Genomic DNA, 121,048 nt, shown 5'->3' on the forward strand with positions numbered 1-121,048 from the left:
TTTAATTGTATATTTGGCCCTGTTCCCACACCATAACCCTTATGGAAATGAAATTCATAGAGGTGCTATAGAATGGCCCCTGTGACTCACACACCAAAAATGACCAGCAGGTGGCGCTATTTTCAATGCAAAACCGTTTTTGGCTAATAACTCCCACTTAATATGTTGCACATTATTAAACCTCATACTGTTGTGTTCCTTAAATTCAGCTGAATTGTTTGATGTAGACCACGCCCACTTTTGCAGTAACTTTCCATTTGCAAAATCGCGACAAATGAAAAACCTACTTTTTCGAACTCCTCCTAGAGAATTTGACCAATTTGCACCAAGCTTTGCAAGTAGCATCCGTAGACCCTCCTGACAAAAAGTTATTAAAATAATTTTGATAGTCCATAAACTGCCTGAAATATGAAATGACAAATTCCTGCATATTGTGTTAAAAAAAGACAACCTTGCATATCTTAACAAAATGCTGTCTGATTATCACATGAATGTTCATCATTGTGTGGTATGGCATGATGAGGATTTGTGTAAAATTTGGTGCAAATCGGCCAATAGATGGCGCTCTGGTCGCAGTCTAATTAGTTTCAATGGGATTAAATGGGGAAATCTTCAAGTCATCTTCAAAACTCATCGAACTTCAACCTCTCCTTGTCCCTCATACATTGAGCTAGACATACCATTCTAACTTTTAAAGAGTCAGAAGACCTCAAACTATTCAAACCACCGGTTTTCAAATCCTCACAATTTTAGTTTTAAGGATTTTTAGGCTGTCTTCTGATTTTATAATGGGTGTGTATTGCGCAGTGTTGGGCACGTTACTTTTAAAAAGTAATTAGTAATAGTTACTAGTTACTTCTCCCAAAAGTAACTGAGTTAGTAACGGAATTTGTCCACTATACAAAGTAATTGGTTACCAGGAAATTAACTATTGCGTTACTTTTATTCCTTCCCCCTTTTGAGCTCGGCAGTCATTTTAGCTACTTGGCAATACATATGTATTTAGAAAATGCATTTCTTTGACCGGCACCTGCTCTCCCCGATATTTTGCCAATGACTGCTCTGAAGGAGTCTGAGTCAACTGTTGATAACGGGAGCAAGGTCTCAACAACATACCTGTCTATCATTGCATTCATTTCAGTCTGTGTCACAAGTTTTTGTGAAGCTGGCCTGCTATCATCATCAACAGCGTCAGCAACAGAGTTTTGTCCAGTGTTAGTTTTGTAGAAGCGTGTGCCATTGAGAGATGCTTCATTAGATCAGAGTTGCTTACAACTCCTCACAAGTTGCTTGTGTGAGGCTGCTGTGTGCTTGTGTGGCTTGTGTGTACACCGAACATTGCCACTGATTGGCTTAACCCTCATGTTGTGTTCGTTTCATGTTAAAAAATTTAGTGTTCCCGGTCAAAAATGACCGGTCCATTTAAACTCATCATAAAAACTGTATAATACATATATTATCACTACTTGTTGTGTTAGATCTTTTTATCAACTTCAGTTCTTGTGAACATTGCAAGTTTTGAACTTCTATTTGTTATTTATGGCATGTAAACCTCACTGATCTGAGCGTATATATCTTGAATTTGAGTTCTAAAAAGCATCATTTCTGGATTATTTTGACTATAAAAAATAATCAGATGAAACATAATATATTGTTTATCACAGACTACTTGGGGTCAAAGTTACCAAGGACATTTGTTTCGAAACCATTTCATATTTTTATACAGTCACATAAAGTAACACTAGTCCTGTTCCCAGTCAAAGGGTTAGGTGGGTCTCAGGTGGGGATGAAGACCAGGATAAGTTCCCATTCTTTGACCTGAATGTGGCAGCAGCCTCAGCATGGCCATCCTCTTCATCACTGGATTCCTTCCCATCAGTTAATTCTTGGTCTGGATTATATCCTGTGTCATCTTCATCTTCTGACACTTCCTCCACTAATCCATCCTCACTGTCAGTTTCCTTGCCTCTCTCCTCCTCACCAGTGTGGTGATCACATATGTAATCAATAGCCTCACTTCTGGTATATTGACTCGCCATGGTGCTGCCACACAATGAACTGTGAGCAAGGCCTCAAAAAAGCATTTATATAGGCTTCCAAAGCTGCGAGAAAAGTTCAATATTATTGAAACAATGTTCCAACAACTTTCTGAGAACAGGTGTTGTTCCCGCAGGAGAGACTGTACTGGGCTAAGGTTCCCGTGGTGGTTGCCTGGGAACCAAGGTGTGTGTGTGTGTGTGTGTGTAGGTGTGCGTGTGTGTGTGTGTGCGTGTCCATATGAAAAAAGGGGATGTACCTGAGATCAGTTTTTTACACTAATTTTAGTCTCCCCCATTCATTTCTAATGACTGGTCATTTTTGACCGGGAACACCAAGAGTGTACAAAAGTTGAATAAAATACACAAAATTGTATGCAAATAAATACTATTTATTTTGTGTGTTGAAATCCTCTTTGTGGACAAAGTCATGGACTCTTGGGTCAGTCTGATCAAATTAAGTACATTTTTCAGAGATAAAACTTTTAAATCGGAAAGATTTGACCGGAACACAACAGAGGGTTAAGAACTCTCACTCAACGTGAGAGAACCAATCATCATCACTTATGCAGTTGTCTCGCTCCTCCCTCCTCCCTCACCGGAGGAATAAAAATACAGCTCTGCAGCTCCGGTGGCTGAGAGCCGAGATGGATGACAACAGCTTCAGTGATCAGCTTCAGTTTGTCACGCGCCACATTTAATAGTCGGTAACGGCATTGTAACAATGGAAATAGTAATATTGGTTAGATTACCTGTTACTGAAAAAAAGTAACGCTGTGAGTAACGCCGTTTATTCTAACGCCATTATTCCCAACACTGGTGTTGCCTGAAATAGAATGCGTGACATCATAGCTACAGTGGAGAGCAGCTGGAAGAACTGTAGAAAAAGTTCTCTTCAGCTTGATTTGGATCCCACATCTTTTACCTCACATAGACAATATATACATAGACATGTAGGAAATGTTGTTGGCTTTCGGCTGATGGTCTTATTTTAGATGTAGGACTTACACTTTTGGCTGTTAAAGCCCCAGAGGGACAAGCACAACAGCAACTCCCCAGTGAGCTGCAATTTCTTCCTCTTCTTCAGATTTCATCATGCAGCAGGTGACATCTCACATCCCATCAGTTAATCAGTTCTTCTCTGACCTGGCTTGCTTTTATGGATTTTTTTCAAGATCTCCAGAGAGAACCAGTGTGCCTGACACAGTGGTGGCACACAGACTCCCAAGAGCAAACGGAGTGAGTTGGAACATCCATATCTGTGCAGTGAACACTGTTTTAGCACAAAGGTGACATCATCCAGTGTTTTGAAAGCATTAGGGGAGATTGAGCCTTCCACTGTGTGAGAAGCTGGAAGGTTTGTGAGGCTACTGGAGGATGATACTCAGCTACTTCCTGAAACTATTTAATTGCATCATGCCTTGTGTGCACATTCTCTTCAGCCAGCTCCAGAGGCGGAGCATTGACTCAGTCTTTGTCCGGGGAATCATGCAGCAGTTCACACAGTTTTTCTGACTTCAGCATACATTATTTCAAACCGGCAATAGCAGTCCATCGAATTATGAAGCAACGACTTCCTCAGTGGAAGGTGTTGAGCATGCCCCAACGGCAGCAAGCCCCGACGGCAGCATGCATAGACAGCAGCACGCCCCGACACCCGTGGACTGCGAGGGCCCGTTCAACGCTGCATGCAGCTTAATAATAATTAATGATAATGATGATGAGAAGAAGTAGAAAAATAGGATACTGAAAAGTTATGTAGATGGTTGATTATTTGAAAGAGTAAAACTTGAGAGAAGCTTGGCAAAAAAAAGGCACAGTTTGATTTCATTGATTGAAAGCTTCTTTCAGCTAGAAACACGGGCGCTGCAGATAGTGTTAGCCCCTGGCCTGATAGCAGGCCTGCTAACCTTGGCACTAGCCCAGTCTCGTCGGCAGCTGCTGTGGAGTTTGTTCCTGCCCGGTCGCGGCGTGGCAGAGGGCGCAGGAGCAGGTCACCGGTTGTGTGGGATTGGTCAGCAGTCACCCCTCCCGACTGCTAACCAGCTTTCTGTCCTTGCTAGCCCAGTTGTTAGTCGGCTGGCTCGCGTGCCTCCCCAGCCCCGGCCGACGGGGCTAAACTCCACACGCTAGTGATAGGGGACTCCATTACCCGCCACGTTAAGCTAGCGTCGTCAGCAACTGTTTACTGTTCACCTGGGGCCAGAGCTTCCGACATAGAGGCTAGCTAAACTTAGGGTGCTGGCATCACGCAGGGTTAAACAGGGAACTCAGGCTAACAGCACCACAAGCTACAGCAACATTGTAATTCATGCCGGCGCCAGCAATATTCGTCAGAAGCAGTCTGAGATTTAAAAAAAAAAAAAAAGCCAGGACTTTTCAGGCTGCAAGAAAGATGTGTAGGCATCGATTAACTGTCTCTGGTCCCTTACCCCAGCGGGGTAATGATGAGACGTACAGTAGGCTTACAGCTATGAACCGCTGGCTGGCGCGTCACTGTAGGGAGCAGGGATACAGGTTCGTGGATAACTGGCCCTCTTTCTGGGGTCGCCCCCACCTGCTGAGAGCAGACGGCCTTCATCCTACTGGAGTCAGCGCTGCTGTTTTGTCTAGCAATATAGACAGGTGTTTGAAGCAGGTTTGACACAAGGGATGCAACACTCAGCAGGTCGCAGGTCTCTAGAGAGCCTGCTAGGGTTATTGTTAGTGCTGGTATGGAGTCCACTAGCCTAGTTAACATGGTTGGTCAGGGACATAGTACAGAGTACCAGACTGATGGCTTAGTTCATAACATTCAGACTGTCACCTTCCCTCACCACTTTTCCATTGAATCATCCTCTAAATTTGTAAATCATAATAATCTAATCTAGATCTCCACCTCTGACAGTGGGGAAATGTCTCAGCAAGCACCTTACACAGTCTTGCATAATAAAATACCAAAGCTAATCACTACTGCATCCCGGCATCCCTACCTGTACAGGCAGCCAAAACCTACTACTACTAAAAGGTTCCTTGTTCCAATTCCTAAATGATCTACCATAAGCTCCACCAAACGGCTGGTCACTGGAAACTGCTCCAATGATCTTAAAGCCCTCAAATTTGGTTTTATCAATATTAGATCACTGTCAACCAAAGCCTTACTGATTAATAATTTGATCACTGAGCATAAGCTGGACATGATTGGCTTATGTGAAACATGGCTGAAACCTAATACCTTTATGCCATTAAATGAAGCCTCTCCTCCGGTCTATAACTATGCCCATCTTGCTCGGGCCTCTAAACAGGGGGGAGGTGTTGCTCTAATCTACTAATCTATTCATAGCCTAAGCTCCAACCAGGATATTAAATTTACTTCATTTGAGGCTCTGGTTTTAAAACCATCCTCATCAAATAGTAACAGCCTTGTCCAGGGAACAGGCTTTTACCTGGTTGTACTGTACAGACCTCCAGGGCCTTACTCCCAATTCCTAGAAGAATTTGGTGAAATTATTGCAGATCTTGTGCTCGTTCAGATAAAATCCTAATCATTGGGGATTTCAATATTCACTTCAATAAGCCATCTGACCCTCTAGGGAAAGCTTTTTTGAGACTTCTTGATATTTCCAACTTTATTCAGCTTGTCCATGAACCCACTCACTCCAGTGGAAACACTCTGGATTTGATCATTTCCCATGGACTTGATGTGTCAGCCCTGAATGTCCCTTCTGTCTCCTCTGCTGTGTCGGACCACTCTCTCAATACATTTGAAGCGTCATTAGCCTGTCCCTATGTCAATGACACAAATGTTGTTACTTTTCGTCATATCAGCCCGGCAATCACAGCGGCGCTCAGTGATAAATTGCCCGGGGTCCTGGCTCCTTTTGCGACTGCGACAAAACCTGTGGAAAGCCTCGCAAATGAAGTGAACTCAACACTTGTTTCGCTCCTCGATTCTGTGGCACCGGTCTCTACCAGGAGAAGACGACCAAAGAAATCTACTCCCTGGTTTACTGACAAAACCCGAGATCTCAAGCAGGCCTGCAGGAAAATGGAATGAGCATGGCGTAAATCTAAACTGGACATTTTTTATCTTGCCTGGCATGATAGTGTACTAAACTATAAGCGTGCTCTAAATACTGCTAGAACAGCATATTTCTCCAGCCTAATAAACAATAATAAACACAATCCTAGATTTCTCTTTAACACTGTGGCTAAACTTACTCAAAAACCACAGTCGGTGAGCTGTACACCCTTTAGTGCAAATGATTTCTTAGATTTCTTTTGCAATAAAATTGATGAGATCAGAATTAAAATTAACTCATCATCTCTGGCTTCCTCGTCAAATTTTGAAAAAAAATATCCTGCTGCCGATTCTCAGTTAGTCTCAGCTCTAAACACTTTTGAAAATATCTCCCTTGAGATACTGTCCAAAATTGTCTCATCCTCAAAGCCAACTACCTGCGTCCTGGACCCCTTTCCGGCAAAACTGTTTAAAGAACTATGGCCAGCACTGGGACCTACAATGTTAAATATTGTTAACTCATCACTCATGACTGGTGTTGTCCCTTCTAGTTTTAAGTCTGCTGTGGTTAAGCCTCTACTTAAGAAACCACACCTCGATCCAGGATCACTAAATAACTGTCGACCAGTATCCAACCTTCCCTTCTTCTCTAAAGTCTTAGAAAGAGTCGTGTCCCAACAACTTTCAGGCTACCTACTCAATAATAATCTCCTGGACCGTTTTCAGTCAGCTTTCAGAGCCTGTCACTCCACCGAAACCGCCCTCACTAAAGTGGTAAATGACATTTTACTTACCTTAGACTCTAACTCGACCTCAGTGCTCATGTTACTGGATCTCAGCGCTGCATTTGATACTATAGATCATGGCATACTGTCAGTCTGACTTGAAAGTCAATTTGGCATCTCTGGCCTGGCCCTAGCCTGGCTAAAATCGTACCTGTCCGAGAGAACACAATGTGTTTCCTACAATGGTACTTCATCAGTTTTTACTGCTGTGAAGTATGGAGTTCCCCAGGGCTCTGTTCTGGGCCCTTTGCTCTTAACTTTATATATTTCACCTCTGGGCCAAATTATTTGGAGCTATGGAATACATTTCCACTGCTATGTGGACGACACTCAGCTGTATGTGCCCTTAAAAGCTGATGACAAATCTCAAATCACGAAACTAGAGACCTGCCTATATGCAGTGAAGAAGTGGATGTCAGAAAACTTCCTGCTCCTAAATTCGGAAAAAACTGAGATGTTGGTCATTGCTCCCGCCAGACAGAGACACCATGTTGACCAGGTGACTGTAACTCTCGACAACTGTGTTATTTCTCAAAGCTCAACCGTCAAGAACCTAGGTGTTACTTTTGATTCTACACTCTCTTTTGATCAGCACATCAAAGAAATTACCAAGATCGCCTTCTACCACCTGCGCAATATAGCTAAAATTAGGTCCTTCCTGTCCATCGCGGATGCAGAGATCCTGACTCATGCCTTTGTTTCGTCTAGGCTGGATTACTGCAATGCCTTATTTTCAGGTCTTCCACATGAGAGCACTAAAAGTCTTCAGATGGTTCAGAATGCTGCAGCCAGAGTCTTAACACGTACAAGAAAATTTGATCATATACACCAATCTTAGCATCCCTGCACTGGCTCCCAGTGCATCTAAGATCAGACTTTAAGGTGCTGCTGATGACATACAAAACTGTACACGGCCTTGCCCCGTCGTACATGTCAAATCTCATTAAACCATATAGTCCAACTCGGGCATTACGCTCTCAAAATTCAGGGCTCCTGATGGTTCCCAGGATCAAGAAGAAGTCAGCTGGCTGCAGGGCTTTTTCCTATCGGGCTCCTTTCCTCTGGAATAACCTCCCAGCTGACATCAGACAATCTGGCTCTGTTGATGCCCTTAAATCTAAACTCAAAACTCACTTCTTTGATTTAGCCTTTAATTAGCCCTGATATCAATTGTAAGCTTCTTCAGTGGGTCGGTGTCAGTCTCAATGAGTTCCTATAGTATTAGATTACACTGTGCTGCCGACGAGAAACAATCTGTTTATTCTGATAAATACTGCATTTCTCTAACCTTTGTTTTGTTTTCTGTTCCCACAAGCTGCAAGCCGTGTCACTCTCTACACTCTCTATAGCTTTCTCCCCCCTCCTCCTCCTCCTCCCTCTCCTCCTTCTCTTTCTCCTCCTCCCCTCTTTCTTTCAGGCTCCCTTCTGATGGACCACGGCCCCCTGGGACCATCTACCATTTCCGTGCTCCTGCTGCCTTGAAATACTGACTGATCATTGCTCTCCTCTGCTTCACTATCTCCTCATATCTATATTTCTGTAAATCTTGATGCCTCTCTCTGTCTATTACTAATTATCTTGTGTGGCCTGCCCTCTTCCAGGTCAACATGGTGGACAGGAGGTCGTGTGGCTCGGGCACCACTTGCCGATGCCTCGTCCTGCTCGGTCGTCTCCTGGATCCACTCACTTTACATAACTTGTATCAGATTTTCTGTTGATGTACCTTGTAAACTGTGAATTGTTGCTCTTTTCTGTACACGCAACATCTATTGCATGTCTGTCCATCCTGGAAGAGGGATCCCTCCTCTGTGGCTCTTCCTGAGGTTTCTTCCATTGTTTTTTTTACCCTGTTAAAAGGTTTTTTTTCCATCAACATGTGAAGTTTTTCCTCACTCGAATCGAGGGTCTAAGGACAGAGGATGTTGTTCACTGTACAGATTGTAAAGCCCACTGAGGCAATGTGATTGTGATTTTGGGCTATATAAATAAAACTGATTTGATTTGATTTGAATTTCCATATCCATAAGCGCCTGTGCCTCTTTTCTACTCAAGTATCACATACTTTCAGATAAGTAGCAGCCGTGTGGCCGCACCTATGGGATAGACAACATGAATAAACCTATAAAATCCTTCATTTAATGCAACAACCCTGAAAGATGTTGTCAATAAATTGCTCAGTTCTGTCAGGTTAGGGTGATGATGGAGAAGTGGTTAACTGCTGTGTCCAGTGTTATCTGTACTATCCACTCTTATTTTCTGTTCCCGTCACATTAATAATACAAAGAATTATCCTGAGCTATTCTGTGTGTGATGAGATGGCGCAGCGGGACAAGGCATCTGATTCCGTCATTTGTTCTGATTATTTTATTTCATTCATTCAGTGAAATGTATTTCATTCATTGTGAATAATGTTGCTATAAGAAAATGCATCATCTTGTGTGTCTATAGTTATGCTTATTTGTTAAATGTAGTCAGCAAATTCCCCTCAGCTCTGATATAATCATGCATTTAAGCACAGTTTTCATCATAATAATGAATAACTGTTGTAATTGTATTGTATTGTTATTGGGCAAGACTTACTATAATGTACCAGATAGACAAAGTTCGAATTTATTGAATGGTGACATTACAAGGAAAACTGAACATTAGCATTTACAGTAAGACAACATTTAGGCTATTCATATACTCTTGATAAACCAGTTGGACCATTAATGCGCCACTGTGTGACTGTTTTGAAGTGAAGCAATTACAAAATATCCAAATTTGAAGTTGTTATCCCCCGGTCGTCTGCATGCAACACGGCAGCAGTTCCACTGCTCTATTCCCTCGGTTGACTACTATTTTGAACATCTCAGATTGAATAATTTCCGAAGGGGACTAATATGAGAAAAGGGCCAGCTAAGTTCCCATAGCATCAGGTAAGAAAACTGATCGCCGTCGTTGTAGATTTTCCTCAAACATTAATGGAATTTCAATTTCCTCCACTTCTTCGCAGACGAAGAAGGCAAACACGGCAAGCTCAGCCAAGTCTCGTAACGTCTACTGGAAGAGAGAGTGTCCGACTTCATAGCAGCGTTTGTATCCCCGCCCCTACAGTCGCCAGCAGATCTCGCTGATGCAGTCAGTCAGCAGGAGTTCCACTTCAACGCGCCTAGTCTTATGAAGATTTGCACCGCCCCTAAAATACCTAAAATAAAATAACCCGTTGATTTGGTTTTTATATGACATTCTTAATGGGAGCGCTAACACTGCTTTATTGGTTGTCTTTGTCTTACTTTAGCCCTCTGAAAAAAGGTAGTAGGCCCATTAATTAAAAAGCCTAATGAACAAGCAGTACTACAATGAATATAGCCTAACTTTAACATAATTTTTCATTTAATTATGTTGAATATAAACATTATAATTGTGAATTTTAAGGCGCTTGGTGTACTGTAAAGAAACAAAACACAAGATATAATCCATTGTTCAGAATATTTATTCTCCATAGGCAACTCTTTTACCAATAGAAAATATAAAGGCACGTTAATTCTAGCACAAAAGCACCAAAATATGTCATGTACAGCACTGTCAGTTTGTTCAAATAACAAAGCAGAAAACACAGTTTGTGTGTCTATGACAAAAATACTGTACAGCGACAAAGAAAAATACAAGGAAAATCTCATGGTTTCAATACTTAGTGCACTGAAGAGAGTTTTTTAATGGCCAGGACTTTGTCAAGTCTGCAAAGTAGCTACTGAAGCAGTCCAGTTACCTTGAAGTCCCCAAACAGTTTCTCCCCCGAAAACAATAGCACCTGTCTGTAACAACCAAAATAATAATTACCAGTCTATATTGTGAAATAAAGTTTTCAGGTATCAAAGGAAGGGATCATAGTAATTCACTGTGATGTAACAGGGCCATGAGCCAATTTGATCTCTCTGTAATAGTGCTTTAAACAAAAGGTTAACAACAATGCTCTTGTTGTATAAGAGATTAGTTGTGTTATGATTATGGATAAAGACCGAGAACATGGACCAAGAAATAGTCTTAGAGTATTACATACACAACTAGGACGTGGTACAACACTTTCTCCACACACAAAAAAAACATTCATTGTGAAAGTAAAAATGTAACATGTTTAATAATTATTTCATGTAATGGTCTGAGTCTTAACTCAATGGCTTACAATATTAACAGGAAATCTAGAATTTCTAACACTGTGTGTGTAAACATATTGACCAGTTATACCTGACTTTACTGTAAGAAGTAATAACTGACATTGTTGTGAATTCAATATGCAAGTTTACAATATAAAAAAGTAATCAATACCATGTAGACCTCTACCAAATTATAAATTATATTTATCTGAAAGAGATTTATAGAGTAAATGAGTTAAGATGATCAAAAATACAAAGATACCCTACTCGTCCTTAACATGTCTTCTCACATCTTGATCGCTGTTCTTAGTACTGCTGTTGGCCCTCAATCAGGTCCACTTTGTTGGAAAGTTCGTCAAGTGAACACAAGGTCAAGGAAATTGCAGTTGCAATGTTGACCAGGTCATCATGACACTGGGTATTTATAAAAATGCACCACAATAAATCGACAGAGATTCAAAGTTTAGATTCAGATATAACTTAAGTAGTTTTCCAAGCAACTGAAAAAAAACGTTTTTGGTGGCACAAAATATAAAGCATATATTCATCTCACATAATAATTAAATATTTAAAATCTTATATCAAATTCAAACTGAATCCTTATGAGTCTGACAAGCAAAAAGGATATGTTTTCGGCTCAGCTCTTGAATAGTTGATTGTACTTTCTTCTGGAAAACAATCTGTGCTTCACACATGCACGCATCCTGAGTTATTTCACCTCTCATTTCCTCTGAAAGAATGACAGAAATACAAAGTCAAAGTAGTGATGTTTCACCATGTTAAGTGAAACCCATTTGCAATACAATAATTTAGAAGCAATTAGAAATTAAAACTGCAAGCAGTGATGAACGGGCCCTCGCAGTCCGCGCGTGTCGGGCTGCGGCGTTGTCGGACTGCGCGCTCACCTGTTACAAGCATGTCATGACAGGGAGAAAACAAGCAGTGAACGTCACGTCAATCGGATGATGTTTGTCTGACTTCCTGTGTCCAGTGGGTGGCGCTATGGATATGACACAGTATTGATGCACAGATCTATTCATGGCGACTCCCTCTAGATTCCTGAGAGATTTGGCCGAGATAGGAAATTGTATGAAGAAGTTATTAGGACTCGATGCTTCATGATGAAGGATTTTTATGGCGGGCACCGCCACGGCCAGAAGGTATGATGTAGGATAAAGATTTCCGTATCTTCTCATCTTCAAGGTCAGAGGATCATACTGAGTGACTGTGAAGTCGGTGGTGTTACATTTTTAGGTGGAGATAATTTAAGTACGAAGATTGGCAATATTTCAAAATGGCGGCCAAAAGCAAAATGGCCGACTTAGTATTGATGCTGAGATTTATTCGGTGAGACAGCCTCTACACTTATGAGCAGTTTGGTGTGGATAGGAAATTGTATGTTAAAGTTATAAAGCCTTGATGTTTGACCGCGATGGGAAAAAATGGTTTCCACCGCCCCGCCAACTAAAGTATGTCGCAGCAGAATGATTTCCATAACTTTTGTTCTTCAAGGCATGAAGATGATAACTGAGTTAATGTGAAGACTGTGGTGTTTAAGCTCTAGGACAAGATCATTTTCAAAGTAGGCAGGACTTGGACAAAAATGTCGCCACACATCAAAATGGCTGACTTCCTGTTGGAGTGACGGTATCGGTCCAAGAGGGTTTTTTGTGTGTCTGGTCATGAGGAATCTGCGTATTGAATTTCTTTCTTCTACGCACTTGTGGGAGGCGGGGCTGAACAATAGGGGGCGCTACAGAGCCCGCAGGTCACGGCCACGCCCCATGACAACACAGATCTGTTCAGGGCAACTCCCTCTGCATTCCTGAGAGATTTGGCCAAGATAAGAAATTGTATGAAGAAGTTAAGAGGACATGATGCTTTACGGCGAAGGATTTGAATTGACCACTCCACTGCGGCCAGCAGGTATGACGTAGGATAAAGATTTCCATAACTTTTCATCTTCAAGGTCAGAGGATGATAATGAGTGACTGTGAAGTCGGTGGTGTTACATCTGTAGGAGGTGATCATTTAAGTACGAAGATGGGCAATATTTCAAAATGGCAGCCAAAAGCAAAATGGCCGACTTAGTATTGATGCTGAGATTTATTCGGGGAGACAGCCTCTACACTTATGAGCAGTTTGGTGTGGATAGGAAATTGTATGTTAAAGTTATAAAGCCTTGATGTTTGACCACGAGGGGAAAAAATGGTTTCCACTGCCCCGCCCACTAAAGTATGTCGCAGCTTAATGATTTCCATAACTTTTGTTCTTCAAGGCATGAAGATGATAACTGAGTTAATGTGAAGACTGTGGTGTTTAAGCTCTAGGACAAGATCATTTTCAAAATAGGCATGATTTGGACAAAAATGCCGCCACACATCAAAATGGCTGACTTCCTGTTGGAGTGACGGTATTGGTCCAAGAGGGTTTTTTGTGCGTCTGGTCATGAGGAATCTGCGTATTGAATTTCTTTCTTCTACACACTTGTGGGAGGCGGGGCTGAACAATAGGGGGCGCTACAGAGCCTGCAGGTCACGGCCACGCCCCATGACAACACAACATTCCTGAGAGATTTGGCCAAGATAGGAAATTGTATGAAGAAGTTACGAGGACATGATGCTTTACGGCGAAGGATTTGAATTGACCGCTCCACTGCGGCCAGCAGGTATGACGTAGGATAAAGATTTCCATAACTTTTCATCTTCAAGGTCAGAGGATGATAATGAGTGACTGTGAAGTCGGTGGTGTTACATCTGTAGGAGGAGATAATTTAAGTACGAAGATGGGCAATATTTCAAAATAGCAGCCAAAAGCAAAATGGCCGACTTAGTATTGATGCTGAGATTTATTCAGGGAGACAGCCTCTACACTTATGAGCAGTTTGGTGTGGATAGGAAATTGTATGTTGAAGTTATAAAGCCTTGATGCTTGACAGCGTGAGGAAAAAATGGTTTCCACCGCCCCGCCCACTAATGTTTGACGCAGCTGAATGATTTCCTTAACTTTTGTTCTTCAAGGGATGAAGAAGATAACTGAGTTAATTTGAAGACTGTGGTGTTTAAGCTCTAGGACAAGATAGTTTTCAGAGTAGGCATGAATTTGGGAAAAATGCCGCCACACATCAAAATAGCTGACTTCCTGTTGGAGTGACAGTATGGGCCCCCCAGACTTTTTTGTGCGTCTGGTCATTAGGAATCTGTGTACAGAATTTTGTTTGTCTAAGCGCATGTGGAAGGCAGGGAAGAACATTAGGGGGCGCTACAGAGCCTGCAGGTCATGACCACACCCAGTGACAATGCAGGATCGTAATTTTCACCGGATGTGACGTCCATCCATCCATCCATTTTCGTCCGCTTATCTGGGGCCGGGTCGCGGGGGCAGCTGCCTGGATGTGACGTATATTCCAAATTTGGTGAGTTTTTGGGTATGTTCAGGCATCCAAAACTGCATTCAAACTTGGAGAAGAAAATGTCTTTCCTTCCAATTACAATAGAATTTCTTTCCTTCCAATTACAATAGGGACCTCGCAGGTCTACCTGCTCGGGCCCTAATAATCATGATTTTTTTTGGTTAGTGAGTGATCAGGGTAAATCAACCATTGAGTGCCTTGTTACTGAGGCCAGGTGTGGTGTAGCTTTGAATAGGACAAATGTTGATAATTGTTTGAGCAAATACCATCATATACATAAAGCACCAATTCACTGAAAAAGGTACGATCGCAATAGATGACAGGCAGATCAATTACATCCATTTTTTGGGGGGTTCCTAACTGGAACCAAAGTTTTCAGTGGGCTCACAACATATTTCCATTGCCTCATACAGTCTCTCAATTTTTAGTGCAGCACATGCCAGCATATGCCATTTACAGCCTGTAAACTGTGCTGTAAATGGATGGATCAGTAGAAGTATTGCTTGTTGTTGGATACAGAGGCTTTGGTTTCAGTCAACTGCAGACTTCTCCACAACTAAAGAATTCAAAAGGACAGACAAATTAAGGCTAACAGATTGCAACCCTAAATCTGTAGACACATTTAAGCAAAGCCCCCATCAGTGCCATAGGCTGGACCAAACTCCAACCTAGAGCACTGAAATGGAGTGCATGGAAGTAAATGTTGTGTACATGTGTGAGCATTTCGTATCAATGAATAGCTTTTCAACTTCAACTGTCGAATGAACCCATGAAACCTTACTTAAATGTTGTATTTTTAAGATGTTTTCCAAAAAATTGGTCTGAAATGATTAAATGCTGCTCTTGATTGAGCTAACTTATTGTAGTGACATGGCTGTACACCTCCAACTTTTCAGACTAACAACAAATTTTCCCTTATTAATGTTTTCAGGTAAGGTTGAGTTGAAATCCGAACATCCAGACATTTTGCCAAACAGGCACGCTGCTTTTCACTTTGACAACAAATTGTCTGTTCGCCTTCTCAATCACGGAGTAGACAACTATGGTCACAGTGTCTGGCACTGGACTATTGATTTATCAACAGTAAAATAAAGGTCGGGCAGTGGCCAAGTAATGTAATTGGTAAAGACCTGACCACAGTGTAACACCAATATAACCGACTACCCCGACAAGCCTAGTGCAAGGTTTGAATAAGTTATTTGTAAGGAAAAAAGATTTGTACTGTTAAAAATACTCATGTGCATACAGATGTATAGGCTTTTTCTGTTTGTATTTCTTTTCTAAAACAAGACAACTTACAAGTCAACAACTTAAAGTGAAACTCTCACCAAAAAGCAACCAAGGCTTTATTTGTGGTTGAATATGAGTCAAACCTTCATAAAAATGCATAATTACGAAGAAAGAGGCAATTTTAAGATTTACCGTAGTTTCGTATTCGGGCAAACTAAGCCGCTAGCTTGGCTAGCATCAAAATCGCTAATTTTAAAACACTGAGAAGGCTCGACACAACATGAAACTTTGCTCGTAGTAGCACCAGGGTCTCTACACAAGAACACAAGCATTGAAAACATTGTTTGTGTACACAGAGTTTACTAAAAAGAAGGTTTTGGACAACTCACGTTAGCAGTAGCACCTCCGGCGCGCCGCCGTCATGGCAGACAAAAAGTGTCGATCCCCAAGTGAGACCTAACAAGTAGGAGGTCCACCGTTACTTTCCTGCCTGTAAGGTCGTACACAGGGATTGACAATTTTGTCTGCCATGACGGCGGCGCGCCGGAGATCCAGCTCCAATGGTGAGTTGTCCAAAAAGCAAAGTTTAATGTTGTGTCGAGCCTCCTTAGTGTCTTAAAAATAGCGATTTTGATACTAGCGTCAGAGTGCCCCTGCACACCATTGAAAACTAGCTTACCCGAAAACGAAACTAAGGTAAGTCTTAAAAGTGCCACTTTCGTCATAATTATGCTTTTACACGAAGGTTTGACTCATATTCAATCACAAATAAAGCCTTGGTTGCTTTTTAGCCAACGTTTCACTTTAAGAGGGTACAGGAACAAATCCCTTCAAAACATGGACAATCTGGGTACTCAATACTTAATTTCCATAATTTATGTTGAAAAAATCCAAATCCTTACGTGAGCATGTTTTCTGGTCCGCATTCAACACATATCCCACTCGGCATTTGCAGTTGTACGAATCACCATCGTTGATACAAATATGCTGGCAGTCATGTCCTTGAGCACATGCATCTGAACCTGGAATGAGACCATACAGGTGTTTTAGCAGCCATTGTTGCATGATTCTTAAGAGCTAGTATGAACAAACCATCTTTTAGTACTACAACAATGTTTAATGAGAGGAAGAAATTTCTTACGTGAGCATGTTTTCTGATCCATGTTCAACACAAATCCCACTCGACACTTGCAAATGTAAGAGTAGCCATTGTTGGCACAGATGTGCTGGCAGTCATGTCCCTGGGAACATGCATCTGAACCTGAACCTGAACCTGAAAAGAAAAGCTCACACCTCATTGACTTGTACATGATATCAAATGCAATCAGTTGGCCTTTTGCAGAGCCTTTGGTCACAGTTCCCTTTAAAAGCTGCTTGTTCGCGAGAGCTGCAGTGTGTCGACAAAACTTCCATACAAGCCCGATTCTCCATTTGTAGCTTTTGGTGCTCTGATGAACCATGCTTTGAAGCTTCAAATGTGGGACTTTGTGAAATATCTGAGAAGCTAGATCACAACACAGACACAAAATATATGCCTGCTGAAACAAAGTAGGTGCTTACTTGTGCATGTTTTCTGGTCTGCATTCAATATATATCCCACATGGCACTTGCAGATATGTGAATCATTACTAATGACACAAATGTGCTGGCAATCATGTCTCTGGGCACATACATCCAATCCTGAAAGAAACACTTCCACATCTGACTTAGCCTAACACGATCAGTCAAGAAACTCTTGACCTGTTATTATTCGTTATTCGTCCAGTCTCCCGATTTGACGAATTTCCTCTCACAGGTTCCTGAAATCTGTGATTATGTATTCATATGCATCAGTCAGAGTCTGCTTGCAATACCATTCATTGTTCCAAAACCATAACATAACTTATAAGAAGTGATATGAAGTGATAGTGACTATGGAAAAAGTGGTTTATCCCTTTTTAAGTAAGCGCCAATCAGCCCATCCTTTAAAGAAATATGTTTTTTGTAGTTTCACTACAGAAAATAACAAATTAAAAAGACATTCTTGTTTTGTACACTGTAAAAAAAAGGAGGCATCATATCATTTAGAAATGTTTTCTGGTCTTGATTCAACACATATCCAAGTCGACACTTGCAGAAAAATGATTTGTCAGTGCAGACACAAATATGTTGACAGTCATGTCCCTGGGCACATGTATCTGAACCTGAAAATTTTTTTTTTCCACATCTAGAAGGCTCAATTTACATTATTCAAAGAGTCCTTAGAAAGTCAAACCTCAGACACAAAAATCTTTTTGCATCTTACGTGAGCACATTTTCTTGTCTTGATTCAAAATATATCCCACTCGACAACTGCAGATGTATGAGTCACCACTGTTTATACAAATATGCTGGCAATCATGTCCAATGGCACATGGCCCAACATCTGAAAAGAAACACATCCACAAAAACCTGACATGTTGTACCTTGGCATGCACTTAAAACTTGGACTTTCAGTCTTACATGAGCATGATTTCTGATCTGCATTCAACACATATCCTTCATGACACAAGCCTGACATACCAGATGGTTTGTCGCATAAAACCATTTGGGAGATCACCCTTATAAATAGTTTGGAAAAGGGAAGGCACTTTCAAAAAATACTTGGCAGGTGATTGGTGGAAACATGTGTCTATCACTGTCTATCTCAGGTGGACTCAAACCAGTCAGATCTACAGTAAAGGAGTACTACCAGTTGGTTAATCAGCTGGCCAATCAAAGCCAGTTGAAAGAAGTGCGAAAACATATTTTCCATTTAGAAAGGCCTTACGTGCTCTCGTAAGATGCAAAAAGATTTTTGTGTCTGAGTTTAAAATTATTCAATTCTGACAATTCGGATCTATTAAGTACAACCTAAATTAGCTAATATCCATAACGCGTTGGGGGTTACTAGTAAACACCTCCAAAAAATGGTATCTGCAGCATTTAGTCATGCATCCAACATAATGGATTTTGAGGGAAACCTGAGACACAGCACCACAAAATTAATCTAAAATGTATAAGTCAAATAAGAATTTCTTACGTGAGCACGTTTTCTGGTCTGCATTCAACACATATTCCTCATGACACATGCAATGGTGGGAATCAACATTTTGGACACAAATATGTTCGCAGTCATGCCCCTGAGAACATGTATCTGAACCTGAGAGGAGATATTCACACTGATAAGAGACATGTAACAGACACCAATAAAGTTACAGATTACGCCATCATGACCATGCACTCCGTACTGCAGGTGCAAGAGTCAAAGTCTCCCTACTTTCTGCTCTTTCAAAGTAATTTCAAAATTAACTTCCCAATAATTCAGAACAACCTACGAGAGAGTGATGTATGTATGAGCACAGCACAGGGCTTCTTCAACTGTTGATGTTCAAATTAATTGTTAATTATATGCCAATACTGCAAGTATTGGTAATGAATGGGCTTTCTGACATTGAGTCAAGTAAATAACAGACTTAGAGGTAAACCGAAGACACTGCACCCTGACATACATATAGAGGGAAAATACAGGTTCTTACGTGAGCAGGTTTTCTGGTCTGCATTCAATATATATCCATCACGGCACTTACAAATGTATGAATCACCATTTGTGATACAAAAATGCTGGCAGACATGTTCCTGGTCACATGTATCCGGACCTGAAAAGAGACACTTCCACAGCTAACACTTAGATCATCTGGACAGAACAAGCACACATTTTCAATAGCTGTGACCAGGTAACCCAAGTTATGTAGTCAAAGCTTTCGACCTCATAAACATGGCAAAATGGTGTGTGTGTCTTTCTAAAAAGGTTTGGTCCTTTTACGTGCCTTTGTGTTATAAGCCTCGACTGTCTGAGCCTCTGACTTGCCGTTGTTCCCTTTACTATTATGTTAACTGTGGTCACATGCTCCATTCCTCTTTCTGTAACAATCATATTCCAAAGTCTCTGAGTTTCTCAGTTCAACTATGCACCTAAACAATTCTTTGTCACTCACAATTAGAGTATGCTTTTATGCAGAAAGCAATAAAGCACAACCGTGTCATTTATCAGGAACACGTAATGAAGCATGCATATATAATCTCATAAGGTATTTTCCTTTTTTGAACACACATACTCAAAATCTACATGAAGGATAATACTGACAAGAGAGGCCTGACACGTATCCCGAATGACATTTGCCAATGAAAGAATCCTCAGTGTTAACACAAATATGCTGGCAGTCAGGTCTCTGGACACACACTGTTTATCTAAATCTAAAAAGAGACACTTCTATGTGTAACTTACTATTGTTAAACTTATCGACCATTTGTTGTAACCTATTCAAGGCAGAGCATGACAAGAGTGGCTGATCACTTGATCATCAACACTTGCTTGATACAAGGATAGAGTCTACCTGAAAATTCCAGGTTCTTAGGTGAGCATGTTTTCTGGTCTGCATTCAAAACATATCCCATTCGGCATTTGCAGATGTATGAATCATCACCACTGACACAAATATGCTGGCAGTCATGTCCCTGGGAACAGGAATCCAAACCTGAAAAAAGAAAGACTCCCGTATCTGACGTGAAGCCCTCACTGAACGTATTATAGTGCCTTAACAGTTATTATCTGCTGAGGCACTATTATTAGTATATGACAGACACAAGTTATGGAAAACACTGGAACCAACCAAAGACAAATGACAATTCTATGAAAAAATCTTGTTCTTAAATGATTAAGCTTTCTAGTCTGCTTTTATCACAAATTCCTCTTGACATTTGTGGCTGTACACATCATAATTAGAGTTATTTCCCCTCACACAGCAAATTACCTACAAGCTAGTTGGCCGTCTGCTGTAATCTTTCCTGTGTGTTCAAGTGCAGCTTTTTGGCCAAGATAAAGGCAACGTGGGCGGTTCAACCACCAGCCTTTGTCATTGCTCGTTCTTTTATATCAGTTTGGTGTAATTAGGCCCTGACAAGCCAACAGCCTATCACATTCTTAGACTGGTAGGGGGTTGACAGATACCCCTTGGAATCTGACTGGCCACCCCTGGCCAATAAAGGTAGGTCAGAGTCTGTCCCAGCTTTTTTAACATCTGTCCCAGACTTTCAAGTCCTGACCCTGTCCTCTGGCCTTCATGACGACCAATCTATTCATCTCAAAAGATAAAAATAAAATGTGTTAAGAAAATGTATGATCTTACGTGAGCAGGATTTGTGGTCTGCATTCAACACATATCCCTCTCGACACTTGCAGGTGTATGGAACACCATTGTTGGTACAAATGTGCTGGCAGTCATGTCCCTGGGAGCATGCATCTGAACCTGAAACAAGACACTCCCATATGACTGACATAGTTTAGGGTTTCAAAAACTGACTCAAAGGCAAGTGCTGGAGTTACAAGGTATTGCGTTATCTGTGTATACATAAATAAGTATATCTTTCGGAAATGTAAGTCACACATAAACTTGTGTGTATCATGTGCTGAGATTTGAGTCATGATTTTAAAAAGTAGAATGATTGATTTTGGCCAGTAAGAGTTTAAAGTATGATTTCTAGAATTCTACCACTTGTCCCTTTCACCTAACACAGTATCTACCTGTATCTCTCTCGCAGCTTAGTCTGTAACCTCTGGTCTAGAGCTATCACTTATGGAGGATTTCGTGGACCTCCTGAGTGGCCAAAATTACTTTTAGAATTTGTGTCGCTCATGTCCTGCCCACTTAATTTGTGCTGAATAGTCTCTGCCCTAATCTATTTAGGCAACCCAAAACATGAGCAACAAGAGATGGTATGCAGTGTCCCCACAGAACAAAAAAACAATCTCCAAAGGGAGTATCAAAAGCTTATTAACTTGAAATTACAAGATTTAAAATTCCAATTTCTACCTTAAATAATATTTTTTGCATTCCATATCAGTGCTTAAGCAAGATTCAACAGTAAAACATTTAGCCGTGTTCAGCATTTTTCAGCATTAGTCTTCAGATAGTCAATCATGCAAACACACAACATTTTGTGACACTGAGGCATCATACAAAAACATTAAGACAAAAATTAAATATTCTTACGTGAGCATGTTTTCTTGTCTGTGTTCAAGACATAGCCCACGCGACACTTGCAGTCGTATGAGTTTCCATTATTGACACAAATGTGCTGGCAATTGTGTCCCTGAGCACATGGATCCAAACCTGAAAAGAAACACTATAATGTCTGATTGGCCTAAGTCCAGTGAAATCAACAATTCTGTTATGCCTTTGTGTTAGTTAGATGTAAGTATGTACTGTAGAATTATGCAATTCTGTAATTCTACAGAGCCATATGCAGATTAGTTTGCTCTCTGTGCTTAACTATCCAACAAAATATTCCATGCGGTTCAGAACATGCAAACACACAATCTACACTCTGTCATAATAATTGCATGTCTTTAGTAGTGCCACATTGCTGTGCATGGACAGGAGTTGATCAAAGTGAAACATAGAGGTGGGTTGAACTCACATCTCAGGTTCAAGCTGTCATTCAAAAAACAACTTCTGAATTTGCATGAGTGAAGATCAGTCATGATTTTCAGCACAGTGTACAATAAGATCACCAAGGAGAAACTTGTATTATTAGCATGGTTAACTTTAGCAGTTACCTTGCTAGTTTGGATGGTATCAAAGGTTGAAAAGAGAGATTAATCCATTTCTTTAACTTGATTTTTTTACTTTTGAGCTGTCAAAAGACCATTATAGGATTATTTAAGATAAAATACTGCTGTGTAACCTTGCAATAACTTTTGCATTACCTTCTCATAACTTTTTGCATTCCCCTGATGACCTTGGCTGTGGTATACTCTCAGCATTGGGTTGAGGTATGTTTGAGGCTACAGCTGGGGCTGTGTTGCTTGAACATAATTATTTCTTTTATATCAAAATATACAGCAGAATTTAAAGGACAGCCTCACCACAATCCTCAGCCAGCCTTTCTCTACTGATCACAAGGAATGCAAAATGTATTGTGAGAGTACAAAATATTGCAAGGAACTCCAGCAGGACAACAAGATGTTTTGCATGAAAACGCAGAACTTATTGTGAGGGTATGCAAAAGTACCCCTAACCCTAACCCTATAAAGAAAACAAGTGTGTTTCCCAAAGGATTTATTCAAATGGGTCTACTGTCTTTCTTTTCTGGGATATGTAAAACTAAGATAATGGTTATGCAAAATGTGTGAAATCAAAGGCAATATAAGCAATTATAGAAAATTCTTTAAATCTTAAAGTTTTAACTCAACACATTTTAGTAGAATTCAGCACAAGCTACTTTAGTTTTTGCTGTGCAGAATGTCTGGCCATTAATGTTCTGTCAGAGATTGCAAAAGCCTAAATTGTGGACCTAGGCAGCTAAGCATGTCTTCAGGTAACTGAGTAGGGCACTCAGCCTAAGGCACAAGGTGCAGCATGAAGTGCAATGAGCAGTGCGATCCCTATGAAAAGTAAGGGCAGCATCATTTTAGGTTTCAGCCATTTTAAAGTGGTGTGGATTTTAATCTGGATTGGCGGATCATCCAGTGAGGTTTGTCTTCTTTTTTAGGTTAGTTAGTATATAACTTGTATTTTAGATGACAACTGCTTTAGCCATTTGCATGGTAACAGTTAGTGAACAACTATTTTGCGAGAAATCCAAACACAAGTGCAATAAATCATTATTTACTTTGCCCTTGTTCTCACAACAAGGGAAGAAGACCAGTGCCTTTAGAATGGAGATTCCCTCTAAGGTGCTGCCCATTTGATCGCAGGTGAAACTGAAAGGACAGATCTGACATACCGTTGTTTCCTTTATCATCATTTTCATTATTTATTCCGTCTTTTCTGCCATCTAGGCCTAGTCCATTATCACCAATTCCGCCATCTAATGGAATATCCGCACTCCCATCATCATCATCCTTACCACACAAGGTTTCCCTAAATTTGGAAGTGAGCTTCTCTATGACGCCATAGGTCTCAACATAGAAGACATGCTCATCATGTGGCTGGCTGGCCATGAGGCGGAGGGACATCATGTCAGCTCTGTCTACTCCCACTGCATAGATCTCGATCCCAGATGCCCGAGCTGCTGCTGATATTTCCTCTACCTTATCCTGGGGCCTCCCATCTGTCACTATGATTGCTACTTTGGCAATGTTCATAGAGCTAACCCGGGCTCCAGCCTCAGCGGTGAAAGCTTTCTCCACGGCAGTCTTGATGGCCATGCCTGTCATGGTTCCTGAAGCTAGGGGCTCAATTCGAGCCAGAGCCTGCTTCAGGGCAGATTTGTCAAAATACGTCTTCAGGAGGAACTCAATCTGCACTGTGCTGGCATAATTGACCAGGCCGACTCGCGTAGCATCTGAGCCAATCTCCAAGCTGTCCACCGTGTCTTGCAGGAACTCCTTGGCCTTCTCAAATTCAGCAGGGCGTACACTGCGGGAGCTGTCTATGATGAAGACCAAGTCAATTGGACGATTTCTGCAGTTGGACCTTGTTGCTGTAAAACAAAAAGATGCTTTGAATCAATCAAATGTAAATTTACCATGTTTTTTGATTAAAGATACAATACTACAATTCTCAAAACACTTTAAAGATATCAGTTGTAAAATACAAACAAAATTCAAAAGTAGCTCCAAGATTATAGGGGGCAACTTATAAACAGAGTAGCCCTTTCGACAACTGCTGCTCTCTTTGGGCCTGGTTAGGGTCTTTTTGTGAGTTTATTTTGTTCAGTTATTATGCTAAAAGCCATGAGAGCTTGTAATCTTGTAATCATCTCCCAACTGAATTACGGGGGCTATCAAACAATCGTCTTTTGAGGTACAAATGAGACAGGACATGCTGGAGCTAGCTGGTTAGCATATCATCTTAAGTAGAAGTCCCTGTGACACAGTATCTTAATAGTGTATGATACATTAAGTAGCCAGAAATGACAGTCCACGACTCAACATCAGCCTTAAAGAGTTAAATATGAAAATGTTAGTTATGGCTTAAGTTAAGCACCTGCGACAGTTCTGATGGATGCAGCAGAGCCACTCGAGTTTCGAGCAGGATGCCAGGATGCAAATGGTGCAGCTTTGTGTTGCAGCTGTGAGAGCGGCTGGTGATGGGAGGACCAATAGCGATAAAACCTGGAATTAGTGCCACCAGCTTTATCAAGGAAGACAGAATAAGCAGAAAGGGAAGCAATAGAGCAGTGGTTACTTTGGTTTAAGTCAGGCAAAATGAGATGCAGCATGACAGGCATGCATACATGGTTATTAGCTTAGTCACACTTTTTCTAAGTGAATATCACAGAAGGGAAAAGAGTATACTGGTCTGTTGAGAGAATGCTGTATATACAGTATACTGTAACTAATTTAACTGAAATGCACACTTACTGTTGCAGTTATTTAGCATAATTCATGTTGTTCAGCTGGTCGCAATATTCAACAAATTACTTAATATATAAAATATAATATATCTATAGAACACATTTGATATTGATATTTCACTTATGACTGTAGAGAATAATAATGTCTTCTTAATGTAGCCCCAGCAAGGGCCTCTCCTGTATCAGATAGAGATAAGAATCCCATTTTAAAAATGTTATTATTTCCCAAAGGTCTTTGAAAATCCCAGAAGTTCGTTCAGCAACACTCACTGCTCTGAATCTGTTTGCAGAATCTTGAAAGGATCTTTTTTTTTAAATCGATCTATATGAAATTGTAATCACTTCAACTTTAGATTAGCCAACATTAATCTATGGTAAATGTATAACTAATTACACTTTAGTTAATAGTTATTTCAACATTAATAAACAATGAAATGTTTACCTCATTACAACCAATATAAGAGACAGTGAGCTTACAAGTAACATTTCACTGAGATATTGCAATTTGTTTTTAGACATCGCATCTTATTTCAACAAATCTTAACCAGGGAATTTTCACTTGTTCCATTGGCAGATTTTGATTTTCTTTTTTCTTTTCTTTTTTTAACCCTTTTTTTTTTACTTATTAGAAAACAAAAAACTGTTAAAAAAACTATTATTTATTTGTAATGACGTTTGTTGAAAAATTATTAGGAAAAAATATGCAAGTTGGTAAATACAGGGTATAGGAGGCTAATCTGTTTTGTCTTTTGATTTTGTTAATTTGGTTAGAATAGATTCAAAAGCTTCAACATCTTCAGAACACCTGGACTTACCGTTCAACAACAGACATGGCAGGTTATTTATTCTTAGCTTTTGTGACTGGGATGAAGGCTGTTGTTAACATAAGGAGGATACACTCTAATGGTGATATAGTCAGAGCATTAGCTCACCAAATTTTACACAACGACAGAAGAGGGTTATTGAGCGCATCCACAGCAGGTGGATGGATATTGTTAACCCACTTTTAAACCACATGACATCCGCCAACCCACCTCCACTGTCCGCTCTCCGTGCGTCTGGCCTCAGATGGTTGATTGCACCTGGTCGGGCTCCCTGCTGCGGCTGCTGCTGCTGCTGCGGCTGGAAGCCTCGCGATGTGTGAACCCCCAGCTGGACCTCTTGAAAAGATTCAGCACTCGATACCCCATCAGAGGTTTGTTCTTTCGATTTGATTTTTTCAAGGCGACGATAGGCCCTCGGAGGGACTTGCGGGGACACTCGTGGGACTAAAGGACTAATTGAGTGGATCTTGCGGTTGCGTGAACCGAACTGCGGAAAAGTTCCCAGAGTTCCCGATGCCAGGATTCCAATGAAACAGAGCAGTCCCCACGTTGATGAAGGCATTGTGCCTGCGCACTATTGTTTCAAGTCCGCCCTTCGGTTTACTACCACAGCTGACTGTGGCCTATTTATAAGAGCTGGTCCACGGCCCACAAGGCGTGGGGAACATTAGGGTCCAATCCAGAGATATGAGGAGTAAGGAAGGGAAGGAGAGCACAGAGAGGGTGGATTCGGGTGGTGTTTTTTAGTCTGAAGTAGAATTTACTTAATTTGCCTAGGATTTGTAGGACTTAATTAGATTTTGAATTTTGACATTCACAATATGTTTTATTATTATATGTATGTATGTATTTTACTATTTAGGACATTTCACATACAGTAGGCTACATGAACAATTACAATTACATGTTTATATAAATTCACCTACATAGTCTGTATAAAGTAATATGTATTTATATATGTATATGATTTACTATTGGTTAATCATTTTCCTCAGAAGATATGAATATTGCCAACATTTAGTATTTTAAAAAAATGAACAGATTAAAAAAACTTTTATAGTAGCTTCGGTTTAGTTGAACCTTAAAGCTGAGTGACATGGACAGTAATCCACTGTTTTATATTTTGTCATAAGCGTAACAATTCTGGCCTCTGCTGAAATAATAAACAATAACAAATGACCTTTGAACTTGACACTTTCCTGGAGTTTTTGACTGTATCAAACTTTATTCATCAGCAGATGGACTTTGCTGAGTTGCCATGGAACATAGTACATTAGTAAATTATCAAATTACCATTTGTGAACTAAAAAATAGACCTGTCTATTTAATGGCACACGATACAGAGTGAGTATAGTTGACATGTAGCATGCTGCCCTCTAATGGACTGTAATGCAAACTGTGCCACAGTGTTTCTTTTTGGGGGTCACTAGCCTGAATAAAAGAGCCTTCACCGCATAATAAAAAAAAATATTTCCTGCCTCGTCTGAAGAAGGACATCATAAAGACCATGAATTACTTCCCCTTGTATAAACAAGTCACATTGTAGTTCTGATGTCAAATAAGTACTGTGAAGACTTGATAGTAAAGTGCTTTGCATTAAATAACAGGTTCCGTGTGACATGCAAATGATTTTGACTTCCCATAAGAGGAAGTTATATATAGGATATGTCCATGAACCAGATCATTCTCTAGAGAGTGGAACAAAAGTATGCATGTGTTTACCCCTGTGTATCCACAATGTTCTTTTTAAAGGTATTTGTCAGTTTCCTCAGTGTATTTTGCCTCTGTTCAGGGGAGAATGGCCTGCATGCAAACTCACCAGGGGACATAATCATTGGAGGCCTTTTTCCCATTCACAAACAAACCAATAGGAGCACAACCCATGGACCTCTCTCCTGTAGTTGGTAAGTACGACCTCACTGAAATGTATCGATTAACATGACCACAATTTATTTGAATCATTTCATCAATTTTAACTGTCCTGTCAATTTTTGAAGGTATGATTTGCGAGTGTTCCTACACTCTCAAGTGATGATATATGCTCTCAGAGAAATAAACCAGCGCACACCAAGGGCTTTACCCAACTTCACTCTTGGATACGACATCTATGACACTTGTGGAGATGTCAGCATTGCCATAAGAGCGACACTCCAGCTGCTTAAGAATCAATCAGACCCTCAGATGTGTTTAGTGCCTGCAAACTTTCAATCTGTTTTATCTGAACCCAAAACAAAGGCAGTGATTGGTGAAAGGTACTCTGAAGTGTCAATAGCTGTTGCACGAGTTGTTGCTCTGTCATCAGTTGCTCAGGTTTGTCTTCTTTGTACTGGATACCGTCCCATTTCCCAGGGTTAAAAATGCTAAACATTTTGAATTCCTGTATGTAGCTTGATGCTAATGATGAGAATATGACAAAATTATCTATCCATCTAAATCTAAGATTCTGTAATATGTAACAAAACAATTGCATTACTCTTGCAAACTGCATTCCAAGTTGTTTCAACATGATTTATTCCTGTTTGTTACAGATAAGTCATGGATCGACTAGTGAGCAGCTGAGCAGGAAGTTGAAGTTCCCCTCTTTTCTGCGAACAATATCCAGTGATGAACATCAGACAAAGGCCATTTCTGAGTTGGTGAGGAAGTTCAACTGGACAGCAGTAGCCATTGTGGGAAGTGATGATGAGTACGGGAAGTATGGCAGTGATCGCCTCGAGGCCAATCTCAGAGTAATGAAGAACATCTGCATTGAATTCATCAATATCCTGCCAGGTTACTTCTCCAAGAATACTTCCCAAGTCCATAAGATGCTGAATGAATTGGTGGACAATATCAATAAATCCCCTGCCGAGGCTATCATCATGTTCACCAAGGACACCAATGTTAATGTCATCATGGAAGCAGCTATTAAACACAACCTAAACCGAACCTGGATTGCAAGTGATTCATGGTCCACCTCTTCATTGATCTCCACACTGCCTGGCATTGAGAAAGCTGGAGAGGTTTTTGGATTCATCTCCAAGAGGAATGAGGTGCCTAAGTTTAAAGACTACGTCATGTCAGCATTCAATGGAACCACTAATAACATTCTGGATCATCACCTGATTCATTATCCGCTTTGTTCTAGTCAGTCAGATGAGAACAGAGAAAGTAACTGCTCCCTAGCAGACAGCAATCAGGGGTCCAAACAATGTCTGGACCTAAGCTGCTTGGCTAAGTACATTGACCAGGATGAATCATACAATATCTACTTAGCTGTTCAAGTCATTGTTGAAGGTCTTAGACGCTTGCTCAAGTGTGACAACCACAAATGTGAACGTGGCAACCAGTTTACAGCCTCTGAGGTACTGTAAAGTTATCTAGCTGACATGTTTTTCATTCTTTGATGTGTGTCTAAGGGACAATTGTAAGATAATGCCAGAATTTTTGTTTAAAACAATGTATCTATGAAGTGTGAAGAATCAACCGCCCTTTATGTCAAAGACATCTGTATACTGTGTTGCAGAGATGTCTACTTAAATTAGCATGCTAACAAGCTAGCCTGTCCTGTCTCATTGTCTCCCCTCCCTGCCTGCCATCTCATGTCTGTCCTTGAGTTATAATCATGGTCAAAGCTCCCATACTTCATCCCCTGTTATCACTGACCTCCATTGGTCTTGGAAGCTGTGTTCAATCCCAGTTCAATGTCCAATATCAGATAAGCGGCCAAATCCAGTTGAGCTGGGCCCCAATGCCTGTGGTGACTCCCCCTGTGATTGAGGTCCTGTTATAGACGAACTCTAGAGCCTCTGGCTCCTAGTCTAACTGAGACATGGGCTAAATAGTTAACGGTAGCTAGCCAAGGACATTACATTAAAACCTGTTCACAGCATTGGGGACAGAACCCAGTTCATTCCTATGAAATCTGCTAAATGGCAAATTTAGCCAAAACTTCCTGGCTGAAATTACCCGGATCTTCTGTGTTGGTTGGCTCATACTGCGTGGGCACTACAGACTTCGAGCCAGCTAAATTCCAGTTTAGTGCCCAGCTAACTTAAATAGAGATACATAATTTAATCATGCGGCTCTCCTTGACTACTAATTTTATTGGACCAAATGTCTCAAATTTTGATGGTGAAATTAGTCATTTTGTCGGGGTTGTGACTCTTAAAAACATGTATCCACCATTTTATAGCAGCTTCTTTCACAATGTAAGCTCAACTAGAAGTCTTTTTGGGCCCCAGTGCATTGCGTGATGTTGTAATCACGCAGTTTGGCCACTATAGAAGTTGGCTTCAAAGCATATTTTGGAGATGCGTTTCGAAGATGTGCATATTCTACGAATTACACCATTAAAGCAATAGTTTGAAACTGTGAGAAATATACACTCTTTTGCAGAGCTCGATGGGAAGATAGATACCTCTCTCATATCTGCCTTGTAAATATAAAACTACAGCTAGCAATTGTTTAGCTTACCCCAGAATTAAGTCTGGAAAAGTCGGAAACAGTAAGTCTGGGTCTCCCCAAAGATGAAAAAAAGAAAAATTGGACTGAGCGAGAGAGAAGACAAGAATAAATATTGGAGCGTCATTTAAGAGGTGGATGGAACTGCAGGATTTGAAAGGACTCGAGAGCGACACAGAGTTAGCTGCTTTTCTGCTGGACAAGCAAGGACCCCAGCTTGATATATATTTTATTCTACGTTTTAACCACAAGGCTATGGTGGCAGCGGTTACAATAATATTCGCAATAGCGCATATGGCAGTACAATGTTGCATTCGAGCTACGTATAGCTCAAGTCTAACTTGTTAGCGTGTAGGCTAACTACGGTGTTTAGCTTTGTGTTTATGGCTACTGGTTAGCAAGAGTGTCTTTCAAGTGACCGGGTAGTTATGACGTTAATTTGTGTTCAGTACGCTCTGAGGTGGTTGAATTGGTTTAGAGAAATAACGTTACTCATGTCGTACTCATGTCGTATGTCACCTCCTCTGTTAAGTGATGGTTATTTCAGTTTGACCTAGATGGATTATTTCGCACCTCTTTCAAACCAGCTGTCTCCTGTGTCCAAGATGTGTACATTGCTGTCCTTGAAGGACAAAAGACCCAGGCATAAGCAGACTAATGTAGTTTATGCTGTACAATGCAGCCAGGATTGCACAGATTTGTACATTGCGGAAACAAAGAACCCCTCCATAGGTGAATGGCACAACACAGGAGAGCCAGCTACTCAGGTCGAGACTTTGCTGTCAAATTACATTTGAACGAGAAGGGCATTCCGTCCAGGACAGCAATGTACACATCTTGGCCACAGAAAACAGATGGTTTAAAAGAGATGTGAAATAATCCATCTAGGTCAAACTGGAATGACCATTGTTAAACAGAGGAATTGACCTACGATACTACTTGACACCCACTTACATTGCTGTCCTGAGATCCCTCCCCAGACAGCTTAACATCCATTTACACCTGGACCAATCTAGCCCCACCTACCCATATGAATGCCAGTTGGGTCAACAACTCACGTGCGACCCTAACAACTAAAACTCAGAGTTCACATGTCAATTTAATGATTCTGTGAGGGTTCACACCCATACAGTGTTTAAAGCCTGCAACTCCCCAGTTATAACTGAAGAAGCCTCTATAGCTATAGCCCCTATGGCACTTGGAGGTAGGCAGATTTTATTACAGTTTGACAACGCTGGGCTAGCTGTTTCCCCCTATATCCAGTCCCTATGCTAAGATAGGTTAACTGAGGCAAGGCTGTAGCCTCATAATTACTGGAAAGGTAAGTATATTTAGTGTATAAGTGTATTTAAAAAGAAACTTGAATTCTTCTTATAAACCAACAAAAACAACATTGTCCTCTTTTGGTCTCGTTTGGTATATGGAAGTATTACTGTTGTATGATTTGTTGCTTCAATAGCCGTTCAATGTAGCCATTTCTTGTTTTTAGTTCAATGTAGTTTTGTGTATTTTTGTCTTCACAGCTTCTTACGGAAATCAAGAAAGTCAACTTCACGGTGAACACTACACGTATATTTTTCGACTCTAATGGAGACCCCAGCTTAGGATATGATATTTTGTACTGGAACATGACTGAATCCAAAAAGGGCACGAGCATAAAAACTATCGGAGAATACTGGCCGAATGGAAAAATTGAAATCCACAATGATTTTGTTGGTAATAAGAGTAGAGAGATGGTAAGGTCAAAATTTAATTGGATATCTAATTCCCAATATAATAAATCATGTCGAACTGATTCTGTTTTGTCTTTCAAAGGTAACTGCTTACAACTGCTCGAAAACATGTGAACCTGGCCAAATGTTGAAGAAGCAAAGCAAACGGTGCTGCCATGATTGTGTTCCATGTGCAGAAGGAGAGTTTTCTGCAGGAAATGGTAAGAATAATGTATAATGGTACACAGTTTAAATCTATAGTTTAGATTATTAACCTCTGTTTGCATGTGTGCGTGTGCGTGAGTGTGTGAATTGTCAACTTGAGATACTGTGCATTTTCTCAACTCAACCCTTATATTAAGCTAATATGGCTTGGCTTGGTACTTCCTCATTTAGGTTCAAATACTGTTTGTTGAAGTGTTTGTCATGTACATTGTCAAAGGGACGTATTCTTCATGATAAATACATTCCTTGAGCGGCAGATGTGCATTTGTTTTGTTTACTTATACAGGTGACAAGTGTGAAACCTGTGGGCAAAAGAAGTATTCATCTCCACAGAGGAATATGTGTTTTAAGAAAACTCCTGAATTCCTGGACTGGTCAGATCCCTTCATTATCATTTTAAGTTGCCTGCAAGTCTTGGGAATAATTACTACCATTGTGTTTGCTATTTTGTTTGCAATCTATCACAGAACTCCAGTCGTGAAGGCTGTTGGAGGTTACTTGTGTTTTTTGGAGCTTTTTTCCTTGCTGGTCTGTTTCTGCCTTGCATTTAGCTTCGTAGGAAAACCCACTGCAGCTTCCTGCATGGTAGGCCTGCCTGTCTTCGGCATTGCCTTTTCCCTCTGCATCTCTTGCATTCTGGCCAACCTGCTCCAAATCTTAGTGGGCTTCAACTTTGACCTGAAGATAAGGTTGTGGATAAAGAAGCTCAATCAGCCGGCAGCTGTGGTGATCATTGTCTCTGGGATCCAGTTGGCCCTATGTGTGCCATGGCTGTACTTTTACCCTCCATTTCCTTATGAAAGGATATTGAAAACGACCATCCTGCTGCAGTGTCACAAAGGCTCAGACAAACTCTTCATTGCCATGTTAGTCTACAATGCTTTCTGGGCCCTTAGTTGTTTCCTGTTTGCATTCAAAGGTAAACAGTTGCCAGATTTGTACAAAAATGCAAGTTTAATCACCACCAGTATGATGCTTTTTTTAATCATTTGGATCCTCTTCATTCCAATTTATATCAGTTTGTTTGGGAGTTACAAACAAGCCATTGAGAGTGCAGCCATCCTCATTTCTAGCTACAGCATCCTCTGCTGTCACTTGGCCCCAAAGTGTTACATTATAATATTCAGGAAAGAGATTAATAATGAGAATGCCATTACTGAGTACATCAGGAAGCATTTTGAGCAGAAAAACTTGACTGTGGTGACATCATAAGCCTCTTTTTACAGACAGATCACACAATACTGCCATAAAGACGAGCCTTTGCCATGCCTGTTTTGTTTTTTTACACCTACCCAAAGAACAGCACGACATTGCTGTGTGATGTTAGATAGAATGTGAGGAAAAGAGGCATGACATGTAACACTACATCGTTGGTGTCGTGATAGTCTGTTTTACCGGATGTAGACTGTTGGTATAAGCCTGCCACTGGGTGCCTATTTCAGGCAGCATCCATTTCCCTCTTTTATCTGTGCGTTACTGCAAAACAACATGCATGAGGGAGGTGTAAACCATGGGTTTGGCACAAGAAAAAGAAATTTAGCATGTAAATTACTGAGTTTTAGTTCGGCTGGTAGGCAGTTTTTGTTTTTTTTACTGACAGTTCTCTGGTGATTTGCTGGTTTAAAAAGCATTGTATATACAGAATTAAAGATGACATTTTTTTTGAGTGAGTAGTTTTCTTTTATGTTTAGCATACCTGTAAAATAATATATATTGACCTGGCTATGTGTATTATTTTTGATCATATTGTCTTTCAGATGTGATTCAGTTCTACTTTTTAGAAAACTGTTTTATTACTTCATTTTGTATTGTGGTTGTTTAAGATTTAGGTAGTGTTTTTGTTTGTAAAGACTTTGAATAAAAAATCCCTTCACTATCACTGTTTTTCATTACTGCACTTGCTATGAAGCTATGTAACTTTTGTCCATGGTGTGTTAACAGAATACACAAGTAATCTGCTCCAAAATGGGAAACAATTTCATATATTTATAGCTGCGGTAAGCGTTGTCGTTGTTTAAGCTAACTTCCTGTCCATTTTGCAATTAGCAATCCTCTCCTCTCTACGTCATTAAGGCAAATTGGTAGTCACCAGACATAGCAGCAAACACGAGGATACTGCTCTTTGTAATGTATCAATTACAGCAGCTTTATATAGCCTTGGCTTTAAACTAAAAATTACATATACAAGATATTTAAATAAATGTAATAAACCACATAGCAAAATACCAGTTGGATTTATAAGTCTGTATTTGTGATGATATATCATTAGCCTAAACTGACTTTGTTTACTTAATGTTCATTGAGTAGGCTTTAAGTGCTTTAAATTGAAATACGAAACAAATCATCTCATTTTAATGGTAAACTGGTCCTTACAGTTTTAGCATAATTGAGAATCTATGGAACAGTGTTGATTTGATGTCTTTAGGATTACACATCCCACACAATTGAGTTGTTTGGTTTTATAAAATCTATAAAGGTCATGATTGACTTGAGGGATAGATTACTATTTGAGACAGAATGAACAGGACCTTATCAAACTCACTCTACCAACTGTCTTATGCTTAACATCTTTAGTATGCATACACCAAAGGCATCTACAACACGTTCTTAAGATCAATGCCAACCCCTTAACAATTCATACAATAATCTCAAAACACTTCAACTCAGTGTGCACTTGTTTTCATTGAGTAATGAGTACTCTGACAAAAGTTTTGAATTTGAACTAGAGTGTTCATACTACGCTGATACACTAAACCATTACCTTTCTTGTGTCTGAAGCTCATTTGTGAGTTGATAACAGTGACAATTCTGCTATGGACCAGCTCTTATTGACAACTGATCACGAAGGCCAAGAAAAAACAGTTCCTTGTGCCAACACTAGATGGGGCTCTTGATACATTCCAACAGTTTTCTAAATCATTATAGGACAACATACATTTTTTAAAAAAAATGTTTAATTAAAAAAAAACAAAAAACACACAACATCCATAATGTGGCTCTGCACCTAATATTTTATTTATTAAAAAAATACAAAACTTCAAAAAGTTTCCATAGGAAAGCATTATGAATTTGCAATCCTGTCTCTTTCAGCTCCATTTAAAACGTATGGTTAAACACTGCTTCTTAATATCATGAACAGATGTCCCGCCTTCTACAAGTTACAAAAAAATAAAATAAGGAGGAGATGAAAGGTGCAGTCTGCTTCTTGAGTCCCTGTGTTTTAAGTGTTAATCTTCAAGATGTTTTTGGTGGCACCGTAGTTTCTGGTGAACAGCACTAATGCAGGAATCACACACTCGACATAACCAGAGGAAAGGCCTATTTAGTGTAGTGCATACATATACTGCTCTGACAAGTTTTTGCAAATGGAAAAGCATGGCTTTGGCCATTATCAGCACAGAGGCGTTTACAAACAAAGATTAGTTATATTATAAATGGCAGTAAAAAAAAACTCATCTTGAGGACTAACACTTGACAGGTTCTGTACAGAAGTGGAGATCGTTTAAAATATAAATACAAACATAGCAGCCATTAGTGAGGATTTAAATCACCCCTCTAACCACCCCTTTGCAAGTTACAAGATAGAGATGTGACTTCAGTCGTTAGCAGGGCTTTTAAAGGGTCAGCAGTTTAATAACTTCTTGTACATTTTGCAGGTCAGCTAGCACTGTCCACTGCCTATGCTAAAGACATTCTGTGACTATACGTTGATTAAAAAAAGAGCACTGGTATCCCATGAAGTTTAGTTTTGTAATTTATTTAGCAAAGAAAGAGTTCATTTCCCTACACTATTCCAGTTCAACGAATGGGTTATTCTTTAACTAAAGTGCTCTGTCTTATAGTCACTCTCTCAACCAAGACAAGACTCCAGCAACAAATTAGAGTACAGAGTTACCCTGTCACACTGCCTGGAACACACAGAGACACTCAGAGTGTGATTCAGCCTCATTTCATTTAGGGTTGATCCCCAGCTTCCATACAGAACACAAATTTGTGCAACGTGCCCCTCTCATTCTCCTGTCAAGTAACTGGCCTTAAATTTCACGTACATTTGGAGAGAAGAAGAAAAAAAAAAGCACCTTCTTACAAAACAAGAAAGGATGCTATAAAATTGCTGCGATGTACAGTATGGGTTTAAACAACATGGGCCTGGCAGGGCTTAGTGGGCATCTCCAAGCTGCTTTCTCTGCCACAGCAGGCTGGCACTTCCAACAGGCAGGACTCCTCCACAGGAGCTGGCATGCCCTGGGAACAGATCTGCTGCACGTGTTGCCTGTAGAAGACAAAGCAGATTAAAGTTTGATTGTCTTAGAAAGAAAGATGATCTTGTGAAATGTTCTCATCGCACACACACGAGAAGGTGATCCATCATCAACTACCACTTTCAGTTTATGAAACATCTACTCACCAGGCAGGGCGGGACATGACATAGTGCAGGTCAGGTCTTTGGAAGCCATTGAATGTGGAGGAGGCGGCCACAGTATAGGCACCCATGTTCTCAAAAACCAGCCAGTCACCCACCTGCAGGTCAGGCAGGCTACACTGCTCAGCAATGCGATCAAGGCCATCACATGTTGGACCCCAGATACTGCATGGGTACATGACCTCATCTGGCTTTGGCTTCTGTTAGATGGAGACACAGGACAACAATTATTGTTTGTTTTTCCATTCACTGACACACTTTGTTGCCATTCCAATTCTTGAACTTATACCTTACCATAACACATACCTTATGAAGTATTGGCAAACAGTGAGCATGGTCATAGAGTATACAGTTGAAAGATCCGTACACTCCATCGTTGACATAGTACATCAGAGTCCTGTCATTGGTCCCTTCGTCTTCCTCTGTAAAAGGAAGCAGAAAGTAATTTACAACTGAGAAATGTTTTAAATCTGCTTTCAGAACAAACCATTTAAAAAATACAAATACTTTTTGTTTTTAATTCAAGGCTTTTACCATCAGAGGCTGATTCATCGTCAATGATGACCTTCTTGGCAATGATGTTGACAACCAGTGTGTAAGCAGAGGCCACATAAAAGCGCCCTGGCTCAGCGATGACCTTAATACCAGCATCAGTAGGGAAATACTTGTCCAGGGCTGGGCTGATTACTGCTGTGATCTAAGGAAAGAATGGAAGTGTCCATAGGTAAATGTCGGACCATAGACTTATCTTGTGCTAGTAATCCAGAAACTGCAGTTAAAAGTACAAAAGCCTTGTTTTTTTTAAATTCCAAAATAAACATGAATAATATTTTGCCTATGAAACGCCTCTTGAAATGCTTGATACCTCTTCAAATTGGAGTCCAGTGTCATCTGTACCAGGGAAACCACCCCCAATGTCCAACAGGTCCATGTTGAAGCCCAGCTCATCCTACAAGTCAAAATCAAAGGGTCTAAGTTTACTTTGCAATTGGTAAACCCACATATCACAGTTACACAAGTATTCTATCACAACTCACCCCAATATCAAAGACACAGCGGGCATCAGCGATAGCTTGGGAGTAAGTCTCTGGATCAGTGCAACCACTGCCAACATGGAAGCTGACACCAATCACATCCAGCCCCAGTTCCTTAGCCCGCTCCAGAAGACCTCGACAAGCTTTGAGTGGGGCCCCAAACTTTACACTGAGGCGACACACTGCCTTTGAGTCATCTGTGGCAATCCGCAGCACCAGCCTGGGCACAAAACATAAAAAGAATTAGTGAAAAGGGAAAATGGACAGAAGCCGATAAGGCAAATTAAATAACAAAGCTTTCATATGATGGATGTTAAAATGTCTCACTTGGCATTGTCATGACAGCGGGCCACTTTCATGAGTTCCACCTCGCTATCAAAGGTCATCATCTGGACCCCATGGGCAGATGCATATTTGATCTGAGAAACTTGCTTGCAGGGGTTGGCATAGATGATTCTGCTTGGATCCACTCCCAGAGACTGAACCAGCTGAATCTCCGTCTAGAGGGGGACAATGCCAACAGTCAGCAAAAAAAAGTACCAATTTAAAAACATGAGCTGCCAATGCAATTTCAGACAGCTTTGTACTGCGTTATTCAGAGAACATCTAGCGCAGTGGAAATTTTCCAACACGCACCTTGCTTGCACAGTCAAAGCCAGTTCCCAGTGACGCCAGTGTCATAACAACAGCCCGGCTATCATTGCATTTGACCGCATAGAAGGGAGTGACACGAGGCAGGGCCCTCACCCAGCGCAGGTGTTTCTTCAGGACATCTCCCAAATCACAGACGTAAAAGGCATCCCTGTCATCCTGTGACCGAGTGGATGGAAAATGAGACAGAAGCATTTATCAAAAGCAGTCCTGTAACAAAAACATCTCCCAAAATAGAATATTACATGATCCATTCCAAATAACAAACACTGTGCAAAAGTAAAACTATACAGTCATACAGTGTAAGATTTCTGTTGCATTCAGTTTCATCCGGATGACATTTGTCACACAGGACACTTACCGTCATGGATGACTCATTGATCTTCTGCTCAACAATATCTCGGGCAGAGAAGCCCTCCTCCAGGAAAGAGAATTCAATCTCAGCAGGAGTGGCAGTGGTCATGGTGACAGTAAGTCCTTTTGATTGGTAACTAGTAAAACTGTAAGCAGGAGGGGAGAGCAGATTGAGATTGTGTTAATATTTGAGAACAATGTCTTTTGTGTATTGAGTAATTCTCAAAACATGGGACTTGACTGAATGACAGTTTTGTAACTATTATCTGTATTGACAATACAGTATTGCATCAAGTTACATGAAACAAAAAGAGAGTCACTTACTTGAATATGAAAGAGTTTGGAATTTAGTGTTGCCGTCACTTAGGTGCAGAGAAGCCAAGGCGGTTCACCAGTGAAGTTAAATCCCTTCAAATAAGACTCGAGGCCGGGGCCTGCAGAGTAGCCAGTGTTTGTTTTCCTAGAGTGAGGATTCTATAAAACGAGAAATTTATTAATTTCTCTTAAACATTAAACTTGATTTCCTCTGGTGGAAAACAATAAGTACGGCAAGATGTTGCAATACTATCTATGGACCCTGTCGTGAGCTCAACCTCAGGATCAAACTTAAAATTACAATGTAAATTACTATGAATGTAGACTTTTATACTATCCAACACAAAGTTTAAAATTATTCTATTAAAATCATTATGATCAACTTAAAATAGACAGGGTTAGGCTTGAGCAGGACAGAACATCAAGTCTCCAGTCTTTAACTGCGCACTGCTCCATTTTATAACTACGGCATGACAACTTGACACCATCTGCACAGAAAGTCATTGATGGACAAAGTATGTAAGCCCCGCCCGGTCACGACGTAAACCAATTACAAAGAAGACCCGCCTTTAACTGACAAGAAAGGCATGGCAATGAACCAATCAGTGACTAGTGCTTTACGCATACGTCAATATGCCGGTTCCGCTTCGAGATCTTCATGCCATGAGGCAGTTTCGCACTCATCTACCATTAACTTAGTTTATCCAAGTTTTCACGGTAAATTCAAAAACTTGTTCAGCGTAACATCAGCTCAGTGAAGTCTATGGCACCGAAAACTGTCCATTACAGGCAGACGTTACGCTGGTTAGTTGGCACATTTTGATATTTAAAAAAAAATGAGAATAATAGCCAGCTAGCTCACGTTAACCAGACATCTGACGCACTGGCCACGTAGTAATGTTAATCTTAAGTAAGACTCCAGAGCGATTCACTTTTGAATAAAATTCACGAAACAATTACGGTAAAATTGCCAGAATATCCTACCCGAAAATACTCCCATTTTCATTGTCCCTTTTAAGCCGCCATAACGGTATCAGCCCGCTAACTAGCTAACGTTTGCTAACTTGAGTTGACATGCATTTAAGACAAAATGTGACGTTCTGACTCAAACGACATCGAATGGTCTTCACTTACCTTAAAAAGCATTTACAAAGAGTTTGTCCATTAGACCCGGATGCGGGGATTAAAAAAAAGCAGTTTCCTTCACAATGAAGTCGGCTGCTGGCACTGACGCCCGTGTAGTGCGACTGACTGGAGTGGAAGCCGGTAGAGGACCCCGTGAGTATTTATAGAGAGCGCGCTGCTATGGCAACGCAGCCAGCTGAAACCGGACTCCCATCCACGTATGAACCGGTCTAGCTTTGTCACCTCATCCACATGGTGCAAAAGACAGACCGCTGGACAACGACCATGCACAATATTAGAAATAAACTGAATTAGAACTCGAACTAACTCTGGTCCCAGGTTCTCAAATGTTGTAATTTGATGCTTACTTTGATGATTTCTTGATAGTAAATCTAACATCTTTGGGGTTTAAACCTTTAAAAGTAAGCGACAAATAAATTATAAATTATAAATATAATTCATTTTATAGATAAAACAATAAATTAAGAAAATAATTCACAGATTAATCAATAATTAAGATAATCATAAGTTTCAGCCTTCACATGCATGTATAGTTATATTATTATTATTGTTGTTGTTGTTGTTGTTGTTGTTGTTGCTATAATCTACCTGACAGGTTATCATCAGTACAGGTTCTGCCTGGCCAGCTGTGATGGAGAAAACCTGCAATACATTGGTGTTAATCCCTCAGTTGCTCTCTCACGCTGACAGATTGAACAGTCTGCTGGCTCTGACTGATCGCATGCAGTCCATGATCTGACCTGGCTTGACGGCAGTCTGTTCAGCTCTGAGTACTTGGCCTGTCTGATGAGATTAGAGGAGATCTAAAGGTGTCAACGGAGGAATGTATGTCACAACAGCTCTGTAAGGATGTACAAGTATATACAACCGTGATTTCCGCAAAAAGTTGTATTATTGTGTAAAGCTAAAATAAAAAAACAATTTGATATTTTACTTATCTTTGTCATTCATTCAATTGAAAACACTGCAAACACAATATATATAATTTTGTGAATGTGATGGCAGCAATACCTTTCAATACAGTTGAGACAGGGGCAACAAAACACTGAAAAAAGTTGTGGACTGCTCCAAAAACACCTGTTTAGAACATTCCACAGGTAAACAGATTCATTGTTGACAGGTGATAGTATCATGATTCGGTATGAGAATAGCATCCTCAAAGAGCTCAGTCACTCACAAGCAAGGATGGGGCAAGGTTCACCACTTTGTGATGAATTTAAGATTGTATAAAGGAGATTGCTACATGTGCCCAGGAACACTTGTCAAGCCGAGTTGGTAAACACAGTTTATATGACACAACACAGGTTCTACTAGTAAATTTGTTTTGAGAAAGACCTCACTTTTAAATGGCGAACGAGTTTGAAAGACTTAATTTAATCACTTAATTTAGTCACTTTTAGCACATGTATTTTTGTTTCCCAAGAACTGACAATATTTATAAATTGAATTGTTACTGGTACTAGTAACACCTTATCAAGTCCATAGTGGGCGTAGATTATTACGATCATAATTCATGTACATCTTCATTACCTTCAATAAATAGTCATGAAGAGGCCACTGAGGGAAAACTCTCAGTTAATGACATAGTAGTTGTGAAAAATGCCCATGCATAACGAGACATTACATGAGTGCTTTATAATGGCCTAGGGTTAAAAAAACAAAAAACTGGCATGCATGTCTTGCATCTCTCACCATTTCCTATCACTCTTTGCCTGTCCTATCAGTAAAGCTAAGAATAGTAAGGCAGCACATCACCCGAGTAACTTCTGACTGCTGCTAACTGTAGCTGCCTTAGCTGGACAACTAGTCATGCAGCTGGCCTTTAAGACAGGGAGCCCACACAAGAGCTAGCTAGTTGGCATGCTAACCAGAATATATATCTACGACACAGTACATGGACATCATAATATCAAAACTGGTCTTTATTCACATCCTGTTGATAACAGTAAAAATAGTACATTTTTCAGCAGTTTCAACTTAGATTCTCACATATTGCCCCTTTAATTGTTTTAATGTGTCTGTTAGTCTAGAATCACCAAAAATCCATATTTCATTTTAATAAATTGTTTGGCGGACATTTATAAAATAGAATAGAATAGAATAGAATGCTTTTATTGTCATTGCATTTAAGTACAACGAAAATTGGAGAGCTGCTCCAGTAAGGTGCCTCATTAATCATAAAAATTCATTCCACACTTCATTCAATGCAGAACATTCACACAATACACACACCCACACCAACATCTACACAGAGATGTATCCCTGTTAGCAATCATAAACATAAAAATAATTAAATGTAAAGTGTTAGTCAGTGCAAACTGCATCATTAAAAAATAAGTTTGGCTTTATTTAAAACTGTTATTGTATAAGAAAAAGAAGCTGTTCCTGAATCTACTAGTACTTGTTTTTAGACATTGGTAGCGTTTCCCTGAGGGCAAAAGTTCAAACAGTGAGTGACCAGGGTGAGAAGTCCTTTATTCTTTGAAGTAAAATGTTTTTCTACCCAGACCCATGAAGTCCCTGTCCCCCAGCCATTTCCCCTTTACTGCACAACCTAATCGGTCCAACGGTTGCTTTTGTAGACATTTGGTTTGCAAGCAGACATTACCGAATGGAGGAAAATGAAGAATTTGGTTAAGATGACCCAACAGTACATGTGGAAATGTTGCACAGGCAACGGTTCCAGGACACTAACAGGAAACTTCAGGGCTTCATAAGGACAGCATATCTGTGGGCTTAACTTAATATCTTTTCCAGTTCTTGAGGTCACAAATCAAGATGGCATTCTACTCATTGTGCAACAGGGTTTCCATTCAGATTTTCTGCAGGGGTTGATGAATGAAGTAATTTTTTCCAAGCAGTATAATTATCAAAAAAGTAACAACCACAGCCCTTTCTCAAGGTTAAGCCGCAAACTTGTCTGGTGACATAATTTGCCATTATTTTCATACATTGCAGTTTTCCTTAGTCCTGCCCTGAATCTGAACTTGTTCCAGCGGGCCTCACCTCCTATGCAGAAGCATGCTCATCAAGCAGGAAGTGGTCCCACACTTGAGCGATAATTCATTTTCAACAGATGTTTATCAGCTTGTTAAAAATCACAAGATCACAAAACAACATATTACACAGCAAACCCATGTTAGATTGTTTTTCCTCTCGCAAGTCATTTCCTTTTGTTTTTATCTCTCTTCCACCAAATGTTTGTTTCTTCTCCTTCACCCGTCTCCTTCTCCTCCCCTTGTAATTTCTGTCTCTGGCTCTGTGTGGACTTTCTGTTATCATTACTGTAGACCATTGTGGCCTAACCCCCACATTTACAAGGCCTCACAAAAGACAAGGATGATCATTGTTATTGGCCACCCACAAAATACAGTGCAGTTACATGTCCTGGTGGCTATGTGTCATCTGGCTTTGTATTTCTCTTCACTTCTTTGTTAGCTCATACTTGTACAATGTAATAGCCTAGTTTGTTTTACTTTTTCATCAACCTATGTCACAGTACCGTTCAACTCAGTGCACATAATACATCTTGTGTCAGCAAGCACATGAAACATACAAGAATCTTTAATAGACTGTAACTACCAAGCTGATCCTCGGAACAAATAGTGACACACATGAGTAAAAAACTTTTCATGCAATTTTTTCATTTTTGTCCTTCCTTAAAACTGTAATTGTATTCCTTACTTCTGTTTTTGATATGACATTTTCCATTTATACCTGCATTACAACTAGTCTGCTCTAGAAGCACAGATTGTGTTTAGAGGGGAGAGCATATGAGGAGCACCTCTACTGCAGATGCAGTTACCAGCTGGACGCACCGCCTGTCTTTTGGCTAGGATTTGATCACGACAGGGCAGAACCAGAGGCAGCTTCCAAAACAATCTCTGGCTACATCTGGTCAAATTTTTTCAAACAAAATCTAAAAAAGACAAAAGTCACATGAATGCTGTGCCTCATGAAAAACACTGATATCTCCAATTTTTCATGTGTAACATTTGACATTATGATGATGACATCAACTTACCCTGTAGCTCGTGGTTTTGCTGGCCTTTTAAACTGTTGCTTCTTAGAAAAGCAAAATACTAAATTTGCACAACTAACACGACTAACTAACATCTAAATTAATACACATTCATAATATTTAAATGAAGAGCAACTTGTACTTAATACTTGTCATGGGAGTAATAGTACTTTACTTGAGTAAAGTTCAGTACTCTGGCCACCACTGCATCTATGGGCCTCATGCAAAGAGCAATATTCAAACCAATGGTCTTTTATTTTTTCTCTTGACAAAAAAAGTAATAGAAAATATCAGAGAAATTTAAGGAAATGTTGCATTTTAATGTGTCCCAACACCATGGGGTACAAATGTGAAATTGCCTTATTGCACAACACAAGTTCCAGAATCTGCTTCAGTGGCTACTCCGTATCTCTGTTTAAAAGTTCCAGAAAAAGATTTCAAGAACTGATGTTGTGTTGTTTACTGAAACTGTCTGAAATGACTAAACTGGTCACCATGCATGCATAGTGATGTTTACGAAAGTACTGAAGATAATGTAATAAAGGCATTCTATTCTATTCTATTATATATGTACTTTTCCGTTCAAATTGTTTGTTTTGCTTGTTATACCTGCAACAAAAAAAGGTTTTCCTAAACCCATATAGTGATATTATTTGCATAATCATATGTTTCACAAAGTGGTCAACCTCACCCTTTCCTTGCTTGTGAACAACTGAGCCCTTTGATGTGTCCCTTTCACTCAATCATGATACTATCACCTGCTATCAATGAATCTGTTTACCCCTGGAATGTCCCAAGCAGGTGTTTTTGGACCATTGACCGGAAATCATTAATCATCATCATTGTTTTTGTATTTGGAAAGGATTAGCAAATTAGCATATGATGTATTATTTTAGTTTTACATAGTTTCAGAACTATTTTAGGTTAGAGAATAAAGAACCAGTCAGATAATTTTTCTATTTATACTATGCCATCCACAATTTGCGAACCATTAGTTTTGATTGCTAAGTGAAATTTGAAATTGAATTTTTTATTTGCAAAAGTCAAACATTGCTTCTCTTTCAAGCAAGCTTTTTGTCAAAAAACAACTTAAGTGTTTTTCATTCAAACAGCTACGTAGCTGTGTAGTCAGAGGTCAAGGATTGGAGGTGTTCAGACTTCATAAGAGATTAACAGGTAAAATCCATGACGCCTTGACCTCAATATACCAGAGCATTTCTGGCTGACCCAGACAGCTACTTATGAGACCGGAAGTTTTAGGTTTTCTTTGCATGGCTCTAGGCCTATCTCAGCAGATGGTATGGTGATGTTTCTTAATGGTTTTGACTCTGATCCATTTGTCATTTCAGATCAGACAGGGTGACTTTGGGATGAGCACCCAACAGCATGTGTCACACAGATAGCTTAATCAACTTAAAGTGCTGATGACAGACTCCACCCACACAGCTGGATAGGGTGAAAACAATTACACCACACAGCCATTGAACCGTGACTAGCCAGCCAAAGAAATAAAAAGCATGGTTCTAAATTGTACTTGTCATTGTCAAGAAGTGTATTTTCATAACATACACAGACAATGGAAACCTTGTAATTTAGGTCATTCTGTAATCTTTCTTGTAACTGCAGTGCCTTAAAAAAAAGCTAATTGAAGGTTTGCATGAATGGATCTCTACTGCCTGAGCTCATCCATAGTTTATTCACAAGTCTAATGTCACGCCTGTCTTGTCCAGGTAATCTATTTTTGGATGCATGTCCTCACTCTGTGTAACAGTGAGTAAGAAAACTGCCTGACTTCAACCTCCTGTACCATTGTCCTACCTTGTCTTCCAAAAAGTTAGGATTTTCTCCTCTCATCTATCGTTGTTCTGGACTCATTTTTGCTGGCATTATATGGGGGAATCACAATGTAGGTGCTGACATTTTGAGTTGGTTTGAGTTTCATAGATTGCAAGTGTGTAACAAATGATTCATAAACTCAGCATGTTTTATGTACATTATTATATGTAGACACACTTTTGGAAAGAATCTCAAGACTAAGTTCAAGCATAATCTTGGAACATTTTTAAAACTGAGGCCCCAGTAGTTCAAGTAGAAAGAGCCATAAAGACAGAGAAATTACTCATTTGCTTCAGTGACAGAATATCTAATGTTGAGCTGAATTGAGCTGTTCATGTTTAAGCTCCTTGTATGAACTACAAGAAGCAGAGCTCCACAGAGCTCCTAACATTCTGTTGCTTGCTCTTTGTATTCTACCTTATGCTTACTCACAACATTTATGAGGTTCTGTGCATGTTGCCACAAGGACTTTGCATGCCCGGCCTCCATCCAGAACAGCCACAGGTTGTTCCCCTATAAAAATTTTAGGCCATGCATTTAACACATTTGTTGAGCCATTGCCTTGTGAGTCAGCTAGATTTGCGAGATCATTTGGCATGCCAGGTTAGGGACCAAAGGGTTGCAGGCATTGTTAACCTGTCAGTCAGTTAGCAGACCACTTTGGTCCAAATTGAAATTTCACAACAACTTGTTGCAATATGTAAGAACTGTCCTCAGTTGATACTAACAAATAAGTGGCTGCATAACACCAGACTAGCTGCCAACAGTAGCTGCCATTAAATAGATAGTTAGCCGTGCAGCCGCTGCCTGGATGGCGAAGAGGACGGCATTGCATGTCGGGAGAGAGGTTGAAGTCTCGGAGGACTTCTGTAACAAAACGTCAATGATTTTAGTGAATTCTTCCATATTGCACCTTTAAATGGATTCATGAGTCTTTATACAGACATTCGTAATCCAAAGAGGATGAAGCCTACTGACCTTTCTGCTATTGCGATCATGAGAAATGCAAATTTGTTTTTTAGTGAGATGTCTCAACAGCTACTAGATGTATTGAAACATAATCTTAAACAGACCATCAATTTCCCCCAACTTTGGTGATCCTCTGACTTTTCCTCTAGCACCACCATGAATTTGACACTTTTATTTTTGGGTGAAATGTCTCAAGAAATGTTGGACAGATTGCCATTTGATCTTTGATACAATTACCAATGTCCCCCTCAGGATTAATTCATAATAATATTAATAATAATAATAATAACTTTATTTATATAGCACCTTTCAAAAGCATGTTACAAGGTGCTGAACAACAGAATAAAAACAGAAATAAAAACATACCAAATACAATTAACTGACAATAACAACAACAACAACAGCAACAACAACGAAAATAAATAATAAAATAAAATAAAAACATAATAAAACCGCCAAGAAATAAAATTGGAATAAAAAAAACAAACAAAAAAAATAGAAAAAAAAACAAAAAAACAAAACACACATCCTCAACAAGGTAATCAGACAACGAATAATAAAACAAAATTAAGAGAAGGCCAATTGATAAAAGTGAGTCTTTAGAAGAGATTTAAAAGAAGTCACTGATCTAGCCTGCCTGAGATCGCCGCTGTGGACAGCGAAGGCCCGGTCACCTTTTGTAATGAGACGGGACCTCGGGACCATAAGTAAAGCTGTGCCGGCGGATCTCAGGCAGCGTTCAGGCTCATAGGGTAAAAGCAGGTCACGGATATAGGCAGGAGCCTGACCATTCAGGGCTTTAAAAACAAGTAGTAAAATCTTAAAATCAATTCTAAAACTCACAGGCAGCCAGTGGAGAGCAGCAAGGGTTGGGGAGATATGGTCACTTCTCTTTGTACCTGTTAAAAGCCTGGCAGCAGCATTCTGAATCAGTTGCAGTCTACGGATGTTTCCCTTGCTGATCCCAGAGTACAGAGCATTACAGTAATCTAGTCTAGAAGAAATAAAAGCATGGACAACCTTCTCCTGGTCGGTGGAGGAGAGGAAAGGACGGATTCTTATTAGCTGTCTCAGCTGCCCGAAACAGGATTGCACTACCTTGGTTACCTGTGAGTCAAAGGATAGCTCTGAGTCAAACCAGACACCAAGATTGCGAGCTACTTTCTGGAAACCAAGGGTAGAGGGGAGACTGTTGGGAATGCAGATGCTGGAGCTAGATGGGGGGAAGAGGATAACCTCTGTTATGGAGTCATTTAGTTGGAGAAAGTTGTTGAACATTCATGTTTTTATATCTGCCAGGCATGGGAGGATATGGGAAACATCTGAAGAACCAGGTTTCAACGGTACATACAACTGGGTGTCATCTGCATATAAATGAAAATTAATATTGTGCCTTTGAATGATTCTCCCCAGGGGTAACATGTAAATGGAAAAAAGAAGGGGCCCCAAAATTGACCCCTGGGGTACACCACAGAGGAGGGGAGCATGAGAGGAACAGGCATCACCAAGAGACACAGAGAAGGACCTATTTTAAAGAAAGGACTTGAGCCACTCAAGCGCTATGCCACTGATGCCAATAAGGTGTTCCAGACGGCTAATTAGGGTATCATGGTCCACCGTATCAAAGGCTGAGCTGAGATCAAGTAAAATTAAAATTGAACAGAGCCCTGAGTCAGCCGCCAGCAGCAAGTCATTTGTGACCTTGATAATTGTAATAACTTGACGGATCATCTGACATTTCATCTAGCACAAATTTTTGTCCAGTACTTAATTTGACCGAAACAGTGCCAAACTGCTGGTATTATGAACCTTAGGTGTACTTTGTTCTAATGTTAGCATGTTACTTAAGGTTTTGGTATATATAAATGTTTGCTGTGAAAAAGGCCTGTAATAATATGTGTGCCTACAGAGCCACCTGTGTGGCTGTGGTCTCGATGGTGGAATGTATCCAAATTCAAACACCATCCATCCATCCATCCATCCATCCATCCATCCATCCATCCATTTTCGTCTGCTTATCCGGGGCCGGGTCGTGGGGGCAGCTGCCTGAGCAGGGACACCAAGACTTCCCTCTCCCCGGACACTGCCTCCAGTTCTTCCGGGAGGATCCCAAGGCGTTCCCAGCTGAGTGACATAGTCACACCAGCGTGTCCTGGGTCTTCCTCGGGGTCTCCTCCCGGCAGGACATGCCAGGAACACCTCCCGAGGGAGGCGTCCCGGGGGCATCCGAAACAGATGTGGATGTGGAGGAGCAGCGGCTCTACTCCGAGCTCCTCCCGAGCTCTTCACCCTATCTCTAAGGGAGCACCCTGCCACCCTGCGGAGGAAACTCATTTCAGCCGCTTGTATCCGGGATCTTATTCTTTCGGTCATGACCCAAAGTTCATGGCCATAGGTGAGGGTAGGAACGTAGATTGACTGGTAAATCGAGAGCTTCGCCTTTCGGCTCAGCTCTCTTCACCACGACAGACCGATACAACGACCGCATTACTGCGGCCGCTGCACCGATCCGCCTGTCAATCTCACGCTCCATCCTTCCCTCACTCGTGAACAAGACCCCAAGATACTTAAACTCCTCCACTTGAGGCAGGAACTCTCCCCCAACCTGGAGGGAGCAAGCCACCTTTTTCCGGTCGAGAACCATGGCCTCGGATTTGGAGGTGCTGATTCTCATCCCAGCCGCTTCACACTCGGCTGCAAACCGCCCCAGGACATGCTGGAGGTCCTGGCTCGAAGGAGCCAACAAGACCACATCATCCGCGAAAAGCAGAGATGAGATCCAGTGGCTCTCGAACCAGATCCCCTCCGGCCCGTGGCTGCGCCTAGAAACAGAGACAAAGGGGAGCCCTGCCAGAGTCCAACACGCACTGGGAACAGGTCTGACTTACTACCGGCAATGCGAACCAAGCTCCTGCTCCGTTCATACAAGGACCGTACAGCCCTTAACAGAGGGCCTCCGACCCCATGCTCCCGGAGCACCTTCCACAGAATGCCATGAGGGACACGGTCGAATGCTTTCTCCAAGTCCACAAAACACATGTGGACTGGTTGGGCAAACTCCCATGAACCCTCAAGCACCCTGCGGAGGGTATAGAGCTGGTCCAGTGTTCCACGGCCAGGACGAAAACCGCATTGTTCCTCCTGGATCCGAGGTTCGACTGTCGGCCAAATTCTCCTCTCCAGTACCCTGGAATAGACTTTCCCAGGGAGGCTGAGGAGTGTGATCCCCCGATAGTTGGAACACACCCTCCGGTCCCCCTTTTTAAATAGGGGGACCACCACCCTGGTCTGCCAGTCCAGAGGCACTGTCCCCGACTGCCACGCGATGCTGCAGAGACGTGTCAGCCAAGACACCCCCACAACATTCAGAGACTTGAGGTACTCGGGGCTGATCTCATCCATCCCCGGTGCTTTGCCACTGAGGAGCTTCCAGACTACCTCAGTGACTTCAGCTTGGGTGATGGATGGGTCAACCTCTGAGTCCCCAGCCTCTGCTTCCTCTATGGAAGGCGTGTCAGTGGGGTTGAGGAGATCCTCGAAGTATTCCTTCCACCGCCCGACGATGTCCCCAGTTGAGGTCAATAGCTCCCCACCTCCACTGTAAACAGTGTTGGTGGAGGACTGCTTCCCCCTCCTGAGGCGCCGGATGGTTTGCCAGAATTTCTTCGAGGCCGACCGGTAGTCCTCCTCCATGGCCTCCCCAAACTCTTCCCAGACCCGAGTTTTTGCTTCTGCGACTGCCCGTGCTGCCGCACGCTTGGCCTGCCGGTACCCATCAGCTGCCTCAGGAGTCCCCCGGGCCAGCCAGGCTCGGTAGGACTCCTTCTTCAGCTTGACAGCAACCCTTACTTCCGTGGTCCACCACCGGGTTCGGGGATTGCCGCCGCGACAGGCACCGGAGACCTTACGGCCACAGCTCCGGACAGCCGCGTCAACAATGGAAGTGGAGAACATGGTCCATTCGGACTCAATGTCCCCAGCCTCCCTCGGGATCTGGTCAAATCTCTCCCGGAGGTGGGAGTTAAAGATCTCCCTGGCAGAGGGTTCTGCCAGACGTTCCCAGCAGACCCTCACAATACGTTTGGGTCTGCCAGGTCTGTCCAGCTTCCTCCCCCACCAGCGGATCCAACTCACCACCAGGTGGTGATCAGTTGACAGCTCAGCCCCTCTCTTCACCCAAGTGTCCAAGACATACGGCCGGAGGTCAGATGACACGACCACAAAGTCGATCATTGACCTCCGGCCTAGGGTGTCCTGGTGCCATGTGCACATATGGACACCCTTATGCTTGAACATGGTGTTCGTTATGGACAAACTGTGACTAGCACAGAAGTCCAGTAACAAAACACCACTGGGGTTCAGATCGGGGAGGCCGTTCCTCCCAATCACACCCCTCCAGGTAATACTGTCGCTGCCCACTTGGGCGTTGAAGTCCCCCAGTAGAACGACGGAGTCCCCGGTTGGAGCACTCTCCAGTACCCCTCCCAGGGACTCCAGGAAGGCCAGGTACTCTGCACCGCTGTTCGGCCCATAAGCCGAGACAACGGTGAGAGTCCTATCCCCGACCCGAAGGCGCAAGGAAGTGACCCTCTCGTTCACTGGGGAAAACTCCAACACATAGCGGCTGAGCTGAGGGGCTATAAGCAAGCCCACACCAGCTCGCCGCCTCTCACCGCGGGCAACTCCAGAGTAGAAGAGAGTCCAGCCTCTCTCAAGGAGTTAGGTTCCAGAGCCCAGACTGTGCGTGGAGGTGAGCCCGACTATTTTTAGCCGGTACCGCTCAACCTCCCGCACCAGCTCAGGCTCTTTCCCCCCCAGCAAGGTGACATTCCATGTCCCCATGGCTAGAGTCACCATCCGGGGATTGGATCGCCGGGGCCCCCGCCTACGACTGCCACCCATATCCCACTGCACCGGCTCTTTCTGAACCTTCCCGCGAGTGGTGAGCCCACGGGAGGGCGGGCCCACGTTGCTCGTTCGGGCTGCGCCCGGCCGGGTCCCGTGGGCAAAGGCCCGGCCACCAGGCGCTCGCCTGCGAGCCCCAACCCCAGGCCTGGCTCCAGGGTGGGGCCCCGGTGACGCCAATCCGGGCGAAGTGAACGTCCTTGATGTTTTTTCTGTCATTAGGGGCTTGTTCAAACACTGCAATCAAATTCAAGGCACCTCTACTTTGTACATTTTCTGAAACTTTATACCTCGTCTTTACACAAATCTCCAAATTTGGTGATCCATGGCAATCATGTGATGATCTTATAGAATATAATGCATTGATGTGGATTAAACTACCCCCTATTATATAAAGTAAATCAACAGCAGTAAAATCTTGCAGATAAAATTGACCCTTACTTAAGTAACGTTTTACGCATGACTTTCACTTGTAGTCGAGTTTTCACAGTGTCAAATTACTTATTTTACTTTTTAGGTAAAGGATCTTAGTACTTCTTGCACCACTGCTAGACTCTGAGACTTATTAAACAAAGAACCATGGACCCATGTACATTATCCCTCCACCATGCACATGGTATTTGGGAAATAATGCCAGTTGGGAGGAATTCTATGGAGGCATTTTCATGAGGAACATCTGCATGTCTGAAATTACTATAGCTCAACATAGTGGTTTTAGTATTACCATATAGAGACATGCTTGTTTTTGAAATGTCATGGTGATAATGTTGAGACAATGTGCAGCTCCGGTGTGTCTTATATCAGTTCTGTGTCCTGAATCATAAGGTCGGAGTGACTCTTTTACAACATCCTTAACATGTTGAAAGTACACATCCTTGTACTTATTAAACTAGTCAAAGGGCACAGATGATACATTATTTATCCTAAAACCTGTTTTCACTGTGCACACGTGGTTGTTACATGGATACAGAGCCCTGCTTCTGACACATCTGGGTCACATCTTCAGCAACCCCTGAGAGCTCCCTGTGACAATGCTCTACATTTATTTGTAGGTACAGCAGTCTGTCAGAGTTAGTGTGAATACATATCTCTGTACTTGTTGAAGTACAGAGGAGGAATATTTCAGTGGTAAAATAACATAAATAATAATCCTGAGGATAACAAAAATAGTAAATATAAAAATATTTAATAGTAAATATATATAGTATATATCTTATTATCTGAATACTACAATGTTACAAAATGACAGTCTCAATTATATCAAATGGTTGTTCTGAATAAATTTAGCCTTTGACATGTGACTGCCCAACTTGCCCACTTGTCTGCTCCGTTCCTACATTGATGAGAGGTGAGTTGTTTAATCTGGGTCTATGCTGACTCGTCATTTTTTTTTCTTTCAAAGCTGAGTTGCCCAGAGTTGGTTTGCTCGGCAGTGTGGAGACTGAAAAAAGGGATCGTATTTTCACTGGAACATCTTTTCTGCTGTCCTGGGTTGGCCTGAATCTCAGTGAATGGGCTGCATCAGCACATTTCACTCCTTTGATCCTTTTTTTTGGGGGGGCACCAACTGAAGAGAGGGTTCACTGCTTCCCATCTTAGGTATCATTCTTTTACCTTTAACACAATCAAATTTAGAAAAACAAAGTTTTGCTCTGAAGCTCCAGATATGACTTTGGACTATGAAATTTAGGGGTTAGTAGATTATGACTGAATTTTCAAATTTGGCTGAACTTCGCCTTTAAAGCAGCTACAAGAACTTGAATTTGTTGTTGATTTTGGCGGCCCGCAGACAAAAGTAAAAAAAAAAAAAATGCTGCTTTGGTGATGCTGCCATACCACCAGACTACAGAGTAACTTCTCTCCTTGGGCTTTGAGACCTCTATATTCATTCTCAGCACTACACCCCAAAACAATAGTTTTAATTGCTTATGCATATATAGAGGTATCAGTATTAAAGTGAGACTGTTTCTTATTGGTTTTAAGTTCCTTGATGTATGTTTAAGTATTTTTCCAGAAACAATGTGCTTCTTAATCTGCAGATTCCACATACCAGTATCTTCTATGGATTACTCAGACTGCCTCACAAAACGTCCGATCCAAGGAAACACTATGATCGAACCACAAACCTTTATCACGGTTTGATTCAGGCACATTAAAGGATCACTGGTTTTGCTTCTTTTGTGTTTGTAATAAACTTGAAAAACAATGAGACACAATGGTTTGCTAGTACGCTCAATGTCCTACTTGCAATCAAGCTCTGATTGGATTGGAGTAAACAACATATTTGATCATTACAACTAAAGTCATGGACAGAAGTCCTGTGCCGAGAGGTCTAATGTGGGTCTACGTAATGGTTTGGCTTACGAGGCACAGTATCAAATAGCTCTTCCCCGCCTCTGTGGAAATTCTGTTTCCTTATTCTTTGTGGCAGCTTTGGTTGGCCCACTTCCTGTGGCCTGATCACCAGTTGTCATGGTGAGGCATTGTTAAAGGAAACTAGTGCAGTGCCCGTAGGAAATATGTATTCCTATAGAAAAGTGGGAGATTAAGTAGCTTTTTCATGGATGGCCAAATGAGGCTGTGTTAGAAGCTGGGACGTCAGGGATATTTAGGTTTGTTGCGAAATCCGATATTCCAGGGTATAATTGGCCGTTTTTGACTATTTTTGATTTTGCCATTATATTTCATCTTAAAAGCCATTTACTTGGTGTCATTATTTTCAGCACAACCTCACGTGTGACTGTACAGTTATTTTTTTATTTTGACATACTGTATTAACACAATGGACCTAAAATCACAAAAAAAACATAAAATCCGAGTAGAAAAAGTTAGATTCTTTTACTGTGAAAACCACAAATATGTTTAACAAACCATTTTTTATTACTTATAATGCAAATATAAATTGTTGTTTGCTAAATATGTGCATAATTTTAAAACATTTACAAGGTTATATGTAACTTTTTACATTTAAATGCAGGCAATGCTCAGGTCTGCCTGAGCTCCTTCCAGCTGAATGAAGAGCTGCACTGCCTGCTCCACATTTAGCAGTCTCCTCATTGTTTTGACTCATTAAACAAAAAAACAACTCCACTACTCACTAAACACACTACATAACACACTAGCTATACACTCCAAACACGCTAAATGTCACAAATCTCAAACTTCCTGTTCCTCAACAACCAAACTTGCTGCTTGGACACTTTCGTGCACCAGACACAAAGCAAACGTGACGGCGATGTTCGCAAAAAAGCGTAGCGGACATTATTTACCCTAAGTTTTGGATGCGCCAGTGTGTCCGGTCCGTCGACTGGGGAGGTGGGCCGTGTGGGTGGGCTAGCAGCTAGCTACACACGAACATCCACAGATTCCCATTCCACTTTGTTGTCCGCGTGTCTCCAGATCTCCTCAGACCGGAACAGACTCGGTCCGGACTCGTTTAGTCTCATTAATCCACAACAGTCAGTTCAGATGCACAGAACGGGACCGAACCGCCGGCAAAATCCTGGTCCAGCTCGCGCCACTGCAGGTATAAATCCGCTTGTTTCTTAAGGTGTGTCGTGGAGTCGGGCTCTGCGGTGATTGGCTCTGATGCGCACGGTGGCTATGGTGTGCAGTGATTGGCTCTGGTGCGCACGTGACTGTGGTGGCTATGGTTAACTTGCTAGCGGAATTCGTAAAGCATTTCTGAAATAATTTATTAACGGTATCATTGTAATCCAAACAAATCCGACGTTGCACACCCTTGAACCAAGCAGCAGCCAAGTTGAAAGTCTCAGGTCTGTCTGATCCTGATCTGCAGAGATATTTGAGGCAAACACACACACACACACACACACACACACACACACACACACACAGACAGACAGACAGACAGACAGACAGACAGAGATGTCTTGTTTTTACAGAGAGATGAGGCAATTTACCTAGAACCCAGATTAAAGAACTGGACCAGATGACACTTTGCTAAATGATGTTTATTTGTTCTAAAGCGGAACAGAGTCACTGGGGTCGCAACACAAATGAGGGAACTAGGCTGCAGCTTTGTTGTCCTGCCTCGGTCTCCTATCACTGATGGTTATCTCTCAAGAAACACCTGGCTACAAAGCTCCCTGTTCATTCTTTAAGGCTTTGTAGCAATGAATTTCTGGTTTAACGTATGTAATACCCTGACCCTGATCTATTCAGCTGTATGTGAAGTGAAAATGCAACATGGGACCAGTAGAAAATGAAAGCTATAGTTTGACATCTTGGGAAAGTTGATGTTGTGGCCGGTATTTGAGAAGATAGATATGACTCCACTAATTAAAATATCAGATCTCCTGGAGGTTACAGGTCCTGGTCAAGAAATAGTCTGGCACATAACTGCCCATAAACCAGCATATTCTAAGTTTTACTCTCTGCTTTTTGTAGGCGGATGGGTAACTGAAAAGCATGGTGACATCAAATGAGTTCAAATGAGTCAAGGGGCCAGTGTTGGCATGCCGACAGCTTAAATGCACCTCCCTTACATTTGAAATAGGCCAATGCTGGAGCAGAGCGGATTCACACCATCGTCACATTGGGGGATGGGAAGGACACCCAGGCAGTCCTTCCATTTCGAAGAACTGCAGTTGTTGGTGTGGGAGACAAAAAAAACTTCACTCATTCAGCCTTCACCTCTTCCAGTCCTCTTACTTCTGACGTAAAAACTGCAACAAAGGAAGCATGCTCTGTGTGCCCACTTTAAGTCATTTTGGCACTCAGCAGAAATGCTGTATTTTGATTTTTCAGCTCTAAAAACAATGTAGTCAGGCAAGTGTTGTACCAAATATAATACATAGTACAAGTTTTGTTAATCCAAGTGTTGGCTAAACAATACACAGTAAAAACAAAAAGGAAGAAAATTAAGAAAAAATAATTATTTGCATTTAATTTTTTACTTTATACGGGCACACATCTTTTCTCCCCTTCATTAACTGAAACAGGCTTCCTGAGTTGTTGTCTAAAAAAGTATGCAGTGAAGGTATTTCTGGATAATGTGCATTACATGCACACCGGCAGCAACTTAGGTAATCTATCTTAATATGATCTGTATTTGCCAAGAGCAGCTAAACACATGGTCCAGACCACCCTGGAGCAAGGGGAGGCGTGTCTGTCCATCATTATCGGTCTGTGCCACCTGTGCATAGTCTCTCTAGCATGTCTCCAGTTACATCTTTAACCCTCTGGAAGAGTTAAGTTCATGGAAGACACCAGGGAAATCTGATGTGAGCTGAGCAGTGTGCTGGACATGCGTCCGTTGTCAATCAGTAACGGCCTCTCCCTCGCCTCCCTCCTCCTCTTCCCCTGCCGCTGCCCCAGCCCCGACCGCGGCTGTTTAGGTGTCCCGCCGAGCGCCTCAGCTTCTTCCTCTCCTCATGGTGTTCCCGCTCTGCTTGCTGCTGCTTCTTCTGCTGCTCTGACTGATAAAAGGAGAACAGAATATTGCATATCAAGTAAATAATATTCTGTGTTTCGATCCTGTACATTAGGTAAAATGACGTGTGATGATGATTTAAACTTGGAGGAAGAGCAAACAGTTACAACCATTGCACACTTCCAGGTAGGGGCATGGGACAACACAGGATTTTGAAAGTTTAAATGTTTTCTATATTGTATGGCTCACTGTATTACTGAATTATTCCTTGTGTGTTTCAGGGAATTACTTGTGTGAAGTTATTGTTTTTTGTACAGCCTCACAGATGAAATCTAGACAATGTCCAGAGAATTAGGTTCTGGTGAAGTCCATTGCTCACACAAACAGCTTATCCAACTCGCGTCCAAATGATTTCAGGGTAGCAATAAGAGCTACAACGATAAGTCTATCGAAATAAGATTAATTGGCATCGATTTTGCTAGCTATTTTGATTATCAATTAATAGTAGTAAAGGTCATTTTTTTAAGCCAAAAACATCCAGCTTGCTTTCTTTATCATTTAGGATGATTAATTTTGTCAGACACAGATTAATCAATAATGAAAATAATTGGTTGCAGCCATAGTTATGACTACTGTTAAATCTGTATATTTTGCTCTTATTTGGAGTTGACATTACCTAGCTAGTCACCTTTTGATTTGAGATTTGAGTTTTGGGTGTTATTGGTGATATGTGGTGCGGACTTGTTGTCATTTGTTATGTCTCGCTTTAAATTTTCCATGACTTCCATGATCAATTAAAAATGTCTTCAGGGGACCGTGGTGCCTCCTCTCCCCCTTGAACAATTGGCTGCACAAGTTGTTCCATAGTAGATAAAAGTGTTCTCCCATCTCATCTGATTTTCTTCCGCTTATTCGTGAGGATGTTACCGCTTTTATCCCCCTTTTTTAAGGGGTCGCGGGGGTTACTGGAGCCAATCCCAGTTATCTCTAAGGGTGAGGGCAGGGTACACCATGGATGAGTTGCCAGCTCATCGCAGGGCCCTTACTGATAGCAGAGGCCGCCACACAAGGTGCCAACTGCACATCAGGAGCAATTTTGGGGGTCAGTATCTTGCTCAAGGATACTAAGAACTCAGCTCAGCTCTACCCACTGAGCAACAGCCGCCCCAGATATAGTGTTGTGTACTTCACATAGTGCGCCAAGTAATGTAGTACAATTTATGAACAGTTTACCTTCTTGAGAGTGAACGTTAGCTGTTTGCTGCCCACTGCAGTGTCAGCCATGTTGCTGGTTCCAGTGTGCTCCTCTAACTTCAGACGATCCTCCAAAGACGCCCTGGAAGAACACACACAAACCTCAACACAATATAACAAACAGTATACAAAGAGAGCAGTAAGAAAGCAGTTTTGGGCAAGAAATAAAAAATTTTAATAAATGTAAATGTAATATGTAATATTCTTATTTATCTATTTAAGTTTGCAAATGTAAGCATGCACCACACAATTTCTTCAATAAGTGGAGTCAGGTTATGCTTCATCATAAACAGCTGCAGACCCTAAAGCAATCTGAATAGTAATCTGCAGTTGAAAGAAACACAACAAGCCAGTACTCCTCTAACACACAACCATTTAATACATTTCCAAAGACATACTTTTGAAGTCTCTGCTTGCGGGCCATGTCATTAAAACTTCGGAACTCCTCCCCAGCTTTGATCTGATAAAACTGAGGCTGACTCGTCTTCTTGCTCTCAGCCATGTTTGCTGTTATCTCTCCTCCATTCTCCTCCAGCAGGACGGTGTTGCGGTCTACTTCCTTCCTCCTCTGACGCTGCCGGTCTCGGTCCTCCTGCCGCAGGAGTCTCCGCTGCTCCCTAACCTCCTCGACCCAACTCTTGTCATCGTCCGAGCTCTCCTCCTCAGAGCTGGCTCGCCCTTCAGGCTCCTCCTCTTCTTCATCCGCCTGGACAGAGATGTTACAAAACCAAAGTTACTGATGTGATACTCTTTCTGGACTGAATAATTCTAGAAAATACATAACGTGCCAACACTGGTTGCGAACAAGATGGACAACAGAAACGGATGACTGTGTTTATTACTTTGATTACAGAATGCCACAGGCTTATGTCACACTTAAATATGGAAATCCACTATTTAGTGAAGCTTCCCTCTTTCATTTCCATTCAATGCCTCAAAAACTTGTATTCTTAATTGCTGGAGACTGTCAGTGTCTTTAACTGTTCAGGAAACACAACTAACAGCTAATTTCAGCATTACCTGTTGGGAAGCAGCCACCTGCTGCGCCAGTAGACGCAGCTTCTTCTTCCTCTTTTGTCCGACCTTGGAGACGATGGGGTTGAGCAGGCGGAACTCCTCACTGTGTTCATCCACCTGGTACTCTGGGTTTTCAAACATCACTTTGAAGCGGTCGTCGCCCAGGATGCTGGGGAGAGCCTGCAGTGTTGATAAATTGAGATCAGAAAAATGTTTAATGTTATGGTTAGGTACATACTTTTTTGTCAGGAAAGACATTCTCCATGAGTTCTACATATCTTCAGCGTGAATGAACTCAGGGACCTGAAAAGCTGAAATGAAAACTTGATTTTTATAACCTCCAGTGTGTTCTCCTACCTTGCCTTTCTTTTTCCTTGAGGCCAGCTCGGCTTCATCGTCGCCCTCCTCCATCAGCTTGAGAGCAAGCTCCTTGTTCACCTTGGGCAGCTTCTGTCTCAGTCACAACACATTGCCCATTTAATTACAGACAGAAAACAGGAAATATGATGATGCACTTAGATTCCCTTTTTACTGATATCATCATCATCAATGCAAAAAATTGTTGCAAAAACTGAAATTTTTTTCAAACACACACACCATTTTTATACCATGAAATGATCACAGGGAACTGATTTATTTGAAGAAAGCATGTAAAAAATGTCTTAAAAAGATTTTTTTTTAAATTTGTTTTCAATACTGAGCAAGGAAGAGTCAAAACAAGGGATCTGACTTTCTTTCTTATAAAAACATAAAAGATAGAGAGGATAACTTCTCAGGGCCAGAGATTTAAACAGTTTGTCTTTGCAAACTAAGAAGAGACACTCTGTCATGACCTCTCACCTTAATCTGCACTCTTTGCGTCCTGGACTCCTCAATCTTCTGGCGGATCTTATCCTTGCGATACTCCTCGTATGCAAAAGGATTTGCCATGGTTTTGACCTGCGCGCAAACCAAACAGCCAAGCTGTCAAACCCAAACATGCCTAACAGCAGTTTTAATCACTTCTTAATCAAGACATTTTAACACGAAGGCGACATAGCGGTTAGACACCTTACCTTGTGATAAAGCCTGATGTCCATGAAATAGCCGTGCATGTAGGCTCTCAAAAGAGATGATCCCACCAGGTGAGACAAACCTAATAAAAATAAATGAAACACACAATAAAGTCAGAAAATTCTTGTCCGTATTATCAGTGCAGCTATATGGATCATAATGCCAGTCTGTCAATTAGATGGTCCATCACTTTGCTCCAATCTGAAATATATCTTTCCTTGCAAGGCAGCTAGAATTGCAAGATTATGTGATCTTGCAGATCCATCTTCTCAGGTTTACCGGCTAACTGATTGGTTGAACCAATCAGTGTCTTTTAAGAAACTACTGGCAACTACATACATGGTTTATGTGTGATGACCAGCAAGAGAACTTTGTCAAGACGTTAGAGTAACTGCTGTTATATCATCAGTTTTATCAGAACTGGAGAGTGTGTTTCATTGAAAGAACAACTCTGAAGGCTTTGATACAAAAAAAAAAAAACCTCATGTTTTCACTCTGACTGTACTCCTTTGGTCCTAGCACCCTCCTACTGTTGATCTGATTGGTTTCAAGTAGCCAGTGAAAGACTGTGATAAGACAGATGGTTGTATAATCACCCGCCAAGTATTTTTTGAAAATGCCTGTCCTTTTCCAAACTGTTTCCAAATGGTCTTGTGAAACAAACCATCTAGAGTGTCAGGTTGAATTCTATCATCAACTAATACATAGAGTACAATGAAATGTACTATTCATGGTCCCCAAAGGACGAATCCCACTGATGATTCTTTCTTCTATTGCCACAATGAGGTTATCTTTTTTAAGTTTTCTTTTAAATAACTTAACCACTACATGGACTGCCAGGGACTTTGGTAAAGATATTGATGGTGCTATAATGTGAATGACATTAGTTACTTTTCCCCCAGTGCCCTCATGAGGTTGACATCCATGGTACGTGGTGAAATGTCTTGATGACATCTTTGCTGCTCCTGTAATTCTTTTTCCTAAAACCATCATTTAGCACATTATCAAATACCCACAAAATAATGGCCTTCCCATCTGCCCCAGCTGTGTTTTGTGTTATTTAGTAAATATTAGCATGGTAACACACTAAACTAAAATGGTAAACATGGTAAACATTTTATCAGCTAAACCTTAGCATGTTAGCATTGTCATTGTGAGCATGTTAATATAATATTGTTAGCATTTAGCTCAAATGATGTATAGCCTCACAGAGACATTAGTATGACTGTAGACTTGGGCCTCACTTAGACCAAATCAGCCACAGTGTTGTACGGTGGACAGGGAGTATCATTCCATGGTCCATTTGTGTGACGCCATGACGTGAACTTTAACGCCAGTGGCAGTAATGCACCTCAAAGCCACTTGCGATTGAACGAAAAAGGAGAAGCTGCTTTGTTGCCATGTTACTAGCATGATGGTCTTAACGAGAGATTGTTTGTCCTCAACGACAGATAAAAAATAACAAAAGTAAACAACAGTCTTCGAAAAGACAGCCTTTGTTTTCAGGATTTACCTGAGAATCAAATTGTTTACAGAAAAACTGAGTGTTGAGTGACATAAATAAAATGTATGAGCACAGAACTTTAAACATATGTAATTAAAAAAAGATAATCTCCAATGTAAGATTACTCATTATAGGGTGTGACTGGGAGCAGCAGCATGCAAAGGTTAAGCTAAAGTAAAACATTCCTTATGTATCTTGTATCAAAGCCAGTCACCAAGTGAGAGAATGCAGATACAGAGACACAGAGAATGTAGAGTAAGTGTGGTCCCAGTGTGCTCTCCTCGTGTTGCCTCCTGGTTACATAACAGGGCCACATTACGCCGCTCCTGTAAATCAACACCGCTGTTCCCCTGCCTGCCCCCTCCTGTCCTTTTATTCCATAGCAGCCAACCACCTTTCTGCTTCTTGCCATCTGATCTCTTTACTGCTGAGCGTGCATTCCAATGTTCATTCAACCCTTCCAGCGTCTACTCCCCCGACCCTCTGTCCTCCCACCCCCCACACACTGCTTCTTACCTAAAGCCTCTCAAATGTTCACTGGGCCTCTAGTTAGGTAGTCTAGCCACCCGTGCAAACCCCAAAGGCGGCAAAGTGGCTCAGTCTGACTCATAGTTTTGGGTGTAACTTTCAGGGCTGGGATTACATTTTCTCTTTGAGCAGGGATCTCTTTAATCTTCTGTACTTTCTAACAAAAATAATTTATGCACCACTTGCATATTTTGTTTAGGGAAATCTTTTCCATGGAATAGGTTGTTTAACTTTGACGTTTATTTCCATTTACAGTGAGGTGTGTGACGATAAAAAAAATCAAAGCAGCAAGGTCTCACCCAGATTTTCCAGGTCCTTCCGGGTGACAAACTTGTAGTCATCATACACCGTGCTCTCTGGGCTTTCCTCCAGCTCCTCTGTCAGGTTGTCAAGGAAGGAGCACCACCTCGGCGCAGGACCCAGGGCCTACACACACACACACACACACGTATTTGTTGAAACTAAAATAGATTGTCCAACTGTCCAAGGTCATGTTTCCATTCCAGTTAGACATCATTCAGCCCTTCCGTTTTTCAAGGAACTGTAGATTTTGCAATCATGTTAATTGACACTGGCACAGCAAAGTGTCACTGCTTCTCAGGTTGAGCAATAATTTCTTTATTGCTTACCTATAACAATGCCAGTGATTAACTCCACTCCACTTACTGTGCTGACATTAACACCTTAATGAATTGTCTGAGTGAGACCTGTCTTTAAGTCTGAGTTTATCAGCCATCCCGGGGCTTCCGCTATCTATTAGGGGTGTACCAAAATATCGATACTACTACGAGGTATGTTATCGATACACTGGCACAGACTATCGATATTTAATATTTAAATTGTGGTCAGTGTGTGTGTTAAGAAGAGCCACTGTGCAGTATACACTTTGTTTAACTTGGCTGTCATTCATGTGAAATTGATTGACAATGTTTTGTAATTCCTGTGAAATGGATTCAATGCAGTCAATAAATTCTGAATTTCTTCAGTGGCACAGATATCGTGATGCATCTTGGATGAAATTTCTTGCAATACATCGATTATCGCAGAATTGCTGTATCGTGATATTATCACTATCGTGGGCAAAATAAAATGAAAGTATCGTATCGTGAGGTACCTGGTGATACCCAGCCCTACTATCTATCCACAAGCAACCACTTCTTCACCTACACCCAACAAATGCAGTTTTGCATAAAATCAAACCATTTTACACCCATACACTGGACCGGAATAGTTTCACATTTTGTTTGTCTTTGTCTCCAACAACATGCAGTTACAGAAGACACTGAACAAAAGGCAGAATACAAGGTAACTGGTTAACAGTAAGGTAGAAGATCAAAGATCAAAGATCCCCTCATGCTGTGACATCTCACTGAAGTGGGATCAATGAGTGGGTGGAATTCCGATGCAGTAGCCCTGACTCAACATTTTCTGCCTCTAATGTGGAATTTGTTTGGTCCATCTAGATGATGACGTCTTGTGGCCTCACACACTGAGGCCAAAGTTGACAGACAGTTACACTCTCTCTCATTCTTATCACTGCCGAGCTGATAAAGCATCAAGCTGCCCTATAGACATAACCAGAGCTGTATGAGGAGCCGAGGGCTGAGAGCTGTTTTTTCGATGCAGAAACATCACAGAAGCATAAATGTCAGGTTGCTCAAACAAGTCTGGACACAGATCCTGATTTTCCAAGGAGTCTGCATTCTGAGACTATAAACAATCACATGAAAAGTCTTATTCAGGGCAGGAGGTAATTGCTATCTGAACTAACCTCAGTGCTGCAATTCTTTGAAAATGACATCAAAGGTTGTAGCCTAAAGTGGAGCCAACAAACTGTGAATTCCTCATTTTACTCATCAAAAATGTATTTATCTTTTGACAACTGTACAATTGTTTTCTCAGAAACTATTGGCACATATCCTCTGATCAAACTAGGACTTTGATTGACCATATGGGATTCATCTTCCAACTATTTTCTCAAATAATCGCTTCATTCTTTGCTCAGCTAAATTTAAGAAAGTAGGAGCAATTGCCAATCACAATTTCGTAAAGCCCAAGATGATGTCTTCAATGCATTAATTTGCCCCATCTACAATGCAGACTCTAGAGAAATTGAATTTACCATCACATAAGACAAATTAAATCAGCACAGCCTTACAACTGACAAGCTGGAACTTGCAAATGTTGGCATTTTTGCTTGAATAAAGCCAAACCTTTGTTTTAGCTTTTGATCCAACATGGACTCTAAATCTAAGTGATGTATTCACCCAGGGAAGGACAGAATGGCCTAAGTTCAGCTCGTCCATGCCCTCATACCTAGAATTTCCCCACTTACACAAAGCAAAGTCTAGTTTACTATACAAACACAGAAATATCCACCACAAACAACACACTTTAAATAAAACCAGAGACATAGGACAGACTGTTGATGACATGTAGTCATTACGAAGCGACCTTGTGAGATCCAGATCAATGGAAGAGAAAATAAACGTATGCACTATTTCTTGCTTCCTCCTATACATGTCCTTAAAGAGTCACCTGAATCACTGACGCTTATATCAATTTTAAAAAAGCATTTGTCTCGGATATGTGCTGCCAGCACCTGACAAACAGGGTGTGTGACTGGTCTGCTGCACGCCAGTTATACCATCGCACTAAGCCAGCAATAATGACTACAATACATTAAATGTTTCTGCACTCACCGGGATGTAGAATGTGTTCATCTTGGGATCTTCATTTGCAGTAAAGAGCATACCTATCAATGAGACACAGGATGTGTATAAACAATGTCAGGAAGGAAGCAGGGCAGATATCACAGAGCTCATCTGCAATGTAAACACTACATTATGTTACAATTATGTTATGTTTCAATAATTCAAAAAAAGTGAACACTGCTATTTTAGATGTGAAGGTCTAAATGGTCTGGTCAGACAGAAAAGGGTTTAAGATATGGAACCACATGTAAAACGACTTAAACCTTAAAAAAAACTCAGATTGAATCCATGCCAAATAAAGATCTAAATTATGACTTCAACGTTGAGTCCTTGTTTAAACTGACTGCCATGCAATCAGTCTGTAGTGTGTGAACTCTACTGTAAGATGGCGCCCCCTAGAGGTGAAAGACAGTTAGAGGTTGTGACAAGGGTTGACTTTTAAAAGACCAAACTGACAATTTTTTTGCAACATTAAAACTTACATTTATAATTTTTCTGAAGGTAAATTTAGCAATGCAATGTATTTAGCTGCTAACAAATTTGCAGAAACAACACTTGACTTAACTCTGAGTTTCATTCCTCCTATTTATTTATTTTTTGATGTTGTTTGCCTCAAAACACTTTTATTTTACTAATTAGTAGTTATATGATTTTTTTAGCTTATTTATTAGATGTTCTGCTGCAACACTTCCAAAATGTATCATGACATTGTCGGTAGAATTGTTCTCACCTGTATTAGGGTAGATGCAAACATCATTGATGTTGGTCTGAGGCTGTATGGAAGAGAACACCTTGCCCTGTAGCAAATAGATAGAACACATAAAAGATAGGACTTCAGAAAGAGTATCAAGGGATCCGGACAGTCCAGTCCTGTTGTTGTACTGATGCAACCATTTCTTTACAACTACACAATGAACATAATGTATGTATGTAATGTACATAACTCTGCCAACAAGTTACCATTTTACATGACCTGATATAAGTGTAAAGAGACTTGAAAACAGCAACAGACTGTATAAATATGAAAACAACCCTTAATACCTCATCATCCACTTGTACAGTAGGATCCAAAAGTCCAAGGCCACTTGCGAAATTACTTCTATTTTGCCTTTTGTTAAGAATGTAATAAAATAAATTGTTACAAATTATATTATCAGCTTAACAAATAAAGTGAAATGTCTTTCAAAAATGTCCAGGAATTTCTGAATATCTCAGTATTTGGTATATTCCCCTTTTGCTTTAATGTCAGCATGCATTTGAGCTGGCATGGACTCCTAATATAAAGTTTAACACTATTAAATACCAGTAGAGTGCATACTATCATTAAGATCAATGGGGGGGGGGGGGGGGAAATACCAAATACCAAATACCAAGATATCTTAAAATTCATCAACCCAATTAAACATAAATGGGGGCATTTAAAGACTGACAAAGCCAAGCATTCTGTCACATCATCAGAAGCTTTCAGAAACACTGTCAAAGCATTCTGGGATAACATGAGTCATTAGGGGTTTCATAAACTTGTGGAGTCCATGCCAGCTCAACTGCATGCTGTTATGAAAGCAAAAGCAGAACATACCAAATACTAAGATATGTGAGTGACATGTGTAGGTAAAGCGGGTCCTGTAATGGCTTTTACTGATTCTTACAGTGTCTTTGTTCCAGATTTTTATAATCTTTGAGTCGGCAGACACAATGAGGTCCAGCTTATCGTGGAAGTGGAGTGACTTGATCGGCAGGCTGTAGAAGTGGTCTTTAACCAGCAGCGGCTGGTTGGAGCGCAGGTCATAGAGCAGTACCTGAGAGACAAAGCAACACAACTACTAAATCTATTTAATATCTTTCAGGCTTCCAAGTGCTAAAATAATAAAAAAAAATGTAAAGGATGTGTTTATGGCCAGTATATCATTCCTAACTCCAACGTACCCCTTTATATTAAAACCAACAGAAAATAGCTTCCCCTGTGCTAACATCACAGGGGAACCAGCTCCACTTGACCTTCACGGTCTGAGCTTCTTTTGATAACAGTGTCACTTTGTGAGTCCACTAATCTCAGGGAGGAGAGGCAAAATTTCACACCATGTGGGCAGCGGAGAGTTTTAAAACAACAACAACAACAACAACAGCAACAAACAGACCGGAAGGCAGACCAATGCTAAAGACATATGTCAACAGGATGGACTGGTGTCCAGCAGCTGTCGACAGTCATCATTACAAAAAAAGCTCACACTTATTTGAATTATTAGCTTTATTCACCTGTCCTGTGCTGGTGCCGGCTGCCATGGTGAGAGAGCCATTAAACTTCAGTGCACTTATGGCAGGCAAACCTCGAACTCTGTCAACAAAACAGAAATAGGGATAACGTTATATCAATATGATATTATGGGGATAAATGGCAATGTGAGACACAAAGACAAAATGATGAAATCATGTTAGATAGTGTTGCTGCTTTGTGAAAGAAAAATAAACTGTGAATCGGATGAAAGCTGGATGTTGTTCCATAATGATGCACAGCTTGTAGTTATTTTCATGCAGCAAAGTTTTATTGGAGTGGCAAAAAGTGCCATGTCGCTACATACAGCATACATCGTCAGGCTAACAACAGCTGAAATTATGTCCCATGTCACTTTAACAGCTTGGTACGTACTCTGCTCCTTCAGGAAGGCTGCTCAGGGCGCAGTCCAGAATGCCCACTCTGTTCCGGACACGAGGGTCCCAGCATTCGACCCTGCCCTGGGATCCAAACGGAAGAGATATCAAACAAACACAGGGTAACACAAGGTTTGAGGAAGCTACAACTTGTGACTTTATAAAGATTTTTAAAGCTAACTGGGGCATTTTATTAGGGTCAATAGAAAACTGCAATGTACTTATTGTGTTGCCAGCTCCAAATGTATGGAAGCGAATCTGTTCCATAATTCAAATTAAAATGAATTAATAGAAATGCTTTTTCATTTTCAAAATAAAGCTGCATTTTTTGAATCATAAATAAAATGAGTAATAAATCATCCAAATTACATTTTCATTTTCTTCTTCAAGACTGCTCATTTTGTCACACGACTAAAAAGAAAACTGCCTTTTCGTTTTCAAGTCCGCCCCCTGCAAATTTTTTTCCAAAATTCAATTTGAATTCGCAATCCCAAGCGGCGCAGGAGAGTGACGTCAGCGGCCTCTGTTCTCCTGCAGCCCCCAGTCTGACCGACCGTGCTAATACGTTAGGGGGCGGTGTGCATATTCGATGCTGGAGCAAGAGGAGAGACAAGAGGAGAGTGTGAAGGCTGTGTTGGTAGCATAGACTGTGGTCCATGTTTTCAGAAACAGCTGGGAAATCACCACCATGTCAACTTCTGTACTGCGGTCAAGCCAAAATCATTCGCACATTTTTTTCCAGTGCGCAAATGCTCTAACATTTACGGTGATCGTAATGAAGCCGCTCTGAAGAGCTGCTGGCAGTGACTGTGGGTCAGACTGCAGACTCACAGTCAGACACATAAAACAGACGGTACTTTACAGTCAGTATTCCCGGTAATAAACTGAAGGTATCAGCGCTGGACCTTACGTCGACGTCGCTCCCATATTGGATGTGGCAGCTCAGCCCCGTGAACTAATACAAGTCAATGGAGTGAACTTTATAAAGCTCCTTCTACAAAGTGCTAACGTATTATGCGTAGCACGGTCGGTCAGACTGGGGGCTGCAGGAGAACAGAGGCCACTGACGTCGGGGGGGGGGGGGTGGCTTAGAAAGGAAAAAGCAGTTTTCTTTTTAGTCGTGTGACAAAATGAGCAGTCTTGAAGAAGAAAATGAAAATGCGATTTGGATGATTTATTACTCATTTTATTTATGAGTCAAAAAATGCAGCTTTATTCTGAAAATGAAAAAGCATTTCTATTAATCCATTTTAATTTGAATTATGGAACAGATTCGCTTCCATACTAATGTAAGGTAGATGTAATGGGTCGAAAAACTGAAAAACTTTAATACTCAGAATTGATGAAACAAACACCTTTCCATCAGTCTATGGAGTAAGATCGCTGTCAAAAAGACGTGTGCATGATTCTAACATTCGTATTTGAAATGTTAAACTTTTGTGTGCAAATAAAAATGTTGTACACAAAATTCTACTGTCATATACGCAAGTCTGAGAAATTGTTTGGGTTAGGATTGTTTTTATGTGAGTATGAATCTAAAAGCTGTGAATGCAAAGTCTTGTGAGCACTACTCTAATTTCTACGACTACGAAGTCATCACTGTGAACACGAATTCAAGTTTTTGGGTAAGAGTAGAAAAGTGTTGAAATGACGTCACGTAAGTCACAGGCAGGTCACAGGGGAAAATAATCGAAAATAATAAAATTAAATAATAGTTTAATGATCGTAGTTACCTTTGTTGGAGCAGAGTGTTAGCTTGCTAGCTTACTTCGGACGATAGCAGTATTGTTTAATAATCAATAAATAGTTCCGAGTCGACGTGTGTTAATGTTACTCCACCTTAAATACATCAGGGACGTTTGGAAAGTTAACGTTAGGCCTGTTCAGGTGTTATTTTACAGGTGTCTTTACTGCTTGCATGTCAGTTAAAATGCTAGTAGTTTTCCATCCCCTTTGTAATAGTGTAGTTGTGAACCTTTGGCTCTTGGTGCTTTTCCTATTTGGTCTGAATTTTAATGAAATAAGTAAAAGTTCCATTTGATATTACTAATAATGAATGAGAAGAAACACCATTTTCATTAGTTTAATATTTATTACTCCAAAAATTTAGACAATAACAAGGATAGCCCCAAATAACAAAAATTGACAATGTCAGTAGTGGGTGTTTCCACCATTTGCCGCAATGACAGCTTGACAGCGACGTCTCATGCCCCTCACTAGCCTCATGATGTTGTTCTGAGGCAATGCGTTCCACTCCTCCACAAGTGCTACACACAGTTCTGCCAGGTCATGTGGGGGTGGGGTACGATCATCCAGTCTCTGCTTCAGCTGGTCCCAGACGTGCTCTATGGGGTTCAGGTCAGGGGACATTGCTGGCCATACCATATGAGGCACTTCGACTTCCTGAAGTCGAGCTGTGACAATTCTGGCACGATGTGGTGGAGCATTACCATCCATGAACAGAAAGTTGGGGGTGTGCTGGCGGAATTGGGAGATGATGATGGGCTCTATGATGTCTCTGAGGTAAGAACGTGCAGTGACTGAGCCATCTACAATAACCAAATCTGTTTTGCGCTGACTGGTGATGCCTGCCCAGACTGTTGCACCTCCTCCACCAAAGGGAACCCTGGGGACCATGTTGACCTCTGCATATCGCTCACCTCGCCTTCTCCAGCAACGCTGACGACCATCATTTCTGTGCAAGGTGACCCGACATTCATCAGTGAACAGGACGTTAGACCACTGCTGCATTGTCCAGGTCACATGGTCTTGTGCCCACTGCAAACGTTCACGGCGGTGTCTTGGTGTCAGTGGAGTCACCTGCAACGGTCGTCTGGCATTCAAGCCAAAGCGGTGGAGTCGGTTTCGAATGGTTTGTCTGGAAACTAGTACCCCTCACATCTCGTAACTGGGCCTGCAGCTGTTTGGCAGTTGCATAACGATGTCTGAGTGCATAGGTCCTTAGGTACTGGTCATTTTTTTGGTATTGGCCCCAATATGTAAGGCACACTGTACACAGTGAGACCATTACGTGGAAAACACAAAATGAGGTGTGTCTATCACCCCAATACAATTGCCTCCCTATCCCAAAACTCTTTGAAGTGAAACAAACACTGTATGTATGAAATCCACTGAGTCTCTCACAATATCCCTAACTTATGGTGAGCAGTGTATATACATATATATTAGGGGTGGGACGATACGGGTAACTCACGATTCGATACTGTGACGATATTTGGCCCACGATAATGATAATATCCCGATACACGATATCTGCAATATTCGATATATTGCAATTTGCAATTTCATCAACAATATATCACGATATGTGACTGAAAAAGGAAAAATACCCATAAAAAGGAAAATGTCTTATGCATCTATTTAATTTATTTTATTTTATTTTATATAAATTTAATATGCCTTGATGTGTCCAGGTTGACCCAAAGCACTTTTATGTTCCCACTTCCCAGGTACTGGATGGGTGAACATAACTCTGCACATAATTGGTTGCATACTGAAATGTGCCCAATATTTCATTTAATTTTTATGTTATTCTTATCTTCTTTAGCTATTGTTAAACTAAAACGGGCCCAAGTTTACATAAAACAAGTTGCTACTGACTTTTCAGTATCAGAAAGCACTGTCCTGGTTTACATAAGACATGTTATTAATGTTCATGCACTTTAACGTGTCCAGCTCAGGGTTCTCTCCAGACAGTGGAACAGCGGCGCTGCGCCGCTATACTCATTTTCAATGTTAGCTGCTTTATAGCGGGACGGCTGTTAGTGGGCTGCCGCGGTCTTCTCGTTAAAAAAAGCGCCCCCCGGCTGACGGTGACGAGCATCCGTTCGTCCGTCGGTCCCCCAGCTGACAGCAAGGAGCCGGGGGACGGACGGACGAACGCTCCCCCCCACTGACGGCGATAACGACCGCACCAGTGTTCTCCCGTCATCTGTCTTGTAAAAGCCAAAGTGGGTCCACACTTTAGAGTGGAAACTTGCGGGTGGGTCTTTGATTTGTTTTTCGTTCGTTTTCCCACAAACAGGACAGGAGAGATTAAGTACTGACGGTTACAACGGGGTAAATCCATAATGTGTGTTGTAATAAAATATCGATACTTGCCGTCAGTGTATCGATTATTTATTGCGACAGAGAGCACAACAATATATTGCAATATCGATTTTTTTCCCCACCTCGAATATATATATACACACACACTGCACTTGTACTCTGATTAGACTTAATTGTATTGCAATGACAATAAACTGAATGAATCTCATCACATGTTCATTATTAGTCTTATGTATAGCACACATCAAGCATCTGTTTTTGTTTTTGTTTTTTTATTAAAATATAACATGCAGTGGTCACATATACTTCTCTTCTCTCTTCAGATGCAGTTTTAAAATATTTCACCACCAGCCCAGTGACACAGCATCAGGTGCTCCTGTCCCTCTAAATCAGCGCAGCAGAGTGACACAACATCAGGACTAAAGGCTGGACCAATAGACCTGCTGACTGGACATCTCTTCTGACTAGTTCACACAGAGGACCAGTTCAAATAAAAAAGCAGTTACGCATTTTCCAAAAACAAAGATGGGAGAGTGTCAACATGACTTTTGTAACAGAGTCTTAGTCAGTGCTGAAAAAATCAAAAGAAGCTGGCTGATGTACTCAAACAGAAATATAGCTTGCACTGCTTCTGCTGCTAAATGTTTGCTCCAAAAGAATACAGACTTAGGGCGTTTTCACACCTATAGTTCGTTTGCTCTGGTCCGAATCAGGGACCAACTTGTTACAATGTTGCATATTACCTCGAGTTTGGTTCGTGTTCACACGGCAGCATTTACAAGTGGACCAAAATGTGTGATGCGCGAGGAAACTGCTCTCTAATTGGTCTAAATTTCGAAAACGAGGCAGCAATTCAGCTGAATTTAGCACCAAGCAGACAGGAAGTCAAGCACTGAAACAACTACAATATGACATCCGGTTACTTTTCAAAATAAAACACTCCGTGTTTACACCAGCACACAAATCTCAAAAAAGAGACAAACACAAGCTCTTCTGCTGATCCTTCGGTCGGGAACACTTCCTGTCGTTGTTTTTAGTAACACAGATCTATAACTGCGGTCGCGAGTGATTATGTGATTATCGCAGAAACTCCTCGGCCTCGAGATGCCAGCTGTCTACTGTACTGCGCCGTGTCCGACCCAATACGCAACCGGGGGTTACCGGACGGCGGATGGCAGAGCAAAACACCTGATCGGCCGTAACGCAGCGGACACGTATCCAGTGGAAATTTGGAGTTAAGCACTGATGCTTCCTGCAGTTGGGTCGGATCGAGTTGGATCATGTTCTCACCACAAACGAACTGTACCAGAGTTTTTTTTGGAACCGAGACCACCTCTTCGACAAGGTCTCGGTCCGGTTGTTTTGGTCCGCACCCGAGTGTGATTGATTTGTTCACACCTTCCCAAACGAACTGCACCAAGGGGGTAAACGCTCCAGGGTTCGATTCAACCGAACTAAACAAGGCAGGTGTGAAAACACCCTTAATAAGGAGGACTAAAGGACTGGAAAAATGCAAGCCACTTGCTGAAGGTTCATGAGGATAGCCAGGAGCACAACACCCACATGGCAACATGGAAGGAGTTGGTGGTCGTTTTGCAAAGCGGCTGACAATAGAGAGAGATGGCGAGATAGAGTAAGTCTGCTAGTCCATGAACTGCATATTATTTCAAATAGTACAATTTTATGAATAAATACTGGACAAACACGTTATTGACTTTACCTGTGATGCTTCACCTAAGCTGGCATCTCCACCCGGTCCACTGCTGTTAGCCAAGGCTTTGGCGCATGCGCGTTTGGAGTAATCGGAGTTCGATTATTTTTCCCTGTGACCTGCCTGTGACCTACGTGACGTCATTTCAACTCTTTTCTACTCGTACCAAAAAACTTTAATTCCTGTTCACAGTGAAGACTTCGTAGTCGTAGAAATTAGAGTAGTGCTCACAAGACTTTGCATTCACAGCTTTTGGATTCATACTCACATAAAACCAATCCTAACCCAACCAATTTCTCAGACTTGTGTATATGACAGTAGAATTTTGTGTACAACAATTTTATTTGCGCACAAATGTTTAACATTACGAATACGAATGTTAGAATCATGGACACGTCTTTTTGACAGCGATCTTACTCCATATCAGTCCAGCTCATAAAACACATATATTTAAACATATGAAAATACTGGCAAAATGAACCATTTTATTTCTTAAAGTTCTCTGCTTTACTTTAATATAATGCAGTAGAAGTCTTTGTATATTCTAAAAGGCACTAAGCAATGAACAGCCAGCCATACACACAGTCATGGGTTCACTGGTGTCTGCTTATAACTGATGCCTCATCTCATACACAGCCTGCAGTGGCACTTACCTCAGAGGTTCCTGTGGCAAACAAATGATGGATGGGATTGATGTCACACACATTGTTCTCTCTGGTGGAGAAGTCAAGACAAAGAATCATCATGAACATAGGCTCAGAGCAATGACATCAAGCTGACCAGTTAATGATCAGCAATGTCAGACTGCACAAAAGACTTGAATGGTACAATAATCTTTTTTGTGTATGATCACACTGCAGGGACATATAAGAAAGGTCAGAGCAGACAACTTTCTATGACTCTGTGGTGGCATCAGCCATTTACTATGGCGTAGTCTGCTGTAGTAGCAGCATTGCAGCAGCAGGCAGGAGGAGACTAGATAAATTTATAAAGAAGGCCAGCTCCATCCTGGGATGCCCTCTTGACTCAGTGCAGGTGGTGGGAGAGAGCAGGATGATGGATAAGCTGTCATCGCTGCTGGTGCAGGAGTCCCACCCCCTGCAGGTCTCTATCTCAGCACTGGGCAGCTCCTTCAGCAACAGACTGATACACCTCAAGTGTGTGAAGGAGAGGAATTGCAGGTCCTTCTTTCCTGCTGCTGTAAGACTGTACAACCAGCACTGCTCCCAAAAGACCTCACATGTGCATTTCGTCATAAAAGAACCTCTTTTCTCGTTTTTTTGCACTAACTGGTCAATTTCACATACCCATATCCGACAATTATACTGTTAACAGTGTAAAACATTATTCATATACTATGTATATGACAGTTCTGTTTTGTATTTCTTACTTCCTACTTTTTTATTGCATTGTTTTATCTTTTAATATTATTGTTTATTACAATACCCTGTCCTTTGGCTGCTGTGATGAAGAAATTTCCCCATTTGTTGTACTTACAGAGCATCTGTCTGAAGGGAGTTGAGGAAGCGTCCTTGTTCAAGATTCAGCCTGAAAACTTCTGAACTAAAATATAAACAAAAAATCAACTGTGATCAGCAAACAAATTTGTTCCACTTGCACAGGACAAATATCGAAAAGGTGCCAGAAGTACAGAGTGCCTCAACATCTATTGTTCAATCCTATTCTCACCTTGTCCCCACAAAAAAGAGGTCGCAGGAAGGATAGTGGTAGGAAAAGTCCCGCCCAAACTTTGGAATGCGTGTCTTGTAGTAGTATCCGTGCTGGGAGTGAAACTCTACGTAGCGGTCAGAGTGTAAAAACACCAACTGCACAGGCACACAGAAAATAAATGGTGAACAGAGATGTCGTGGTCTACAAATCATACTTCCAGATGTAAGAAAAATGTGTTTGTTGGGTACAGACCCCAACAAATGTCACATCATCCTGATCTTAATAGTTTTTCAGTGAAAATGAAAATTGTGATGCAAGAATGATAATTTCCAATAATCAGGAATCATACTTTAATAGCAATGTCGAACTAATCGCAATATGAGTTTTTGAAAAGATGTCGTGCAACCCTACATCATACATACTGTAAGTAATATAGTTTTAATCATGTCCCTGTGATCTAGATGGAAGTTAATCTGATTAGTTTGGGTAATAGAACAGATTGATATACTACATGTAGTTTATTAATTGTAAACCCAAAAACGTCTGGACTTAAGTCAGAAATAATCTTCAGCAACCACCACTGAAATCTAATTCCACAAATATTATCATGCTTATAACATTAGTATACAGGGATGGGTACCGAATTCGGTACTTTTATTGGTACCGACCGAATTCCCCCCGAAGTACCGAGTATCAATTCACGTGGAGTCAATCGGTACCACATTTCGGTACATGAACGCACCTTCACGGGCGTCAGTAAGAGCGGAAGTCGCGGCGTAAAGTACGTTGCATTCTCTGTCAGAAAGACAACAAATGTGTCTCCAAAATAAGAGCTTTACATTGCACCCCACTGGAGTTTAGAACTGGGTTCTTAGCGAAGGGCTTTTAATTTGAAAGGAGCGACCGGTAGTAGCTTGCTGCTACAACAAGAAGCGGAAAACGAAGACAGCTACAGAGATCTCAGCGGCTGTCCAGTTGCTCATCTTGACGTCCGCGGATGAAGTGATGGACTGACTGCTGTGATCAGCTGTTTCCTGGTTTTAAAACTCCCCGGCTGTTGCTCGCACTATAGACACATATATACATAGACGCCTCATTGAGAGCTGGGACCACTGCACGTCAACGTCGCTGCAATGGGAGGAGGCAGCTCAGCCCCGTGAACTAATACGAGTCAATGAAGTGAACTTTATAAAGCTCACTTCTACAAAGTGCCATAAGTTAATGCTTTTCATTTACATATTCACACACGTACGGATATATTCATTAAACAGATACGAACCAAAAACAACGTAACGTTCTCTGATGACTATAAACATGAACTACTCCTTATATGTTCAGTCTACAGGTCTGCACCAAACCACAATATGTATTTTTATGATGTTTTTACCAGTTTTTATAGCTGCTAATGTATGTAATGCTGTGTCTGTGATGATACATGACAGTTAAATATTTAATCTGTGTCTTTAAAAAAACAGATCCTGACATGTAAATGTGACATCTTTCTACCATTCTGTCAACTTATTTAATTAAATTTAAGTTTAGATAACTGACTTCATATGAATCAGAAATACTTCATTGATGCCCTACGAGAAACTGCTCCCATTCAAAGTCAAGAATATGCAGAAAAATACTACTACTACTACTAATAATAATAATAATAACAACAATAGTAATTAAAACTGCAAGCAGTGATGAACGGGCCCTCGCAGTCCGCGCGCGCGCCGGGGCATGCTGCTGTCCAAACGCGCGCCGCCTTAAGCCACATTGCTTGATCGTTGTTCACGGAGGCGGCAACCGCCTGCGTTTGGGACAGTGCACGCGGGGGTTGAATATCAGCTTCTTCTCTTCCTGCAATCCACAGAAACCCAAATGGACTGCAGGTGAATGACTTCTAAAAAATTTTGTAATCGGGTACGTTTTGACAATCGATTCTGCACTGTTACGTTGTGTGAAGTGTTACAGCCTTCTCTTTGCCTTTGTCTGGAATTCAGGCATGGACACCTGTGTTTTTGCAGGGAATAGATTGGAAGTGGGACAGAGAGGGGGGGGTTGTGGCTTGCAGTAAACTTCCTCCACCCTAAATTCGAACCCGTGCCCACTGCGTATGTGGCATGCACTCCAACCACTCGACCACCGGCGCAGCTAAGACACTGTCTTCTGTTGTCACCGTGAAGGCAGGAAGGCAGCGCATCATAGGGGAGGATGGAAGTGGAATGCCACAGATTTAGATAGGTAGTGGAGTGCAGCCAGATGTGATTCTTCCTTTTGGAAAGGGACAGCAGTCAAGTGACCAGGTTTGACCAGCGTCCTGCAGTAGCTGTGTTTAACCACAGAACTCACTCAGTTGTTTCATATCGCAGGGGAAGCCACTTCGTTCATCGCGGAAAAGTTGGGCAGAATCACAACTACACACATCTTGTTGTGTGCCACATTGACAGGGCAGACACAACACGCAAATGGCATTCTTAGCAAATTGGCTTATTTGAAAATTGTGTGCTGTGGCTCACTACCACTCACTTATCCATTATGTGGCTCTACCCATTACCCTTCAAATATGCCCTGTTGTAACGTGCAATGTAGACAAAACTACCTGCAAATGTCATGTACATCTGACTATGTTTGTCATTACTGCACATAAATGAGTGTAGAATAATGCTTCACTTGCCTTCTTTCAACAATGTATTTATGGCTGTCTATCAGTGTCAAGCTTTTGATCTAAGTTCTGCTTTGTTTGCTAGTTTTTATTCCAAGAAGTGCGTGCTGCCACCTTTTGAAGTTTCAATAAAATCTGATGAATATGCGGCTGACTTACTGGAATTGAATGAAATTACTCAGAGGTTATTCAGACAGGATACATGTGCATTGAAAGACAACAATGCCATCTAGTGGCGACTTGCATCACGTACACCATAAATTCATGTGCTTCTAAGCAAAATTGACCACTTCCTATTGGACTGAGAGTGTGGGTGTAAATGAGTCATTTGTGCGTCTTGCCATAACACACATGCGTGCCAAATTTCATTTATGTATATGCATGTAGGGCGCCAACATTGACTGAGATAATACTTACCTCATGTTTCCAGTGGGTTTCCAGTGGGTGGCGCTATTGATATGACACAGTATTGATGCACAGATCTATTCAGGGCGACTCCATCTAGATTCCCTCTAGATTTGGCCGAGATAGAACATTGTATGAAGAAGTTATGAGGACACGATGCTTTACGGCGAAGGATTTGAATTGACCGCCCCACTGTGGCCAGCAGGTATGACGTAGGATAAAGATTTCCATAACTTTTCATCTTCAAGGTCAGAGGATGCTACTGAGTGACTTTGAAGTCGGTGGTGTTACATCTGTAGGAGGAGATAATTTACGTACGAAGATTGGCAATATTTCAAAATGGCGGCAAAAATCAAAATGGCCGACTTAGTATTGATGCTGAGATTTATTTGGGGAGACAGCCTCTACACTTAATAGAAGTTTGGTGTGGATAGGAAATTATATGTTAAAGTTATAAAGCCTTGATGTTTGACCGCGAGGGGAAAAAATGGTTTCCACCGCCCCGCCCACTAAAGCATGTCGCAGCTGAAAGATTTTAATAACTTTTGTTCTCCAAGGCATGAAGAAAATTACTGAGTTAATGTGAAGACTGTGGTGTTTAAGCTCTAGGACAAGATAATTTTCAAAGTAGTCATGAATTTGTCAAAAATGCCGCCACACATCAAAATAACTGACTTCCTGTTGGAGTGAGAGTAAGCATCCAAATGGGTTTTTTGTGCGTCTGGTCATGATGAAGGTGCGTACCAATTTTCGTCCTTCTATGTACAAGTAGGAGGCGGGGCATCACAATAGGGGGCGCTACAGAGCCACGCGTCACCGCCACGCCCCATGACCACACAGATCTCATCACGGCGACTCCCTCTGCATTCCTGAGAGATTTGGCCGTGATAGGAAATTGTATGAAGAAGTTATGAGGACACGATGCTTTACGGCGAAGGATTCGAATTGCCCGCTCCACTGTGGCCAGCAGGTATGACGTAGGATAAAGATTTTAATAACTTTTCATCTTCAAGGTCACAGGATGCTACTGAGTGACTTTGAAGTCGGTGGCGTTACATCTGTAGGAGGAGATAATTTAAGTATGAAGATTGGCAATATTTCAAAATGATGGCGAAAAGCAAAATGGCCGACTTAGTATTGATGCTGAGATTTGTTCGGGGAGACAGCCTCTACAGTTACGAGCAGTTTGGTGTGGATAGGAAATTGTATGATAAAGTTATAAAGCCTCGATGCTTGACGGCGTGAGGAAAAAATGGTTTCGACCGCACCGCCCACTAAAGTTTGGCGCAGCTGAATGATTTCCATAACTTTTGTTCTTCAAGACATGAAGAAAATTACTGACTTAATTTGAAGACTGTTGTGTTTAAGCTCTAGGACAAGATAATTTTCAAAGTAGGCATGAATTGGACAAAAACACCGCCACACATCTAAATAGCTGACTTCCTGTTGGAGTGACAGTATGGTCCCCACAGACTTTTTTGTGCGTCTGCTCACGATGAATCTGCGTACCGAATTTCGTTCATCTACGCGCATTTGGAAGGCAGGGAAGAACATTAAGGGGCGCTACAGAGCCCGCAGGTCACGACCTATTCCAAATTTGGTGAGTTTTTGGGTATGTTCAGGCCTCCAAAATTGCAGTTAAAGCGGTACACTAGTCCTTCCAATTACAATAGGGACCTCACAGGTCGATGACCTGCTTGGGCCCTAATAACCAAAACTATATATGGTGCATATTTAGGGCCCGAGCAGGTCATCGACCTGTGAGGTCCCTATTGTAATTGGAAGAATTATTCTTCGTTATTATTTTTCCTGTACCACTTTAACGGCAATTTTGGAGGCCTGGACATACCCAAAAACTCACCAAATTTGGAATATACGTCACATCTAGTGACATCTAGTGACATCATCTAGTGATAATTTAATGCCGTTGGGCGAGGTTGTGACCTGCGGGCTCTGTAGCGCCCCCCTAATGTTTATCCCTTCGTCCTGCAAGTGCCTAGAAGAACGAAATGTGGTACGCAGATTCCTCAGGACCAGACGCACAAAAAACCTATTTGGACCCCTAGTGTCAGTCCAACAGGAAGTCAGCTATTTAGATGTGTGGCGGCGTTTTTGTCCAATTCATGCTTACTTTGAAAATTATCTTGTCCTAGAGCTTAAACGCCATATTCTTCAAATTAGCTCAGTAATTTTCTTGGAGAACAAAAGTTATTAAAATCTTTCAGCTGCGACATACTTTAGTGGGCGGGGCGGTGGAAACCATTTTTTCCCCTCGCGGTCAAACATCAAGGCTTTATAACTTAATCATACAATTTCCTATCCACACCAAACTTCTCATAAGTGTAGAGGCTGCCTCCCCAAATAAATCTCAGCATCAATACTAAGTCGGACATTTTGATTTTGGCCGCCATGTTCAAATATTGCCAATCTTCGTAATTAAATTATCTCCTCCTACAGATGTAACGCCACCGACTTCAAAGTGACTCAGAAGCATCCTCTGACCTTGAAGATGAAAAGTTATTAAAATCTTTATCCTACGTCATACCTGCTGGCCACAGTGGAGCGGTCAATTCAAATCCTTCGCCGTAAAGCATCGTGTCCTCGTAACTTCTTCATACGATGTCTTATCTCGGCCAAATTGCTCAGGAATGCAGAGGGAGTCGCCCTGATGAGATCTGTGTAGTCATGGGGCGTGGCCGTGACGCGTGGGCTCTGTAGCGCCACCTATTGTGATGCCCCGCCTCCTACTTGTAACATAGAAGGACGAAAATTGGTATGCATATTCCTCATGACCGGACGCACAAAAAACCCATTTGGACCCCTAGTGTCAGTCCAACAGGAAGGCAGCCTTTTAGATGTGTGGCGGCGTTTTTGTCCAAATCTTGCCTACTTTGAAAATTATCTTGTCCTAGAGCTTAAACACCACAGTCTTCAAATTTACTCAGTAATTTTCTTCATGCCTCGAAGAACAAAAGTTATCGAAATCATTCAAATGCGCCATGGTTATGTTCACCGTTCGGTGGAAACCATTTTGTCCTCACGCCGTCAAACATCGAGGCTTTATAACTTCAACATACAATTTCCTATCCACACCAAACTGCTCGTAACTGTAGAGGCTGTCTCCCCGAACAAATCTCAGCATCAATACTTAGTCTGCCATTTTGCTTTTGGCCGCCATGTTGAATTATGCCAATCTTCGTACTTAAATTATCTCCTCCTACAGATGTAACACCACCGACTTCAAAGTCACTCAGTAGCTTCCCCTGACCTTGAAGATGAAAAGTTATGGAAATCTTTATCCTACGTCATACCTGCTGGCAGTTGCGGAGCCCGCCATAACAATCCTTCGCCATGAAGCATCAAGTCCTGATAACTCCTTCATACTATTTCCTAGCTCTGCCAAATCTAGAGGGAATCTAGAAGGAGTCGCCCTGAATAGATCTGTGCATCAATACTGTGTCATATCCATAGCGCCTCCCACTGGAAACCCACTGGAAACATGAAGTAAGTTTTATCGCGGTCAATTTTGGCGCCCTACATGCATGTACATGAATGAAATTTGGCACGCATGTGTGTCATGACAAGACGCACAAATGACTCATTTACACCCACACTCTCAGTCCAACAGGAAGTGGTCAATTTTGCTTAGAAGCACATGAATTTATGGTGTACTTGATACAAGTCGCCACTAGATGGCACTGTTGTCTTTCAAGGCACATGTATCCTATCTAGATAACCTCTAAATGATTCCATTCAATTCCAGTAAGGCAGCCGCATATTCATCAGATTTTATTGAAACTTCAAAAGGTGGCAGCATGCAGTTCTTGGAATAAAAAATAGTAAATAAAGCAGAACTTAGATCAAAAGCTTGACACTGATAGACAGCCATAAATACATTTTTGAAAGAAGGCAAGTGAAGTATTATTCTACACTCATTTATGTGCAGTGATGACAGACATAGTCAGATGAACATGGCATTTGCAGGTAGTTTTGTCTGAATTGCACGTTACAACAGGGCATATTTGAAGGGTAATGAGTTGAGCCACATAATGGATAAGTCAGTGGTAGTAAGCCACAGCACACAATTTTCAAATAAGCCAATTTGCTAAGAATGCCATTTGCGTGTTGTGTCTGCCCTGTCAATGTGGCACACAACAAGATGTGTGCAGTTGTGATTCTGCCCAACTTTTCCGCGATGAACGAAGTGGCTTCCCCTGCGATATGAAACAACTGAGTGAGTTCTGTGGTTAAACACAGCTACTGCAGGACGCTGGTCAAACCTGGTCACTTGACCGCTGTCCCTTTCAAAAAGGAAGAATCACATCTGACTGCACTCCACTACCTATCTAAATCTGTGGCATTCCACTTCCATCCTCCCCTATGATGCGCTGCCTTCCTGCCTTCACAATGACAACAGAAGGCAGTGTCTTAGCTGCGTTGGTAGTCGAGTGGTTAGAGTGCATGCCACATACGCAGTGGGCCCGGGTTCGAATTTAGGGCAGAGGAAGTTTACTGCAAGCCACAACCCCCCCTTCTCTGTCCCACTTCCAATCTATTCCCTGCAAAAACACAGGTGTCCATGCCTGAATTCCAGACAAAGGCAAAGAGAAGGCCGTAACACTTCACACAACATAACAGTGCAGAATCGATTGTCAAAACGTACCTGCTTACTAAATGTTTTAGAAATCATTCACCTGTAGTCCATTTGGATTTCTGTGGATGGCAGGATGTTGTTCTGACTTCACCTGAAAGCGCTAGATACTGGCAGGGGCAACCCACCACGTTACAAACACACGTTGGGAGAAGAGGCTGATCTTCACCCCCGGCGTGCACTGTCCCAAACGCAGGCAGTTGCCGCCTCCGTGAACAATGACCAAGCAACGGGGCTTAAGCCGCGGCGCGTTTGGACGGCAGCACGCCCCGGCGCGCGCGCGGACTGCGAGGGCCCGTTCATCACTGCTTGCAGTTTTAATTATAATAGTAGCCCACTGCAACTTTACTCTTTTTTTTACTATAATTAAATGTTGTTTTATACAATATCATATGTTATAATGTTCTTTCATGGAGTATATCTCTATTCTGCTGAAAAAAAAAGCAGGCTCACTGCTGTTGCAGTTTCTTATCTTGATTTGCAGACTTTGTTAATTTTTTGTCGCCATGATTGTTATTATTAGCACTTAGATCATCAAAAATCAAGCATAATGTGACCATGGATAGACACGTCAACAAATATTCAAAATTCAGAAGTTTTGACAATTTTTTTAAATATACAAAATAACTTTAATTACCACACATATACGCAAAAAAGTACCGAAAACAGGTACCGATATATACCGGTACCGATTCGCAGGTACTGAGTATTGGTACCGTATCGGTTCAAATGTGAAAGGTACCCATCCCTATTAGTATAGTCTAAAGTTCATCTCTATCCATCGGAGCAGAAATACTGTGTTTAATGAGAACAAATAGACATGCAAAAAAACCACATGTTGATTTAAAATACCAATGTCAATGTTATGAATGCTGCTTTGAACTACCCGGCATAGACGTACCGCACAAAAAGGTCCATCCTACCAATTAACTACTGTTACATCAGGGGATCCCTGGGAAAGTTGGATGATTTTTTTGTTTATGATTTTACAATTTTACAAGTAAGTTAACCAAAATGTCATTACAACTTTCTGACAACCTCACTGATCCTTCAGGCAATGGCATGACAATACTATGCATTTACAGACCACATAGGTATTAAACAATGTCACTACATAACAATAAAGATCATACAGCAAAGAGTTGGGGTAAGAGAGCCCCAAATTGCTTACCTTGGAGTAGTCATCTGACAGGATGTCAAAGGCCACAACTGTGAGAGAGAGGGAAAGAAAATTCATTACATTCATTCATACATGACATGGAGGCTCTACAACAAGAGGATTTGTCTGCTGACTTACCATCTGAATCCAGACAGCGCTCAAACTTCAGGGACAGTTGGTAGGTGTCATAGCAGCGAATCCTGGGTTTGTAAGTGCCTGAAATTAATGGAAGATAAATAAAAAAAACATACTAGAGGCAACTGCATTCTCGGAGGTCTGTTCTCACTGACAACTGGCGACTGGTGGTCTGATGAGACACTACCTACAACTCGTCTTACCTGCTGCGAGGATGAACTGACCATCCCTCGACACTTTGATAGAGGTGCACACCGTGGGCATCTCAAAGTCCTGGATGAGTTCAATCCTGCGCTGGATGTCTGGGGGAGAATTAAATCAAATGTCAGAATACTACATCCACAGTAACGTTAGTCCTCATGTCGAGGACACTTAACTAGCATATGATGTTGAAATTGTAGTTCTCAACTCACCGACATCTTTCTTTTGTAACTGTCTCTTCTTTCGATCTGACAGCCACTGCGTTTAAGATGTACATGTCGTTAGGATTTTGCATTCAGATAACCAAGAAAGCAGCGTTTAGTTATCGCCATAGATGTGTTTCAGCATTACCCGCTTCCTACACGTGTGAATTATGTTAGATTATGTCAACCAATATTACTGAAACAGCAACAGCATGAAATGAGTGGTGCAATAATGAGGCGCAACGAAATAGTAGATTAATGGTTACGACTAGCTGTATTAGCTAGCTATCATAGCTAGTCTCAAGGTAAGCAGAAAACTTTTTAGCTAGCTTATGAATTATAAGTAAGCGTTGGGAGCACGTCGTGTTTTTTTGTTTTTTCTTACCTCCGGAAGAGACTTTCCATAGCTTAAATTGTAAATCTTTACATCATTCACGCTAGATATCTGCATCGTAGAGAGCGAACAAGACTCTGCTAACACATAACACTGTTACTTCACACCGCAGACCTGCTCTGAATGCACGTTGTGCCTCAGAGCCAAAACAGGAAGTGTAGATGTGTTTTCTGAAATTGGTTCGAGTGGAAACCACGCTGAGTAAATAGTCCCTCCCCGTCCAAAAATTCCGGGTTAACGCGATGAAAAAAACATTATTGATAAAACTGATCAAAGTTAATTCGTCATTCGTGTTACACACTTACGATAAATAGCAGAACTGAGCCAAGAGCCAATACTTATATATAGTTAATATATAGTTATATTAAATGTACAAATTGACCATGAAAACTGCAGCCTACGAAATGTTAGTAAATTAGCTAACTTCGCTGTTTTACATTTCCAACAAAAATATTTATTTGCTTAGAGCAAATGACTGAGAATGATTTTACTGACAATTTCCAAGGCCTCCACTGTCATTCACACTTAAAGAAATATGGAAACCTATACGATGCTAATCTGAAGAGGCATAATGCAATAACTGACAACTTCTACGCCTGTACATATCGTTACATAGGCTAATATAGAATATAGATGAAATGTAAGGTAGTTGTTATATTTCGGTTAGATTCTTAGATTTTTAAAATCGTTCCCATTTAAAGTTCAAACATTCAGAAATATCTTAAACGTGAAATTATTGTGTAGCGAGCTGTGAGTAACATGCAAAGTGATAGCACAGTTTCAAATTGAGAGTCAGCCATTTTCAGTAGTTGCTTGATACACCTGAGTAATGCATCAGCTGCATGTGATCCTGGAGGACAGCAGGCTGTCAGTCAGCCTCAGGTGGAGCAGCTGCTCACACTCTCGTCACACTCAGCGGACGGTCATGAAGCTAATTTGACGGTAAGAATACCTGACTTTGAGAGAACATATTGCTTTTATAGTTTATATTAAGTGACTTTATTTGGCCATGATCAAGGAAAATGTTAATCACTCGTTAATAAAGGGGAAACCGAACCAGAATAATATAAACAGGTGTATCATTAACCCTAAATGTAATTTTACAAAAACAGCTTATTATGAAAGGCTTTATGCCAGTACGTTTAATGATAGACTTCATGTTATTGTATGTCTGTTTGCTCTGGTCACTGTCTTTTAGTGCCAAGGCCTGTTATTGTGGGGAGGATTTTGACTGGAAGTTTCCATGTGAAGAGTCATGACAGACTTGTGGTTGATTTCTGTCCCGCTGGACAAGACTAGTTTAACCAGTGTAGAGAAACTCAAGCGCACCATTGCCAAAACCAGCCTTGCCACCTGCTGCAGGTTCTCCATTCCAGATCTCAAGGTGAGGTTAATATCATCTGCCCCAAGGGTTGAAGTGAGCAAAGTTAAATATACAGAGTAAATACTGACTAAAGAACCGGTTATGGGTTATGGTAGAGCCTCTCCTCTTGGCCTGTGAGAACAACATTGTCACTAACAAAGAACAAAAAGAATTGTATGTGTGCATCAGTTCTATGTTCACACCAGTACAGTAGAGTGGCGTTTAGGAGAGTCATGGTGTTTGGTGTCCTTCTCTGGTGAAGGTAGAAAGGCTCAGGTTGCTCTCTACAGTTTGAGGCAAAATTTCCATCTGACCCATTTCACTCAACGTGATCAATGTTCACCTTCCCTGCTTGGAATCATGTTTTAACAGCACTTGTTCATCTTTTAAAGAGATTAACCATAAAAATAATTTAAAATTGATCTTGAATGTTAATATGGGAATCCTTGGACTGAATTTTAAAAGCCAGTACACTTTGAATCCATAATACACACAGACCTGTGTTTAATGCTGTGAGCTCATTATAATGTAAAAATGGCTCATACATCAGCCACAGTTACACTAACCGTGCTGTCTATGCTCTGACCTCAGGTAGGGATACTGGACAGTCTGCTCATCGTCTCAGATGATCTCTCCAAGCTCGACACACTGACAGAAAGGTGAAAAAGTGAAGAAGAATGATGAACCAGACTGAATATATTGCCCATGCTCTGTTCATTCACACAAAAACCTCTTTGTCTCAGTGGTCATTGCACGTTTTTAGCTTAATGGGCAGCTTTGTCCTTAATTAGGACTTGTCACTCTGAGCTTGTGTGTGCCATGATTAATTGATGGTCAGGGGCAGATGACGGTTAGTTTTCCCTCCTGATTTTAAATTCATTGTTGGTGTATTGGAGCTGACAGGGTCTAAGTGGGAATGTTAAAGCTTATCTTCCCTTATGCAACAGAAATACATTTACCATATATACAGATCTAATATATTAACATTCCGGTTTTCTTTTCATTATTTGCATCAATTTAACAGTATTATGACAATATTTCACTTTGTAATTGCATATTACACTGATGTGAAGAGCTGACACAGGCTTATGTTGGAAATTTGTGTCAGTTAACACTTTATAATAACCTTCATTATTTCACTATATACAAACAATGAAATGCTTTATAAAGTATTTGTCAAGCAATTGTTTATAGTGAATTGGCAACTAATGTTTATAAACTTAAACAAGTACTTAAAGGGATATTCAGGTGTAAATTTAATCCATGGTCTAACACACCGTGAAACTGTGTTAGACTCCCTCTCGAGAGATCAAGTTAGCAGACCGCTAATTTACGGAGTTTTATCAACCTCAGAAACGACCGCACGACAACAATACACTGCAGTAAATGGATCCAAATATAAACCGCCACCAAAAAGCCACAAATAATGCCCAGAACAGCACCAAACTTCAGCAACAGTACAAATAGGGTCTCAGCACATAGTCCGGGGCATCTAACCTCCGCTAGCTTAGCTGGATTTCTACTGAAAAGCTGACAAAATTTACCACTCTTCTGCAGCAGCTTCCTGTTGACGGGAAGTCCCGACGACTCGATTACTGAGTGCAGTAGAGTTCCGCAGCTCATGGATGAAAATGTCTGATTATGACTCCATGAAAAAGCAATCAAAGTTCATATGTGTTTTACCTGCCAGTTTATAACAGTTATTATCGAGAGCGGACAGGGAAAAGAACGTAATTGAGCATTTCTAACCGCACTCGGTAATCGTCGTGTCGGGACTTCCCCGACCCGGAAGCTGATGGAGGAGAGTTGAAATCTGTTTTTAGCCTCCCAATAGCTTCCCTAGCTAAGCTAGCGGAGGTTAGATATCCCGGACTATGTGCTGAGACCCAGAGATAGGACCAAGTCACATATGTTCTTGTCTCAAGTAAGTCTCAAGTCTTAACATTCAAGTCTCAAGTAAGTCCCAAGTCATTTTTTCTTGGGCAAGTCAAGTCAAGTCAAGTCACAAGTTATATCAAGTCGAGTCAAGTCAAGTCCTGTACTAGGTCAAGTCAAGTCCAAGTCAAGTCACCTTATTATTGCAATTTAACCCACAGAATCTGATCTTAATAAAGTGAAAAGACAAGATATAAATAACTGTCAGTAAAAATCAATGGCCAACGTGTCCAACCTGTTTAAAAAATGACAATACTTTGGATTTGCATTGTGATTACTGATATTCAGTAAAATACATAATGGAATCAAACAAAACAGAAATTTACATTTACTCAGCTGTTAACCCAAATCAACTTCATATGCTGTTTTTTAACTAGGGGTTACTTCATTTTAAAATACTATTTATTTCATGTACTGTTTTAACATATGTATTCCATTTAAAATTATATTTACTTACTTTTCTAAGTTTTAAAACCATATTTGTGTCATGATCTGTTTTTAAGAAGCATCTACTTTATATACTAGTGTGTAAGCTTGTAGTAATTACTCAATTTTAAGACAATTGCTTCATCTAGTCCATCTCAAATAGTATTCATTCAACTTCAAAACCCTAGTTACTACTACTACTACTACTACTTTTAGGTGACTTCATCGCTGCAATATTTACTTTGCAGGGATGATCCCCTGTGTGCACGCACACGCACACACACACACACACACAGAGGTAGCGGCCAAAATCATGCAGGCGGCCCGCTGTTGCTTAAGACAGGCAGGGAAAACACTGGGTAATGATTCGGTGTTGGCGGGCTTGTATGTTATTTAGCTCATTTAACCCTGTGTTGCTCGTTCGTAAAACGTACAGCCAGTCTTGTGATGAACCGGTCGGAAGGTTCACTCACGTTGTCTGGGGTTGATGTTAGCAAATTAAAAACAAGAAGTTCCACCAAACCGACCCTTCCCACCCCCACCTCCGTATCATATCAAGCTAAAGTTAGCTAACTACCGACTAGGCTAATAGGATAATATTAGCTAGTTGACAAGCACTGTACAGAATGGCTCTTCAAATGACGAACAAAGTTTGAAGTTGTCGCTTGGCTGTCCGAGATGTTTATGTCGCATGTCTTGCACTGTGCTGTGCGTCTTTTGCCATCAAAATGGTAATTCCAAAAGCCGAAGACGATGACTCTCTGCACCCCTCCCGCTGCCATGTTGATGCAGATCTGATATAAGAGGGCGGGTTTCTCAAATAAACACATAAGGTACGTAGAGAGGGCATGATTGATTGACAGGGTAGTGATCCAATCATGACAACGCCATTCTCAGCCTGCGCTCCTACCGGGTAATCGATATACAGTATATATATATATTTTTTAATTAATGTATTCATTTATATTCAAACTGAAATCATGAACTGAATAACACTCAAGTCATTCAAGTCATTGTGTCTCAAGTCAAGTCAAGTCCCGAGTCATTAACTTCCAAGTCCAAGTCGAGTCTCAAGTCTTTTATTTTTTTTCAAGTCAAGTCACAAGTCATCAAAACAGCGACTCGAGTCGACTCGAGTCCAAGTCACAGTGACTCAGTCCCCATCTCTGCCGAGACCCTATTTGTACTGTTGCTGAAGTTTGGTGCTGTTCTGAGCATTATTTGTGGCTTTTTGGTGGCGGTTTATATTTGGATCCATTTACTGCAGTGTATTGTTGTCGTGCGGTCGTTTCTGAGGTTGATAAAACTCTGTAAATTAGCGGTCTGCTAACTTGATCTCTCGAGAGGGAGTCTAACACAGTTTCACATTGATTTAGACCATGGATTAAACTTACACCGGAATATTCCTTTAATAAATGGTTTGTTATTAATATCACCATGTATGAGTGGTGGTTATTATAAAGTGTTCCAAAATATCATTTCCATATGTATTGAAATATATGTTTAATAATGCACTGGCAATGCATTATTGACTATATGAAATTATATTGTCTTTATATAGTGACAACAATTACAATTATTTATATTTCTCATACATAGTACATAAATATCCATCAAGTAATATATGCAATAATATTTTAAATCTAAATACATATCAGTATATATTACCAGTCTGTTATCAAAATGTACATTACTTATGTAATGTAATATATTCTTTAAGCAAAATGACAATATATTGGCATGTATTGTCAAATATATATTGACTCCTTCCACATGATGTATTGTTAATATATCACATTATATTTTTAAGGATAAGTCTGCTTGTTCTGCAAGGGTCCAAGTGTGGCCTCGGGAGTATTAATCTAAAAAATATCAAAATACTGCTACGTAACAGTTCAACTATTTGAAAGAGTGTCAATTCTCACTTTTCACAGTATAGATACACCAGTACAAGCTGCATTTTTTCACTTTCCTCTCCACCAGAAATACATTTACTTAGCAGTTGTTGTTCTTAACACACAGTACATTTTGTTGTATTTACATTTGAATATCATTTTATGCCTGAATTGTTGTGTCAATCAGTGTGGTTTTGAACATGGCATTTGGTATCGATATTTTTTAAGGTATTTTATCAAAGTTAGAAATCCCAGTATTGTGTCAACATAATTAGGGAGATCAAACCATACAGAACTTGCAATTTTTCCAGACTAGTTTTTTTATTCATATTAAAACAGTAATTCATTGTGTGTTTAAGTGTCAATAACAAAATATTTTGTAGAAAAAGATTTCCAGAAAAGAGGCCAATAAATTATCAGCATTGTGGCTGAATATATTGCATATAAAATACCTATAAAGCACCTCTGTGATAATGATATTTCTTTCCGTTGTCTCGTCAGTGTGATAAAAAAAACACATCAGTGTATGAGGGAGGTGATGGAGCAGTCCAGTGACAAAGTGCTGGAAAATGCCTTAGCCAATGGAGGTGAGTCACACACAGTCACACACACATCCATGCAGAGGGTGTTAATTACATCGTATAGAAACTCATTAAGTAAGTGCATAGAAGCCCCAGGCGACATGCACATTCGAATGAGACTAATAGATACCTTAACTGAGGTCCATATCCATGTACACACACACAAACATCCACTCCCACACAAACGTTCACAGAAAACACAGCCTACACTGATCCCTTCCTGTATGAAGGCAGTAGAACTGATCAACAGCTCAACAGCTCCTCAACACAAATCAGGCTAACCACCGTCTTTGACCACTTTCCACCATCAGACCACAGCACGAGTCAGCGAGCCGTCCTGTCACCCCTGAAATCATACCTCAAGTCTCTAAGGGGTATTGCATCTGCTGGCTGTTTGATCTTTGTGTGCCGTGTGCAGTGATGTGTATCTCCCTGTATGAAGTGTGCATTTTTATGGTGATGTTGTCTTTGTATTTCCTGAATGACATTGACATGACTTTTCCACTGCACTGTGTGATGGTGTGCCTTTACAGTCATGCAGTTTGTGGTGTATAGGGCTTCAACTAATAATTATTTTCATTGTCGATTAATCTGTGGTTTATTTTCTCAACTAGTTCGTTTTAGTGTAGTTATTTGATCTAGGAAGTGTTCGAAAATTATGGGAAATGTTGAGATGTCCCAAAGCTCAAGATGATGCCCTCAGATGTCTTGTTTTGTCCACAACCCAAAGATACTTAGTTTGCTGTCAAAGAGGAGTAAAGAAACCATACAATATTCACATTTAAGAAGCTAGAATCAGATAATTTTTCCTTAAAAAAAATACTTAAGCCAATTAATTGATTTTCAGAACAGATGATGATGAATTTATTAGGTTTTAAATGGCAACTAATCGATTAACAGTTGTGGCTCTAGTGGTTTCTAGTTGGGTTCTGAATTCTTGTGTGTGTTTCGCAGTGGACCTGATGAGCTTCGTGACCAAGTTTCAGTGGGACAAAGCCAAGTACCCCACAGCTATGCCTCTTACCAGTCTGGCAGACATCATTAACAAGGTAAAAACTATTGAAAATCAGGGTAATTGTAATATCATAAGTTACATAAGTGATATAAAGTAGTTCAAGTGGTAGTAATTTAAAAAAATTCAGTTTCCTTAAAGGGGGACTCCAGCAATGTATTACTGCACTTTCACAACGATGGGAGACATAGGAAACAATGAAAGTCATGTTGAAACGGAAATGAGAGCGTATTTAGCTTCATTATTGTGACGTATTACTGAGGGACAGTTTAGGTAATGAAAGATGGATTTAAAGAGCCCCTCCACACATTTATTAAGGCATTATCTATATAAGTCACATGATATTTGCAGAGAAAAAGACGGCACCTATTCCTTTTCCCTCATTGAAATTCCAGAATATGTGAATATGCAAGTATTTTTAATTTCACAAGTTTTAACCTCTGGACTTTACTTGTTAAGTCCTTTCTCAGTGTGTTGAAGTTTCCACATCACACTTGCATATGATAAATATTGGACAGAGATTTGCTTCCAGAGTATTACTATTACTAGAGTAGTACTTTCAGTGAGTTCACAGAAAATGTACACTTTCAGCAGATGATTGTGGAAACAGCCTTCTAGCGTCAAACTCTCGCATACATTATTTTACACCGTGAAGCTCAAACATCCAAATGGACCTTTCAGAGTAGATGTGGCTGCATGATATGCAGATGTAGGCCTGCTCAACTTAATCCATGACTCCCTCACCCATATTGTTGTGCATTGCAAATTAATAAATTAGATGTCAACTGACATCTTTGGAAATTTCAACTTTTTGCCAGCTGAAATGCAAACATTCACCTCAAAACATATTGCTTTGCCAGCTAACAACTAAAGGTAATTTGAAATTCATATGATGGGTTGATGACATCATTGGGGTTGTTTTTTAAAACTTCTGTGGGGGGCATTATACTATCGTTTTCACAGGCTGAGCGGTACCAACCATGACTACTAAACTGTGATGTGTAAAATCTGTGGAATGCCCCTTTGATGTCAAGGTGTCTTTAAAAAAAAAACAACTAAACTTTGAGAGACAGAGACAGAAGAGGTTTTGAGAAATTCTGATGAAATTGACTTTGGGTTAGTTTGGGAATAACATAAATGTTGCACTTTATGTTTGTATATGCACGCAAGGAACACAAACACAGAATTACTGAATGTTTTTAAAGATATTCAATGTATGAATTGTTAAATCTGGCTAGTTTTGAGGTTATCACATGTACTCCTGTGCTGTTAACACCTGCATGTGTGTCAGGAAGTTTCTCAGATTGAGATGGAGTTAAAGTCCAGGGCAGCAGCATACAACAATATGAAAACAAGCTTGCAAAGCCTTGAACACAAACGAGAGTGAGTGACCACAATTACATATTATGAAATAGATCATTACTTAAACTATGAGATGTTTGACCTGGAATGTCTTTCTTATCCAGTGGGACTTTGCAAACTTGCAGTTTGATTAACACTGTAAGGAAGGAAGACCTGGTGTTCTCAGAGTATCTCACCACTCTGCTGGTACTAGTGACTAGGTCAGTGTCCACCAATGTTTTTCTTCATTTGTACTTATATTATAATATGTGTTGTTTTGTATGTGTAAATGTGTTTCTGCACATGTTTTTGGTTTTAGAGCGAGCTATTTGCAATGGGAGAGGACCTATGAATCTATGTCAGAGTTTGTGGTTCCGCGGTCCAGCAGGTGAGCTACTTTAATGCACTCTTGGCTGTAAGACAAGACACTCCACTTGATCCTTATACAAGTGCAGCGGCAAAGCTCTGAGTACCTGTTCTCCGCCTCCAAAGGTCAGGCTAAGTAACCACAGGTGTTCCATTACTGGCAGAAAGTAAGAGTTTTGTGGCCTGGATCAGCAGCATAGAAGGAAATGGGTTTTTTTTTACAAAGGAAGAAAAAATCTTCACTTGATGTTTTTAATATTTGAATGATTTATGACATCATGCCAAAAGCATGAGTAAGCATGCATACCTTACAAGGGAAAGTAGTTTGTAGACTGACAACTGAAGCAGACCAAGAACTAAAATGTGCCGTCAGGCGTGCAGGTGGTCGAGTGGTTAGAGCGCATGCCATAAACGCAGCCGACCCCGGTTCAATTTCGGCCAGAGGTCCTTTGCTGCATGTCACATCCCCCTCTCTCTCCAATATTTATATATATCTGTCTACTGCTTAATAAAGGTGTCTATGCCAGAAATAAAAAAAAAAAAAAGTGCTGTCAATGCAATGCTGGACAATGTATGATATCTAGTGTAGCATTAATGTAGCTGTATAATAGGACATCGATATTAGGCAGCTCTCACTGGCAAAATAGTTTACTTTAATTAATCGTTCTCTTCAGCTTGACCTGTTGCTGCATGCTGTCATGTGTAGCTCTGATTTTCTGGTGTTGTTTTGTGTGACCAACATCAGGAAACTGTACGAGGACGAAAAAGGAGGCATTTTCTCAGTGACACTCTTCAAAAGAGCTGTTTGTGAATTCAAAGCCAAAGCCCTGGAGAGCAAGTAAGCAGGATGGATTGCCAGAAAATACAGCATCAATTCAAAGCTGTGTTGTCTGTGTCTATTACCATAGTGTAGCCTATGATCCACACAGGTTCGATGTGCGAGAGTACAGCTTTGATCTTGACAAGAAGAGGCAGCAGGAGATTAAGCATCTTCATGTTCACAAGAAGGAGCAATATGTGAGGCATACATCATGCCCATAATATTATTGCATATGTGTGTCTATGTTTTAGTTTATTATAAATCTACATGTCTCTTCCTCAGGGAATCTTTGTGCGCTGGCTGAAGGTGAATTTCAGTGAGGTGTTTGTTGCCTGGATCCATTTAAAAGCATTGAGGGTGTTTGTGGAATCAGCTCTCAGGTCAGTGCTGATAAAATCAGTGATTTCCTCTCAGCATTTATTAAAAAATGGCAGGAAATTAATCATTTTCCTGTGATCTCAATGTGTGAGATGGCTCATTATAATATCTCCCTCCAGGTATGGATTACCGATGAACTATCAGGCTCTTCTGCTGCAGACAGACAGGAAGCGTTCAAAGAAACTGAGAGAAGAGCTCTCCTCACTGTTCATGCATCTGGACCCCACTGCCAGCAAGACAGATGTAAGAGCCAGTGTCACTGCTTCAAACATCGCTTATGATTATGACTTGTTTCATCTAAAGCACAGGAGAAAAAGCATAAAGGCTCAGGCGCACAAATTCTTGAACCTGGATGTTTGCTGTTGACCTCAGGGATAAATATGTTTGATAAAACTACCTTAACTCAAGGTCCACTCACTTTATAATTACCATAGCTTTCAACCATATCTCATAATCTAAACAAAACTTACCCAAGTTACCTAATTGTGAGTCAAATCATGACAGCTAAAAGTAATAATGGAGCATTAATTTAAATGTCAAAAATGTTTTTTTATGACTTACAAGCTATAGCCATTAGTGGTAAACCATTAACGTAACTATGCTGAGGAAACTCTCATTCTATTAGCCATGTCATTAACACAGCTATGCACAGTGGTACAATGTTGATTTACTTGTATTTTACTTGTATCATATTATGACACTCTGTAATTTGGCCTATCTTCAACACATTCCAGAGGACATAGGTTACTTGTCACCCCATAAAATTTACACTAAAGTTGTTCTACCAATATTAGCCTGTTGTGGATATGTCCCTGTTAGCACACATGTCGGCCAATGGGTAAGTAGAGGTCAATTTGGAAACATCCAGAAGAGAGCATTGACACGCAAGTTTTTTTTTATTTTTTTCATTTTTTCATTATTTTTGACATTCTCTTCTTTATTTGGTTCCACATCTTCACCAACCATCCATAGTTCTCTTTCAAATTGACCTTACATACAGTGAAGCATCTTTTCTGTTTTTTTAAACAGACAAAACAAAACAAAAATAAAAATAAAGTTTGAGAAAAAAAAATGAAATACATACCAGTTGTATAGAAATACATAAGCAATTCTTTTCCCTTTTTTCAAACAAAAGAAGGGCGTTTCGGGGCTATATACATTTTCCACTTTTCCCACAATTCCTCAAATTTATGTTGCTGGAGCCTCAATGAAAAGGTGATTCTTTCTATTACAAAGATTTCATAGATGATATCATACCAGCACTAGATAGATGGATTCGGTTGGAGCCATTTCTTTGTAATTGCTTTTCTGGCAGCAATACTTAGGATAACAAATAAAAGTTTCATTTTAATATTTGTTGAAGTTGAATGTAAAAGGCCAAAAAGGAGTTTGTCCCATTTGAATTGAATTTTTGTTCCAAATATAGTAACTTATTCTGAGTAAATCTTATGCCAAAAGTCATTTACTTTTGGACAAGCCCAGAACAAGTGATAGTGGTTGGCTTTCTGGGAGCCGCAGTTCCTCCAGCAGCTAGCGCTGCCTGAGTGGTGGGATTTCTGAGCAGGTGTAATAAATACTCTACAACCTCTACCAAACACTCTCCATACCACTGAGCTCGATATCCTCCACTGAAATTCACAGTATTCCTTCCTAACTTCTTCTGAGATACCATTGTTAGATTCCCTCCTCCATTTTTGTTTTATATAGGTGGAGCTTGTTAACTTAATCTCTTGAAGAGCCCTATATAGTCTTGAAATTACTTTAAGCCCAGAGTCTGTTTTATAGGCACTAATAAAAACCTTCAACAAGCTGTTTTCAAATGCCTTTTTACCCTGCAACTTAAAACTGTTAATATGGTGATGTACCTGAAGAAATCTGAAAAAGTCACTATCATTTAATCCATGTAATCTTTTCAGTGCCTGAAAGTCACTCAGTGTCCCCTGATTGAAAAAGGTACAATATGCAGAAAGCCCTCTGTGAGCCCATCCCTTGTAACTTATGTCCAGTTTGTTTGGGATAAAATCAAGGTCATGGGAGCACCAGTTCAGGATCTTAATTTCTTAACAGACTGTTTTTGTTAATAACCTTTAGCCAAATTTTCAGAGATAAATTAATCCAATTATTACCTCCTTCCATTAAATTCTTAATAAGTCTTTCATCCCCCAAGCGAGCCTGGATTGGAACAGCTCCCGACACCTTCTCTTCAGTTTCTTTCCATCTTGCCTGGTAGTCATGATTGCACCAACTATATAAAATCTTCAGATGCGCCGATATATAAAAATCTTTCAGACATGGGAGTGCTAGTCCTCCTTTAACAAGTTACTTTTTAACTGTTTATTGTCCCTTTGAGTACATATCTCTGTCAGAAGTGTCACAGAGTTGCCGACGCTGCATCACACATGTACGCAGACAACACAATACACAGTCCTGTCAGTGGTTTCAAACTATTTCATATATCTACAGTTGGCAGTATTGTGCCAAGAAAAACATCAAGTTAAAGGGATACTACATAGATGCCCCGGACTATGTGCTGAGACCCTAATTGTACTGTTGCTGAAGTTTGGTGCTGTTCTGAGCATTATTTGTGGCTTTTTGGTGGCGGTTTATATTTGGATCCATTTACTGCAGTGTATTGTTGTTGTGCGGTCGTTTCTGAGGTTGATAAAACTCTGTAAATTAGCGGTCTGCTAACTTGATCTCTTGAGAGGGAGTGTAACACAGTTTCACGGTGATTTAGACCATGGATTAAACTTACACTGGAATATCCCTTTTAATATGGAAGGATAACACAGGTTTCACATATTAAAAAAAGAAAAGAAGAGAAATTAGAGAAAAAACAAAATGACTTTGCAGATGTTTTGCAAATGCAAACACATTTTAAGACCTCAAAGATATTTTGAGTTTTATCTTGGTGACTAACAATGACTGTACACCTAAGATTTTTTTGTTCAAAGGAAAGCTCCACAGGGCACTTTAAACTTTAAACATTGTTTACATATATAGGTAGACAATGTATTAGCTCGCAGTTTACATTACATATTTACAAATTCAGTAGAAACAAGAGCAACATTAGCACTCATCTGAAGGCCTGTTTCTGGCAAACTTCAAGTCCAATATTTACTCTCCTATTATATCTTCAGTCTCCACCAACTCATGAGGGTAATATCAGGCTCTTAACTGCTAAATGCTCTGCTATTTTCACAGCCAGTTGCTAACTTTAGTCTATTTTTGTGTGGGACATAATACGTCTATGAGAGATTCTTTAAGTTGTTGATTTCTGAGTGTTGAAATAAGTTAAACATTGAGAACAAACCAAAGCAATAGAGTTGTCAACAGTAAGACCAAAACAATGAGGTGAAGGCTCAGTAGAATTGAGGGTCAATGCATATTTGGTTGACACTTATTTGTGGGTCATTACTACAAGCCTACGCCTTAGACAGTACTGTATTAAGTTCATCCATACATTCAGTGTCCTTAAGGCTCAAAAATACTAAAGCCTTCTGCAGCCTACTGAAGATGAGAATACTCAAGCAGAAAACAATTTAAACCAATTTTACTGAGAGAGAAACTGAGGCTGAATAGGGTTAGAGAATTTGACAATACTTGCCTAACAGCTTCTAAGTTTTAACATTTCAAAAGTCCAATTAGAGCCAGTGTTTGTCCAATCTGATTTTATGTTGATGTTTGAGTAAAGGAAAACACTTTTATATATTTGCTGTCCAGCCTACTTGAAATGACAACTGTCATATGCAAATGTACCATTTCCTAGCAAGACCATAGTGAAAAGTGTGAAGTTGCAGGCTATTGGTGCAATGGTGCTGTCAGACCTCTGAACAACTTGATTTGAATGGAACACAGACACACCTGCAATACAATCTTTCATTTTAACTGGTTCAAGGTTTGTGTGTGAGAGTCTGTTTTTGTGTGTCTCTCTGTCAAACAGATCAGCAGTGACATCCCAGGAATCTGTCAACAGGAGTACTTCTCTTATATCTGCTTCCATATCAATACCAATCTGCTGGAGATCAGCTAGTGGTCAGCAAAGAGAGGACCCACACAGTGACTAAGCAATGAGGGCCCTGTAATTTATGTGTTGGATGGTTCCAAACTTGTCAGAGTCAGGAACATAAAGACCCTCAACTCTGGAATAAGACACATCTAGTGATGAATCTGTCCTTGAACATCATGGTTTTCAACATTTCTTTTGAGACAGAAATGTCAAGCTTTCATTAGACAGCTGTGTAAATAATCTTGTCAGGTGAACAGCGGACGGATTTTGGGTCCTGTTCACCACCATATCAGATGCACATGGACTATTCTTTGTGATGTGCTGAAAATGGAACTCTGAAACCATTTAATTATGTTTAATAGCTAAAACAATAGTGTTTTCTTCCAAAAGAACATGTACTGCATAATATTGCAAATGTAATATTATTTCTATATATATATATATATATATATATATATATATATATATATATATATATATATATATATATATATATATATATATACATACATATATATATATATATATACATACATATATATATATATATATATATATATATATATATTTACACATATATATAATACGTCATATTTTCCTTTTGAATGTCCACCAGAAAACCATACTAGAAAATGTTTAAATACTAGAAATGTTTTTCTCATACTGTCAGTTGTGGCAGCAGCTCTATTCGTCCTCTGTTTGGAACGCTCTGTTTTGGTGCTTGACTCTTTAGGGACCCCCTCCTGAACTGCCTTTGCAAGCTCTGCTTGTATTTTTGCAACTATGGCTGTCCTAGGGGCTCAACTGAAGGTGGCAACTGTATAGTTGTGACATCACAACCTCAAGGCTTGTTTAAGGCCAAAATTATGAACATGGGCGGTGTGCATTTTAATTTTGATTGAGCATTTTTATGCTCATAGTATTTGTATAGCACCTAGACCTGCATTATCATCAAAAATAAAGACATGGAAATCTCACTTTCTACAATATGGGACCCTCGAGTGATCTTTAAGCATATTCTTAATAGAAACCTTGAAGCCATCACAGTGCAGTAAATTATGTTTCTTCATTCACAGTTGCACATTGTTTAACAGTCCAGTAAATGTTTATGTTGCACTATACAGCACATTCTGTAGGTAACACATATCATGACTGTATATATCACTACGCTGACAGAGATTTCCGTGGCCCTGGTAGTCCCCCTGGATGAGAAGGAGGGAGATCAGTTCAGTCGAGTGCCTGGTAGAGGCTGTCCTCCTGTGTCCATCCCCCTTGGGTAGTCCTCCTGTACAACCAGAGGGAGGGAGGGAGTCATTCATCTCATTCACATTGTCTGTTACTGTTTAATCACATCACAAAGAGAAAATATGTAATTAGCTATCTAGCATGCTATTTCCTAAGTGTATGTTCAGTGGTGTTAATGGGTTGTGGCTGTGGTTTTCTCATGGTTGATTTGTAAAAAACAGCCAGCGTCAGATATTACGCGGCAGATTGTGAGCCGTTGCCTGGCCGGTAAACACAATGGCACCTCGGCTGATGCAGCTGCAGAGTTTCTGGGCTTGTTAGGTTGCCCTGTTGCTGCTCTGCCACCTAGCCTGTCTGCTCCACCTCAGGTAAAGTAGACATGCTGGTTGAAGAGCGGCTTTGAAAGATGAATGACCATGACGGAAGCAGCAGAAGAGTGGGGGAAAGGCCGAAGATGTTGGTGTGCATTATCCATAATAATGCAGTTCAGAAAGAATGGAAGGATGCAACATCCAAATCACAGAAGCTGCAAGTGTTTGAGGTAAAATGTGTGGTGGAAACAGCATTACAATGTACTGTAGAGCTGTACAGATGCCCTGAGCCTACAAATACTGTTCTCCAGATGTAAGAGAACACATTTGTTTGGTACAGACCCCAACAAATGCCTCATCATGGTGATGCATACAGTTTCTCATTTCAGTGCAATTGAAAATTGTTTTTTTTTTAAAGATTTTTTTCTGGCATAGACACCTTTATTAAGTAGTAGACAGAGGAAATACGGGAGAGAGAGAGGGGGATGTGAGATGTGACAAGCAGCAAAGGACCTCCGGTCAGAATCAAACCGGGCTCAGCTGCGTATATGGCATGCGCTTTAGCCACTCGACCACCTGCACGCCCCGCTATTGAAAATTATAATGCAATTGAGCTTTTTTAATATGTGGGCTTCAGGTCAAATATCTGTCTGGTGTAACTGCCAACAGCTCATAAACATTTGATGTGTGAAGTTGGGCGACAACTGCACTGGTGTGGGCATTACATGTGACCCCAGGTTACAAGTGAAAAAGTAAGATTAGATTAGACCTGTGCAAAATCTTATTCTGAAAACTAGACATATGTTCACCTGTCAGATACAGTAAAAAGTAAGCAGTGAACATTATTGTAAGTACAGCATAAAGTAGAAAAACTCAAGTAAGGAAGGCTACAGTGCAACAGGTAGGTTACTAAGTCAATAAGTATGTGTACTTTGTCACTTCCACCACTGAATGCTATACAGTACATGATCACCAGAGTGCACTGTGCAGCATCAGTTTTCATGGCCTACCCGACATCAGAAGCGACAGTCGATCATTAAATACATTTCAAATCGGAAGGTTTCTTTCGGAAATAGCAACACTGTAAATTCCACTAATTAACGGTTCTGCATGACGCAACATGTGGTATTTACCTTGTACTTTTCAAAACTTAAAATAGACAATATTTTCTCACCACGGCAGGAAAAGAGTTATAGTTCGTATTACATGGCGCACTACGGTGTACTTTTAACTAAACTGTCTTCACAACCACACAGCGACACAATACCGCAAAAAAGACCTGCGTGTATGTGTGTGTGTGTGTGTGTGTGTGTTTCAGAGAGAGGGGAGGGGCGAGCGTTAGTAAAAGCTGGACGCTCAAGCAGTACCACTCACTGTGCGAAACAGACTCGAGAGGAAACATTTACGCACCGGGATAATGGACATTAATTCTGTGCGCTTCATGTTTCACATTATTTGAGAAGAATTTTTTCACTCAAACATTTAGTAAAATGTGGACAATTCCGAAGCCAAAATATAGACGTGGTTTCTGCGCCGAGGGAGAGATTGCGGTGAACATTGGCGGAGTCCGAGCGGTGCTTTTCGGGGATGTTTTGAACCGCTATCCGGAGAGCAGACTAGCAGAGCTGTTGAACTGCTCAACTCAGAATCCCGAACGTATCTCGTCGCTCTGTGATGACTTCGATCCCGGCAGAAGGGAGTTTTACTTTGACCGAGATCCTGATGCCTTTAAGTGCATCATCGACGTTTACTACTTTGATGAAATCCACATAAAACGCGGCATTTGTCCTATCTGTTTCATCAAGGAGATGGAGTTTTGGAAAATAGATCAGAATGTTTTGGATGAATGCTGCAAAACGTACCTAAGTGAGAAGGAGGAGGAGCTGAATGAGATTGCCATCAAAGTCAAAGTTATTCTGGAAGATCTAGTTGTGGATCAGTGCATTACGCGCCGCCAAAGGTGCCAGAGGTACCTTTGGAAACTGATGGAGAAGCCGGGATCCTCGCTGCCGGCGCGCACCATCGCCATCGTATCTTTCTTTTCTATTTTGGTGTCGGCGTTGGTGATGTGTGTGGGTACCATCCCGGAGCTCCAGGTGACGGACGCTGAGGGAAAACTGGTGGAGCACCCCACCCTGGAGGCGATCGAGTCTGCCTGCATGTTATGGTTCACCGCGGAGTACCTATTGCGTCTCGCCTCCTCTCCAAACAAGCTGCACTTTGCGCTCTCCTTCATGAACATCGTAGACTTCATGGCCATCATGCCTTTCTACGTGGTCCTTTCCCTCAACTACCTTGGCAACTCATCCATGATGGAGCTGGCTAATGTCCAACAGGCTGTCCAGGCGCTCCGAATCATGCGTATCGCGCGTATTTTCAAGCTTGCGCGGCACTCCTCCGGGCTGCAGACTCTGACTTACGCGCTCAAAAAGAGTCTCAAAGAGCTGGGTCTGCTCCTCATGTACATGGGCGTGGGGATCTTTGTCTTCTCAGCGCTGGCCTACACCATGGAGCAAAGCCACCCGGAGACTCTTTTCAGGAGCATCCCGCAGTCTTTCTGGTGGGCCATCATCACCATGACCACAGTGGGTTATGGAGACATCTATCCAAAAACCACTCTCGGCAAGTGCAACGCAGCCGTCAGTTTTCTCTGTGGGGTGATAGCTATCGCCTTGCCCATCCACCCCATCATAAACAACTTTGTGGTCTTTTATAATAAACAGAAAGTATTGGATACTGCGGCGAAGCATGAGGTGGAGCTGATGGAGCTGAAATCTGGCAGGGAAGCGCGCAAAATTAAGCAGCAATTAAACTGAGACTGTTTACGACACTACCAGGACGTTTAGCGGCAGATCATTTTTGTAAGAAATATGAAGATCAGAAAGTCACTTGTCCAAATCTCATGAGCCAAAACAAAATCAAAACATAAAACTCAAGTTAATTTACAAAATTCAGTATGTCATTAGACTGGAATCCTATACCCGCCAATTAAAGAAAAAATAAAATAAAAGTTAGCCTTGATTAAAAAACAAAAACAAACACATAATATGAGACTTGTGACAATTTATGAGAAACTATGAGAAAGAATGTCATAACTGTGATATGTTGACTTAACTCCCTAACCTGATCATTATGAATGTTTTAATCTCATTCTTATGACTTAATTTAATAGACATTAGTTTTTAGCTGGTACTTGACTTTCTATTTCAATTGATTCAATTAATTCTGGCTTTAATCTCATAATTTAGATTTTTTAAAATCTCATATTTATTATTTTAATCATATGATTTTGACTTTTTAATTCAGTCCAATTAATGTTTTTTTTTTTTTTTTTTATTGTGACTATAATATAATCATTTTGATCTTTTTCTAAATCTGTTAGTAACATTTCACCATTGAGATGTTTCTTTTCATAAAGCTTATTATACATATTCTTTTTTCTTGTCTTTGACTGGCGGAAATGGGGTTCGATAACAAACCCTAGATGTGGCCACAGTTTTTATACCTGTGGCCACATCTGGAAAGCTCCATGCACATGCAATACACCTGTACATTGCACCATAACAGAGATGTTGTCTTTACACAGCTGTGTTGTTAATTTTGCCAATTTGACTGTGCTACCTGCCACTTATTCCATGGTGCAAAGGTCTAGTTGACATAAAGTTTGTTGTTATTATAGAATTAAAATGTGTGCATGAAAAAAAGTTGTACATAGTTGTGCATAGAGAATAATTAAAGCATCTCGTGTAACCTGCTAAGTCAAGGACAACTTAGAAACTTGAGTCCAAATTTCCAGACTGATAATAATAAAAAGAACAACACAAAATAACAAGTAAATGGGTTTGTATATAATATTATCAGGTTTCAATATTTAGCTGGGAAATATATCATGTAGGGGTGTGGATTTATAGCATTTTAAGCAATGCCTTTAATTAGAAAGGCTAAAATATGATAACAACTGAGTCATAAATTGCATCTTGTGTGTGAATAATTCCTTTAATCAGATTAGTTTTCAGCTTACTGTAGAGGAATATGTTGTGTTAAGACAGCTGTCAAAAGTATGTATCCTGTGTGTCCAGCTATCCCCACACTAGCTAATGTGTAGATGCGATTATTAATGGCCCTGGGACAGATGACAGACAGTGAAAGATGGTGTTAACTTAAGGCAATCACACTTTTAAAGACTCCATGGCTGTGAGAACACATTCTTTCATGACACCTTAAAAAACAAAATAAGGGGGCTTTATTAAAATTAGTTCCCGTGTATAAATCCGTAGTCCGGGGTACGTATCACCTGACCACAAATTAACAACTTGTGACTACTGACGACGCCATCCTTTCTCCAACAATACAAATATTCAGTTATATTAATGTGTATGTGTGTTTAGTTTTCATTTTATTGTAGATTATCATGTCTATTTAAGAAATTGGATTAAAACCAAAGATTTGTCTTCCCCCCCAATCAATAATTGCTTTTCTTTTCTTTTTTATGCATGCAAGTCATGTGACCACAACACAAATTTTCACAAACTGTTTTTCAAATCTGTTCATGCAGAGATCCACAGTTTGAGTGTTGGGTCATTTAAAATGGAACACAGAAGACGTAGGTTTTGTCCATAATGCACTCACTCATCTAAAGATATAGAGTTAAACAGTGGTGAAGGAAGGACTCAGATCGCTTAAATTAGATACATTATACTGCTTTAAATATATATCCCATTACAAGTAAAAGTTATAAATTGAAAGTGCAAGTAAAAATATTATTAGCAAAAATGTTTTAAACATACAAAAATAGTTTTCAACAGGTTAGTCCATCGATGAGATGGATTTATGATTGAATGATTATGATGATTTAGAAATCCTTTTCAGCCTATAACCAAATGAATACACTACAAAGACAAGATATTTCATGTTCAAACTGATAAACTTTGTTTGTTTGCAAATATTCACTCATTTTGAATTTGATGTCTGCAGCATGTTCTAAAAAAGCTGGGACAGGGGCAACAAAAGCTCAAAAAACACCTGTTTGGAACATTCCTCAGGCGAACCGGTTAATTGAAAACAGAGTGAGTGCCATGAAAGACTCAGTCGTTCACAAGATAGGATGGGGCAAGGTTCACCACTTTGTGAACAACTGTGTGAGCAAATTGTCCAACAGTTAAGACCAACGTTTCTCAGCACACAATTGCAAGGGATTAAGGGATTTTATCATCTACAGTCCATAATATCATCTGAGCAAGACAATAAACATTTCTAGACTTAGGTGATTCCTGTCTCTTAAATCCTGCAGATACACACTTGCATTACACCAGCTAGTTAATCAAAGGGGTCTAGACCTGGTTTGATCACTATGTTAAATGTGTGACCCCCCCTCCCCGTTCACACTCTCCAAAGAGCAGACCCGCATTTGCATGCCTTTTGTTGTCTTATTTTTTTTTTTAACCTTTTTTCTTACTGTATAAAATGCTGCAGTTTTATTTGCTCTGGGTCCACTCTCAGGCTCAGATCTGCTCTGTGCCTGTCAGGTTACCAGTATTCTTTAAATAAACACATCACAGCAGCAAGCTACTCAACAGGACTTGAATGATTTCTTTAACACATCAAAAGATTCCGAGAATCTGGAGAAATTGGTGCATGTAAGCGTCAAGGCCCCTCAACATTGAACACCTGTGACCCTCAGGCGGCACATCATTCTGTAAAAGACATTACCATGGGCTCGGGAACACTAGCACAGTTCATTGCTACATCTGCAGGTGCAAGTTAAAACTCTACCATGCAAAGCAAAAGCCATATATCAACAACACCCAGAACTGTGCTGGTTTCTCTGGGCTCAAGCTTATCTGAGACAGAATGACGCAAAGTGGAAAAGTGTTCTGTAGTCTGACAAGTTCATATTTCAAATTGTTTTTGGAGAACATGAATGTCGTGTCCTCTGGGCCAAAGAGGAAACGACCATTCAGATTATTATCAGAGCAAAGTTCCAAAGCCAGCATCTGTGATGGTATGGGGGTGTCTTAGTGCCCATGGCATAATGGGTAACTTGCACATCTGTGAAGGCACCATTAATGCTGAACGGTACATACAGGTTTCGGAGCAATATGTGCTGCCATCCAAGTAGCGTCTTTTCAGGGACGTCTCTGCTTATTTCAGCAAGACAATGCTGAGCCACATTCTGCACGTGTTACAACAGCCTGGCTCCGTAGCAAAATAGTGCGGGTACTAGACTGGTCTGCCTGCAGTCCAGACCTGTCACCCATTGAAAATGTGTGGAACATTATGAACGATAATAGAGCCCTGGACTGTTGAGCAACTGAAGTCATACGTCAAGCAAGAATGGGAAAGAATTCCACCTACAAAGGTTCAACAATTAGTGTCCTCAGTTCCCAACTGTTGTCAAAAGAAAGCTTTTTTGGAACGTGTTGCAGGCATCAAACTCAAAATGAGTGAATAATTGCAAAAAAAAACCCAAAAAAGTTTAGCAGTTTGAACATGAAATATCTTGTCTTTGTAGTGTATTCAATTGAATATAAGTTGAAATGGATTTGCAAATCATTGTATTCTGTTTTTATTTACATTTTAAACAACGTCCCAAATTCATTGGATTTGGGGTTTGTACAATAACAGAAATGTAGTGAAGCAGAAAGGTACTCAAGTTAAAGGTGAAATATACAACAACAGTCGCTGCCAATAGATATGAGATATATATATATATGTATCCTAGACTACATCAAATGCATAAACCCCGCCATCAGTTGGGGATGCATTTCGGTCATTTTGCTAACAAGGGGATGGAATCCCCTATCATCACCCCTTAAATGTTCTGTTGTTTACTTTACTTAATCTTCACATTGCAAATATTTTTTCCTGCTATAATAATGTACAAAATATCAGATATTTAAAAGTACCTCAAATATTTCCTTAAGTTGAACTTGAATAATGCACGTAGCTACCATGCAGTTTGTTAGGACAAAAAAGATACAACTTCGAGCGAATTTGCAGAAGTACAGAAGTAAGTCTGCCTGCCTGTGTTCAGTCCTGCACAGTATGCTGCCTCCAAGGTACCACAGACATCACTTTATTGTTCCTTCCTGCAGCCATCTTGTATAGAATTGACACACAAAAGAAGACAGAAAATGTTCCCCTGTGACAGAGTTGTGTCATAAACCAGGCATGGGTCCCTGTTTGCTCTACAGCAGGTGAATGCTGATTCTATGGGCTGTGTTTCTGTGTGTGTAGATACATTTCTCATTTTGTCTGTGTCTCCATCTTCATGTTACCATCTAAGTTTCTGCATTTATCTGTGCTTGTGCATCGCCTGTGACACAATCTGAGGCAGCAGCCTGTGAGAAACTGCCGTCCCAAGCGGGAAAACACTTCAAAGTAAGGCTATACACACCCACACACATTGAATGCTCAAAAACACTCACCACCCCGTCTCCTCCACTAATACCACCACCCCACCCACTGTTTACTCATTGGGTCTCTCCTTCGTCCTGCCTCCACCTCCTTGTCCTCCGTCTAAGATGATCTGTCAGCTTCTCTGGCTTAGAGAGCAGCGATCAGACACACTGATGTGTAGAGCATTAGTGCCCTCACGTTTTGCTGATGTTTAATGATGCCAAAAACATTACTCTAATAGCTTCGTGTTTTAAAAGAAAAGTGGGATGCACTCTAAAGGTAAAAGTAGAAGAAACACATGACTGACATTGACTTCAATCAAATACAGCACTTATTATGCATTAGCAATCATTACAGTTGACTCAGTCTCACTCCTGTTTAGCATGGACACACACAGGTTGTAATTATATGTTGCTGACCAGAGTCTATAATGACCTTGAAGCGAAAGACAAACTGATTTCCTATTGAACTGTGTGTTGTTGAGCGAACATCTATGTTATTTATTTCTTTGGCTCTCCTGCAACGTTTAATCCATGGTAACCTGTAAACAATCGCATCAAAGACGTAAGAGCCACCTTGTCAATAGCTGGCCTCCCCCATCATGCTTTGATGCTTCACAAGAGAGGTCTCCCACGATCCTGAAAGTCCCAGAGCACACTTATGTCTGCAGGAGGATTTGATGGTAAATAGCTTTTGATTGAAGAAAGGTTTAATACTGATCATAAGTCATTTTTAATAAGCTCCCACTGGTCATAGTAGTAATGTGTAGGTGGTTGGTTAGGTTAGTGTTAAGGTAGCTAAAGTTTCACACTATGCTTTAGTTTTCTTCTGGGTTTCTTTAGATATGAGCACTGATACAGCAGCACTGTAGCCACCACATAAGACAGTGACACTTCTCAAGTTGCAACAACAACATGTGATCACAGTGGGGAAGAAAAATCCGGGAATATTCACCAATCTCTATCGAACACAATGCTCAGGGGAAGCAAGTATTCCATTTTACTCACTTAAGTAAAATTGAAAAAGAGGTTGTGCTTTGTGTAGGCCTACATTTTAACACAAAGATCCAACAGAGCTTCTCCAACAATTTATCAGTGGCAATCACAGATGGATCACCAGCATTAAACATAGGGTATACTTAATCAGGTTCTCACTGACATAAATGAACAAACATGGCATTTAGCAAATATTCTCTACTTGTATATCCATTTTCCAAACTGCTTAACTGGTAATTTCCTTTCAAATTTAACTATACCTTTGCCTCCATTAAGGATCAAAATGCTTTTCATCATTAAGCTGGCAAAAGATTGGGCCCGCAGGTAGTCAAGTGGTTAGAGCGCATGCCATGAACGCAGTGGACCCCAGTTGGAATCCGGCTGGAGGGGCTGTACTGTATGTCACACCCCCCATCTCTCTCCCCTTTACGATCTATCCACTGTCAAATAAAGGTGTTGATGCCACACACACAAAAAAAAAATCTTTAAACTGGCAAAAGACACATAATTTGCTTTAATGTATCATTATGTAGTAAGTGTTGTTAGCAACTTGTAATGGATGTGGATTATATGACACCATTGGTGTAAATTTTTTTTCATACGAACTTACTAGCGTTAATTATGCTATTTTGTCTGTCACTGAGCACGAAAGCTCCTTGGAAAAATGATGCTGACCAGCAATTTAGTAAGGCTTGTCGCTGGGCACCGTTAATATTCGCTTAAATGCCTCCATTATAGACAAAATTAGTAAAGAAGCTATTGTTTGTCCTTTGTGGTAGGTGCACTGCAGAACTGATGTTCTCTTTTTCCACTTTCAGTTAGGACAAATGTTAATGTTACTTTAATATAAAATCAGCAACGGTGATATGGGCTTGTAGGTGCAGTGGTCTAATTTTACTGCAGTAACATATGGGTTGATATCCACATTAAGCTAAAACTTTTCATCACACTCGATTGGTCAACTTATAACCAAAAACAGACTACCCTCATTTAAATGAATGGGAAGACCTGCGTTTTTTTCGCCGCACCTCCAGATTTTGGTCTGAATCAAGCCACAGAGCCCCACTGTCACCAGAACAGCTCCCAACCAGGGCCCCAGGAAGGCTGAGGCCAACCTAGAACTTGAACACTCAGCCAAGTTGAACTGCACATATTTAGCAACTTATTAATAGTAGTAAATGCTCATGTACTTTTGTAACTAGCTAGAGAAACCATCACAGATTATATCTGTAAGAATTTAAATATTAAAATGTCTTCTCAGTCTTGTCGTGAACACAGCACTGTTTGGCAGTGGACTCTTACATCCCAGATGTCAGACCTTCTAACCAGAATGTAAATATGCAAGCAGTGTGTCATCCATCTTTGGGTGAATCAAACCCCAACTTATCAGATTCAAAGTCACAAGTAGTTGTAACATAAACCCCTTTGCATTCTTGTGTAATTTCAAAAAAGTCCAGGCAGCAGATCCCTCTAAGTAAAACAACTCAACTCATTGCAGTCAAATGACTAAACCTCAAATCCTTTCTTTAATGTCATGCTGAACATGATGGTAACATGTTCTGCTCTGCTTTTCTTTCTTTCTCAAAAAAGCATAATTTCCTCTCACTAGCAGTGGTCTTCTGTTGTCATGGTTCCAGTCTTTGAATAACAGCCTGGCTCTCATTATTCAATCTCAACTCATCCTTTTTGCTTTTAGACTGAACTTTTAGACTAAACTTCCACATTAAATGCACTCTGCAGTTCATAGTAGAAGATTTAACAGAGCTACATGGTGGTATTTTTTCCCGAAAATGTTATGCAAGTCACAAGAATGAATCATTTCAGATATTTTTGGGGTGTTGCTGAGTAAGTAGGGGTGGGAAAAATAATCGATTCTTAGATTAATCGCAATTCGGACGTGGATGATTCTGAATCGATTCACAAATGTCAAAAATCGATTTTCTACATGTTAACTGACAGCGTAATGTTGACGGAAAGCAAAAGGCGTAACTCGGTAGTGCAGAATGCAGCGCCCAGACGGTCGACCCGTGCACACAACAAAAAACATGGGAAAGTTGTTTCACCTGCTGCAGCTCGAGAGCAGCGCGGAGACCGCTGTTGGCTGTTGGCTGTTGGCTGTTACCTGTTAGCTGTTGCGTTGAGTGCGCAGCATCCCGGCTAATTTGTGACACCTGTAACTATTTCTGTCATTTCGCACTGCGTTCAAATGGTTTATTAAAGCCATCGTTCCCAGCCGCATACATCGTTATTAAGCTGAATCCAAGTCGATGGGAACACTGTACAGCCCGCACAGTATGTTGAAATCCAGCCCGAGCTCAGCGTGAGGTCAGTCAGCTGTGGCAAAGTGTGAGACGTCCAGATCAACCTGTGATACAAACACCTGTATCAACCATCGACCAGCTGCAGCTGTATTAATGTACTACATGTATGCTGCTACAGGAACACTTTTCCTTTTGGTTCTTTGCAAAGCAGCATGTTTGCTAGCAAATGTAACCTTCCAGTTGACTTGCCACATTTCTTTCATTTGTTTTATTCATCAAATATATTGGAAGTAAATTAAATATGGCTCATATTATCATATTATCACATCATTATTAATTATTAAATCATGCATGGATGAAATGTACATTAAAAAAATGCTGCATCGAGATGCATCGAGAATTGGTTTAGAATCGAATCATTGACCTCTGAATTTGAATCGAATGATGAAAATACGGAAGTTGTATTAATTGAAATTTGATCAAGTCCCCATGTAATAAGATGTCATAGACTCAGCTTTGCACGGCGTATGGATTACAGCAGGTAATATAGGCCTATGTTTGCTCAACCCAATACAGAAAAAGTCCAGCTGTTTTTTTAGACCTAGTTATGTGTAAATTTTACATATTATATGCATTCAGACTGTCTAAAGCCCTGTGTGAAAAATGTAATAAAAGTTGAACACGGCTCATCGGCCTGGGCTTAATGTCATCCAGCAGGGTGCTGAGGTAGCCAATCAAATACATACAATTAAACATTCCTGGTAGAAGGATGTGAATGCTGTATTTCTGTTTCATTGCTATGAAAGATTAATTAATGTTACCAAAAAATAACTTAAAAAACCCTCCATTCTCATAAATGTGTGGCACATGTAGGTTGGTTTGCTTTAACTCTGCTGTCCAGTTCATTCAAACCAACCTAGATGGGGTTTAAGTCTGGAGACTGTGCTGGCCACTCCATGTTTTTAGGCTTCCCATCTTATTCTTTTTTCCTAAGGTACTTCTGATATAGCTTGGACTTATGTTTTGGATCATTATCTTTCTGTAGGATGAACCTCTGACCAACTAGGCACATACCAGAGGGTACTGCATGGGGCTGCAGAATGCTGTGGTAGCCATTTTGGTTCAGGGTGCATCTCACTCTGTACAAACACAGCACTTATTATGCATTAGCAATCATAAAAGTTGACTCAGTCTCATCCTGTTTAGCATGGACACACACAGGTTGAACTCTGTCTTTGAAAGTTGCTTGTTCACACAGAGCCTAGCAGTGGATCAACTAGTTCAGCTTTAATGTCAGAGTCGATCAAACAGTGTAGCTTGCTATCACAGTGGATCAAAGAGTGCAATTTTGATGTCAAACAGAACAAAAAAACAACTGTGAAGTCAAAGTGGATAAACAGTGCAACTTTGATATCACAGTGGATCAAACAGAGAGGCATTGATGTCACAGTGGAATCGTCATAACTAACTGTGATGTCACAGTGGAACCATCATAACCAACCGTGATGTCACAGCAGATCAAACAGTGCAGCTTTGATGTCACTGTGGAACAGTCATAACTAACTGTGATGTCACAGTGGAACAATCATGACCAACTGTGATGTCGCAGTGGAACAATCATGACCAACTTTGATGTCACAGTGGATAAAAGAGAGCAGCTTTGATGTCACAGTGGAACAATGATAACCAACTGTGGTGTCACAGTGGATCAGAGAATGCAGCTTTGATGTCACACTGAAAAAATTATAACCAACTGTGATGTCACAGTGGATCAAACAGTGCAGCTTTGGTGTCACAATCGAACAATCATTACCAACTGTGATGTCACAGTGGATCAAACAGTTCAGCTTTGATGTCAAAGTCCATCAAACAGTGCAGTTTTGATTTGAGGAACAATCTTAATCAACTGTGAGGTCACAGTGAGACCAGTGCAGCTTTAACGTAACAGTGGATCAAACTGTGGATCAAATTGGGCAGCTTTGATGTCACAGTGGAACAATCATAACCAACAGTAATGTAACAGTGGATCAAACAGAGCACCTTTGATGTAACAGTGGATCAATCATAACTACTGTGATGTCACAGTGGATCATACCGAGCAGCTTTGGTGTCATAGTGGATCAAACAGTGCAGCTTTATGTCACAGTGGAACAGTCATAACCAACTGTAATGTCACAGTGGATTAAACAGAGCTCCTTTGATGTAAAAGTTTAACAGTCAAAATTACTGTGATGTCACAGTGGATTACACTATGCAGCTTTATGTCACAGTGTACCAATCATAACCAACTGTGATTTCACAGTGGAACAATCATTACCAACGGTGATGTCACAGTGAATGAAACAGTGCAGCTTTGATGTAACACTGGAACAATCACAACCAACTGTGATGTCACAGTTGAACAATCATACCCAACTGTGTTTACACAATTGATCAAACACAGCATCTTTGATGTTACAGTGGAACATTTACAGCCAAATGTGAAGTTACAGCGGATCAAACAGAGCACCTTTGATGTAACAGTGGAACAATCACAACCAACTGTGATGTCACAATGGATCAACCAGTGCAGCTTTAACATCACGGTGGATCAAACTGTGGATCAAATTGTGCAGCTTTGATGTCAGAGTGGAACAATCATAACCACATGTTATCTCACATTTGATCAAACAGAGCATCTTTGATGTCACGGTGGAACATTTATAGCTCATAGATGTCAATGCGGATGAAAGAGTCCCGCTTTGATGTAACAGTTTATCAAACAGTGCAGCTCTGATGTCACAGTCGAACACACATAACCAACTTTGAAGTCACAGTGAAAAAATAAAGCAGCTTGATGTGACAGAGGAACATATATTTTTACATTCATATATTAATATTTATATATATATATTAATATTTGCGTCCATACGGATCCACTGAAAACGACCGAAAACGCTGTAGTTCATATTCCAGGCCTATAGGTGGCGCTTGACATTCACCAAAAATGGAGAAGAAGAGACGGGGCATGCGCATAAAGCTTGCACGCTGTAACCAGACAGACAGTAGATGGAGAAGCCAATAATACCCAACTGCAGCCACTGCGACCCCCGAAGCCACTACAAACCACGCCCCATACAAACCACGCCCCTACAAACTACGCCTACGTGTTGCTACGGTGGCCGGGAAGGACGATTAAACTCACAGCAGCAAATGCAAGCAGTCGAAGAAGAAGAAGAAGAAGAAGAAGAAGAAGAAGAAGAAGAAGAAGAAGAATGCAGCCAAGACAAGACGGCAATGCCAGTTCAGGTGAGACACATTTATATTATTTTTAAGTTCCCGGTTAGGTGGTGTAAACATTGAACACTTAATGTTATTTTAACCGTACGTTCGCAAACCACAGTTGTCAGCAGCGCCTGTAGGCAGACAAGATGGAGATGCCATTTCAGCTTAGGTCGTTTACATTTTGGGAAGATGTTGACGTTTAATTTAATGTTTGAGACGTCTTTTGCCAGGCAGAAAGAGCATTAATGACTGTTTTTCAAAGACTCCGGACTATTTGTAAAAAAAAAAAACACATTTCGTCAAACCGATACGCTGAAAATGTGCCTAAGCAAACCCATTTTGTGTCGTCTTTTACGTTATGAAAATCAGATTAATGACTGAGCAAGGGATGATAACAGAAGTATTGAGGGAACACGGCACGTAGACGCAGAATATTGTCATTTAACTCAACATATCAATGTGTTATTTTGACACACAAAAACATTAAAAAATAGGGTCATGTTTTATATCACTTCAAATAACTGTACTGGCTAGAGATTTATTAACGGTGACGTTTAAGTGCATGTCAGAAAGTGACATACAAATACATTTATTGCAAAAATGACAGATGTATTCTTGAATCCATTTAAATTGTTCATGTTTGATTTGTTTATTGTAAAAAGCAGAAAGTTTGTACATTTTGTCAATAAACCTAATTTGCAATGGGGGTGCGATAATTTTAAGTGCAAATGTCAATCCTCCCTGGATCTCCATAAAACAAACTGACACAATTATGGTTTGCTTTCTTCAGAGTCCACAGGACACCGACCACATGTACAGTAAGAGGCCTTACAGCTTTCCACCCAGAGAGCATGTTAATGTGAGTGAAGATTATCACAAGAGAACAACATATCCAGTGTTCACAGCTGTGCACTAAGTCATGACTTTGTGTGTCTTGATTAAGGACTATAATGACAGCATGGACTAACATGATGTGGTCACCACAACCAGAGACGTTGGGATCCTGAGTGAAGACGCATCTTTCGACAGGCTTGTGGTAAGGACATGCAAAGGATCAACAAACAACAAATCTTATTTGTTATACTTAACCAGAATAATTACGTTTAACATCTGAATGCTGTTTGATCAAATTTTAGGAAAGGGCTCAGCAAGCTGAACACCATAGAAAAGTCACTAGTGACCTTCATGTAACGTTCATCACTCAGGATAACGGTCTACTGCAACATCTTGAAGTGAGTTTGAAAATGGAATTTAAGTCACATAGTGTAACTAATTTTGGTCAAAATATGTTAAATGAATGATTTAAGTGAAACATTTTCTGTTAGCCTAGTGTTCGTACATTTATTTTGAGCATTCTCCTAAGAAATATATATATTTACAGGCGGTCATCGCATGAAAAGTTACATCCTCATGGGCAACATCAAAGGGCAGGGTGATCATTTTCTTTGTGGAGGATGAGCAGCTTGACAGAGAGCTGGGCTTCTTGACAAGCCTGGTTGAAGCACAGACAACCAGATGTCACAATCACGTGGCATTTGTTATGGATGTGCTTCTGCCAGAGGTAAATTATGAAACTTTTGTATTTATTATATTAACATATTTTGTATAATTGTTATTATTGTCAGTCTTTAACTTATGGTTAATATCTTGTTAACTGCAACATGACAGACAACTTAAATGTCTAAATGAAAGATGTCCTTTTGTTCACCTCACGACACAGGCAACAGTCCACGCCCTTTCAGCTGTCCATGCATTTTCCATTGACAGAGCGACAGAAGTGTATAAATGTGGACTGCAGTATGACTTGAGGTATGCTACATACATAAGGAGAGTGCTAATACCTGTAAGTATTGTTTTTTACCTTGTTTATGACATCCTTTCCGTGTGAATTTCCTTTTACTAATCGCTATTTTCTTCCATTTTGTCTCATCAGTGAAAAACGGCTGTTGGCTCATTACATGACAAACAACATGAGCAAGGAGGCTCTACAGCAACTAGAAACATATGCTGAAAAACTCAGAAGAGCTCTGGACACTGAGGAGTTTTTGAAGACGCTTTAGTATTTATGTAGGGTGAATTAAAAAATAGTCTGTGAAATGATAATGTTTTATTTTATTTCCAATAAAAGTTGTTGCTGGCTAATTCATTTGTCTCAACTTTTGTGTTTTGAGGTACATATTTTAAAGACCTGTGTATGGTCATATTTATGAATACATAAATACATTTCATTCAGGAACACTCTGGTCATTGCTTAAATCATTTATTGCGACAAATGATATACAGTTAGACTTGGCGTTGAAGGCTCCGCTCCGGGAGCTCCCCGGAATTGACAAACAGCATGCTAGGTTGATCTGGGGAGCACAATGCATACCCCCCCCGGGATGGAGTCAAAGCAGCTAGATAAATTGGGCTCCGTTTTAGACTCAGAATGAGCAGGTGGAGGCTGGGGTGGTGGTGGTGGCAAGCTTGCATAGAACTAAACGGACGCAGCCATGCATCCCAGGGAGGTCATGCTACCTTAGTGTGCCTGGCTATGTGTTGCAGCAGCTTGCTGCAGACCTCTAGAACTAAACGGACGCAGCCATGCATCCCGGGGAGGTCATACTACCTTAGTGTGCCTGGCTATGTGTTGCAGCAGCTTGCTGCAGACCTCTAGAACTAAACGGACGCAGCCATGCATCCCGGGGAGGTCATGCTACCTTAGTGTGCCTGGCTATGTGTTGCAGCAGCTTGCTGCAGACCTCTAGAACTAAACGGAGGCAGCCATGCATCCCGGGGAGGTCATACTACCTTAGTGTGCCTGGCTATGTGTTGCAGCAGCTTGCTGCGGACCTCGAGAACTAAGCGGGCGCAGCCATGCATCCCGGGGAGGTCATGCTACCTTAGTGTGCCTGGCTATGTGTTGCAGCAGCTTGCTGCAGGCCTCAGGTGATTTAACTAATCGGGAGCAAGCATGCACCCCGAGGAGGTCACACTTACCTTGGTGTGCCTGCAGCAGATCTTTAAGATTGAATTATTGATCGGGCGCATGCATGCAGCCCTGAGAGGCCAGGCTACCTTAATAGACACAATGAACCCAGCCATCCACTACAGTGCAGCATTTATTCATTTTAGATTTGCATGACGGAATGATGAAGGGTCTTGCTCATGGCCTTCTGGGCAGATATGATTTCTCCGTTTTCAGGGCGGACGTAGCGTTCGAAAGCTGAAGACGACCAGCGGCCCATCGCCTTGACTGTTGAAGCTGGAACAACCTTGGCTGCGGTGGTTGCTGCCCCGATGCGGAAGGAGTGAGAGGTGAACAAGTGGGGAGGCAGATCGCAGTCCTGGCAGATAAGACAGAGGCGAGTAGTGAACCAGGACCGGGACGCGGGCCTTCCTTTGTCAGTCAGGAACAGGGGCTCGTTAGGATTTGAATTAGGCCGCTGCTGAAGATACCGGATCATGGAGGACAGAGGACAGAAAGCAGAGTTAGTTTGAGTGATTGTTACAGTTGAACCTTTACCTTCTTTATCTGTTTTGGAGTGCTTAAGGTGTATAGAGTACATGTTAGCTTTGATAGTGATGTCTGAAATGGTGGGGTCGAGCAGAGGATTAAAGGAATCTGAACTGGTGCAGAACTCGCTGCACCTAAGGAACCCGTAGAACGCTGTGAAGAAGAGCGCTTCTAGCAGAGAGTCTGTGTAGGCCCCAAAACACCCTTGTCTTAAGTGGGTCACCATTTTGTGAATTAGAGTCAGGGAAAAGGGAAGGCGCTTATCCTGGCTTCTTGGCTGCTCCTTATTTAGCCCCTGGAAGAGGAGGCGGATGGAGGGATGACCGAGAAGGTTGCTGATGGAAGGATCTGCACATCTCAAATGAAAGTGTATGCCTGCCACTGATGCTTTAATGGAGGAAGGTTGCATTTTTCGGGATTGAAAACAATGGACTATGAAGGCACAAATCATGGGTATGTTTACAGGCATCACAGGAACAGAGAAAGCTGCAGAGAAGGTAGTGAAATGAGACCAGGCAGATTCATACATCCTTAAAGTGGATTTTGCAAGTCCCTTCCTCATGTAATGAGAAGCCGAGTTCATGTAGTCTTGGAGGGTGCCCTCTAATCGAGTACAGTCTGTGCGAAGGTGGGGCAGACCAGGCCTTGACGAGCTGCGTTGGGAGAAAGAAGTCTGAACTTCTGAAAGTTAAATCGGGACAGTGAGTCAGCAATTGAGTTATTGAGACCAGGAAGGTGAGCGGCGTGGAGGGTGAAATTACACATGACAGATGTCCATGTTAAGCGACGGACGAACCTGTTGATAAAGGGGATGGAGGAGCGCCCTTTGTTGATGATACTTACAGTTGCTTTGTTGTCGCAAAACACCACGATTTTTTTCCGGCACCAACCTGAGCCCCAGAGTAGACATGCCACTACCACGGGGTAGAGCTCCAATAATGCAGATGATTGAGCATTTTGGGGCAGAGAAAGCATTTCTTTTGGCCACCCATCTGCGAACCATAGATTGTTGTAAAACCCCCCGAAACCAACAGAAGGAGCTGCGTCGGTGAAGAATTTGAGGGATACGGACGTTTCTGGCTCTTCGTTGTGGAAAAAGGATATGCCGTTCCAGTTATCGCAGAGTAGGGACCAAAAACGAAGATCTGATCTGCAGCCTTCGTCTAGGTTTATGCGGTCGTGGAGATTGTTTACCGATTTTGAGAGGTCTAGCAATCTGGAAATGAAAGATCTGCCCTGGGGAATTATTCTCATGGCGAAGTTAAGGTGACCTAACAGAGATAGCAATTCTCGCTTCGTCATGGTGGCTACATCTAGAGCGGCTTTCATGATTTCGCGAATGCGAGTCAGTTTCTCGAGGGGCAGCGATGCCTGCATTTTGACGCTGTCGAGATTGATGCCTAAGAATTCTATCTCTTTCTTAGGGCCGGTGGTTTTTTCTGCCGAAAGGGGAATGCCCAAGTGAGAGAAGGTGTCTTTTAAAATGCTAATGCAACGGTCAGTCATCTAGAAGGTGCAGAACGAAAGGCAGTTTATGGTTGTTTAGCAGGATCCAGCAAAGTGCTTCTGAAAGGGAATTAAAGATGCAAGGGCTGCTGCGGCAGCCAAATGTAAGTCTTACCGAGAAGTACGTTTTGTTTCGCCATTTGACGCTGAAAAGATGCCATTGAGACGGGTGCAGTGGCATGACCTTGAAGGCGTCCGTTATGTCGGCCTTGCCTAGCCACGCCCCTTTTCCTGCTAACTTGATGAACTGTTCGCTGATGTAGGCTACCAAGGTAGTTCCGCGGAGGTATGCGAGGAAGTCTTGCAGTAAACGGTTGCGTGAACAGCGAGCAAACAATAACCGTGTCACAGCATCAGCTGCACTGCTGTGAAGAGTTCATGCGCGCTCCCGCGCCGGCTTGGCTGATGGCTGCAGCTACCCAAACGGCCGTCGTGTCGCTATTGAGTCTTATTTCGTGATCCTGCCCTAAGTTCCCTTAAGGCAGCAGGCTTAATTTGTTTGCACTCCCTGTGTTGGCTGTGACAAGGGAAGTCAAAGATTAAGGAGCAGGGACTTATGCACTCTGGCAAAATTAGAAGTCAAATGCAGTTGTTGGAAATTACAACACCATTTTGAAAAAATAAAATACAAAATAAGAAACATAAAATAAAGAGCCTAAAGGGTAAGTATCTACTCAAAGACAAAAAGGAAGTCCCTTGAGCACCACCTATGATCTTCTTGTGCTCGTGCCTGGTCTAATTGTGCTCTGCATTCTGAGCACAAAATAGAAACATACATATACTGTAGAACCCACTCATGAAAGCATTGCTTTATGATGCTACTAGTCGTCAAAATACTAAAGGGTACCTCTAAGTTAAGACAGACAATTTAACTGAGAAGCCATACAAACCAAATGTTTCCTTTTGATATTAAAAGCACTTTTTTTTTTTTTTGAAGGAAATTACTGTTGTTAAGCTGAAGGAAGTATATAAAAGACCTCCTAGGTCAGTTTCTTTGTGTCTCTTTGTGTCAAACACAGAAAGTCCATGCTATTTTGTGGCTTTTATTTTAGTTTTTGTATCCTGAAATGTATAAAGCATTTTTTCACATAAATGTCTCACTTGACGTACGGACACAGGTGCAGTGGATATCTTTGTCTGTGAGATCTTTCTCTTTCTAACCTTGAAATTGAATGCTATGCGCAGTTAACTTCACTTCACTCTCAACTTAACTGGTAAGTAGAAGACATAACACTTTATGAATGGTGTGAAACTCTTTAGA

At 40.9% G+C, this 121,048-nt stretch overlaps 7 protein-coding genes across 21 annotated transcripts; 4 read left to right on the top strand and 3 right to left on the bottom strand.

Moving 5' to 3' along the window:
- Positions 1-10,280: 10,280 nt before the first annotated feature.
- Positions 10,281-26,443, bottom strand: LOC115597247 (matrilin-3-like). 8 transcript variants are annotated; one of them, XM_030443007.1, is made up of 12 exons: positions 25,994-26,442; positions 24,590-24,736; positions 23,385-24,083; positions 21,650-21,769; positions 20,786-20,905; positions 19,994-20,134; positions 19,136-19,255; positions 18,640-18,759; positions 16,741-16,872; positions 16,502-16,621; positions 11,586-11,687; positions 10,281-11,316 (listed from the first exon to the last, which is right to left on the bottom strand). In XM_030443007.1, exons 1-12 carry the CDS (start codon positions 26,343-26,345, stop codon positions 11,264-11,266), a joined length of 2,226 nt encoding a protein of 741 aa, XP_030298867.1. In that variant the 5' UTR covers positions 26,346-26,442; the 3' UTR covers positions 10,281-11,263. The 8 variants fall into 8 exon arrangements, with proteins under 8 accessions (XP_030298867.1, XP_030298870.1, XP_030298869.1 ...); XM_030443010.1 differs by having other exon boundaries at positions 23,508-24,083; positions 25,994-26,441; XM_030443009.1 differs by lacking the exon at positions 16,502-16,621 and having other exon boundaries at positions 25,994-26,443.
- A 1,138-nt stretch (positions 26,444-27,581) lies between these two features.
- On the top strand, positions 27,582-33,931 carry LOC115597249 (G-protein coupled receptor family C group 6 member A-like). The gene is made up of 6 exons (XM_030443015.1): positions 27,582-27,687; positions 27,781-28,093; positions 28,312-28,815; positions 31,750-31,962; positions 32,042-32,159; positions 32,450-33,931. Exons 2-6 carry the CDS (start codon positions 27,815-27,817, stop codon positions 33,373-33,375), a joined length of 2,040 nt encoding a protein of 679 aa, XP_030298875.1. The 5' UTR covers positions 27,582-27,687; positions 27,781-27,814; the 3' UTR covers positions 33,376-33,931.
- Positions 33,932-35,149: 1,218 nt separating this feature from the next.
- Positions 35,150-40,230, bottom strand: odc1 (ornithine decarboxylase 1). Its single transcript, XM_030391864.1, has 11 exons — positions 40,075-40,230; positions 38,950-39,099; positions 38,633-38,771; positions 38,257-38,430; positions 37,948-38,120; positions 37,624-37,840; positions 37,452-37,535; positions 37,121-37,283; positions 36,893-37,008; positions 36,572-36,786; positions 35,150-36,436 (listed from the first exon to the last, which is right to left on the bottom strand). Exons 3-11 carry the CDS (start codon positions 38,732-38,734, stop codon positions 36,298-36,300), a joined length of 1,383 nt encoding a protein of 460 aa, XP_030247724.1. The 5' UTR covers positions 38,735-38,771; positions 38,950-39,099; positions 40,075-40,230; the 3' UTR covers positions 35,150-36,297.
- A 15,540-nt stretch (positions 40,231-55,770) lies between these two features.
- nol10 (nucleolar protein 10) lies at positions 55,771-85,358 on the bottom strand. The gene is made up of 21 exons (XM_030392111.1): positions 85,177-85,358; positions 84,801-84,846; positions 84,591-84,689; positions 84,391-84,468; positions 84,265-84,302; positions 75,403-75,539; positions 75,211-75,276; positions 74,367-74,427; positions 67,930-68,015; positions 67,539-67,617; positions 66,932-67,081; positions 66,013-66,079; positions 65,271-65,323; positions 62,868-62,994; positions 60,539-60,618; positions 60,324-60,422; positions 59,841-59,933; positions 59,487-59,663; positions 58,865-59,172; positions 58,446-58,548; positions 55,771-57,258 (listed from the first exon to the last, which is right to left on the bottom strand). The coding sequence occupies exons 1-21, from the start codon at positions 85,240-85,242 to the stop codon at positions 57,103-57,105; spliced, it is 2,169 nt and encodes a 722-aa protein (XP_030247971.1). The 5' UTR covers positions 85,243-85,358; the 3' UTR covers positions 55,771-57,102.
- A 215-nt stretch (positions 85,359-85,573) lies between these two features.
- atp6v1c2 (ATPase H+ transporting V1 subunit C2) lies at positions 85,574-99,707 on the top strand. Of its 3 annotated transcripts, XM_030443347.1 has the most exons (14): positions 85,574-86,127; positions 86,384-86,569; positions 87,140-87,207; positions 91,306-91,391; positions 91,697-91,759; positions 92,340-92,434; positions 93,689-93,780; positions 93,864-93,959; positions 94,058-94,126; positions 94,850-94,942; positions 95,034-95,121; positions 95,207-95,304; positions 95,422-95,545; positions 99,246-99,707. In XM_030443347.1, exons 2-14 carry the CDS (start codon positions 86,441-86,443, stop codon positions 99,333-99,335), a joined length of 1,191 nt encoding a protein of 396 aa, XP_030299207.1. In that variant the 5' UTR covers positions 85,574-86,127; positions 86,384-86,440; the 3' UTR covers positions 99,336-99,707. The 3 variants fall into 3 exon arrangements, with proteins under 3 accessions (XP_030299207.1, XP_030299209.1, XP_030299208.1); XM_030443349.1 differs by lacking the exon at positions 86,384-86,569; XM_030443348.1 differs by lacking the exons at positions 85,574-86,127; positions 91,697-91,759 and having other exon boundaries at positions 86,441-86,569.
- Positions 99,708-102,247: 2,540 nt separating this feature from the next.
- kcnf1b (potassium voltage-gated channel, subfamily F, member 1b) lies at positions 102,248-106,331 on the top strand. The gene has a single exon (XM_030443103.1). The coding sequence runs from the start codon at positions 102,358-102,360 to the stop codon at positions 103,681-103,683; it is 1,326 nt and encodes a 441-aa protein (XP_030298963.1). The 5' UTR covers positions 102,248-102,357; the 3' UTR covers positions 103,684-106,331.
- An 8,090-nt stretch (positions 106,332-114,421) lies between these two features.
- LOC115597298 (transcriptional regulator Myc-A-like) lies at positions 114,422-116,931 on the top strand. 6 transcript variants are annotated; one of them, XR_003987062.1, is made up of 7 exons: positions 114,426-114,809; positions 115,576-115,603; positions 115,729-115,821; positions 115,922-116,017; positions 116,167-116,346; positions 116,506-116,594; positions 116,719-116,931. XR_003987062.1 is itself a non-coding variant. In XM_030443104.1 (2 exons), exons 1-2 carry the CDS (start codon positions 114,570-114,572, stop codon positions 115,699-115,701), a joined length of 366 nt encoding a protein of 121 aa, XP_030298964.1. In that variant the 5' UTR covers positions 114,422-114,569; the 3' UTR covers positions 115,702-116,160. The 6 variants fall into 6 exon arrangements, 1 of the variants encoding a protein (XP_030298964.1); XR_003987061.1 differs by having other exon boundaries at positions 114,427-114,809; positions 115,576-115,644; positions 116,506-116,628; XR_003987060.1 differs by having other exon boundaries at positions 114,429-114,809; positions 115,576-115,644.
- Positions 116,932-121,048: the final 4,117 nt, after the last annotated feature.

Source organism: Sparus aurata, chromosome 16, assembly GCF_900880675.1.
Source record: "Sparus aurata chromosome 16, fSpaAur1.1, whole genome shotgun sequence".
Lineage (NCBI taxonomy): Eukaryota > Metazoa > Chordata > Actinopteri > Spariformes > Sparidae > Sparus > Sparus aurata.

Bases quoted from the DNA above. Each gene is read 5' to 3' on its own strand.
- LOC115597249 (XM_030443015.1), top strand. From the start codon at position 27,815: ATGATATATGCTCTCAGAGAAATAAACCAGCGCACACCAAGGGCTTTA. The intron at 28,094-28,311 runs GTTTGTCTTCTT...TGTTTGTTACAG, and splicing joins CTCTGTCATCAGTTGCTCAG to ATAAGTCATGGATCGACTAG. The intron at 32,160-32,449 runs GTAAGAATAATG...TTACTTATACAG, and splicing joins AGAGTTTTCTGCAGGAAATG to GTGACAAGTGTGAAACCTGT.
- nol10 (XM_030392111.1), bottom strand. From the start codon at position 85,242: ATGCAGATATCTAGCGTGAATGATGTAAAGATTTACAATTTAAGCTAT. The intron at 84,469-84,590 runs GTAAGACGAGTT...CATTAATTTCAG, and splicing joins TCAGTTCATCCTCGCAGCAG to GCACTTACAAACCCAGGATT. The intron at 67,618-67,929 runs GTACGTACCAAG...TTTTGTTGACAG, and splicing joins AGCCTTCCTGAAGGAGCAGA to AGTTCGAGGTTTGCCTGCCA.
- kcnf1b (XM_030443103.1), top strand. From the start codon at position 102,358: ATGTGGACAATTCCGAAGCCAAAATATAGACGTGGTTTCTGCGCCGAG.
- atp6v1c2 (XM_030443347.1), top strand. From the start codon at position 86,441: ATGACAGACTTGTGGTTGATTTCTGTCCCGCTGGACAAGACTAGTTTA. The intron at 87,208-91,305 runs GTGAAAAAGTGA...TTGTCTCGTCAG, and splicing joins CTCGACACACTGACAGAAAG to TGTGATAAAAAAAACACATC. The intron at 93,960-94,057 runs GTCAGTGTCCAC...TTTTGGTTTTAG, and splicing joins CTGCTGGTACTAGTGACTAG to AGCGAGCTATTTGCAATGGG.
- LOC115597247 (XM_030443007.1), bottom strand. From the start codon at position 26,345: ATGCCTTCATCAACGTGGGGACTGCTCTGTTTCATTGGAATCCTGGCA. The intron at 20,906-21,649 runs GTAAGAATATTT...GTCTTGTTTCAG, and splicing joins AGACAAGAAAACATGCTCAC to GTTCAGATGCATGCTCCCAG. The intron at 18,760-19,135 runs GTAAGAACCTGT...ATCTCCTCTCAG, and splicing joins AGACCAGAAAACCTGCTCAC to GTTCAGATACATGTTCTCAG.
- LOC115597298 (XM_030443104.1), top strand. From the start codon at position 114,570: ATGGAGAAGCCAATAATACCCAACTGCAGCCACTGCGACCCCCGAAGC. The intron at 114,810-115,575 runs GTGAGACACATT...TGCTTTCTTCAG, and splicing joins AGACGGCAATGCCAGTTCAG to AGTCCACAGGACACCGACCA.
- odc1 (XM_030391864.1), bottom strand. From the start codon at position 38,734: ATGACCACTGCCACTCCTGCTGAGATTGAATTCTCTTTCCTGGAGGAG. The intron at 37,536-37,623 runs GTGAGTTGTGAT...TTTGACTTGTAG, and splicing joins GCTGTGTCTTTGATATTGGG to GATGAGCTGGGCTTCAACAT. The intron at 37,009-37,120 runs GTAAAAGCCTTG...TTCCTTTTACAG, and splicing joins CGATGAATCAGCCTCTGATG to AGGAAGACGAAGGGACCAAT.